The 112,813-nt window shown below is 31.6% G+C and overlaps 10 protein-coding genes and 2 pseudogenes across 33 annotated transcripts; 11 read left to right on the forward strand and 1 right to left on the reverse strand.

The window, feature by feature from the left end:
- The first annotated feature begins 7,519 nt into the window (after positions 1–7,519).
- LOC149516909 (protein LEO1 homolog) lies at positions 7,520–13,084 on the forward strand (annotated as a pseudogene). The gene is made up of 8 exons (XR_016344901.1): positions 7,520–7,770; positions 9,059–9,405; positions 9,702–9,836; positions 9,948–10,173; positions 10,702–10,764; positions 11,205–11,311; positions 11,404–11,634; positions 12,743–13,084. The product of XR_016344901.1 is annotated as a protein LEO1 homolog (transcript).
- An 8,457-nt stretch (positions 13,085–21,541) lies between these two features.
- Positions 21,542–25,783, forward strand: LOC111312775 (chaperone protein ClpB1-like). The gene is made up of 7 exons (XM_022913372.2): positions 21,542–21,734; positions 22,153–23,326; positions 23,471–23,652; positions 23,735–24,357; positions 24,453–24,732; positions 24,855–25,052; positions 25,273–25,783. Exons 2-7 carry the CDS (start codon positions 22,177–22,179, stop codon positions 25,582–25,584), a joined length of 2,745 nt encoding a protein of 914 aa, XP_022769107.1. The 5' UTR covers positions 21,542–21,734; positions 22,153–22,176; the 3' UTR covers positions 25,585–25,783.
- A 5,705-nt stretch (positions 25,784–31,488) lies between these two features.
- Positions 31,489–34,264, forward strand: LOC111303535 (flavonoid 3'-monooxygenase-like). Its single transcript, XM_022899882.2, has 3 exons — positions 31,489–31,994; positions 32,242–32,694; positions 33,505–34,264. The coding sequence occupies exons 1-3, from the start codon at positions 31,542–31,544 to the stop codon at positions 34,150–34,152; spliced, it is 1,554 nt and encodes a 517-aa protein (XP_022755617.2). The 5' UTR covers positions 31,489–31,541; the 3' UTR covers positions 34,153–34,264.
- Positions 34,265–36,091: 1,827 nt separating this feature from the next.
- On the forward strand, positions 36,092–38,911 carry LOC111317616 (protein CANDIDATE G PROTEIN-COUPLED RECEPTOR 2-like; annotated as a pseudogene). The gene is made up of 6 exons (XR_016345239.1): positions 36,092–36,470; positions 37,020–37,211; positions 37,995–38,157; positions 38,243–38,345; positions 38,450–38,531; positions 38,622–38,911. The product of XR_016345239.1 is annotated as a protein CANDIDATE G PROTEIN-COUPLED RECEPTOR 2-like (transcript).
- Positions 38,912–42,317: 3,406 nt separating this feature from the next.
- Positions 42,318–46,239, forward strand: LOC111317627 (PLASMODESMATA CALLOSE-BINDING PROTEIN 2-like). Its single transcript, XM_022920064.2, has 4 exons — positions 42,318–42,634; positions 43,114–43,353; positions 43,470–43,503; positions 45,606–46,239. Exons 1-4 carry the CDS (start codon positions 42,583–42,585, stop codon positions 45,877–45,879), a joined length of 600 nt encoding a protein of 199 aa, XP_022775799.2. The 5' UTR covers positions 42,318–42,582; the 3' UTR covers positions 45,880–46,239.
- Positions 46,240–50,671: 4,432 nt separating this feature from the next.
- Positions 50,672–54,965, forward strand: LOC111317637 (uncharacterized). 9 transcript variants are annotated; one of them, XM_089765993.1, is made up of 7 exons: positions 50,672–50,749; positions 51,349–51,386; positions 51,804–52,767; positions 52,854–52,956; positions 53,343–53,572; positions 53,656–53,780; positions 54,206–54,965. In XM_089765993.1, exon 3 carries the CDS (start codon positions 51,879–51,881, stop codon positions 52,344–52,346), a length of 468 nt encoding a protein of 155 aa, XP_089622119.1. In that variant the 5' UTR covers positions 50,672–50,749; positions 51,349–51,386; positions 51,804–51,878; the 3' UTR covers positions 52,347–52,767; positions 52,854–52,956; positions 53,343–53,572; positions 53,656–53,780; positions 54,206–54,965. The 9 variants fall into 7 exon arrangements, with proteins under 9 accessions (XP_089622119.1, XP_089622123.1, XP_089622118.1 ...); XM_089765992.1 differs by having other exon boundaries at positions 50,672–50,731; XM_089765996.1 differs by lacking the exon at positions 50,672–50,749 and adding an exon at positions 50,784–50,945.
- Positions 54,966–56,761: 1,796 nt separating this feature from the next.
- LOC111312782 (uncharacterized) lies at positions 56,762–61,591 on the forward strand. 2 transcript variants are annotated; one of them, XM_022913384.2, is made up of 6 exons: positions 56,762–57,019; positions 57,951–58,036; positions 58,559–59,112; positions 59,417–60,232; positions 60,310–60,833; positions 60,953–61,591. In XM_022913384.2, exons 1-6 carry the CDS (start codon positions 56,966–56,968, stop codon positions 61,472–61,474), a joined length of 2,556 nt encoding a protein of 851 aa, XP_022769119.2. In that variant the 5' UTR covers positions 56,762–56,965; the 3' UTR covers positions 61,475–61,591. The 2 variants fall into 2 exon arrangements, with proteins under 2 accessions (XP_022769119.2, XP_022769128.2); XM_022913393.2 differs by lacking the exon at positions 57,951–58,036 and having other exon boundaries at positions 56,821–57,019.
- Positions 61,592–62,204: 613 nt separating this feature from the next.
- LOC111317652 (uncharacterized) lies at positions 62,205–66,514 on the forward strand. 3 transcript variants are annotated; one of them, XM_089766000.1, is made up of 8 exons: positions 62,205–62,371; positions 63,673–63,758; positions 64,128–64,501; positions 64,607–64,953; positions 65,064–65,276; positions 65,382–65,474; positions 65,545–65,661; positions 65,833–66,514. In XM_089766000.1, the coding sequence occupies exons 1-8, from the start codon at positions 62,360–62,362 to the stop codon at positions 65,848–65,850; spliced, it is 1,260 nt and encodes a 419-aa protein (XP_089622126.1). In that variant the 5' UTR covers positions 62,205–62,359; the 3' UTR covers positions 65,851–66,514. The 3 variants fall into 3 exon arrangements, with proteins under 3 accessions (XP_089622126.1, XP_022775831.2, XP_089622125.1); XM_022920096.2 differs by having other exon boundaries at positions 65,748–66,468; XM_089765999.1 differs by having other exon boundaries at positions 65,791–65,959.
- A 1,566-nt stretch (positions 66,515–68,080) lies between these two features.
- LOC111312846 (ATP synthase subunit gamma, mitochondrial-like) lies at positions 68,081–80,226 on the forward strand. 10 transcript variants are annotated; one of them, XM_089766008.1, is made up of 7 exons: positions 68,081–69,326; positions 77,102–77,215; positions 77,312–77,415; positions 78,622–78,744; positions 78,855–78,974; positions 79,567–79,688; positions 79,860–80,226. In XM_089766008.1, exons 1-7 carry the CDS (start codon positions 69,311–69,313, stop codon positions 79,879–79,881), a joined length of 621 nt encoding a protein of 206 aa, XP_089622134.1. In that variant the 5' UTR covers positions 68,081–69,310; the 3' UTR covers positions 79,882–80,226. The 10 variants fall into 10 exon arrangements, 9 of the variants coding, with proteins under 9 accessions (XP_089622134.1, XP_089622135.1, XP_089622129.1 ...); XM_089766009.1 differs by having other exon boundaries at positions 77,318–77,415; XR_016345244.1 differs by lacking the exons at positions 77,102–77,215; positions 77,312–77,415; positions 78,622–78,744; ... (1 more) ...; positions 79,567–79,688; positions 79,860–80,226 and adding exons at positions 69,838–71,169; positions 71,384–71,741 and having other exon boundaries at positions 68,081–69,634.
- A 508-nt stretch (positions 80,227–80,734) lies between these two features.
- Positions 80,735–84,579, forward strand: LOC111312824 (phosphoserine phosphatase, chloroplastic-like). The gene is made up of 8 exons (XM_022913479.2): positions 80,735–80,981; positions 81,347–81,578; positions 81,811–81,943; positions 82,029–82,136; positions 83,049–83,142; positions 83,751–83,900; positions 83,976–84,029; positions 84,279–84,579. The coding sequence occupies exons 2-8, from the start codon at positions 81,356–81,358 to the stop codon at positions 84,402–84,404; spliced, it is 888 nt and encodes a 295-aa protein (XP_022769214.2). The 5' UTR covers positions 80,735–80,981; positions 81,347–81,355; the 3' UTR covers positions 84,405–84,579.
- A 2,973-nt stretch (positions 84,580–87,552) lies between these two features.
- Positions 87,553–92,045, forward strand: LOC111312853 (uncharacterized). Of its 2 annotated transcripts, XM_022913528.2 has the most exons (4): positions 87,728–87,890; positions 87,976–89,381; positions 90,421–90,851; positions 91,141–91,944. In XM_022913528.2, the coding sequence occupies exons 2-4, from the start codon at positions 88,493–88,495 to the stop codon at positions 91,894–91,896; spliced, it is 2,076 nt and encodes a 691-aa protein (XP_022769263.2). In that variant the 5' UTR covers positions 87,728–87,890; positions 87,976–88,492; the 3' UTR covers positions 91,897–91,944. The 2 variants fall into 2 exon arrangements, with proteins under 2 accessions (XP_089622136.1, XP_022769263.2); XM_089766010.1 differs by having other exon boundaries at positions 87,553–89,381; positions 91,141–92,045.
- A 197-nt stretch (positions 92,046–92,242) lies between these two features.
- LOC111312866 (uncharacterized) lies at positions 92,243–95,774 on the reverse strand. The gene is made up of 5 exons (XM_022913557.2): positions 95,625–95,774; positions 94,653–94,806; positions 94,493–94,561; positions 94,028–94,134; positions 92,243–93,029 (listed from the first exon to the last, which is right to left on the reverse strand). Exons 2-5 carry the CDS (start codon positions 94,795–94,797, stop codon positions 92,472–92,474), a joined length of 879 nt encoding a protein of 292 aa, XP_022769292.2. The 5' UTR covers positions 94,798–94,806; positions 95,625–95,774; the 3' UTR covers positions 92,243–92,471.
- Between the last annotated feature and the right edge of the window lie 17,039 nt (positions 95,775–112,813).

Here is a 112,813-nt window from a genome sequence, read left to right on the forward strand (position 1 = left end):
AATAATGTTTTATATTTTTATTGTAATATAATTTATTATTAAATTTTTTTTAATAAAAATATTTTTTCAAATATTAAAATTAAGTTAAAAATTTTAAAATCTTTTTCAAAAAAATTTCATATCATTTTGAAAAGTAAACTAAAAATTTCTATATCGATTTAAAAAAATTAAATAAAAAACTATATATTATTTTAAAATATTAAGTAAAAAATTTTATATCATTTTAAAAATAAATTTATTAATCTATTTAAAAATACATTTTCTATCAAAAAAATCTATTTTGTAAATATTATTATTAAAAATTATATATTTACATAAATTCAAAAAATATTATTTTCAATAACTTGATTTCTTCTTTATATCATATCAGAGTTGGTAAGGCCAATTTTGATTGTCTTTTTTTTTTTTAATTTTTATAAATATAAAATTTTAATAAAGAATAGATTCAAAATAATATTTTTTTTCAATAAGAAAAATATTATGAATATATTAATAAATCGATTTTTTTAATGTTTTGAAATTTTTTAATTAATATTTTTAAAAGAAATGGAGTTTTTGTCAATAAAGGAAGCTTGCATAAATTAAAAGATAGTACGGTACTTCATAACTCCAATAGTCTTAGCTAATAAAAGGGAAATGATGCAATCAGGGGGATTAGAAAAGGATTCAAAAATAGATAAAACTTGGCTAACAGAACAATTCTACACAAGATCATTGCTTCCCCTCCTAGCCAGAGTATCAGCGCTACTATTCCCTTCACGGAAGATATGTCTCACTACTGTCTGTTGGAAATTCCTCAGCATCATCCTACAATCACAAACTAAAGTCTAAAGAAACTGGTTGGTAAATTTAGTGTTCTTTATAAGACTAATCACGACCATGGCATCCAATTCCACTTCCAATTTCTAGACTCCTGCCTCGATTGCAAGCTTGAGACCATCTCTAAAGGCCCATAATACACCTTCAATACTGGTAGCCCTTGGGATATGTTGAGACGATCTTGCAATCCATTTTCCTGTATGGTTCTGTAATATTGCTCCAGTTCCAGCTTTTCCTAGGTTTCCAAATGAAGAATCATCAGTGTTAAGCTTGTGCCAATCGAGAGGGGGTTTCCATTAAACTCCAGTGATAGTAGGCAGCGGAACTTTCTTGGTTTTTCCCACCATTGCATGAAATTCAATTGCTTGCTCCACGATTCTTGGGACGACTCTTGTAGCATCTAATTTTCCTTCAAAGATTAGCTTATTTCTAATTGTCCATACTTGCCATAGGAGGAAGGTGAATATTATTTTTCATGGTACTCTATGATTGGCCAGGACCTGATTGGAGGTTGCATTAAGATGCAGCCACTCAGTCTATGTGGAGCAACTTGTAAAATGTCCCTGGGGTGGTGTTTTAACCAGGGCGCACCAATGAAGGATGGTCGGGCATTCAGTAAATAGGTGCACCAAGGTTTCCTTCCTTGTAGAACAGAAAGGGCATTCTCCCTATATATCCGTACCTCTCATTCTAAGAAAAACCCTAGTTGGAAGGCTCTAATGCATACATTCCCAAAGAAAAAACTAGAGCTTAGGATAAACATTAAGCTTCGAAATCCATAGCCACTTCTTTTTTTCCACATACTGTCCTTGGATATCATCAAGAGAAGAGAGTTTGTATGCACTACTCAAAGAAAATTCTCCTATGTGTGAGTATTTCCAACATAAAGTATCTACACCATTTTGTCGTAGGGAAAAAGGAATGCTTTGGATAATCTAAGAATTTCCTCTGGGAATTGGAAAAATAAGTGAGGTTGTTCATCAGTTTCACCAGCCTACCTAAACTCCTTAATCATGAGTGCCTCTTCCCCCTTATTGAGGGGTCCTTCAATCAGTGTTCTAATACCTCCCTTCCCTATCCAGTTGTTGAACCAAAAGCTGGTCTTTACTCCATCATGCATAACCCACCTCACCTTTTTTCTCTAGAAGCTGTTTACATTTGCTCATAGACTTCCAAACCATAGATGTGGCAGAGTTACATAGGTGTCTTTTAGAAAAGTATTTGTTTGAAAGCACTCTTACTCAAAGGTCATTTTGGTGATATATTATTCTCCAACACAGTTTAGTAAGGAGAGTAAGATTTCGTGGGTCGCTTCTTTTCAATCCTAGACCACTTTCCTCGTTAGGTTTGGTAACCTCAGACGACCTTATATTGTGAAGTTTTTTTTCTCTTCCCCTAATCCCCAGCAGAAATTTTGATTTATTCTATCAAGTTCACGGCATGTTAAGGCTGGAAAGGTTTTGCATTGCATGAAGTACATTGGTATGGTTGTCATCATGGACTGAATGAGTACCATGCGGCTCGCTGGTGAAAGTAGGTTTGCATTCGAACCTGCAAGCTTGTTTCTGACTTTCTCAAGAATAAAGTCAAAATTTTGCTTTCTTGTTCTTCGGTTGTGTATGGGAAAGCCCAAATACTTGTCGAGTTCTTCCATACTTCTAATACCTAAGGTATTAGTCATCCAGTTTTTGGCCCTAATACTCGTGTTCTTGGAGAAGAATATATGTGACTTACCATTGTTAACCTTTTGGCCTGACTCGAACATGAACCTTTCCATCAACTCCATAATTTTGAGTGTTGTTTTTTTGTCCTTTCTTAAAAAGAGGATAACATCATCCGCGAACAAGAGGTGTGATAATTTGAGCCCCTTCCTGGAAAATTTAATAGGATACCATTTCTTCCCTTCACAGGCTTTCTATATCATAAGATTAAGGTACTTTATACATAATATAAAGATGTAAGGGGATAAAGGATCCCCTTATCTAATGCCTCTATATGGTTCAAGTTGCTCTAGTTTTTCACTATTCATGACAACAGTCATATTTAACGAGGTGATGTTGTCCATCATCAATATTATCCATTAAATAGAGTAGAATCTTTCTTATAAAACCCCACTCCATAAGGTCATAAGACTTCTCTAAGTCGAGCTTCAAAATCATGTTGCCAAATTTCCTTTTTTTCGTCCTCATTGAGTGAAGGGTCTCTTGGACAATAATCACATTGTCCATGGCCTGTCTTCGGGGATGAAACTTCCCTATAGGGGGTGATGAGTTTGTTTAGGAGGGGTCACAGCTTTTGGACCAACAGTTTGGTCACTATTTTGTAAGTAGTGTTAAGTAAGCTTATCAATCGAAAGTGATTAACACTGATCGGTGATTGGTTTTTTGGTTTTTTGGAATCGAGGTAATCAGCATTCCATTGAGGCCCTTTTGTAGTTTTCCTTTGTCAAAAATATCAACACATGTTTCACACACCTTTGCCTTGATTTAATCCCAGTACTGTTGGCAGAAGAACGGGTGGAGCCCATCTGGTTCCGATGCTTTGAACCATTTCAGCGACCAAAGAGCCTTCTTGATGTCTAATTCGGTGATTGGTAACCGGAGATATTGCCTTTCATTTTCTATCAACACAGCCCACTTGAGGTTGTTGTGGTCTGGGCCTAAGCTTTCGTGCATATTGGCTGTTGAAAAGAGTGCCTTAAAATGGTCCAGAATCATTTTTTCCAGTTCCTCCTTGCCAGTGATCCACTAGCCATTAGCATCAAACAACCCTCCAATTTAGTTTCTATATCTCCTTACCAGGGTGGTTAAGTGGAGAAACCTTGTGTTTCTTTCACCATCAATCATCCAATTAACTCTTGATTTCATGGCCCACAAGAGTTCTTCATGTATTAAGAATTAATATTCCTCAATCAGGATTTTTTGGAGGTCAAGGAGATAATTACATGGCCTGTCCACCAAAGCTCTTTCAATCCCTTTGATTCTAACTCGTATTCTCCTTTTTTTTCTTCAAGATATTGCCAAACGTGTCTTTGTTCCAGACTTTAAGTTTGTTGGTGAATGATATTACTGTTTGAGAAAGTGTTAGATTATTAATAGTCTAGTGTGATGCAACCACCTTATCAAAGTCCCGATGTTCCATCCACATTCTTTGGAACCTGAACAACCTATTCTTGTTTATAGGTCTAGTCTCCTTGAAAGAGATCAAAATCGAGGCATGATCTAATCCTACCCTTTCCAGATGGGTAACACTCACTTTAGGATAAAGCAATCTCCATGAGGGGTTGGCTAATGCATAATCAATTCTTTCCTAAACCAAATGCTGTACTTTCCTAAGGTTAGACCACGTGAACTTGGCTCCTTTATAGCCTAAGTCTAAGAGGTTACATGCATTTAAACATGCATACAGTTTACTAAGTTTGCTATTAGCCATGTGTCTGCCTCTTTTTTTATCTTCCGAGGATAGAACCTCATTAAAATTGCCCGCAACAAGTCAAGGTAAATTGTGATTTGAAGCAACAGTTCTAAGATTATCCCATAACAATAATCTTTCCCTAAGTACCTAGGGCTAGCATAAATGGCTGAAAAAAACCATAAAGAGTTTGAAGAATATACCTTGACAGTAGCATGAGTTTCTTGCTCGGTTTGGCATATTTCCTGTAGTGTAACCAAGTCCAAGCGCCACAACATCCAGATTTCACCTTGGTAATCGATTATCTTGGTGTCTATCCATGCATTGAACGGTGACCTATCGATAATGTGCCGAACATCTCGTCCTCTTACCCTCGTCTCTGTAATCACCATGATCTGACGTTGATGGGCCCTAACCATATCTCTCACAGTTCTGACAAAATCGGGGTGACGAGCCTTTCTGCAGCTCTACACAATAATGGATATGGGATCGAAGAGGGTCGGTAGGGAAATTCATGAACAACTCCCTGTTTTATTCTGATCCAACAACTTGTCCCACTTTAGATATCATTTCCACTTTGTGAAAGAGGGTTTCTATCCCCTACACTACCAGTAAGCTTACATAGATTTTCAACTGGTGTGTGTTCTTATCCCCTGTGACCTTTAGAGCAACAAGTTGCATGTTCCTCATGTATTTCTTGGTTTCTTTCTGCTAGTGAGGACGTTGGGGTCTCCATTATCCATCAGGGGATATGCAAAGAACTTGACATTGATGATCTGGTTGTGAGTAGTGTTTGGTCGAGGTAGAGGGAGTTGTGAGGAAGGAAAGGTAGTACTGGGGGTGGGGTGATCAGCAATGGTGGGGTAGTCCAGAGCCTTCTTAGGGTTTGTATCCTCCCTTCCTAAGTCCCTCTCTAGAATCTTCTATCTTTGGGAGAAATGGGTCTGAGTCTTCCCTCATTCCAATCTTGTTCAATGCTTGCTTTAGGGGGTCGTGATTCTCTCCCAGATAAGCCAAAGAAGATGTTGAAGATCTCTGAAGTTGGGCTTCGCAATTCACCTATTGCATTCTCTGCCTTCTCATTCTCCTGTTCGTGCATATCATCATCCTTTGACTTGCATTGAGGCCCCTGAACTCTGGTTTCTGAAGCCGGTTGAGGTTCCATACAGAAGACATTTTGGTTGATCTTGGTTCTGGCAAATGTACTTGCAATTGATTTAGGCTTCAACGAGGAAGAAATGGTCATTTTGTCTGCGATAGCCACCGTCTTTTTACTTAGTACTTGAGTTGTCTTTTCAATCTGCATGGGCCTCTACTTAGGGAAGACTATTTGCATGGAATTAGGAAACTTGCCCCTTGTGTCATTTTTTACATAACTTGCATGGGTTCTGCCCTATTTTCAGTTTTTTTATCATGTCTAGATTCTCCCTTATGATGTATGACCCCACTTTTCTTTATCCATGCAGCCTTTTCCACAATGACTTCATTCCCCATTTGTGATGCTAACGTGGGGAGCTTTCCCCTCTACTTGTCACTCAATTTATCATATCTGGGCATTTCCCTGTTCTTCAGTTCATTTGTTGTCTACTGGATATCTTTCGTCAGTGTACCTTTCCTATGAAAGGAAATGCTTGCATTACTTCCATTTTTCGCCTTTTCAATTTTCATGCAAGTAGATTTTTTCCCTTCGGCTCTGAGGTAGACACATTTTAAGGTTTTCTGGCTCTGCTTTGATTTACGTCTTTGGACCAGCGTCCATGGTCCATACCCATCCTGGCAGCCTTCTTTGTCGCTTTTTGGGTTCATCCCTTTTGATGGATCTGTCTTCACCATTCTTCTCCTTGGGAAAAAAGTTCGATAACTAGCATTAACGGTAGGTCTGGGCAGAAAGCTTTGCTGTGCCCTATCCTTCCACAATTATAATAGAGTACACCTATCCCTTCATAAATGATTGATTACTTTTTCCCATCAACATTGATGAATTTCTTCAGCAGTTTGTTGGGATTAACCTGGACACATAATCTAGCAAACTTGCCTCTCTCTTTTGAGGGTGTGTGGTTGTCCACTCTGAGTAGGCCACCAATGCATCTTCCTATTTTGGTAAAGATGCTCGAATCATAATACTCTATGGGTAGCTCAGGAAGCCTAGCCCAGACTGCAACAAAAGAGAATGAAGCTTGTGAAGCTCTAAAATTTGGTGACCATTTGACCATCTACAAACCATGGACCTTCTTTGATAACATAGTCATTGTCACTTAAGCTCTGAAACTTGATTAGAAAAAGGTCACTCTCAAGGTCGATGGTGAAAAACTTACCTTGGATTTTCCAAAGCTGATTCAGTTTAAGCACTAAATATTGATATCCCGCATTCTTACCGAAGGCTTTAACAATCAGAGCTTTTGCCCATTTTTCTCTGATTTTGGTCTTCTTTTCCCTTATGAGGGTGATGTTTAGTTCATCAACCTTATTCTCATTTTCGCGGTTTGGAGATTCATTATCGGACTCTATGGTTGTATCTATACTTTTTTCTTCCTGTAAGCAGAAAAAATGTTCATAGCCTCCATATGAAGCTCCCAAAAGAGGGTCCCGATACGAGATAATTTTCCTATCTGATGAAGTACTAGCATCTCTACTTGTGTTTTAATCCTCGTCGACATGAGAATCCTTGATTCTCTTGATGCTACGTTGTAGTTCCTCTTTCTCTTCCTTAGAAAGGGTAGTTTCTTGGTTCGCCATTATGCTTTTTCCCTAATGTAAATTCATTTAGCTTGAAGCTCTTCTTTCCTTTTATTAAGAAACTTGGATTAACCTCGGTTTTGAGTTTACAATGGATGAAACAACAGAAACGAAGGCAGTCTCGGAAGCAGTAAAAAAATCTATTCTTTCCTTAACAGCTTAATTCCTTTGTCCTTTAAGAAAGGATAATTGATTGATCAAATGAAATTGGAAGTAAATGGGGCAAAGGAGAATATCAAATACATTATAAAAATAATTCTATTAAAATTTAATTCAAAACATTATTAATTGAAAGGTGTCTGAATTAAAAATAGATACAAACACGTGCTTGATATGTTTAATTCGACTTTAAATTGAAACATAATATAAGTAAATTATTTCTTTATTAACATTGCAATATTTTTAAACTCAAATTTGAATTAAATAATTTGATTTTAATAATTTCGAAACTCATACGATGGATATATGGGTCGGCTCGGGTGGGACCTACGGAGCAAATGACGTGTCGAAGATGCTAGGGTAAACGTAAGCCGAAGGCCCGAGACGCAGGGGATTGCCAAAAAAAAAAAAAAAGAAAAATTAAAAAAAAAAAAATTTAGTACTCCTTGCTGTCGAGCGAGAAAGAGCGCAGAGCTTCTCCTTTCAGCACTAATCCATTCAATCAGCGAGAGAGGAGAAGAAAAGCGAGCGATGGGGGAGGGGAAGCGGCAGCAGATGATGCAAAACCTCTTCGGCTATCAGTCGGAGGAAGAAGAAGAGATCGATTCCGAACACGAATCCAACCCTCAACCCAATTACGCTTCTGTAACTTTTTTTTACTTTCTCTTCTTTTCATTGTATTCTTTTTCCTTTTTTTAAATTGCTAGGTTTTATTTTTTAACAAGCTCGGTGCTATATTTTTTTTATAATTATTTGCTTTTTAAAATGTTAATTAAATAAAATGATCGATTAATTGTTTTTATTAGTTTTTTAAATGATTTTTAATGCTGCCTTTTTTTATTATTTTGTTTGGATAATGCAAAGATTAGGCTCGACTAAGTTGATCATTGGTGTATGGATGGTTTTTTTGTGTTTAGTTAGGGTCACCTAAAGCTGCAGATTGGTCCCCTTTTTTTTTTTTTTCTTTTCATTTTTCTCTGAAGTTTAATCCAAATTAGTTAACAGTTGATTATGTAATTCATATTTTAAATACCAAGGTGATTATGAAATCATTCTTAATATGGGGCAAGTATGCTTAATACAATAGGCTAGCGGTGGATTTTGTTCTAAGTAAATTATAGTTTAGAAAGTGATAAGTTGGTATTGTGCCCCATGGGTGATAATGGTTTGGATCCAATCGGATTTGATTCAGTTTTTTAGGATAATGTGTAAAATTATGACTATTTAAAATCCGATCCGAATCCAAACCGAATTCGGTTCGATTCGTTTTAGCGATTTTTAAATTTAATTTTTTATATATTATTTTAAAATTATTTTTAATATATTTAAATAGATTTAGGTATAAAATAATTATTTTTATTTTATAAAAATTTTAAAATAAATATAAGCTAATAAAAATATATGATTCAGTTTGTTTATTTTTTCTCGGTTTTTTGCTTCCCGAACCGAAGTCCAATCCGAACATGATATATAATTAATATCAGAAATTAATTCGAACTGAATAAAAAAAGTCAATCTAAACTGAATTAAACACTACTGTTTTGAATCAGTTTTCGGTTTTCCAGTTTTTTTCTCACCCCTACCCCACCCACCCAATTTTTTGGGATGAAAACAAAATATTAAAGCTCCAGTGTAGTTGATCCTGGTTTGCCTAGATGTGTACTGTTAGAGGGAGTTGTTCTCTGGGTCAATATATCTAGGAAAAAATCGAGGTTTGGAAAGTGATAAACTGATAGTTGCACCTGTTGTGTGTTTCACCTTTCTTATGGGTGAAAATTTCTGAAGAAAGAAAGACCTAAATAACCTTGGCGTAGTTGATCCTAGTTTGCTTAAATATTTTCTGTTATCGTGGAGGTTTTTTTTTTTTTTTTTCTGGTGCATAATTAGATGAAGAATTGGTTGAAGTTAACCTATTTGATGATTTTATATATAGGATGAAGCTGAAGTTGCAATGGAACCTGAGGGTGAAGCTGAAGCTGAAGCTGAAGTGGAGGGTCATGGTAAGGCAGAAGTTGAGAGTGATGGGGATCTACATGATGTAGAACCTGATCCTGGAGAAAGTGAGGGCAAAAGAGAACAAAGTTCCCAAGAATTAGATATTGGTGATCAAAGGGAAGAAAGTGAGGCAAAAGACACAGATAGTGATGAAAAAGAAGAATATGGTCAGAGGGTAGTGACAAGCCGGAGAAGGGAAGTAATTGAAAGCAGGTCAGAGAGGTCTGAGGAATGCTGTTATCCTGATAATGAAGACCAGGAGGTTGATTAAGCTGGAAGTCCAAGGTAATCTGTCATCTCTCTCTTACTTAGTCTCATGCTGTGAGTCTACCTGTGTCTCCTTGTGCCTGTCTTTCTTTCTTGTTATTCCCCCTATGTTTGTTTTCCTGGTTAGGTATGTGTCCTGTGGTACTCTGATATTTTATTACTAGTTTTCTAAAATGTAGACCATGTATTTTTGCCAAAACTAAAAAGGTATAGATGATGAAAGATGCAGAATGTTATAAATAATGATCCCTTGGATGAATTATTGTTTGTAATTAGCTGTACTTACTATTGTGGGAAACTTGGCTTAATGGCAGTAAGTCACCAGGGGAGAAGAAAGATCAGACTAACCTCTTACATTTAGTTGCTGAAATTCGTGATGTATTTGGTGATTCTGATGATGAAGAAGCTGCAGAATATGCAGTTCGACTGAAATAGAGCAAGATGAAAATGTGAGTATCATATGTCAAAAGCAGTATAGTTAATATTTTTGCAGTTATAGTACTTTCAGACTGCCATTTAGTCATGGTTAGCGGGATGACATAAATGGTTTTGTCCCTTAGAGATCTCCCATGGAAGAGGAAGGGAGCTATGGGAAGAGTCCAAGACCTGAAGATATGGTGCATGATGAAAATGCTCATTACGAGTCAGATTGCAAGCATGTTGAGGTGAAACAAAAAAAGAAGCCAGTTGGCCCCCCATTGAAGCTAGAGGTTCCATTGTACCCAGCTCCAGCTCATTCGACCAAGTTTTATCTTCTTCTCATGTTTTCCTCCCCCTTGGAAAGAATCTAACCTAACATGATTTAAAGGGTGTGTTCTTATTTTTTATAGTGATAGTTTAGAAGTTATTTCACAATTTAATAGTATTTTTTTATTGCTATTTTATTTTAAAACGCAGCATGACCTGAAAGGCATTTGGGGGTTCTGGGGGTCGTTTGTTGCTTTTAATAAGTTGAATTGACAGCATTTAGTCTAGAGGCCATAGTTTATACTGTAGTCACTCTTTTGCAGATGAACATGATCAAAGTTTCTGATATAATGGGCATTCTATTTGGTTTAAAGTTCAACTTCTGAGGCTGCCTCTACCAAAAATCTCATGTAACATTCTCATTTTTGGGGCTGTTGCTGTTTCTGTTATTACTTAACACTGCATAAATCTGAACTGGATTGGGAAACTGCTTCATAATTGTGACAATTGCAGGGAATTTTTCACTCTCAAAGAAGAAGTTTAAGCAAGATGAGATTTACGCCATCATCATTGTCATCGAATTCTCATTGGCTAATGACTGCTCTTGTTGATTCATGTCATAAAAAGTCTATAAGGTTAAGAACTGCATTACTGATATTGATCCTGAAAGGGAAAAGGAGGAAAAAGAGAAGTAACTAGTTGCTTATGGTAAAATTTTGTGTGAGGCTGTTGCTCAGTGACATGAATTCTCAATGCTCTTGTTCTTTTGATATTGCAGGCTGAGAATCAAACAATTAGAGCTAATGTACTTCTGAATCATAAGAGAGAAAATGTTAATCAAAAGTATACACAAACTATAGAAAGAAAGGCCAACTTTCAACTGAGTATTTGAAGGGTGCTCTTGATGAGGACTGCATTTTCCATTTCCTATTAACCATTTCTGGAATGTCTTTTATATTTGATACTTTATGTTCCTTTATTGCTTATTAGATAATTGGCTCCTAATTTTTAGGGAACTGACTGTCCTTAGTTTTCATTTTGTGAGCATGTGCACTTGTTTCTTTTACATATCTTCTATTCGTACCTGATAAACTGAATCATATATGTTGATTTTCAACTGTTTTTTTATCAGGATGATGATATGGATTATAATGATTCTCGTCACTCTTGTCGCTGCTTTGAGGAAGACCTGCAAGTAGAAGCTCAGGCAAAAAAAAACATTATGAATGCCAAGAAGGTATTTTCACTCTTACTTCTAGAAAAAAGTTCCTTGTTGCAATTTGCTTCTCTGATAATTTTATTTATTCATTTTGCAATTGCCAATCACAGGGTTATAAGGACATCCCTCAGAAGTCATCCCTGTCAGATGTTAAATCATCTGGGTGGTCTATTAGTTTCTATCAAAGTGACAGGGACAAGTTTGAGTATGAAACTGAAGGGAAGGGAGATGAGAGGTCTCCACACAAAAGAAATGAGGACGAAGAGCCAGAATATGAAGAATCGAAAGATGTAGATGCTAACACTAACAGAACCTCAGAGGAAGAGGAAGAGGAAGCTGAGGTATTCTTTTTTTTTTTTCCCTTTTTCTTCAATAGGTTTTCCTTGCTTTATATTTCAGCATAAAATTTATGCGGAGCCATTTCTGAAAGGCATTTCAGGCGGTACTCTGCATTATTGCATCTGCAGCATAAGTGATTTCTGTATGCCTTTGGTATCTATTGTCCATGATTCTTACAAGGTTGATTAGATAGCTCCAGAAAATGAAGGACTAAAAACTTTCAGATAGCCTCTACTTGTGTAACTGTTCACTCCACAATGAACTTTGCTGATTAATTTTATTGATATTAAATGTGCCTAATTATTCTGATAGTTAATAAAGTCTCATTTCTATTCCCACATGACATGGACTGGTTTAGAAATGGCCAAAAAAATGACATGGATTTCATATCCATACTTAGGAAGTTTGAAAGAATATTTTCTCGTGCATCCTATCAGTCTAAATGTTTGCATCGTGTTTTCTTGCTAAATGATATACATTCCTTCAAAGACTAGGCTTTTCTTTAGGGTTTCAGACATGATGCCATTAGAAATTCTCTAGATTTTTTATATGTAATCAATGGCTTGTGTATATTTACATGTACATGCATGGAAAGGCTTCTTTGGAGATACAATAATTTGGAACCTCTGTTGCCCTTTAGTCCTGCTATGGCACCAATTACTCCATTGAGCAGATGGGTGAAATTTTTGTAAGCATGAGCATTTAACTTGCTGGAAGGCTAGTTTTTGCTAGGTACCTGAAAGTGCTACTATGGGTATCTAAGCTTCTAGGGTGATATTTAAATGTCTGTGACTGAATTGAAATATGGTGAATATAAAGATGTCCCATTTTTTATAAGATTTCATCAACGTGGAGCATATATGCACCAGAATATGATCAAACAAATTTTGACTTAACTTGAGGTTGTCAGTAATAGAGGTTTCTATGTATATGTTGCTTTAGTTGTTCCACACTCTGCCTCCTTGTTTTTGTTTCTTTAGTGGAAAATAGTAACATCTTGTTATGCAAAAGCATGGCATGTAACGACAAGCAAACGGGGCAATGATTTTCCCCGTCAAATATTTAGGCTTAAGAATTTTATGAATTTTGTTTTCTTGGTTATTTTTGCAGGAACCTAGGCAAAAGGTGAAGGAGTCTGTTGGCAGCATGAAGCGCAAGGGAATTGAGTCAGACGAGGACTCACCTCCTAGAAAAGTTCCAACACATCGTCGCATGGCAGTTGTTTATGATATCGACGAGGAATAAACTCGATACGAGCAAGGTTAGTAGGTCACTCTAGTCTAGGTAGTATAATTTTTTTTATAATATTAAATTATTATAATTCCAAGTTTTTTTATTAAAGCCATAATCCGAGATAAAAGAAAGATATTGTAAACATTGAGATCTGAATTTTAAATTTATTGAATTTCATTTCTTAAAAATGATTACATGAATTAATTTAGTTAAAGCTAAGCTCGCATGCTTCTTTGAGTTATGGCAATACTGGAAACCTATTGTTTTGAATTAAGGATCTATTTAGATGGATAGTGAGATTGATTTAAATAAGATTGAAAATAACAATGATAGAGATAAGATTTGTTATTGTAACAGTGAGATGGGTTGTTTTATAGGTGAGATTAAATGTAAATGCAACGGTAACAATAAAATAAATTATAATAAAAAATAAAATAATTATTAAAGATATTAGATTAAAATTTATAATATATATTTGATATTTGTGAAATTAATAAATTATTAAAATTATTTTATATCAAGTAATTTTTTTATTAATAAATTAAAAAATATCAAAATTATTTTTATATTAAATAATATTTTATTATTAAATATTTAAATTTATTATATATATTATTTTTATATAAAATAGCAAATAATAAAAATAAAAATAAAAAAACAAAGTTAAAAGTTACAAATATAAGATTTTTTTTTTTTCCTTTACTATCGCTTGAAGGGTGAAACAGAGCATTATAGGAAAGAGGCGGCGGTGGGGATGAGAATTTTTCATTGGAGTAAGGTCAAAGATGGTAGCCAATTCGTTTCTTACAGGTTTTCATTCGATTCAATTTTTTAGAGTTAATTTTTTTTTTAATCAAGTTTTGGATTGGATTGGATTGGATGATTGTAAATTAAAAACGAGATTGGATCAAGATCAAATTTTAAATAAATTTATCTCGTCTTAATGTATATAATTATTTTTTAATTTTTAATTTAATTTTATATTTATATTAAAAATAATATTTTATTAATTTCTAATGAAATCGAATAAATTTTTATATAATATTAAATCAAATTTAAATATAAAAAATAATAAAAATTATTATTAAATTAAATTTAAATATTATAAATATAAATTCAGATCTAATTTAAAGTAAAAAGAATCTGTCTCAACTCAAACAGTTGTCATCCCTTATTATGATCCATTTAAAATTAGCTCCACTTGCGCTTATGTTGTTTGCCGAATGTATGCACGATTCATTTACTTGCTCGTGTTGTTTGTCAAATGCATGCATGATGCCTTCGGCACAAAAATGGGGCCTAAGTGTCACGGTCCACGCGTTCCTCCTACTGAAACCACGCGACCGTGCGGCACCAAGACTAATCCTAGTCAAGGTCAGCCTTCTATCGTGTCCATTTTTCCGCGGACAGACCATTTCTGATCCTTCGAGCCACATGCCCATTAGCCTTTTCTGGCTTTTGACCCCGTAGGGTTGCTCATTCCAAACTCCATAGAAAGGAACCCATCTCTCATCTCACATTGGCCCACGGTTCTTCAATTAACCATGAGCACCCAGCTCTGGCCGCAAAGCTTAATGCTTCGAGCACCGACCCTCAGATCTCGTAAGGGCACACAGCCCCAGTTCTCATGATGTTATTACATCTTGGCATGGTGAGAACCCAACATCATGCCCGCCCGTATGATACGCAAGCTCCCGTATCAAGTTTACGCAAGCACCTCAACTAAGCTAGTCAGCAGCCAGCTCTAAGCCTTTAGGCTCATCTCGTCCCACGGGACTCGGTTCTTAGGGCTCAGGCCCTTAGCATCAGTATCTGCCGCCCGCACGCATGATTGACACCCCACATCATGCTAGTCCCGCAAGGGGACTTGACTGTACTGCCCCAGCAGCAGTACACCAGCCCGACTGGCCACACGGGTCTAGCAGCGTGCCTGCCTGCTAGCCCGCACATCCCTCTGGCTTGATGGCGTCCCTCCTACGCAACACCATCACATGATCCTTCCGGCTCGAGGAGGGGAAACCGAGGGGCCTAGCGATCTCTACAGCCAAACCCCATGGCTCAATGCAAAGGCGCGATACGAGGCCCGCTGGCCCCAACCGTCCCCTTGTTTACCTTACCCGAGGAAACATCGTGCCACGTTCGTGACCCTACGATGCCCGTCCACCTAGACACCACGAGTGCCTAGGAGTAGCTCACTTCAGACTAGCCAGGTCCCCGCCTGCCCGCTAGCCAAGGGGGTGGTGGAGAGCTGACACCAGATCATCCCCCTATAAAGAGCGTTAGAGATTTTCCCACTATGCTACCAGTGACCGTAAGAATGTCTGAAACGGGGACACTTTTCTGCCCAGCCATCCTAGGGCCTTTCTCCGGCTAACTCAGGGCCCCGTAAGCTTCCTCTTGGTCACCATTGCTCCTTGATTCTGCTCATTACTCCACCAACCCACTCGAAGGTGCCCGTGCATGGCTTCGACCAACGGCACCCGTCAGGCTACTTGGCTTGAGGGTGTCCGACCACTGTCCCGAACTTCCTCGCGTATCTTGCGGCCCGGGGTTCCCATTGCCCCCACAACATGTTAGCATCATGTTCCAAAGCTCGGAATGCACGCTCACATCTCGTAGAACCACTTTCCCGCCAGCTCGATCTCGACTGCTGCTTGGTTCAGGATCAGTCATGGCAGGACCAAGGCCTGACCATGACACTCTCCCCCACTTACTATGTCGATGCCCTAATCGACGCCAAGACCACACCCAACTATCTTGTTGCACACAGCTGACATTTCCTCATATGTCTCTCACTTGTGCCCTCAAGGATTGGGTCGAGGTCCCGTCACATAAGGCACCGTCCACAGTACTCGTCCATTGTTGGTGTAGATTGGTCCCATTGTTGCTCAGCTTTGTTGTAGTTCGAACCGCCTAACCTATCCTGGTTGTACTCATATGGGCCATACCATGGCTTCATCCCTTGATCCTTGTTAGGTTGCGACCTCAAGGTGCCCTCATTGATCGATGACCCTCAGTAGAATGAATGACCACAGCTTTGCCACTCATTTGGTGCGTCCCACCGGACGTGACCCCTCACACCAATTGCACGCTTGCAGCATCAACTCACTGATGTGCCCCTCTGGACGTGATGCTTAGGTCAACCGCACTCATACGGCACTCTACATGATGACCCTAGCACAGTGGCATTCAAGCACTTTGGTCATCTCCCAACTTGGGTCCTCTCGGCCCCTTCAAGGTCACCTCTCTAGGTGTGGCCCTCAGGCCAACCGCCCCCAAAACGGCACCTTAAAATGCGTTAACTTGGTCTTTGCCTCCGACTTGAACACTATGCTCCATTGCCCAAGCTCTTTTATCTTGGCTCAGTCTCGTGGGGAATTGACAGGTCTCCCCCACTTTTACTCGAAACTCGACACAGCATTATGCGCAACCCTGTCTCCTCGATGGTTTTATTGCTCGATAGTTTTGACTCCAGCCCAGTTCCTAGGGCATCCCAAAATCCGCTTATACTCGGAGACCCACTGATTTGCTTGACTCGGGGATTCACCCGCTCGATCTTCAAGGTCCACTGACCTGCACGTCTGAGGCCTTGTCAACTGGTCGTTTCCCTTTTCTTGTTCCACTGGAATACATCCTGTCGTGGCCCACTGACCACCACTACTCGTGAAACCTTCCCTTTCGGCCAATACCAGTTCGATATCCTGGTTCACACACACACTCTCGTGATCCTCTGACCACAAGAACTCACGGTCCACTGACCAACGCCGCTCATGGTCCACTGACCACCTCGCTTGTGGCTTCAATCTTTAGCCACTTCATACTCTTTTGTGTAGTAGTCTCATGCTCGGACCCGAATACTTCGGCTTGCACCCCCGCTGGGGCACCTGCACCATACAGCAAGTGCACCCATTAGTAATTAATCTTGCAACTCGACACCTCTTGCCCCTCAGGACAAGGTTCACTCGGCCTACGTGGCCTTACACAACACCATTTCATGGTATAAGCCCCTTTTCGCATCTCGGTCTCAATACGGTTCCTTCCACCGTGAAGGCATTACATGCCGCAACATATGCCAACACCTTTTCTAGGTGAGGCTAGACTCTGATGCCCTTTTGCTTGGCATCCAAGAGCCTACTCGAGAGCCTTTTCACATAGGCCCAATATTTCTCGCAGCACGCATCGTTGGCTCTTTCTCGAGCCCCCATAGGCACAAAACCCGCATCTGTGTCTCGATAGCTCCGTTTGAGCCTGGCATCACCTCGATTTCGCATCACTAGACCCACACATGGGGTCGCGTAACTCTCGCCACTGAGCCAACCTAGGCTCTGATACCAAAATGTCACGGTCCACGCGTTCCTCCTACTGAAACCACGCGACCGTGCGGCACCAAGACTAATCCTAGTCAAGGTCAGCCTTCTATCGTGTCCATTTTTTCGCGGACAGACCATTTCTGATCCTTCGAGCCACATGCCCGTTAGCCTTTTCTGGCTTTTGACCCCGTAGGATTGCTCATTCCAAATTCCATAGAGAGGAACCCATCTCTCATCGCACATTGGCCCACGGTTCTCCAATTAACCATGAGCACCCAGCTCTGGCCGCAAAGCTTAATGCTTCGAGCGCCGACCCTCAGATCTCGTAGGGGCACACAGCCCCAGTTCTCATGATGTTATTACATCTTGGCATGGTGAGAACCCAACACCATGCCCGCCCGTATGATACGCAAGCTCCCGTATCAAGTTTACGCAAGCACCCCAACTAAGCTGGTCAGCAGCCAGCTCTAAGCCTTTAGGCTCATCTCGTCCCACGGGACTCGGTTCTTAGGGCTCAGGCCCTTAGCATCAGTATCGGCCGCCCGCACGCATGATTGACACCCCACATCATGCTAGTCCCGCAAGGGGACTTGGGTGTACTGCCCTAGCAGCAGTACACCAGCCTGACTGGCCACACCGGTCTAGCAGCGTGCCTGCCTGCTAGCCTGCACATCCCTCTGGCTCGATGGCGTCCCTCCTACGCAACACCATCACATGATCCTTCCGGCTCGAGGAGGGAAAACCGAGGGGCCTAGCGATCTCTACCGCCAAACCCCATGGCTCAACGCAAAGGCGCGATACGAGGCCCGCCGGCCCCAACCGTCCCCAGGTTTACCTTACCCGAGGAAACATCGTGCCACGCTCGTGACCCTACGATGCCCGCCCACCTAGACACCACGAGTGCCTAGGAGTAGCTCACTTCATACTAGCTAGGCCCCCGCCTGCCCGCTAGCCAAGGGGGTGGTGGAGAGCTGACACCAGATCATCCCCCTATAAAGAGCGTTAGAGATTTTCCCACTATGCTACCAGTGACCGTAAGAATGTCTGAAACGGGGACACTTTTCTGCCCAGCCATCCTAGGGCCTTTCTCCGGCTAACTCAGGGCCCCGTAAGCTTCCTCTTGGTCACCATTGCTCCTTGATTCTGCTCATTACTCCACCAACCCACTCGAAGGTGCCCGTGCATGGCTTCGACCAACGGCACCCGCCAGGCTACTTGGCTTGAGGGTGTCCGACCACTGTCTCGAACTTCCCCGCGTATCTTGCGGCCCGGGGCTCCCATTGCCCCCACAACATGTTAGCATCATGTTCCAAAGCTCGGAATGCACGCCCACATCTCGTAGAACCACTTTCCCACCAGCTCGATCTCGACTGCTGCTTGGTTCAGGATCAGTCATGGCAGGACCAAGGCCTGACCATGACACTAAGCCTGAAGCTTCACATCCAAATGGAGTGTCTTTAGTCGGCAACCAGAGTAGCGCGTCTTGTAGTGTATAGGGAGGGCGTGTAGAATTGTAGTGTATAGGGAGGGCCTGTAGAGATCGAACACGAGTTTTTTCCTATACCAGGAAAATAAAATCTTTATTCCCTGATAAGTGCACTATTAATTTTATTTACCTAAATGGGATGCTTCATGCCACATCATCATTCTTGTTCTTTTCCTATCCCCACCATTAACAAACTTCCAAAAATAGTTTCCCACTCCCTCCAATGGGTTTGATTTTCATTTTTATTAAAGTATTATCCGTGCAATCAAACCAAGCCAAGCTTCATCAAGAGAAATCTGGAGGAAGGATCTGAAGCAACAATAAACTGGATTTATTCATCGCTGCCCAGCTTTCTATCACGTGCTTCTGGTGTTACAGAAGACACTACTACTGATGCAAAATCGAATAAGTTTACGGTGAAAAACAACCAAATAGTTCTGTGATTAAAGATGAGACAAAGAGTAATGAAATTAACAATGGTAACGAAGGAAAACAGTGCAATAGAAGGGGGAGTCGTGCAACAAGGAAAAAAGTGCTAGCAGAAGTTGATCTCAAGTGTAAATTGGTTGATTTTGGCAACGCTTGCCGGACATACAAACAATTTACAATTGATATTCAGACCAGGCGCAGCATAATTGTCCTGAGGTTATCTTTGGATCCAAATACGTAACATTAGCAGATTTATGGTCTTTTGCTTGTATTTTTTTTTTTTGAGCTCGCTACTGATTATGTTCTTTTTTATCTTCACAGTGATGAAAACTATGATCGAAATGAGGTATGCGGAAACCATTCTTTCTCTTTTTTTTATTTTCCTTCGTACGATACTTCATAGTAAAAAAAAAAAAAGAAGAGACAAAGAGGGATGCAAAAATAGGTTGATAACAAGTCGGGATAAGACGGATTTTTATTCGTTTTAAATTTGATCCGATTTTATATTCATAAATTTTGAATCAGATCTTATCAAAAAATTTTTTATTTTTTATATCTAAACCCAATTTAACCCAACCTGATATTACATAAATTATATCCAATCTGATTCGACTTAATTCAAAATTAATAAAATATTTTTTAAAAATATAAAATATTATTTTTAAATATAATTACATAATTATATAAATAAAAAGTTAAATAAATAATTAAATTATAATTTTTATATAATATCAAGTCGAGTCTCGTTTGTCAAAAATCTAAACTTGATCTGATTTTAATTTTTTTTTAACTTTACTCGATCTGATTCGATTCGATTTGAAATTTAATTTAAAAATAAAAATTAATCTTTTAAAATCAGATCGGATCAAAATTTATCGAAAATATATTGGACTATTACCCTTATGTAGAAACCATTTAAAAAAAAAGGGATCGGTGCGAAAAGGAATGTAAGTCATGGTAACAATTATAAAGATGAGACACCCTAATTTAAAGATGAGACAAAGAGTAGAATTAACCGTGACAACCAAGGGTAACAGGGTCATAAAAGGGGGAGTCGCGCAACAACAAAAAACTGTTATTTATAGATGAAAAAAATGATGATGTGGCATGAATTATCCTATTTAGGTAAATAAAATTAAAAGTGCCCTATTAAACAATAAAGATTTTATTTTATCTCAGTGTTGGAAAAAACTCGATCGAACACAGTATTATATTATCAGAGTTACACGTGTATCAGTTAAGATTCGGTGTCCTGTTGACATAACATTGGACAACTTATGCGGCGGCTAGCAAATCATTCTTTTTTATAAAAAACATATGTTTTCTCAAACAAAATCACATATAAAAATATTTATCCAAAATATTTTATATGTCATACAGGTAATTATTTTTTTAATTAATCAGAATTTGGGTTTTTTTAATAAAATAACAGGGTTAAATGAAATTAAATTCACATATGCACTAAGTTTAATTTATTTAATTTATATAATTATTTTTAAAATAATATTTAAAAATTTTAAATTTTAACATTTATAAATTTTTTATATTCTCATACTGTAATTTTTTTACATAAAAAAAGCACGTGTTGTGATATATTTTTAATAGATTAATATGTATTTTACGTCATATATATTTAAATTTAATGAGTCTATATAATTATTTTTTATAAAATTAATAGGTTATAATAAGTTAATGAATTGTTGTCATCTTTTTATCGATAAAAAGTCAATCTTTGAATAAAAATACATGCATAAATCATTAATGTAAGTATTCAAATAGAAATCTGTTACAATTGTATTGTTAATTAAAAAAAAAAAGAATGTTTAACTTTAACCTTTTGCATGAGTTGTCATGCCTCTATATTGTAAAAAAATAATAATACTAACAAATAATTGGTTCAATCAGTTAAGATTCATTTTTTTTAACGAAAATGTATTGAATTCAAGTCATATCAATAATCATTTATTAGGATCATATCAAATGTACAACTTATAATCATTTATTATGATCTAAAAGACTAAACAACTTCTACCTCGAATTTTTTTTACTAAAAAAAAATAATGTACATATTTATTGACTAATTATTAAGTTAGAAATAATATGTGATTTATTATAATCCACATGTTAATAGTTTTTCAATTCAAAATTTAATATAATTAATTTATACAATCATTTTTAAAAATAGCAATTAATAATTTTAAAATTTGAAATGTATAATTTTTATTTTTAAATTGATTTATTTTTTAAAAAATCAATTTGTCAAAAGATTGGATATAATTATTTTGATAATTTTTTAAACAAAAAACGGGTAAGGCGCGTGAAGGATAATCTCTTAAGTGGCGAGTGAGATAAATTCTAGAGTGTCTAGTAGTTTCTAGTGCCATTTTCTTTCAATTTCCAGACATCTCTGTTTGCTCATCAAAATCTCAGTTTCCTCTTCCTTCTTCCCTCACATCATAATTATCAATCCAAATTACTCACACCAACAAGCAAAAATCTCAAACCAAAACCAAATTCAAGAAAAGAAATTCCTCTTTCAGGAAAACAAGGAAAAACAAGAAGCAGAGCAAGGTAAAACAAAGCAAAGAAACTCTGTTTTCACCTTTGGCTAAGAAGCAACTCTCGTTTCGACTCTGATTACATGGTATGAAAGAACCCTTCCTTGTTTCCTTCATGTATATGTATTTAAATGTGTTGAATCGCATGAAATCAGTTTGGAGAATGTTGGTTTTTTTATTTGCCTGTTTGGGTTCAGTTTGTTTGATAAAGTTTTTTTTTTGTTTCTTTTGAAGTAGATGGAAATCACTGTGTTGAATAACCCATGATGTTTGTTCTATAATTATTTGTTCCTTGAAATTGTCACATTTTCAAAGTATTTGATTCAGTTTTAGAATGTAAAAATGTCATGCTTTTTGTTTATTAGCCTCTTGGCTGCAGCCTGTTCTTTGTTTCGTAAAGGCGAGGTTTTTGTTTTGTAATGATGGGTTTTTTTGGAATAAGAGTCTTTGGGGATTATACCTTAAGGAATAGTTATGGACGTATGAATTGCATTTTTTTTGCAGGTTTTATAGTAACAAGAAAGGATAATGAATCCTGAAAAATTCACCCACAAGACAAATGAGGCTCTTGCTGGGGCTCATGAGCTGGCAATGAGCAATGGCCATGCCCAATTCACTCCCCTACACCTTGCAGTTGCTTTGATATCTGATCCCAGCGGTGTCTTCTATCAAGCAATCTCCAATACCGGAGGTGAGAATGCTGCACAGGCTGCAGAGAGGGTATTCAATCAGGCCTTGAAGAAGCTCCCCTCACAGTCACCTCCCCCAGATGAGATTCCTGCAAGTACTTCTCTTATTAAGGGGATTCGTCGTGCCCAAGCTGCACAAAAAGCACGTGGTGATACCCATTTGGCTGTTGACCAATTGATTCTTGGACTTCTTGAGGATTCCCAAATTGCAGATTTATTAAAAGAAGCTGGGGTTGCTCCAGCAAGAGTGAAGTCAGAAGTTGAAAAGCTTCGAGGAAAGGAAGGGAAAAGGGTAGAGAGTGCTTCTGGGGACACTACGTTTCAGGCTTTAAAAACTTATGGGAGAGACCTTGTTGAGCAGGCTGGGAAGCTTGATCCAGTAATAGGCCGAGATGAGGAAATTAGAAGGGTTATTAGGATCCTTTCAAGGAGAACTAAAAACAACCCAGTTCTTATTGGAGAGCCGGGTGTCGGTAAAACTGCTGTGGTGGAGGGTTTGGCTCAAAGAATTGTTAGAGGAGATGTTCCTAGTAATCTTGCTGATGTGAGGGTCATTGCACTGGATATGGGTGCATTGATTGCAGGAGCAAAATATAGAGGAGAATTCGAGGAAAGATTGAAGGCAGTTTTGAAAGAAGTTGAGGAAGCTGAGGGAAAAGTGATTCTTTTCATTGATGAAATCCACTTAGTACTTGGTGCTGGTCGAACTGAGGGTTCCATGGATGCAGCTAATCTCTTTAAGCCTATGCTTGCTAGAGGCCAACTTCGGTGCATTGGTGCTACTACACTTGGGGAATATAGGAAGTATGTGGAAAAGGATGCTGCATTTGAGAGAAGGTTCCAGCAGGTTTATGTGGCTGAACCTAGTGTTACAGACACAATTAGCATCCTTCGAGGGTTGAAAGAAAAATATGAGGGTCATCATGGTGTTAGGATTCAAGATCGTGCCCTGGTGGTGGCAGCACAGTTATCAAGTCGATATATAACTGGTATGAAATATTTCTTATTCACAAATGTTTGATCAAGTGATATCATATCTGTTTAGGCAGATATTAGTTCAAATCTAGAAATTTTGGTTTTCTGTGCCAACTTCTAGATGATATTCATTTGCATGCACTTTTTATGGTTTTCAGGACGACATCTTCCTGACAAAGCAATTGACTTAGTTGATGAAGCTTGTGCAAATGTGAGAGTTCAGCTTGATAGTCAGCCTGAAGAAATTGATAATCTTGAAAGAAGAAGAATGCAACTAGAAGTTGAGCTACATGCTTTGGAAAAGGAGAAGGATAAAGCTAGCAAAGCTAGACTTGTTGAAGTAAGTATTGGATCTCAAAGAAATGATGGATTATGTTAATTTCCCCCCTCATAGGGATCTAACTTTTGTTTCTTCCTTTTAGGTCCGGAAAGAGCTTGATGACTTGAGGGATAAGCTTCAGCCTCTTATGATGAAATATAGAAAGGAGAAAGAAAGGATTGATGAGATTCGGAGACTAAAGCAGAAGAGAGAAGAGCTCTTGTTTACTTTACAGGAGGCAGAAAGGAGATATGATTTGGCAAGAGTTGCTGATTTGCGATATGGAGCCATTCAGGAAGTGGAATCTGCAATAGCACAGCTTGAAGGAACCACTGATGAAAATTTAATGTTGACAGAAACAGTTGGGCCAGAACATATTGCAGAGGTTGTGAGCCGGTGGACTGGCATTCCTGTCACAAGGCTTGGGCAGAATGAGAAAGAGCGGTTGATTGGGCTTGCTGAGAGGTTGCATCAAAGAGTGGTGGGACAAGACATAGCTGTTGATGCTGTTGCAGAGGCTGTTTTGAGGTCAAGAGCAGGATTAGGAAGGCCTCAACAACCAACTGGCTCATTCCTTTTCTTGGGTCCAACTGGTGTTGGTAAGACAGAGCTTGCTAAGGCACTAGCAGAACAACTCTTTGATGACGAGAACCTGTTGATCAGGATTGACATGTCGGAGTATATGGAGCAACACTCAGTTGCTCGACTTATTGGGGCACCACCTGGGTACGCTGTTTCTCCTTGTACATTCGGCTACGTTTCTATTTCCTGGGGTTATATAATATAATAGTATCTCACATACTCTCTTGTTTGTATTTCAGGTATGTTGGACATGAGGAAGGTGGACAACTTACAGAGGCTGTGAGGCGGAGGCCTTACAGTGTTATACTCTTTGATGAAGTGGAGAAAGCACATATTTCTGTCTTTAACACCCTCCTTCAAGTCTTGGATGATGGTAGGTTAACTGATGGCCAGGGCCGCACTGTTGACTTCAGAAATACAGTGATCATCATGACTTCAAACCTTGGAGCCGAGCATCTTCTCTCGGGACTTATGGGGAAATGTACTATGCAAGCTGCTCGTGATCAAGTAATGCAAGAGGTAGCTAAACAGCCTGAGCCTATTTCCTATACTCGAGACCCTTACCATGTGATTTTTTTGTTTCCTACTGAAGTTAGGTTTTTGAAGCATTAAACTAACATATTAATTGAATTGTTTGACAGGTAAGGCGGCACTTCAGGCCTGAGTTGCTGAACAGGCTTGATGAGATTGTTGTTTTTGATCCTCTCTCACATGACCAACTGAAGAAAGTTGCCAGATTGCAAATGAAGGATGTTGCAAGCCGCCTTGCTGAGAGGGGTATTGCATTGGCAGTAACAGATTCAGCATTGGACTACATTCTAGCAGAAAGCTATGATCCAGTAAGTATCATCGTACACTTTTGCATATATTTGTCTAATTTTTTGAACGAAAGAGGGTATAGCCAGATATAAGAGAAGTGATTGTAGGTACTAAAGTTGAATCACAAACTTGTTAGATGCCACTGAATGCCATATATTAAGAGTAGTTACATGAACTAATGTTAACTAAACCGTTTTTTGTTTATGGAGATTAATAGCAATGTTTCCTTTTCCATTACAGGTTTATGGTGCAAGACCCATTAGGAGATGGCTTGAGAAGAGGGTCGTCACTGAGCTATCAAGGATGCTTGTGAGGGAGGAAATCGATGAGAACTCCACGGTTTACATCGATGCGGCTCCAAACGGAAGTGACTTGGCGTATCAGGTTGAGAAGAACGGAGGGCTAGTTAATGCAGCGACTGGACAAAAGTCAGAGGTATTGGTCCAAATCCCTAAGGGGCCAAAAAGTGATGCTGAACAGGCGGTGAAGAAGATGAAGATTCAAGAGATGGATGATGATGATGATGATGATGATGATGATGAAATGGACTAGTAAAATATTTGTATGGAAAAGGTTTTCTGAGGAATATGCTACTACTTTGCTCAAGTATTTTTTGTTGTAATTCCTTTCCTTGACGTTGAATGTCGAATGGTTGAGGGTCCTTTTGAACCCTCGTGTTTGCGAGTAATTTCATTTGGCTTTGGTTAAATGTAAATATGAAATACAAACAATAAATTTGGTTTTTTTTGCATGAATGATGTGATGTGGATATGGATGGAGAAACGAGATTACAAATAATTTAAATTGATTTATTTTTTTATCTAAATTTATTGGATGGTATATCTTAAAAATAATTATATGAATCGAACAAAATAATAAGTAGAAAAAATGAAGGTTTAAGCTTTAGAAAGATTTGGTGTTGCTCATAATCTATAAAAAAATGCTTACTCATATCATGAAGTACTTGACAATTAATATGATTATTAGAGAAATAATCTTAAAGATGCTTCAAAATTTTTTAGATCGTTCATTTAAGAATTACGATCTTTAGCGTTGGAGCTAAATCATTTCTTTGAATATGAGAAGAACTTTCAAATTGTTGAATCAAAATTTTTCTTCCATGTTTGATTGATATAAACATCATTTAACTTCGAATTAGATCAATTTCTCTCTAAAAAATAAGTGTTTGGATAATAAGAAACATCAAATTCTATCTCTTAATTAGGTAATTAGAGATAGAGAAAAGAGATTAGAAATAATAAAATTTAAAAATCTAAATTTGTTAAATTTTATTTTTTAAGAATAATTACAAGAATGAAATTAAATTAAGTTTGAAGTATTAGTTTTTTATATCTAAAAGATTTTGTAACAAAAGGGTATTTCTTTATATGCTCATTGAGTTAGCATTTTGTGTTTGACTCAAAGCATGAAAATGCGCCAATGTTTGAACCAAAATCCAAGTAACTCCCAAGACCAAAGTGTATTTTGCAGGTTTGAACCTAAAGGAAAGGCCGAGGAAGATGAACACTCTTTTTCAGTTGGATTATTACTGTATTTTACGCTTTACAATATGATCGTGTGACGGTGTGAGTTTAATGCAACTGTTGAACTCTGTCAATTAACGTATGCATGAATCAAAGTACGCTTTAAAAAAAAAAAAGTGAAAGTCATTTAATTTTAGATCTTGAAATTAGGGTTTATATGGTTGGAATTGTTTTACATAATTGGAAAAGTCCGTAACAAAAGGTTGTGACCTAGCTGTCTATCAAGGATGCACAAAATATAATCCTTATTTAACAAAAACAGGTTTGATAAATAAAACCTTTGGCCATTTCTTCTCTCTTTAATTACCGAGAGGCTTTTTGTGTTTCCAATTATTATATGAAAATATTAATTATCAAAACTCCTAATTTGCCCCTAGTAACAATGGGTAATTGTTTTAAAGTTCTTGCTTCATCACATGGACTATGAGTATAATCGATTAAATTCAAATCAATATAATATTAAATTCGAGTTTAAGTTTGATTTTAAATTTAAATTTTGAAATTTAATTTGAACTCGATCGAATTTTATTTTTTTAGTTTAAACTCGACTCAAGATAAAAATTAAATTATTCAAATTTACTTGATTAATATGTAAAAATAAGTTCAATTTTTATATTCAATAAAAATTTGATTATTTGTATTCAAACTCGAGTTCGAGTTCAAGATATTTTATTATTAAAATATAAAAATTTGATTAACCTCACGAATTACTTGAATCGAATATAAGAATACTCGAATTCAGCTCGATCAATAAGAGCTCAACTCAATAATAATGAAGACGAATTCAAATTTTATTCGAATTAAATTCGAATAATTTACAAGTATTAATATATTATTTACACCTCTAATAGGTGCAAAGAAAATTCTTTTTACTAGAAGTACTAACAATTTAGATGAAATTAGATTTGATTTAATTTTTTTAAATAATATATAATATTATAAATTTTGATATAAATTTAAATCGATTTTTTTAAATTGATTTAATTTGAATTAAATATTATTGGTTTGGTTCATTTGCTGATTTTTAAATTTATTTATATATATTATTTTAATATAATTTCAATATATTTAAATATATTTATATATAAAATAATTATTTTTAGGTTATAAAATTTTAAAATATGTATAAAAATTAATAAAAATATATAATTACATTCAATTCAATTCAATTTTTATATTTCGATTTAAAATTTAATTTAAATTTAATATATATTTAATGTTTAAGCGTGATTTAAATTTAATTAAAAAAATTCAAACTAAATCGAATATTATAATTATAATTTTGTTTCTTTTTTATTTTCATCCCTATCTTCACAAACCATTAAAAGAACTCGAAGCGTATAAAAAAAAAAAAAAGGACAAAGACCAACGGACTTAAGCGTGTAAAAAATGAAGAAGGACAAAGATAAGGACACATGAGTTGCAGTTAGGCGGGGGTGGGTGGAGCTGGAGGCCATGATATTTGAAACGCCCCAAAGCTTCTGTCTGTACCTTAGGTAGCATCTTTTATATTTATATTTAAATTATAAATTTATTAATTAATATAATATTTATTTTCAATGTAATTAGTTTTGGATTCAAATATTGGTTTTTTATATCTAAAAGATTTTGTAACAAAAGGGTATTTCTTTATGTGCTCGTTGAGTTAGCATTTTGCGTTTGACTCAAAGCATGAAAATGCGCCAATGTTTGAACCAAAATCCAAGTAACTCCCAAGACCAAAGTGTATTTTGCAGGCTTGAACCTAAAGAAAGGCTGAGGAAGATGAACGCTCTTTTTCAGTTGGATTATTACTGTATTCTACGCTTTCTAATATGATCGTGTGACGGTGTGTGTTAATGCAACTGTTGAATTCTGTCAATTAACGTATGCACGAATCAAAGTAAGCTTTTTTTTATTTAAAAAAAAAGTGAAAGTCATTTAATTTTAGATCTTGAAATTAGGGTTTATGTAGTTAGAGTTGTTTTCCATAATTAGAAAGTCCCTAACAAAAGGTTGCGACTTAGCTATCCATCAAGGATGCACAAAATATAATCCTTGTTTAACAAAAACAGGTTTGATAAATAAAACCTTTTGACACTTCTTCTCTCTTCAATTACCAAGAGGCTTCTTGTGTTTTCCATGATTCTGTGAAAATATTAATTACCAAAACTCCTAATTTGCCCCTAGTAACAATGGATAATTGTTTTAAAGTTCCCGTTCGATCACAGGCATTAAGAGCATAATCAATTAAATTTGAATTAATATAATATTAAATTTGAGTTTAAATTCGATTCGATATTTAAAATTTAAAATTCGATTCGAATTCAATCGAATTTTATTTTTTTAATTCGAATTCGATTCGAGATAAAAATTGAACTATTCAAATTTATTTGATTAAACTTAATTAATATGTAAAAATAAGTTTATTTTTTATATTCGATAAAAATTTGATTATTTTTGTTCAAATTTGAACTCGAATTCAAAATATTTTATTAATTAAAATAATTAAAATATATTAAAATATAAAAATTCAATTAAGCTCACGAGTTATTTAAGTCAAATATAAGAATGTTCAAACTCAACTTGATCGATAAGTTAAACTCTAACTCGACTCGATAATAAACAAAACGAATTCAAATTTTATTCGAATTAAATTTGAATAATTTATAAATATTAATGTATAATTTACCCTTCTAATAGGCGCAAAAAAAAAATCTTTTACTAGAAGTACTAACAATTTAGATTAGGCTAGATTTGATTTAATTTTTTTGAATAATATATAATATTATAAATTTTTAAATTTTGATATAAATTTAAATCGAATTTTTTTTAAATTGATTTCATTTGAATTGAATGCTATTGGTTTGGTTCTATTAGTTGATTTTTAAATTTATTTTTATATATTACTTTAATATAATTTTTAATATATTTATGTATAAAATAATTATTTTTATTTTATAAAAATTTAAAATATGTATAAAATTTAATAAAAATATATAATTACATTCAATTAATTTTTTTATTTTTACATTTTAATTCAAAATTTAATCTGAATTTAATATATACATTTAATATCTAAACATAATTTAAATTTAATTAAAAAATAGTTCAAACTAAACCGAATACTATAATTTTAATTTTGTTTCTTTTATATTTTCACCCTTATTTTCACAAACCATTAAAAGAACCTGAAGTGTTTAAAAAAAAAAAAAAAAGACAAAGACCAATAGATCTAAGCGTGTAAAAAAACAAAAAGGACAAAGATAAGGAAATATGAGCTGCAGTTAGGCGGGGGTGGGTGGAGCTGGAGGCCATACTATTTGAAACGCCCCAAAGCTTCTATCTGTACCTTATCCCTATGTAGAAGGTAGCATTTTTATATTTAAATTATAAATTAATTAATTAATATAATATTTATTTTTAATATAATTAATTTTAAATTTTGATATATGATAATAAATAATTTTTTAAGTATCATATTAATTAAAAAATTTTTAATTTAAATATTATATAAAAAATTTTAAAATTTAAATATTTTATTATAGTTTGAGAGTTAAAAACATTTTATTTATAATTCTTTTTATTATAACACTATAATTAGTTAATCACCTATAATATATAAAAAAATTTTAAATTCAAATATTTTATTATAATTTGAGAGTTAGAAACATTTTACCTATTATTCTTTTTATTATAATACTATAATTAGTTAATCACAATAAAAAATTATGTAAAAGTCTTCACTTAAAAGTGTAAACTCTATATAATTTTTTGATAGATTTTATACAATGCTTAATTATAAATAATTAATTATGTTATAATGATTGTAAATTATATATATGTTTTCGGACCACACATGACATTATCTCATTAAAGATTAATAAGATAAGCATTTATCATATTTTTTCTTTTTCTTTTAGTACAATTATATTATAATTCAAAATAATGTAACTTTTTCTTAAGAATGCGATTGGTTTGGAAGAATTCACAAATTTTTTCTCAAAATTTTAATAGTAAATGTTTGATTCTCATATTTGATTTAGGATAATCCGATCGCAGAGAAAAATATCAAAGACTTAATAATATCCAAAATTTTAGAATTAAAAATCCACTTCTCCTTATAATATTTTAGGATTTTGAAAAGAAAAGTTATCTTATTTTTAAATTTAATTTGAATAAAAAATAATGAAATAATTGTAATCTTTTTTAAAAGCATGCCTAAAAGTGATTGAAACACAGTTGTATGTTTTTGTACCAAAAAAATATTTTTTTATATTCAATTAAGGTATTTGGCATAAAGAAACCTCATAAATAATCGTTTTATATTTTTATAAATGGATTATTTAACGTCTTTTTTGTATAAAAAATATTTTAAATAATTTTTTTATATTTTAAGATTTAAGGTTAATATTTTTATAAAAAAATTATTTAAAACGTTAAATAATTTATCGTATTACTAGTTGATTCAAATGTTAACTCCAACGAAATTCATTCAGTATAAATTTTTCAATGAAATCTTTTTTTTCAATAACAATTATAATAATTTTTATTATTATTTTCAATTTCATCGCAATCAATTTTACTGTTCATTCAAATAGAGCTTAAATGATTCCTAAATTATATTTCAAAAATTGAAAAAAAAAAACGTAAAAACATGAGTAAAATTGAAATTAAAGCTGTGATGGGTACAAAAAGTATCCAGTGGACCACAAAGGTCCAATGGCAAAATATGAGTGCGGTGTGATAGATTAATTACATAGTGCCTCACTGAAATTACATTTGAATACAATTATTGTGTTTTTTTTAGGTGCAGGTACATCCAAATGGACCCGTGTACAGCACCTCAACAATTATTCATTGTACCTTTTATAATTATTATTCATTTACACTTTCATTTACGTTTTTTTTTCTATATAATTTGGTTGCTCCTCTCCTCACTTACAGAACAAAGAAAAAAAAAAGGGCTTCTGAACAAGTAAAAACATGTCTCTCTTGGTTATTATGTTCTCTCTACTTTTGGCCATCTTTAGCTATAGCCTGTTGAAGTACTTGATAATGAGGAAGCAAGGTCATCGGCTTCCTCTCCCTCCAGGTCCTAAACCATGGCCAATCATTGGAAACCTTCCGCACATGGGTCCTATGCCACACCAAAACCTAGCCGCCTTAGCTCGAAGCTACGGCCCGTTGCTACACCTTCGGTTGGGTTTTGTGGATGTTGTTGTGGCGGCATCGGCTGCTGTGGCCGAGCAATTCCTGAAGATTCACGACGCTAACTTCTCCAGTCGGCCACCCAACGCCGGTGCTAAATACATCGCTTATAATTATCATGACATAGTGTTTTCACCTTACGGCTCCAGGTGGCGTTTGCTACGTAAAATCAGCTCGGTTCATCTTTTCTCAGCCAAGGCCTTGGATGATTATAGACATGTCCGCAAGGTAATTAGGGCGGCCTTTTGCTAAGTTTAAGGAAATTTTGCTAAGTGTTGGGATAGAACCCATCCTTGTTAGAATAGTAGTGTATTTAAGGTAGTTCTAACAAGTATATCCGCTTATTTCGTATCTAATACGTATTTATGTCGACACTTAAAATACAAACACATTTTTTTTTTTGTTTTTATAAATTTATATACGATTTATATTGTATTTTTTCATATTATTCTTATATTATATCATATATGTACAGGAGGAGGTGGCAGCATTGGCGCTTAAATTGGCGAGTTCAAGAGCTAGACCTGTGAGTCTAGGGCAATTGCTCAACATATGCACAGCAAATACCTTAGGGCGGGTGATGCTAGGTCGGAGGGTGTTCAGTGACGGCGGTGACGGTAGCCATGGCGGTGATCCTAAGGCAGATGAGTTCAAATCAATGGTTGTGGAGGTGATGGTCTTGTCCGGAATGTTCAACATTGGTGACTTTATCCCTGCTCTCGAATGGCTAGACTTACAGGGCATAGTTTCAAAGATGAAGAAGCTGCACCAGAAATTTGACAAGTTCTTGAGTGATGTTCTTGAGGAACATAAAAGGTTGATGAACAAGAGTGATGATCAGAAACAAACAGACATGTTGAGCACATTGATTTCATTTGAGAGTGAGGAAGGAAAGCTCACAGATACTGAAATCAAAGCTGTGCTTCTGGTAAGTACTTCTTTCCTTGTAAGTTTTAAGAAAATAATAAAATAAAAAATTTATATTTGATAAATTGTTAATAAATAAATTTTATATACTCTCGTTAATTATGATACCATTTCATTAATAAAATTTTTTAAAAATTTAATTTTTGTATATTTATTTTAAGAGCTAATAAAAACTTATATTTTTTGATTAAGAAAATAATATCATCTGATTTATTATATTATCAGTGTATAAAATATAAACTTATAAAATATAAAATAAATTTATGAACTATTTTAAATCTTTTAATATTTTATAAGTTTATATTTGATATACTATAATTATATAAATTTTATATATTATCAATAAATTAAATGATAATACATCATTATTAAAAAAAATTAAAGTTTTATATATTTGTTTAAGAATTAATAAAAATTTATGTTTAGTTATTGATAAAGTATCATCATCTTTTTCATGACAAGTTGACATCTTTCCCACTTGTGCTAAATGACGTGGTTTTTTTAGATCCTCAAATTTATTTGTTAAATTTCAAGACACTAACAAATAAATTTTCAAGCCTTAAAAAAATTAATAAGTTCTGATATTTTATTGCAAGTGAAATTAAGGTTATTAATTTTTATTTTATTATAATTATATTGATTAAGTTTTAAAATGGGTAAACGCTAATTGTTGAAATTATTTAAAAAATTCTCTTAAGTATTGGATAAAATATTTATCATTTTCTTCATCCAAGAAATTTCAAAAAAATATTTTCTTTACGTTACATTAATCAACCAAAAAAATTAATTAATAAGTTTTTTTTTGTGGCAGAACATGTTTCTTGCAGGCACTGACACGTCATCAAGCACTGTAGAATGGGCCATGGCAGAGCTCATCCGTCATCCTAAAATTTTGGCTCAAGTCCAACAAGAGTTGGACTCAGTTGTGGGCAAAGACCGGCTTGTTTCCGAATTGGACCTACCCAAACTGACCTATTTTCAAGCCTTCATCAAAGAAACTTTCCGCCATCACCCATCCACTCCGCTCTCTCTTCCCCGGATAGCAGCAGAGAGTTGCGTTATCAATGGCTACCACATCCCAAAAGGCTCCACATTATTGGTCAACATATGGGCCATCGGACGTGACCCAAATGAGTGGGCTGAGCCACTTGAGTTTAGACCAGAAAGGTTTTTAGCTGGTGGAGAAAAGGCCGACGTTGATGTTAGGGGAAATGATTTTGAGGTCATACCCTTTGGTGCTGGACGTAGAATTTGTGCTGGTATGAGTTTAGGGTTACGCATGGTGCAGTTACTAACCGCAACATTGGCTCATGCATTTGATTGGGACTTACCGGAGGGATTAACACCTGAGAGTCTCAACATGGAAGAAGTTTATGGCTTGACCTTACAGCGCCTTGTGCCCTTGACGGTGCATCCCATGCCAAGGCTATCGAATAATGCATATCAAGGTTCTATTTAGTTAATTGGTATAACAGATGTCGAAATTTAAAATTAAAAAAAATTATAGTTATTAAAATTTTAATTTTTAATTTAATAAGAGATAATTTTTTCTCATTTCAATTTATATTTAATATATTATCAGTGTATAAATTTTATACACTATAAATAAATCAAATAATGATATAAATCATATGATAGTACCTCATTAATATATAAATTATTTTAATTTTTATATATTTATTTTAATAGTTGATATTTACTTATTAATGAATTATCATCGTCTAATTCATTGACAATATATAAAATTTATACATTAACAATATATCAAATATAAACTCTTTCATAAATCTCATAATATTCTTAACCAACAAGATTTTCCCTCGAATACATCACTTTAGTAGTTATATATGGCCATGTTAATGGCCTTGCATTATGCAAGTGAATAAATGTTTGTTAATATCTTCGAAGCATGAAGCTCAGATTGGACAAACATACTATCTATAGCATTGGGATTTTTCATGTCTAATTATATCCTAGCTATAATAGTTTTGTTCCTTCATATATCATATTATAACTAAAATGTGATTTATTTATCCGTTTATATAACACTACTCTCTACTCTTCTCCCTCCTCACTTCCAAAACACTTAAAATTTTCAAAAAAACTAAAAAATTAACAAATTAACACCCGTGGCTTCATTTGTTCTATACTCCATACTCCGTGATTTTCCTCTATTTCATTTTCATTATTACGACGAAGTGACAACATCTGATCAATTGAAACTAATCTTATTAAAAAGTCGAGTTTTTTGTTCAAATTTTGAGAAGATTTGAATAGAAAAATTAAAATTCATTAAACGATATTGGACACAATCTTTAAGTTCGTTTAAATTTTGAGTTAAGCATCGGAGAAAAAATTTAAAATCTAAGTCTGACCCAGTTCAAATTCACACATATATAAATTTTTTATTTTGATATATATGTAAATTATATATAAATTAATTCATATATATAGAAATTAAAAATAAAAATTACAAATATTTTTTATTAAATTTAATTTTTAATTTTTACATATATAATTTTTATTTTTAATTTATATATATATGTGAATTAATATAATCCCATTAAACTTAAATTAATCATTTTTAAAAAAAAAATTATTATATAAATTAAATTTAATTGGTGAATTTACAAAAAAAATTTTAATTTAAGTTAAACTTTGAAAAAATTTTCATGCCTAAAATTTTGAATCAAATCAAACCTAAACAAGTATATACGTTATTAATATTAAATATGAGCTCAACTCGAACTCGATTCATCCTATGAATATTTTTATTTAAAATATAAATCTAATCATTTGTAAACTTAATTATTTTATGAATATATGATATTAAGAATCTAATTAATTATAAATTAATAAATGTATCTAGTTGAAGGTATTTAATATCTATTGTCATTTATATTTAATATTTTAAGCCTAGAAACTCATTTATTGAAGGCCCGATAGATCGAGAATTGCGATTAAAAAATATAAAAAGTTATTAATATACACAGTTTTATCATGTCAATTGTAGACTAAAAGATCCAATCAGTTATATACAATATGTAACTAAAATTTGTCGGTCCATTAATTTTTTATAAACACAACAACAATATTATTATAAACTTAATGATGCAAGCGTGCTGATATGATTAATTTTAATGACGTATTATATTTTGATTGATTGAATTTACAGCCAACGTGATAAAAAGTTCCGGTTTAAGAATTTCTAACAAAAAATTTCTTAATATACACAAACCGACAAGACAAGCATTATTAAATTAACTTTTTATAAAAAAAAAAAATTCTCTCGCTTGAATCCATACGCGCTGGTACATCTAAACGGCGTCGGTAAGTGCAAATACCCCAACTGACACAAAGGTCACCTTCTCTCATTTCCCTCAAATCTGTACCTTTTAAGCGTTTACTTATCAATCAAATGGCCACTTAAAATTAAATTTTGTCTAAAAGAAAATGATCAAATCACGAATTTTCGGTTCCTGCCATTAATTCTAGGGCTTCCCTTCCAACTCCCCGAGATGCCAAACAATATTCACCAAATCATCACAAACTCTTCTATTTCTCAACATCCGATATACAAAATCAGTGGCCAGGATGGTCAAAGTGATCGGCATTGCCACGGGTTTTGGAACGACGCCGTTCTGTTGGCCCCGGCGGTGCTAGAACGCTAAAAAGAACTTGGAGAAGCTGAGAAATGGAAGGTCGTACGTTATGATTTCCTATTATGCCCTTCCCTGGCTTGCTACTGGACTTAATCTCGCTTGGTGTTCTCTTTAGGTGTAGCTCTGGCTTTTCTTTGTCTTTTCAATCAACAAGTATATACTTTTGGATTTAATTTTGAGCTTCATGAAAGTTCTCTTGCTCCTTCAGACTTTTTTACTGTGAATTTGGTGAACAAATCTTAAGAAAAGAAAAGAACCAAAGAAATTTGAAAAATTGAATTCTTTTTGGAAAATCTTGATAAGTATGGAGGGATAATGAAGTAAAAATGTTTGAATTTTAATTAAATATGATTTTGTTGTTTACTATTTGGCTTGCTTTCTGATTTGGTAATTTTCGAGGAAATAAAAACCAAATAGTAAAAATAAATACCAAATGGAGTACCATTTGAAAATTGTTGTGTATAAGCTACAGCTATGATTGTGGAAAGCAACTGAAAACGCCTTTTTTTCCCTCACAATTGAAATTTTTAGTGTTGGAAAGGAAAGCAACTGAAAACGCTTTTTTTTTCCCTCACAATTGAAATTTTTAGTGTTGGAATTTAATATATAGTTTGTCGCTGACTTTTGGATTAGGTTCTGATTGTTAAACGTGATTAATGAGCAGTCATGGCAATGTGCTACCGGAAAGGAGGTTACTTGGAATCTTCTGTTGCTATTAACCACCTCCGTATTGTTATGTTTATAAATCAGCTTGGTGGGTATCTTACTTCCGGAGAATTATGCAAGTGGCTGGGAAGCTTTAGCACGTACTTTCACTATCTCAGGGATCATTGTTGGTGTTGATATGCTTCTCAAGGTAACTTCCCAAGATCAGTCGACCGTGTTAAAATGTGGCATAATCATCCATGGCATGGCAATAGAACAGCAGTGATAGAATGTTAAGGTATTAAACAGCCTTTTTCTTTACTTCAATATGATGTTGTCATGCGGGAGATAATGTGAGTGAAGGGTTTCTAAGAAATGATGGTTGGTTATGCAATTACTGCTGAACATAATCTACTTGATTTGCTGTTTAGCCTGGTATCAGTTATTACTACGATTGGTAATTTCATTACTTTAAAACTCAATTTACTTCTAGAAAGAGTAGAACCTCTTATTATTCTAGGTGGTGATAGTTGTTCTTTGCAGTATAGAAGGAACTATGAATTTATTGATCTTAATAGAAAGTCCATACATCAAGACCAAGCAATTTTTCGTTTTCCTTTTTGGTACATTTGAGGAAGTCCAGGAATCTTTGATCTTTACACTCGTAACAGGGGTAATAATATTTGGATGACCTTTTACTTCATCTGGACTGATCTAGAAGAAGTTAAGCTTGTGATGAGGTATTGTTGCAAATCATTTGTTAATTTCAAAGTAAACCTATACTGAGTTTTTACTTGATTGGTTTTATAGGTCTAAAACGTGGATGATATATATTTATTAGTTTCGCTCGCTTGCACTCTTAGGGTATACTGATAGTTTTTACAAGCACATATCATATAGTGCTATACATTTTGTAAATTATTCATCCATCAACATATGCAATTTCTTATGTGTTGTCATTTTCAGCCTTCTTTCTTGAATGATTCTTTTGCAGGCAATCTATATTTTTGGATTTGGGGTCCCACTCTTTGATGATGTTGGAAGCAATCACCGGACTAAGTGTGGGTTGGGGATCATCCACAAATTATTGCTTACTGCAGTTTATGGCTTCATCTTGTTTGTGCATTTCTCAAAATGGAGACAGAATTGCCCCGTGAGTGGATTGTTAATTTGAAATGTATCAATTCTTTTCTTGATTGCAGCAGCATTCTATAACTCCAAAATTTTTTCCAAATTATGCAGCCAAACCAGCATTCTACAACTACGTAGCTATCATGTTTGTAGTTAACGTTATTCCACTGCTTGCTTGAGGTCGTGCTGCCATTGGAATAGGCTTTGGCATTTGGTAGGTTCTGTTTTCTTTTCTCTTTGGACGGAAGCATTCACTACTCAGTAATTGTACGTCAAAGTTCCATATTTGCATATTAACATGCTACTTATTTTCTGCAGGTTGTACAATTTAACAGTTATCCTCTATCACTCGCTTTATCTCCCTTACCTGTATGTAACTTTTCTAGCAGACTTTTTCCAGGTAATTTTCCCTGCAACATTAGTAATAAACTCTTATGGTTGCCTCCCTAATTGTGCGTTAATAATAACACAGCATGTTGTTACTGAGCAGGAGGAAAATTTTCGTTTTGATAATGCATGTCACTCTGAGATGAGAGAAGCTGGGTTCTTTGATACTGATTGGGATTAGTGCATAAGCCTCTGTATTGAAATGTTTGTAATACTTGCTAGGAGCATTGGTTTCATACTTTGTAAGTAAATTTAAACTTAAAGACAACATACGTTTTTAAGTTCTGCCGTTCTTAAACTAAATTGCAATCTTCTCCTTCAACACTCAACACATTTTTTTTAAAGGATAATATGTAATTTAACCCTTAAAGTATAGTAGTATACTACTTTTAACAATTTGATATATTGACCAACAAAAATATACTGCATGTCATGATATTATTAGGTTTTTTTTTTTTTTTTTATTATTGTTATTACATCTGTTTATTGTTAATGGAATTAGTGAGACAAAATGCACAATAAAAATAAAATTTGGATACCCAATCATGAGAAGTGATATAGTTTTAAGGGTTAAATCACGTATTAACCTTTAAGATAGTGTTTGATATCAGGTTCAAGATCACTATGGTGATCTAATTACGATAATGATAAAATCATCAAAGTGATTAATCTCTAATGATCTCACATTATCATGTTTGGCACAATAATTAGATCACTAAGATCATCATGGCGATTTAATTGCTATAGTGATAAGATCACCAAGGTGATTTAATCTTTAATGATTTTATATTATTATATTTGGCACAATATTATAAATCATTAGTGATCTTGAATAATTATGTTTAATATTAAATGAAAAAAATCAAATAAAAAATCTCCAAAATAATCTTATCAAAAGAAAGCAAAAAGTTAAATATTATTGAATGAATAATTTATAAAATAGTGATATGTCATTTATAAAAAAAATTATGAAGTATAAATCAACTTTGATAAAAATAATTTTTTAAAAATTATTAAATAGATCATTGAATTTTTATCAATAAATACAACTTAAAAAAATTGTTTTTTTTGCAATTAATAAAATCTTAATCATATACGTCCAAAATATTATTGAAGAATTCATAATATTTTGATAATCTTAACCATATATATTGAAAATATAAATCATATCAAGTAGAGGCTGAAGGGAATTATTGATTTTTCCACGATTAAAAGATACTTATAAAGACAATTTAGATGGAATTGCATGTTTAAAAACTTTTTCAAATCACTATTTAAAATAATGATCTTATCATGTTAGTAAATTAAAATTAATGTTACGTAAGATTTTTAATTGGTAGCGAATAAGGTGATATAATTATTAAATGTATTGTGATTTTTAGATTAATCACTTTATACCGACATTCTCTAAAATATATATATATATATATATATTTTTTTTTTCCATGTGCATCATAAATTGAAAGAAATTATGTTTTGCAATATAAAACTAAACATACAACAACTCATTTAAATTTTTTTTAAAAGCAATAAAATTAAAATCTTAAATGCAATTAAGGAAAATAATTCTTAAATTTTTTTTCTAAAATAAAGAATTATGTTTTAACGTAGGCAATTATGACTTCCTTTGGTTCTAATTAAGATCTGCCCCGAGCCTTTTTTTTTTTTTTTTTTTTTTAATTCTCGCCTTTGTGTTATCAAGTTTTTTAAGAAACTCCAGATTATATGATGGCCCAAAAGAAAACCTTGTATTGGCTTTTGCCACTTTAGCAGTCAGCATTGGCATGGAATTTTCCACGAAATTTGTGAACATTTTATTAAATTAATTTAATAAATATTTTAATTTAAAATTCAAACCGATAGAGAAAATCAATAAGATGTAAACATCCTTTTTTAAAATGACATTTATAATTTAAATTTGATTAAAATTTATTTAACGATGAAAGTTTTATCAAAATCTTTAATAAAAATACTTTTCCAAAAGAATATATCAAAATTTATTACAAAATTTTCAAAATTAACATACTTATCTGTGAACTAACATCTTTCAATTAATAGGTTTGAATTTTCAATTTTAATTTTATTTAATCGTTTTCAATAAATAATTTAACCAATTTCATGTAAAAAATTTTATCTAAATCTTGCTTATCACAACTGAGATTACTGTTAGAATAGATGCTATTAGGGTTAACTTTTTGCCATGTTTTAGGAATGAAGTTTCAAGGCACATATCTTAAATTAAAGGATAGCTTTTATTTGAAAATAAAGTTGATCTTTCCTTTAAAAACTTACGAGTTCCATAATTTGTTTGTGAATTGGCTTGAGCATAAGAGGGAAAATGCATAGGGTTGTTAGATCTGACCAGTAGGCCATAATAATAGTGATGGTAGCACTTTTACTTTTTGTAATTTCTTCAAAAGAAAGATTAAAAATACGGGTGAGAAAAAAAATGTTAGATGAAGACAATCTCACACTAAATCTTTATCACATACATACATACATACATATATATATATATATATGTTAGATGAAGACAATCTCACACTAAATCTTTATCACATACATACATACATATATATATATATATATATCCTAAAAGCTGATAACATGATCTGCAATCAAAGGGTTAAAATAATGGATCAAAGGACTTCATAATGGCAGGCAAGAAGATACCAGCATGTGGGTACCATTACCAGGCTGGTTGGTTGAACTGCATCAACGAAGCTATCTATAGTTTTAAATAGATAACATAATTCCTGTGGTATAAAATATTATATTTATATTACATTTTATATAAAAATTATATGTTATAATTTTTATAATATAAAATATAAAATATTATTTTTATTAAATTTATTAAATTTATTTATAATTTTTTTAAAAATTTTAAATTATATTATTTTTATATTTTTTATTCATATTATATTAATTTTAAATTATTTTTTATTATAAAAATACATATTCATAATGGTCATTGGTGATCGATAAAATTTTTAAAATTGATCGGTCTTTTTTGTCATTTGTATGATTAGTAATAGATGTATAATTGATTGAATTTGAATTGATACAATATTAAATTTGAATTTGAATTTGATTTAAAATTTAAAATTCAAAATTTCACTCAAATTCAATTGAATTTTATTTTTTTTAACTCAAGATCAACTCAATATAAAAATTAAATTACTTGAGTTCGCTTGATTTTTATATTTGATATAAGCTCAATTATTTGTATTTAAATTCGAGTTTTAAGATGTTTTATTAATTAAATAATTAAATTATATTAAAATATAAAAATTTGATTAAACTCATAAATTATTTGAATAAGATATAAAAATATTTAAATTTGATTTAATTAATAAATCGAGTTATTGAAATTTAAATTTAATTTGATAATAAATAAATCAAATTTAAATTTTATTATAATTAAATTTAAATAATTTATAAATATTAATATATCGAAAACTTTACTTTGGGTTGGGAGATTATTTATTTGCCTTCCTTTATGTACAAATCGAGAAGTAAAATCATGAATCAAACTCATTTACTACTGCAAAAAATACTTCGAAAAATCAAAATCTGTTGATCTATTTTCAATCATGATGCTCGCGTTATGAAATAGTACATGAACATAAATAAAATTTACAAAATCAAAATTTAAAAATATATTTTTCATAAATACAAAAAATATATTTCATATTTAACCTATTTATTTATATATAATACGATAATTTTTATATTTTATTTATATTTAATACAAAATAAAATATCTACAAATACACAAACGAGCATCTCTGCGTACATGAAATGAAGGAACAAAAAAGCACTCCACAAGCCGACAGTAAACAGCGCCACCGCCATCCCATCACCTACATCACTCTCTTACATGTTTTATTTTTCTTGTCCAGATATCAAATCCCCTTTTTCTATCATACTGTCCCATACTCTCTCTCTCTTATTTCTCTGACTCCCTATCTCTTTCAATCTGCAGCAAACTTTTCTGTGACTGGGAGCTCCATTGTTATCTTACTCAAGCACACTACCCCAATTCCCTTTGTTCTGAATTCATGGCTGCTTTAGTCCTTGTAGTGCTTATTCTGACCATGACTCGCCGTTCAAGTAAGCCATTTTGTTTCTTGTTTGTAGATGTTAATCTCCTTTTCTTCTTTTCTTTTAGGTTTTTATGTTTCTTTTTTCTACCTAGCATTCCTTTTTTCCTATAAAAAAAAACTATAAGAGAATTTATCTATATCCGATGGTGGACGCATTTTATCCACCATTTTTTAACTATTTTGTTAGTCTGAAGAGAGTTGCACCATTTTCTCTTATGTTCATGTTTTCTTTCTCTTTCTTCCATTTTCCTCTTTAATGGAAGCTACTGAAATTTTTCATGCAGTTTCTTTCTTATTTCCTTGTTTTTCAACAACACATTTGCTTTCCAGCTTGAGATTTCATTATTTGGTTCATCATTAAGCAAAAATAACACCCTGTGCATCCTAAAGTGGGGTCTTTTTCCCTGTTAATCTCCATTAATTTGCCCTGTATTTGTTTTTCTTTTATGGAAAGAGAATAAAAATGTGATTTGGGGATTTGGGCAGGTGCCACATGGTGTGTTTGCAAGGATGGTGTGGGTGATTCAACCTTGCAGAAGACTCTGGACTATGCCTGCGGAGCTGGGGCAGACTGTAACCCTATCCATGCAAACGGGCCTTGTTACAACCCCAACACTGTTAGGGCACATTGCAATTATGCTGTCAACAGCTTTTTCCAAAGAAAGGGCCAAGCTCAAGGCTCATGTGATTTTGCTGGCACTGCCATTGTCTCTGCATCTGACCCAAGTAAATCCCTTCTCCGTCCATCTGTAATTTCTGCATTTATATTTTTACTAAAGCAGTTAAAAAAAAAAAAACCCAAAACTTACTTTTTTTTTTTTTCTTATTCTTGTGATTCACAGGCTCTGCTGGCTGTGCTTTCCCATCTAGTGTCAGGTATGCTGTAAGCTTCTGATTGGTTCTTTTTTTCTTTTTTTCTTTTTTTTTTTTTCTGTTTTTAACTTCATTTGAAATTTGTTAATGGAAAAAGTTTATATTTGCACTTCCTTTTTCTCTCCATCACAAAAGATTGGGTCCATCCCATTACTGTTATTTAATGAAGTATAAGACTATTAAGAACATTTGACACTGCCTGCCAAAGTAAGTAAATTTTAATTGTCAAGCTTTTAAGGTCACCAAATGCCCCATGTAATCCTAACTTAGATTGCTGTTTCAAGCGTTTTATTTTTTATTTTTTAACATTTCCATGTTCCTGATGAGTGCAATGAGAATCCAGCTTTGTTTTATTGGAGAGGAACCAAAAAGGATAGCTTTTTTCTCTGATAGAAATTCAACTCCAAATCAACTGTTCCCATTGAGATGCCTTTACCCAAGAATAAATTTATATTCCATACAAAATCCAACACTTTCCTGCTTTTCTTCCTTTCATCTAGGATCATGTTTTAAAGCTTTCAAGTTCAGTCATTAAAGGCCTCTTACAGTGTGATCTGTGATGCCTTGCTCCCACCAAAGTGAGCCTAAACAAGCTCTTTTTGCTTTTTTTACTCTTATTACAACTTAATGGTTGATGATGCCACATCTCATTGGTAAAGTAAGAGTGATTTAGCATTGTAGTTTTCACTTTGATAAAAGATATTGCAATTATTGGGATCTATTGCCCCCTTTTGCTAAAGGTTAAGTTTGATCATGAGTGAACATTGTAAAGGCTTCTCATTTTTAGTTTGTAAATTAATATGGTCTTATTTACTTTTATTAGATGTTCTAAAATTATGTATTTTTTATATTTAAAACTCTTTCGTTTTTTGTAATTTTTAAGAACTTCTAACATTAAAATTATGGAATTTCAATTTTATAAAAAAATTAAAAATTTAATGCTCAATATACTAAAGTTAACACTTTTTTTCCTTGAATTCCATAAAAATCAAAGCTATAACTATATCAAGTTCACGTATCTCATCCCAAAATTTTCCTTCTGCTTTTTGCCACCAGAAGAATTTAGTCTTTCAAAAAGTGACCAAAAAAAATGATGAAAGACTTTCTTTTTTTTTTAATTACTGTACATTTAGTTATGTGTGTATAGCATGGGATGATGCTGCCTTTTTAGGGCCATGTCGAGTCAAAAAACTGTGACCACAAATAATGAGTGAAGAATTTTGCTGATAGTAGAATTTGCAGCAAAAAACAAAAAGTGTTGCCACCAATTTCATGGTGGGGCAGCCCTCTCATTTGGGTTCTTTTTGATTCTTGGATCCACCTGATCTGTATGCCCTTGGCCATGAGAGATGGACAAACATTTTCTTTGAGATTACAGCTCAACTTGTTGAAATTTGAGATGCCTCAAAGGTTGTGCATGTGTTGTCCTTACGCTACACTTGGGGCTGCTCTTGCACACATCAGTTTCATGGGAGCATCATTCTGCTGTTACCGTTTACTTCTTGTTTTTCTTCTTTTCCATTGTTTTTTCTTTTCATCCCAGCTCCTTCCTTTCTCTAGCTTTTAACCATGGTAATTCACAGTAAAAACATATCTCAAACGCATATTTATATTAATTGTTTTCACCATAAAATCTTGTCTGTCCATAAATATGAGTTCCATGTAAGTTTGACATAGTACAAAACAATTACAATGGACAATAATTGTATGAAAGTTTATCATAGGAGTTTCATTGCAGAAAAAAGATGCTGATGGCTGTAGAATTTGCAAAAATGAGCCTCTCTTGGGCTGAGTTATGATCCCAGACTTCTGTGAGAGTTATCATGGAATCTTGACATGGCTCAATTATAGCCCATATTTTTCATATATTGATAAACATCTTTTTTTCATGGCATGGCAAATGGGATGTAAGCCTAAATCTTTATTAAATATTAGACCAAATGCATTATATCATGCTTGTAAGAAATTTCCCATATACGTTGTTTCAGAAGATTCAAGATTTAAACAATTGTCTCAACAAAGTTCTAGCCAACTTGTCTATGCATTATGTATGATTTTGTTATATATTTCATTGCATCTGAATTTTTTTTTTTCTCCTGGATCAGTGCTGCAGGCACCACCACCACAACGCCTGTCACAACAACTACTCCATCAACCACCACAACACCCTCAACCATGACCCCAAGCACCACCACCCCAACAAGCACAACACCATATGGTACAACAACACCTACCGGGGTGTTAGGAGGAGTTGGCACCGGCTTAGGCCCTTCCGGAGCAGGGATCAACACAGACTACAGTGATGCAGGATTCAGGCTCCAACGCTTCTCTTCCTTCACAACCCTCTTGTTTTCTGGCTTGATGCTATTGTGGGGTTGAAAAACAAAAAACAATGACTGGATAGATTGTGCGTTGTGGTAGTGGGTGGTCGGTGGTTATGCTGGATTTCTATGTGCATAAGTTGGTACCCATGTGATTCTGCTGTTGTTATCTTCTTCACCCCCCCCCCCCCCCTCCTTACATGAGCATGGAAATGGGGGTTTTTATTCCCTTTTAAATCATGGTTTTTCAGGTTTTATATGTACATCTAGATCTAGAATGCAGTAAATTATTAATTTGAAGAGAATTAGGCACTTAAATCATCCTTGGTTGTTAGTAATTGGCGCAGTAGTATTTTCAGAACTTTGGTTGTCTTTTATAAATTAGTTGGATTCGTCTATATGTTCTTTGCTTATTTCAGCTTTGTTGTCATCTTGTTTGCGTTCTTTTCCATGTTGGTAAATGCTGAAACTTGCCTGTCAGTTTGGCTTATTGCTTTCCTTTAATATAGATTTGTGTTAATTTCGCATTAAATATATATAAAATATAAAAATTATTACATCATAATTTATGTTTATGTATTAAATATGAAACATATATTTTTATTTTTTAATTTCATATTCAAATTTTGTCAATTTTAAATCATATATTTTGTGTCATGATATTTAAAATTGTCTAAATATTTTTATGACATGGAATGCTTGAACTAAAAGCAACTTGTTGAATATCTTACATAACAAAGATTTGATGTCAACAATATAATTAATTTTGCCGTCACTGGTGCAAATCAATCCATGGTAAATGGCCTAATAGGATGTGTTGGAATAAATTGCCATTAATTTTGTAAGTGTAAATTTTTGTTAAAATATAAATTATTATTATATTATAAGTGATAACGATTTAATTTTTTTGACATTATATAATATTATAAAATTTTAAAATTTAATTTAAATTCAAACTTTATTTTCATTTAATTCAAATCAAATTAAATTTTATTGATACAGTTTAGTTTATAGGTTTTTAATTTTTAATTTTTAATTTTTAAAAAATTTATATATTATTTTAATATAAAATTTTAATATATTTAAGTAAATTTTGATATAAAATTATTATTTTTATTTTATAAAAATTTAAAAAATATATAATTTAATTTAATTTGATTTTTTTATTGTTTACCTTTTTTAAATTTGATTCGAATTTAATATATAAATTTGGTTTTAATCAAATAAAAAAATTAATTTAAATCAAATTAAAAAATTAATTTGAATCAAATTAAATACTATAATTTTAAATCAATTTTTAAAATTTTAAAATTTTAAATTATCTTATAAAAAAGTATCATTTTTGGAACACGGTACGAGGTGGAGGTCTATTTAGCACGTGAATATGTCCATTCTCTTGTCTTTACTAACGTTTCTAGATTAATCAAATTAAATTGTTTTTTTTCTTAGGTTTTAGATCTATCATTCCATGGATATGGACTCCATTATTGTTCTTCCCTAATCTTCTACAAATAAAACAACAATATCATTATTATTCTTTCCTAGCCAACTTGTAAAACCTTGTTTGAATTTTTATTACCAAGTCTTAAAAAAGTACATCACATGGGGAATAGTTATTTGTTTTTAATATAAAGAAGAGTCTAGGTAGGATTGATAATCTAATCCGTTTTTGATGAGTTTCAATCTGACATGATCTTATAGAATCTATTTTATTTTTTTGAAATTCAAGTTTCGGGTTGAATCAGAGTGAGTAAAGTTAAGAAATAATCGGGATCAAATCAGATTCGAATTTTAGACAAACTCGATCAGACTTGATCTAATATTATATAAAATTTTTTTTTAATTAATTAATTAATTATTTATATATATATATTTATATAATGATATTTTTAAATATTTATATTTAAAAAATAATATTTTATTAATTTCGAATTGAATCGGATACGATTTATATAGTATCTAGTCAGGATTAGGTTTGGGTATGAAAAAATAAAAAAAATTCAGATATGATCGGATTCAGATTTAATAACACATAAAATCGAATCGAGTTCAAAAAAAGCAAAATTTACCTCGAATTTGATCCGATGTCAACTTTAATCTCAGATTAAGGATAGATAAAGTGTTAAAAGTTAAAATTTAAAATTATTAAAATATTTTATTTTAAAATAATTATATAAATCATTTAAATTAAATTTTAGATTCATAATTATTGTTTGTTATAGAGAAAAATGAAAATAGTAAGATATGTACTATTAAAAATGTGTCATAGTAAAGTACTCTTAAAATGATGAAAAATCATGATAATAGGCTGCAAAACTTGCTTAATTATAAAAGAATTCGTAATTTGAAATAAGAAAATTGATTGTAAAAGTTAAAATTAAAATTAAAATTTATTAAATTTTATTTAAAAGTGATTATTCTAAAAAATTATTTTTGGCATATAGAAGGTCGTAATTTAAGTATTTTAAAACTTTATATGTATATATTTTTTTTATTAAATAAATATATAAGGAGGATTTTTGGTATATTCGGTTGACACTTGCTTTGTGATTTTTGGAGATGTGGACTGTTACTTTAATTCCATGTGGCATTTAAGGTTTTTGGTGGGTTAGCGAATGAGTTGGGTTGGATTTTGGGGATTCGGGCTTTCAAAATGGGCGTTGGGATGTAGGATAATGTTGATTGAGTGGGTTTATTTTGAGGCTTTTCCAATTTTTGATTTGCGTTTTATGGGTTTTAGAACTTTTGTTTTAGATTTTGGGCTTTTTAGTTGGACTAGAATAATTTTAAAATTTTTAGATTATTTTAAATGATTGATTTATTATATTTTTAATTATTAATTTTAGATGTAAAAAAGCTCTCGAAAAAAAATTATTTATTAATTAAATTTTTAATATTTTATTACAATCAATTAAATTTTTTATATTTAATTTTTCATTAATTAAATTTAAATTAAACAAAAAATAATTAAATAACTATTAAATTCGTTACTGCAATTACATTTAACCCCCGTGGATTTTAAATACAAATGTGAGATGTAATGTGAAAATAAAAAGTCTTATGGGATTAAGGGTGGCTGGTTCTATTTCTTGATTCTTTTTGTAGAGAGTTTTAGATTTTTTTGTTTAAGAAAGTTTGAAATGAGCTAGGAAAAAAAAACTTTAATTTAAATAATTAAAAAAAAGAAAAAAAAGTATCAAGCCTAGGTCGATAATTTAATCCAATTTCGATGGGTTTCGACCTGACCCGATCTTACGGGATCGATTTTTTTTTTGAAATTCAGGTTTTGTGTCGGGTCGAGTCGGATAAGATTATAAAATAATCGGAGTCGAATCGAATTCGAGTTTTAGGCAAACTCGATCTGATCTGATATTATATAAAAAATTATTTTTTAATTAATTATATATATATATATTTATATAATGATATTTTTAAATATTTATATTTAAAAAATAATATTTTATATTTTAAAAAATAATATTTTATTAATTTCGATTCAGATCAGATCTTGTGCGATTTATATGATATCAGATCGAAATCGGATTCGAATATGAAAAAATAAAAAAAAATTAAGGTATAATCGAATTCAGATTTGATAATACATAAAATCGAATTGAATTCGAGACAAATAAAATTCACTTCCGAACCCGACCCTATACCAACTCTAATCAAGCCATATTCGGTTCTATTGTCACGTTGGATTTTTTTTTCTACGTCACATGCCACGTTTATATTTAAAATCTACGTGGGTTAGTTGTAATGATAGTAATAGCTTTAATAGTTACTTAATTATTTTCTCTTCAATTTGGGTTTAATTAATAAAAAATTAAATGCTTAATTAATAAATAATTTTTTATTCAAGAGTTTTTTTGATCCTTAAGTCTTGGTCTTATATAAAGGACTTATAAATGTGCCTCATCTTTTTTCTCTCTATATTTCACTTTTTTTTTTAAAGTTTTATAAGTAAAATTATTTAAATACTTTGATTACAAGTTTTTTGAGATTCATTATTTTTGATAAATCATAACATTTCTCCAAAATGCATTTTTGAAAGTGCAAAAGTGAAATTTTATGAAAAATTATGAGAAGAGAAATTCATTAAAATTATTTATAAATCAGTGTAGTAAAAAATTATTATTAGAAAAAATTATAAGCTTTAAAATTAATAAAAAAATTACTTTTATTATTTTGATTTTAGAGAAAATTAAAATTTAATATGCTAATTAAAAAAATCCATCGTGATAAGTAAATAGAGATATTTCTTCAAAGAATTCAATTTAATTAAAACTATTGTAAAATTTAATAATTGTTAAAAATATTTATTAAAAAATAATAAAATTTAATTTATAAAAAAATATTTTTACTATTTTATCTTTAATTTAATTAAGATTTCATAAGATATTTTTCTTTTTTTAAGATGAAAAAAGTAAAAGAAACTTTTTTATTAATTTTAATATTTACAATTTTTGAATAAGAATTTTATATTATATTTATTTATAAATAATTTTAATAAAATTCCCTTTTTTTTGTGATTTTTATAAAATTTCACTTTTTATTATTTTTGAAAATTCATTTTCCAGAAGTATTATAACTACTCGAAAATGTATTTTTGAAAATTACAAAATTTGTAAGAAAGATATTTAAATAACTTTACTTAAAAAATTTTAAAAATATATACGGTATATAGAGAAGAAGCGAGGTATATTTAGATTTTCCCTTCCATATATATGTTTTGTATTTACCAGCGTTTTTTTTTTTTTTTTTTTTTCATTTAAATCTTAATATAAAAATGTTTTCTTGAAATTTTAATAATAAAAATATATAATGTCAAAAGGAGTCAATTTTCAGTCAAACCAGAGTCGTGCCCAACCTGATCCTTCGATGAATCCAACGAGCCTGACATGTCCCATGTACACCTCTGCACAGAAGTAATATTGCAAAAAAATTTTGCTTTTAGATTACATGCAAATTCACAGTTTTTTTTTTGTCTCCGTCTATCCCTTCTGTTCTGCTTTTTCCCGTTTCTAGAGGGCTTTTTTTTTTTTTCCAATTTTGTTTCACTCATATTTATATATCATTGCTTCATTAGCGTATGCTTTCATTGTTTCTGAAGTGCCATAACCGGTTGGTGGTTTGGGTTTCTTTTTTATTTTTATTTTTGGTTTTTGGGTTGCTTTCATGAGTTTGTCTAAGTTTAGTTTCATGAGTTTCTATGTATTGCCTTTTTATTATCACCTGGTTGTGTTGCATGTCAGATTCCTGTTCTTTTCCTTCATTTTGGTTCCCTGTTCTGTTCTGTTTTGCATTTTGGTTGTAGTTATGACATTTTAGGATTATGGTTCTGCAGATTTGTAGGTTATGGATTTTTTGTCAACTTCAATGTTGATTATATATCTCTTTGGTCTTCTGTTCATGAATTTTTTGCAGCTTTAATTGGTTTTGATTTTGTTTTTTCCAGGTATTTTTTTTCAGATATTTATTATGTTTTCATAATGGTGCTTCCATCATGTTTTTGTCATTATTTTAGGTACCGTTCTGGTGAATAATTTTCTGAAGCACATTGAGGTAATGTAATTCAATTTCAACCCTTTTGATTGTTCAATTTTATTTTCATTAAAATACAATTGTAGTTTGTATTTGTTATAAAATACTAGTTCTTTGCTAATTCTGAGCCTTAATGGAGTATAATATTTTCATGTGATTTGTTATTTAAATGCTTTGTTTACAGTTTCTGTTTTAGATAGCTCATTCATGGTGAGAAAAATAAAGTTTTAACTTTTTTTAATCAACCGATGGTTGCTCATTTTTTCTAGGAATTTTATTGTTTTTCCATTAATATTTCGTCTTATGGATACTTTATGTTACATACGTATTGTTATTTGCATTTGATGCTCTATCTTAGATGTGAATCACTACGATTAATGTTATTTCACCACAGCTTTTGTTGATACTTGCTACTGTCTTTGGTTTTCTTTGCTGCAGGAGCGTTACTGATTTTGTATATAAAGTTGTGTTGTCTCTTTTTGTTTAAGGTTTTGAGTTTTGCCTTTGTATGCTATGGATTATAATGAACGACTAAGGCAAAATAGGATTAGAAGATTGGAAAGATATTTAAGTTTGAATAGATTAAGGCTGTATTCAGTCCCTATTCAATATATCGGAATCGAGGAAAGTGATCAAAGTATTTATGTTAATCAAGCTAGGAACAACCGCATTGCTAGATTAAATATAATTAGATCTGCTAGATTAAGACGTCATGGAAGATCTCTGTCTGATTCTAGGAACATGAACGTCATAAACTCAACAAATGCTTTGAGTATGCAGTGTGAGGATAGTGTTGAGTCATTAGAACCATGGTTATCACGTAGATCTTCGGAACAAAGTGGCACGACATCTTCCAATATTAATGTCCACACTGGAGATTCTGTAAGAGTCCATTCTACTGCTGGTGCTGATGGAGAATTGCACATGTCAAGAAACTTTCAAGCTAAGAAATTTCTTTTCCTTGCACACATCAGAGATTAAATTGCTGGGAGTAAAGAATTGACATATACATCATGCTTTGTTCTTTTGCATCATTTATTAATGCTCTTAAATTTCAAATTATATTGAGGCATACTTATCATATATGGTTCAATTGAAGTTTGAACTAAATAAAGTAGCACTTGCAGTTGACTTTAAATTGCATTAATTCAAAATCAGTGGCTCTTAAATTGTTTCCTGAATTTGTACTTCTTTTCGTTTAATATGCAGTTAATAGTTCTTTATCTAACTTACAGTCATAATATGACTGCTATTATTATCTCTGTTTCAGATAAGAAAACTTCTGAATGTAAGAACGAGCCTCAGAATGCCCTCACATCTGTTGAAAGGATTGAAATGGTAGAGAATGCTACTGAGTCTACGGACTCACAGTCAACTGATGCTCCACCTGTTGCTTGCTCAGGCAAGGAATTTTTCAACATATTTAGTGGTATCCTTCTTTGGTTGTTTGGTTCTAGTTACTGATTGGAGAAGCATGTGTTTATTTAGTTAAACCTGAGAGCATTGCTATTGTGGAATGCAATCTGTTGAATGCCTGGCCCAGCGTTTTGAAATCCTTTCCAAATTACCCTGCTCTGGAGCCTACGTGGTGGTGAGTAGCTGACCATTTAATCATGTCCCATGGTGATTTGTGTATAAGCATTAGAACATATAGCTTAAGTGAAAGCAGTGAAAAGTCTTAAAGCTATAATTTATCATTGAAGTTGCTTTGAAGGAAGAACTCAGCATGTTACCTCATTAGCAAAACTTAATAATCTGTGCAGCCAAAAATATCATATGGTTCTCATTTATTATACACAAGAAATTGTATATGTAACTGGCACAATAAGCAAAAAGTTTTCTATAATAAACACGCTTCAAGGCTAATATTCTGTGGATCTTTTCCTAAAAAATGCCACTTTTGAGGTTACATAACTAGGATCTACCTGGTTTGTGAACGTACTGATTAATTTACTTTCCTATCCACCTCTTTTGTAGTGGTAGTTTTGAGATTCTCGATTCAGTTTCTCGTAGTGAAGTTTTTGATGGATTCCTGGGTCATCCTCTGGTAAAGTCCATCATAAAGCTTTAGAATTTTCAAAGCAAATGCCCGGAGTGCTGTTGTGTACACTGCTTCCTGGTTCTGATGTTTGGGTGGATGTTTTTCATGATGATTGTCCAAATTTGGAGGATGTTTCTCTGTATTTTTTCCCTGGCAGTTATGAGAGGTATAATTCATGATCCTAGTTTTGGTTCTTTATATCTATTTCTGTATATGGTGTTATGCTTACGATACGCTTCTCTTATCAAGGTCTAAGCAGCAATATACTCACCTATTGGGTCACATGGAGACACAAGATCTGGTAATAAAGAGCTGTGTCGATGGTGTAGAGCTGCTGATTTTCTCATCTACAAGGTTGCATGGAGATTTATGTGGTAAGCTCCACGAATTCTGAACACACATGCACTAGGATACTTGTGTGTATGGATAAAGGACTTTTGTTGGATATCTCTCTCTCTCGTTAAAGTTAGTTTAAAAACTTTCATAATATGATATTTCCTATGTATGGTCTAATTTATTCTGTTATCATCAACATGCTTATATGTGAATAATGCCTTTGTTTGAGTCATTAATGTTATATGATATATCCTCAATTGACATTGAAACTGAAGATGTAAAACAATAGAATGAGATTGGGGAAGAAACGTTAACATTGATAAAAATTTTTCAGTACAATTAACTATTAAAGTTTGCAAAAAGTGTTTGTAGAGATTATATTTCATTTATCAGCAGAATAAGTTCACTGTTCATTGTTTCTATAGAGATGACATGAAATTGATGCTCCTGAATGTTGGTGTAGGATTGAAATTGAAATTGAAATTCTTATGTGGAGTATGCCGTCATTTAAAAAGCAATACAGCATTTTCCTCTGCTTCCTGTCGATGATTTGAAATCTCAAGAATGCACACAAAATTTTTATGTCAAGACCATTGGCAAGAAGTATTTACCAAAGGTCAAAACGGAGCAGTTTGATGTCCTTGATATTGGTCCTGTGTTTTCGAGAAAAGCTGCCGATGATGCTGCTCCATGATAGTCTTGAGATAGTAGTCAGCAAGTTTAATGAAAGTGAAAGATACGGTCATCAGGTCTAGGTCGATAGTCGATTGCGACAGAACTTGTAAGTTTTGACTAGTTCAGGTACTTCTAAAACTGTGGAAGTAATTGTTCATACAAATAACATGCAAGTGACTATCTTAGTTGTAGGTAGCTAGGATTTGTGAAATAGATAAATGGACAAAAAGACGTGACAATATAACCTGCCAAACCCTTTTAGAAGATTGGAAATTGTATCATCTTCTATGAGGTACCGATTTAATGCATCCTGTTCAATAATATAGTGATTTTTGGTTGCTGTTGGAGACCACCTTCAAGCATTATGTCACATTGGCATTTCCTGGCATTATGTTATATTTGGATTCATCTTGTTGTAAGCTAAACAGCTGTGGCCTTTGGAGGTCATCCGGCGAATATTGGGTCGGACCGATGACCATCTTCTCGTTTGACATTGTCTCATGACCTATGCAATAATATAGTGATTTCTGGTTGCTGTTTGAGATCAACTTCAAGCATTATGTTACATTGGCATTATGCTACATTTGGATGCATCTTGCTGTGGCCTTTGGAGGTCATCTGGCCAATATCGGATCGGACCGATGGTCATCTTCTCATTTGACATTGTTTCATGACCTAGGTTTTTCCATGGAACTAGCTACAGCTAGCTGTTAATTCATGTACCTTCTTGTTCATTTGTCATACAAACTACAAAAATTTTAATGGTTAAAGAGTATAGGAAGTCTTTGAATTATAATTAAAAAATGATTCAAGTTTTTATATTTTTATTTTAATCAATTAATTTTTTAAATATTTATTTGCATTTCAATTAATCTTTTTGAATGAAAATTTTATTATTGTTAATTTTTTTATCAACTAAGATAAAATTTCATATAACATCAATAAAATAAATAAAAATTTGTTACATATCGCAATTCATATATGTGAAAATTAAATAAAATAATTTGTTTTCTTCCTCTCTTTAAGATTTCTTTGAAGATTTAATTGAATGTAATTCGAGAATTGATTGAATTAATTTTGTAATGCAATTAGATTTTATTTAATTAAAGATTCAATTAAGTCGAAATAAAAATTAAGAACTTAATTGATCATAATAAAATATAAAAATTTTAAATAATTATTGAATTTTTGTTTAAGAAAAATTTTTAATCATTTTGTCAGTTTTAGCAGAATGTGCTAACAACCTTCTGCATTTGCAGTTGCAGGCATTATTCTACAATATTTATATATATACACTCTCGCAGAGGATGCTTTAACCATTTCATTTTACAGATCCCTTCAGAGTTGCTTCATGAATCCATTACTTAGCAACAGTAATCATTATGTTGATTTGTAAATTTAATTAAAATCTTTTGTGTAAACCTTTAATGTAAGTCCTCGGTGAAGATTATGGTATGCACTGTTCCTGGAATGAGATAGTTTCGTCTCACCTAATCCCCTTTTAGCAAAAAAAAAAAAATTTAATCAGGAATCATTTTAAATCTCGATTAATTTAAAATTAAATAGAATTTCATAAAAAAATAAATTTTTTTAATATTTATTTTTTAATATATATAAAATTTAAAATATAAAATTTTATTTTAAAAAATTAAATTCCTTAATCACTAAGACAAACAAACATAACCACTAGATACTTGAGTCACTATCTACCGATAACTTTTTTCATGTGGGGTTTGAATTTGAGTAATTTGATGCTTACAGCTCATTTAAATGATATGAACAAATTGTGTTCACATTGAAAATTTGGACAATTTTGAGGAAAAAAATTGTACCCAATTCATTATTTAAAAAATTTTGATCAAATTTAATTATTTAAATTTTATTTATTAATTTAAAAGAATTTGTGCGTGTTTTAAATTTATCAAATTTAAATTTTTTTTAAATTTATAGAGTCAAGTTTAAATTTTTTAAAGAAAAATATCAAATTTATCATAATAGATTAGGAGTTTCATATTATCATTCTAATTTTTTATACAATATTTTATGTAATTTCATCTAAATTAAAAAAAATATTTCGTTAAAATTTTAATTATTATTTATTTTATGAAAAGTAAAAAATATTTTTATTTTAAAGTTAAATAAAAATAGCATCAATAATTAAATTAAAAAAAATTAACTTTTAAATTTTTTTTTTTAAAGTAAGAATAACTTTAAAGTAAATTATTTGAGTTAAATCGACTTTTTTTGAACCAATAAAAAAAAAAAGTGTCAAACGGTTCAAAAGTTGTACTTGCAGCTTCACTTGTAACATTTCTGTCTTCTCTTTGATTTTCTTTTTTTTTTTAAAGCAAGATTTATAAAATTTTAAAACTTTAAATTATGAAAAAGCAAACCAAAAAATGTGAATCAAAGGAAAAAGCATTGGGGAGGATTAACATTGAAGAAAAACAGAGTCCCTCTCACACTTCGCTTTCTGTTCTAAGCAACTCAACTTGTTCAACAGTGACTGTAGTTTTATATAATCTCCTGCTGTTGAAGCTGTCGTTTTATGATCGTGATCTGCCATGGACACACCCAAAAAGCTTTATTGATGAACCAACTGGTAAAAGAACTAAAACCCTTGAAAACTTAAACCCTTTGCTTCACATTTTATGGTTTAATTATTCATCAAAATTGTCTTTTTTTTTCCTTGATATCCTTGCAAATTTTCTCATAATTTGTTGGTGTTATGGTGAATTATATCTTTCTTTTTCTTTTTGTTAATTGTTTGCTAATAATTCTAACAAGTTGGGTCGCTAGATTCTTGTTCTGTCTCAAATTTTCATTCAACTTTTTTTTTTTAAATTTTTTTGTACATATCTTTATTATTATTGATGAAGCACTTTAGATTATATTAGTTCCAATTATTTGACTTAAAGCTTTGGGATAGTAAGAACCTGCATGAATTTCATAAAAACACAAAAGAAGTACTAAAACATTTACTACACTTCATGTTTCATATTATAGCATTGATCACATAATGAAAACTATTGAAAAGGAGGAACTAACATGTGGGATTCATTGATATATTGTTTGTATATAAATTTTTTCATGTAGATGTGGAAATTGTTTTAGATGAATGGAAAAGAGTGTTAAAGTTTACTAGAACAGTTGTTTTTTGGGTTCATCTTGTATTTCTTTTCATGGCTAAACTTTGAACTTATCAGAATTCTTGGCCTAGCCGGCTTGAATTTTGTTGGTTTTTTAATTATTATTGATCTTAATATCTACTATTAGCTTAGCTGACTTGTCAAAATCTTCCCTTATGCTATTTATACTTTATAACATTCTCAATTTATATTATGTTATTAATGCCATTATTGAGCACTACCTGTGGTGCCAACAAGGATCACTGGCTATGCAAAGCTAAGTGAATTATGTTAGGCTGTAAAACGGGTTGAATGGATGTTACACACTGGCGTAGAGCAGTGATTCTTACATTTTATATGCAGATAAGACATTTCGCTTATTTTCTGTTCTTTTTCGCTTCACAGGATGATCCTTGTGATATATGTGGTGATGTAGGCTTTGCAGAGCATATTGTAACTTGTTTTCAGTGCAAAATGGCAAAGGAACACGGGTGTGGCTCCTCTTCCCTTTTGCCCTATGCTTTGTTTTGCTCGAATTGTTATTTTGTGGCTTTACATTCTGCTTGACAGCCCAGAGCGTAAAGCGCTCCGGCTATGCGCAGAGTCCGGGAAAAGATCTATTGTATGCAGTCTTTCCTTGCATTTTTTGTAAAGGCAGTCTTTCCTTGCATTTTTTGTAAAGGGCTGTTTTCACGATTGGAACCTGTGACCATCAGGTCACATGGCAGCAACCTTACCGATTGCAACGAGACTCCCCTTCAAATTTTATGAGCATGATTTATCATAATTGAGGGATCATTGTTAGAAAGACTTGGTTAAGGATGTTAGGCACTTTGGTTGCTACCTGCTGTTGGATGATAGAGATTCCTCATCTTGACTAGCATGTCATATTACTCGTCCTTTCTTCTTCTTCTTTTTTCAAATTGTGCTTGTTATGATTATTTTATAGTAAATCAATTGAACACTAATGGTGAAAGTTTTACCCTTGTTTCTCTTTTCTTCCCCATTTTCAGCTACCGCATGCGAGAAGTTCTCTTGACTATCCCAGAAATTTGGTTTTGTGAAGAATGTCGATTAAGCAAGGCCATAGCTTCTTCGAAGTCTGTTATAGTGGAAGATGTTCCTGTGTCTTCAACATCAATTACCTTTGAGTGTGTGTGTACCAGCCCGGTTCTTAAGCTTTCAAAAAAATCAGTTCATGATAAAAGAGAAATGGCTTCAAAATCAAACCCCTCTAAGACTTTGAGTCCTGGGGGGTTTCTCAAGAATCAAGAGAGATCGGGTCATGCTTGTAAACAAGTGGCTGCTAGAATTGGGAATGTCAAAAAGTCATCAGGCCCATCAAAATCAGAACATTTACCGAGATATTTGGTCTCAAGGCTTGACCAGTCAAGTACCATGGCAACGGTGTCTAAGAGCAATCCAACTAGGTTTAAAGCTGCTCCTGCAAAGTTATCTGTAAAGAAAATTAAAGCAAGTCATGAACATAGAAAAATAGGACATAGCAGTGCAAGGTTTGGCTCTAATACTCAACAAAAAGCAAACCAAACATCAAAAAATTTAAAAGGTGAGAAAGCTCTTTGCATGCATGTGTCAATGATTGAAAAATTGATTGAAAATGATAACTGAATCTGCTTACACATAGAGTAGTTCTTATGCATTATTTATATTCTTGCTCTGAAATCTCAAATTTCATTAAAGCATATTGCCTATACATGATAAGAAATATGGTTCTAAGTCAATCGAAAGATGTGGTTGATTCTAGGTTGAATAAATTCACGAACAATGCTTCTTTTAGTTTCATGTGCTGTAAATATATCTTTTATATGCTCAATAGTCTAATGTGGCTACTATTGTGATTTCTGCTTCAGATAAAAAAACTTCTGCCATCTGTGAAAAAAAGACACATGCTACTTTCATGCCTGGTGAAAAGATTGAAACCTCACGGTCACAAGGAAAGGATAGTGAGCAAGTCTCTCCAGATGGCTTTGTTAGCTTATCTGTAGATATGATAGCAAGCACTTTAGCCGAGCGGGATCTAAATGATATAGCTCGGAAGTATCACATAGACACTATTAAGTACCATCTTTCTCTCCCCAAATCATCCCAGAGAGCAAACTCCAATTTCGCACGCAAACACACCTTTTGCATCTATGCTGATGCCTTTAAGGCCGGGCTTCGTCTTCCTCTTCATCCTCTAATTCCAGCAATCCTCCGTCAGTTTGGGGTTGCTCCGACTCAGATTACTCCAAACTCATGGAGGGTACTGATTTGTTTTATTTCCTTTTGTTGTTCTCAAAAAATAACTCCTACAGTGAACCTCTTTCGTGCAATCTACTCTCTCAAAGATCACTCTGGGGACGGCAAGGGGTGGTGGTTCTTCTGTGCTCGGAATGGGTTAAAGTTGTTTGATGGTTTTCCAAGCTCCACCAAGGGATGGAAGAGTATGTTTTTTATAATTAGCACATCTGAGATGGACTGCTTAAGAGTTAACACAAAGTGGGGTCATCCCAATGGTGCAGCGAATCAGTCGTTAACTCCTTCTGCCGAGAAGGTCAAATCATTGGGTGATCTTCTTGCTGCAGCGACAAACAACCCACCTGACTTTAAGGTTTTGTTGTCAGAAGAGGCCTTGATTCAAGCGGGGATTAGTTCAGCCTTACTAAAATCGAAGGGGTCTAAGGGTGGTATGATCGATTTCCTTGGGTTCTGTATTTTCCTTATGTTTTATTTAAGTTCATGCTCTTGTTTTCTTTTGATGCAGAGGTGAAGCAGCATCATAGCTTATCTCAATCAGGGCTAGTGAGGACCTTAAAGAGACAGAGAGCTGCCACAAAGGCTGGGAAAAGCTCTTGGTCTGCTCTTCCTTGTCAAGATCCAATCTTAGCAGATGAAGATCAGGAGGGTCAGCCACAAACGAAGAGGCCAAAGGAACCTCAGCAACGTATGGAAGAAACGGACTTATTGCAACCTACTGAGCTAACTAACCAGCCCCAAGAGATTGTCTCTCCTGTGACCTCAGCTCCTCTAGCTCCTAATGGTTCGCCTCATGAAGTCGTGCCCCGGCAACCTTCCCTTCAGTTTAGTATCCAGCGCATTGCAGGATCCTCAGCTCCCACAGTTAACTGCAATTCCTCTGGTATTGCATCAGGTGATTTCCCACCTTCAAATGCTAAAGTGACGCCCACAGGATCAGTTGAGTACATGGTTCTTCCCCACTACCGTTATTTTGTGGCTCAGAAGCACGCTTTGGACATGAATCAGGAGCTTATGTGCCAAGCAATGGAGGTAAGCCTTGTTCTTCCCATTTTCTGTACTTTGGTGGGTTAGAGACTGTTCTTATATGGGCTTGCTTTTTGTTGCAAAATGTCACCTGGACAATGGGGGTGTATCAAAATTTGATCAAGATGGACCGTGAGATCCACATTTTGAAGGGAGAAAGGAACGAACTAAGAACCGAACTAGAATCAAAGAAGATGGCAGTGGCTGAGCTGGAGTCAGCTAGAAAAGCAACAGTTGAGCTTCAAAGTTTGAGTGAGAAGCAGATTCAAAAGTTGGAAAAGAAGGTTGAACAGATGGAGATCAAGTTGAAAGAGACTCAGGAAAAGGCCCGGACAAGGAAGGACCGGTTTGCTAAGCTGAAAAGTAGGTTGAAACTGGCCAAGCACCGGGCAGAGTATGCTGAAAGAAAGGCTGTTGCGGCTGAAGAAAAGTGGCACCAGTCCGAACTGGCAGAGTCAACGGTCGCTGAGGAGACACTAAAGAACTTCAAGGCTTCTCAGGAATTCCGTGATTTAGTCGAAGATTATAATGCTGAAGCCTATGGCTTGGGGTTAGATGCCGCCATTGAGAAGGTCAAGAGGCAATATCCAGATCTCGATCTGTCCATGATTGATTTCTATGCTGAGGAGCATAATGGGGGAGCCTAGTGAGCTGCAACAACCTTCTCAGCATAATCATTGTAAAGATACCCTCTTTCTTGATCTGTTTGTGAATTGTTTAATGGCAAGCAGCTTTCTTTAATGAACGAAAACTTTCTAGATGAAGATCTTGCTTTTCTGTTTCGTGGAAGGATTTAGTCCCAGTCCCATGTTCTCGTGTCTCTCTGAGTGTGTTCAGGACCATGCACTTAACTCTGACACGATGTCTCACTGTACGTTGTCCCGTAAAGTCTGAAATATTAATAAAATATTAATTTTATTATGAATAAATATATTTGAACTGAAAAAAAATGATAATTCAAGTTAATAGACTTATAAAATAGTGAAATCTTTAAAAAATTAGGTATAAAAAATATTATAAAATTTTATGAGATAAATACGTTTTCTAAATAATAATTATACATTAATTACTTAATTAATTTTTTTATTAAAAGAAAAGAGATTCGAGTTTTATTCTTTAAATAATAATTATACATTAATTATTAAATCAAATGTTTAGATACCATTAAATATATGGCATTCTATGCTGTTTTCTTATGTTTATTAATATATTTATCAATCATAATAATTAAAAATATTAAAAATAATTATTCATAATTATTTAATTCGACCTTTTTTTTTTGTCATTTATTTTTTGTAAAAGAATATCATTCGACAGTAAAAGAAATTTAGAGGTAAATTAGAAATTAAAAAAGATATCTGGGAATTAAAATTTTTTGGGCATTCGAAGAGCCAAAATTTGAAGCTTCATTTCATTTTTCTCTTCATTTTCTCTCTCTACGGCAAAGCAAACTCTCTTTGCCTCTTTGCCGCGGCCATTGACGAGTGACGAACCACTAAAGAATATTTACTGTAAGTGCATGTGATTCAAGAATGACCCACACGGTAAAAACCCTCAATTATTATATCTAATGCCTTCTGTTCATGGTTTTATTTATGGAGTACTGTTAATCATTTTTCACTGCTTTGTCCTTGCCTTTGTGGTGGTGGTTTTTTTTAATCGATCCTTTTCTCTGTTCTTGCTTTGGTTGTTTAACATTTTAGATTCTTGAAAATGGGTAATGTTTGAAAAAGTATGCATATTTTCAAATCTGTCCTTAAAATTGATTTTTTATTAAGATTATGCATATGGAATATTGAGTTTTAAGTTGATTGAACGTATTTAAACAACACTGCAACATCTAAAGCATAAAACTTTCAAGTTATAACTTGAAAGTTTAAGTCTTGGAAAAGAAGGTTAGGGTTAATCATTAATTTTTATTGGAAGGAAGGGGTTGCCTTTCTTGGGAAACAAGTATTCATCACAGTCACTTAAGCAATGCTCACATGGCTCCTCTCAGTTGTTTTTTTTTTTTTCTTGTTTATTTGCATTTTGTAATATTTGACTCATTAGATTCTGAACTTGGCAACTACTTCATTTCTTTATTAGTCTCTAGTTCACTTTTTTTGTTAATAATTTAAGATGGTTTTAATGATACCCTTTTCTTTCTATTAAAATATTATTAGTGATCCAAAATTGTTGTGAACTTGATAAGGGATCAAACAGGTTCTATTAACATTTTTTTGGCAATCCTTCATAGGTATATACTCAAGCATGTCTCTAAAGAATAGGGAAAAAAATAAGTTTGAGTGGATCAAGATTTTGATTTGTGGATTTTGAGGAACATCTGTTTGTCCAACTTCTTGTTTTTGATATGTTTTGATTGCTCTCCCTGGTTCACGCATTATCACTGTTATAGTTGGAAACAAAGATTAGAATGAAATTTTAAGTTAATAAGAGTTTTCCATTTCATTAAAATCACATTTATTGTGGAATCTATTATAAACAAGAAATAGCATTTATGGTTTACTAGTGTATTGCTGTTTGCAAATTATGTCCTTGTAAAAATTACTTCACATTCATGGAAAGTATTGTTTGTGTTGGTGATATTTGTCAGTTTTTGTGGATCAATTTCCATCTTTGTCAGTCACCAAACTTTGAAATTCGCTCTGATTCTTTGCTCAGTGTATGTTAATGCCATCAACCAACACTGTGATTTCAAGGACTACTCAGCACACAAAGCTAACTGAATCATGCTTGCTGCAAATTTAGTTGAATGATATTTTACACTGATATCGAGTTTTAATTCTTGCATTTTGAAGCAGATATGAAACTATTTGCTTATTTTCAGCATTTACTTTTGCAGGGTGAACCTTGTGATATATGCGGTGATGTTGGTTTTGAAGAGGATATTACAACTTGCTTTCAGTGCAAAATAGCCCGGGAACATTGGTATTATTGTTGTTCCCTCCATTGCCTCTGGCTTTATTTTGTTAAAATTCTTAATTTTGATGTTTCGTTTTCTTGCTTCCAGATATCATTTCTATCATCTATCGTCCTGAACTTTATTTATAAACTAAGATGAAGAATAGGAGAAGAAAGAATATAACTTTCTATTACTGTTTCATGCTTTCTAGAAGTTATCATAGGTTTCATAGCTGTTATTTGATCAAACCTTTGATCATTATGAGAGGAGTGAGAGAATTCCAACCTGTGAAGTTTTGTAATTTTTATTATACTTCGTATAAATCCAAATACACTATAGTGAATCGTTTTTTTAACATCAATGTTGAAAATGTTATTATTTCTTTCCATTTTCAGCTATTGCATGCGAAAAGTGCTTTTGACGATTCCAGAAATCTGGTTTTGCAAAGAATGTCAATCTAGCAATGGTATAGCTTCATCAAAATCTGTTAAAGCAGAACATGTTCCTATGGCTTTGACACCAAATGCCTCTGAGACTGAGAGTCCTAGTTGGTTTCTTAAGAATTCAAGGGGAGAATGTCATCTTGCTTCAATATCAAATGCCTTTGAGAGTGCGAGTCCCAGCATGTTTCTCAATAATCAAGAGATTGCAGGTCGTGATGGAGCGATAATGGCTATTGAAACTAGGAAAATGAAGTTCATTTCTACCGAAGAAGCTATTGAGATGACATCTTGCACTCACAAATTGAAACATTCACTGAGAAATGCAGGTTAACTTCTATGCTATGCAGTGTTTCACTATTTGTAGCTGAAATTTAGGGTTTTAAAAATGTTCAAATTGGTTGAAGTTAACCCTATGTGTCTAATTTTGACAGATACATCTACAATGTCTAGACAGACAAAGAATGTTGAAGAAAATGTTTCTCCCAATAATGTGGAAGAGCCTGAAAGAAGTGATGATGATTCATTGCCTCAATTACAAATGACAACAAAGAAGAGGAAAACAAGAGGACGCACAACAATGCCTGCCTTGGATAAACTTCGAAGTGAGCAAAAGAAATTACAAGTGGAGTTCAACAGTAAAGAGCAGCCTGTGGGTTATGCTGCAAAAAAGATGGCCGGCTATATTGGAATTCTAGTACGAAGTATAGTCCCCATTACAGTAAAAAATTGGAGGATGGTTACAGATGAACAAAAGCAGAAGATTTGGGATTTGGTGTTGGTAAGTTATACTTTGTCAAATAACAATGTTGATATCTCTAGGTTACAAATGCAATTCCAGTATCTTGTCCAATGTATTCTGGCTTGATAACTGATAAGTTTGTCCTGTAGGAGAACTTTGAGTTGGAGGCAAAGGCTAAGAAGATTGTTTTGAAATCAGCTGGTCTTAAATGGCGAGGCTTCAAGGCAAGATTAACTAAGTACATCCTTTCTAATAAAGACAAAAAAGACATGTTGACTCAGCCACCAGCTTCATTTAAGGATGTTATTCTTCAACCACAATGGGATGCATTTGTTCGAACTCGGCTATCAAATGAATTTAAAGTATACATTGCAACCTTTTTTATTATAGAAATTTAGTGAAGAGCAAATGTTATTCATTAAGTCTTAGGCATTCTAATTTGTACTTCTTTACTATTTGTATTTCAGAAAGTAAGTGAAGAGCAAAAGCAAATAAGGGCAAAGATGATATACCATCATAGGTTATCAAGAAATGGATATGCAAATTTGGAGCGTGAAATTGTAAGTGTTTGTTAATTTGAAGTATAACTTGGTTCAAGTAATAAGAACTTTATTTATATGCATATGGTAGCAACAATCATTGGGCACCAGTACTGAGGTAACAAGATCCATTTTATGGAAAAAAGCACATGCAACTAAGAGTGGGGAGTATCCAGATGAAGCTACTCAAGAAATGGCAAATAAGATTGTAAGTTCGTATGTAAACTTTTAACACTTCAACCTAATTCATCTTTTTTAAAATATTGACTTTGTTTTCTGTTATTTGTATTTGAGGATGAATATTCTATGAAATGCTCAAAAGGAACTATACCAACAGGCTTTGGCGTTGATGCTCTGACATTGGCTTTCGGTGGTACAGAAAGACCTGGACGTGTAAGGGGTGTAGGGAGCTTTGTTTCTCCAACAATGTACTTCCATGCACCAAAGACCAAAAATAAGAAGCCGAAAAAAGCTGAAATATTATTGGAAGCACAAAAAAAATTCTGTGAGGAGCAACTGGCTCAACAACGTCAATTGTTTGAGCAAGAACGAAATGAGTTGCGGGAACGTCTTGCAGCATTGGAGGCAAAAATGGCTGCAATAGCAACTACCTCATTACCTATTCCCAATTGACTTATTGAAACTGAAGACGTAAAACCGAAGAATCAGAATGTGGATAGAAATGATAACAACATTAAAGAACTTTTACTCTAATTATCTATTACAGTTTGCAAGAAGTTTTTGCATAGATTATGTTGCATTTTTTAGCAGAACAAATCCTGATGGTCGTTTCTATAGGGATGACATGAAATTGATGCCCCTGAATGTTGTTTGTAGGTTCAAAATTGAATTTTTTTTATAGGGAATACTTCTAAATAACTGTTCATACCACATGAACAGTTTGATTGAAGGTTTCGTGTTCACAAAAGTTATCTGACAAGATGGGAAATTGTATCTTCTATGAAAGGTACCATTTTATGCATCATGTTAAGCTGTGTAGCTGTTTCTTGTTGCCATTTGAGACCAACTTCAAGCATTATGTCAGATTGGATTTTCCTGGCATTCCTTAAACATTATATTATATGGCTAGCAGCAACTTGACACATTTGGGTTCTGCCTTTTTTTTGTAAAGCTAAATAGTTGTGGCCTTTGAAGTTCACCCAGCAAACTTTGTATCAAGGGTCATTGTCTCATTACTTGGCTGTTTCCATGGAACTGGCTATGCCTCATTTAACTTAATTAGGTTTTATTATTATTAACTTATGTAAGGAGAATAATTGAGAAAAAAAAAATTTTTTTGAAGCAGAGAAAGAAGTTACATTGGATAAAAATATAATTTCTATAAAAATTTTGAAAGACATTGATATTCCTATTTGAAATAGCATGAAAAATATTGATTTGACTTTTGAGACAGAAATATTTTATTTATAATATTTTATTATAATTTATAATTATTTAATTATAATAAAAAATTAAATAAAAATTTATCATTTGTAAATATGAATTTTATATAAAATTTTAATATTTTATATTATTTAAAATTATAATTAATTATGCTACAATAATTTATTTTAAGAGATAATTAGAAGGCATAGATTTCGGTGAAAAGTCAAATTCCCAAAAAAGTATGATTTCGGAATAAGTGTGATTTTTCATGATATTTGATTTTTAGATTTTTGTATTTGGTTGAAGAAATATGAAATTACTTAATAAAATATTTTTATTATATTATTTTTTATTATATAATAAATACAATAATACGTTAATTATTGCGTTAATTTCATTAAAAAAAAGTAAAAAAACATAGTACTAGTACGGCCAATTATAAAAAAAAATAATCATTAATTACTATATTAATTTCATTCCAAAAACTTAGAAAATGCAATAATTAAATAAATATAATGAATAATTATTACGTTTAACTTTAAAGAAACACAATAATTGACAAAACTCATAATAAATACTTATTAAATCAAAGCTATTAAGTCCAAAAAAATTCAAAACCAAATATTACGATTCTATTAAAAGAAACTGGATTACTTACCATATTTATAATAAATGCTCATTAAATCAAAAGTCATCAAATTAAATATAAAAAAAATAAAATGCTAAATGTTACATTTTTGTTCAAAGAAATGCAGTAATTGTCATACCCATAATAAATACTTATTAAATCAAAAGTCATTAATTGAACGTAAAAAAAAAAAAGTAAATGAAAAATATTACATTTTTATTAAAAAAATATAGTAATTATTATACCTATAAAAATGCTTATTAAATCAAAAGTTATCTAAGTCAAATATTATGTTTTCATTTAAAGAAACGCAATAAATAATTATAATTATTATATTTTAAGGCCTATAAATATAATATTTGAATGAAAAAATAAAAAAACATTTAATTAAAAAAAGTTTAAAATAAAAGTAATTCATAATTATTTAATTTTTATATGTTGATTTTCATGATAGTAAAATAAAAAAAAATTTATTAAAGTCAAAAGATAAAAGTCTTTTTTTTTTCTAGAATCTTAAAAAATTATAAAAAAAAATATTTTTTTATTCTAAAATTTTGGATACTATTAAGGAATATAAGATTATACTTAAAAATTTAATACAACGTAAAATTTGAATACACAACAGTAATATTCTAAAAGAAAATCTCATGTTGTCTCCAACCAAACGTCCCTGTAGAGATAATTCCTTGAAAAAAACCCCAAAAAAACTTCGATCCACCATAGCAAGGATTTCTAGGGTTGTCCATAAGGGTAAGTGATGGTGATGTCTGCTTTCAAACGCGAAGGGAGGTGTTTCGCCCCTCTGATCCCTCCGCGCCCAATCACCGCCATTCGATCTTGTCCCCTAACTCCCATTCATAAGCACGATTCTCATATTTTCAATCTCTCGACTTGTCATCTCTTTCGATACATATACATATATTCTCATCTCATTTTTCCTTATTTACCTTGATTTCTGCTTTGATGATTAACAACTCAGGCCAAAAAAGAAGAGGTTTTCATTGTTTTTCCCTTATCTTTTAGGCCCAAATGATACATTTTCCTTTTCTTTCTTGGTAACCAAATGGAAAATTTTTTTTTTCTTGTTGGATTGATTAGACTTTTCACTGTTGCTGAGGAAATGAAGTTTTGTATAATGATCTTTAGTTTCTCTTTCTTTTTTTTTTTTTTAAATTGTGTATATTTTTCCTTAATTTGCTTAAAAGTGAACATTTTTATGATAAGTTTTGATTTATTTCTCTGCTAATGGAAATGAATTTTTTTTTATGATTTTTTTTGCCAGTGAAATTTAATATGTATCTTAAATTGAGCTAAATAGTTGGTAGTAGCGTTTTCTATAATTTGAATTTTCAGAAGAAGGGAAAAGACAAATATATCAAAAAACTTATTGAACCTTATATAAGATTTATAACAAAATTTATATTTTGGTATTTTCACAATTTTCTTTGATGTGATTTGAACTACTAAATAAATTAACTTGGATGGCAAGGATGAGGGTCCTATCGGAGTTCGTTATATTTCGACTCAAGTCGGTAAGAATTGTTTCCATTTTTTGTTTGTTTCATTTTAATATGATGTTATACGTACATGCTAGTCATGTTTTCCTCTAGAGTTAGGATTCATGGTGAAGGTTATAACTTAGGTGGTGGTCAATTACTGGGGCAGTTAGAAACTGAATGAAGAGTGTGAATAATATTCAGAAAATCACAAAGGCAATGAAGATGGTTGCAGCCTCAAAGTTGAGAGTAATTCAAACTAAAGCCGGGAATTCCTGTGGCCTCTGGTAGCCATTTACTGCACTTGTTGGTGATCTTCCCAGTATGTCCACTAATAAGCCTTTGATATGTATCTTTTACTGAGTAAGCACAGTTGAATTTGTTTGTGTTCTCGTTCCATTTTGCTTAATGTTTGTTATGTCAAGTTGTTAATTGTTAATTTATGCTTTTTTCCATGTATGTTGCATTGGTGTTCATGTTGTGAATTTTAATGGGGCAGTGCCTTAGTTTGTCTTCCTACCCTTTCTATCCACAAAGTTTATGCAAATGTAAATTTGGGAAAATGACGAATAAAAGTTCTCAAGTGGATTTTTCTAATTACTCCAGCATAAATCGTGAAAAAGAAGGGAAAAAATGAATAATTAAATGATTTGGGGATTTCTCTCTCTCAGGTTAGTAGGACTAAACTGAGCAGTGGATTTTCATACACTTTTCGTCATTTGCTTGCAAATCCTATCGATTTTCTTGCTTTTTCTTCTATTTTCTTGTAAATTCTATTGTCTCTTTTTCTCTATATTGTCTTTCATATATTTCTTACACTTTGTGGGATCCATTGTTACGGAATGAGCTTGAAGAAACAATAAAATCCAAACAGGATATCTGTAATTCCTCCAAAGGCATTTTCTGCCCAATTGGTGCCTTCAAGTTCAGGTTGTGATCTGGAATCAAATCAAAGCTCGAGTGCTTTGCAGGTGAACGAATATCTGGCGACAAAAATGTTAGCTACAAAGATGAGTGAAAAGACAGAGTTTGTTACAAAAGATGCAGAGGTAGTTACTGCTGTAGTGGAGGAGAAAAATGGCCCAATCACTAAAATCCAACCTCCAAATGGTACTGTATGGAAGTCTCTGTTCAAATCTAAGACGTATGATGGTAGTTTGTATTTCTTTACTTCATCTTGTTCTAATGGTAAGATTGTGGTCAAACCGTCTATAAAAGTTATTGAAGAGGGAATTAACTCCAGGAATAACAGTCTTATTGTTCAATTTCTGGGGAAGGCACCAAACTATAGTCAATTTCAGAAGGTTGTGAACCTCTTATGGGGTAAAAAATGTGCAATGGAGATAAAGGGTGCGGAGGCATATTTGTTCTTTCTAAGATTTTCTTCTAATGAAGTTTGTAGCTGGGTTATTGAATCTGGACCATGGCATATCAACCATAAGCCTCTCATCCTCAGGCGATGGAAGGCTGGTATGAATCTTGATGAACTAAACCTTAATAGTATTCCTGTGTGTGTAAAGCTATTGAATGTCTCTTTGGAACTTTTTAATAAGATTGGTCTCAGCGACATTGCTAGTGCTCTAGGACAGCTTCTGTGCATGGATAAGGGTAAAACAAAGCAAACACAAATAAAAATGGCAGAAGTCTATGTTGAAATAGGATACAATGATGAATTACCTTATGAGGTTGAAGTTGATATGGGAAATGGGAATATTGCTGCAGTTTGTGTAGCGAACCCGTGGATTCCACAAAAGTGCACTCAATGTAAAATGTTTGGACACACAATTCAATCCTGCCCCTTGGCTCCAAAAGATATAAAAGTTGTGTGGGTGTCAAAGCTAGTTACTGAAGAAACTCAGGCTGAACAGAAGCAGTTAGTTCCAGACAACTTTACAGACCAACATGTGCAGAAGAGTAATTCAGTTGATATGGTAAAAGCGAAAGAGCCAGAGGTAGTGAATCAACATGTGAATAAATTTGAAATTCTTGCAACTTTAAAATTGGATGAACCTAAGCCTAGTATGACTATTTTAGAATTTGATATTGAAGGTTAGTTAGGTGTTGTTTCTCCCAAAAAAACAAAGGGCTGCAACTGTAGGAGTTACTGAGTTGTTAAAGAATATTGTTCCTACAAGGAAAAGGTAAAAATGAGGTAGAAAGCGTGAACGAGGATCTGGTAGTGGCAGGAATGTTTATGCTGCTGGTGGTAAGCCTTTATCTTATATTTCCTTATAATTCTTGTGTGGAACATCAGGGGTCTAAATGACCCTGTAAAACAAAAAGAAGTAATTAAGGTAGCTATAATAAATAAAATAGATATTTGTGCCTTGTGGAGACAGCAGTTAAGGAAAACAATATGCTAAGCATTCTTAGTAGAAGTTTTCGTACTTGGAACTCCATTCATCACTGTCAATTTGCAGTGAATGGTAGAATCTGGATACTCTGGAGGAATCAAATCTCCGTACAGGTGGTGTCAGCTATCGATCAAGCTATTACTTGTCTTTGTTCTCGACCTCAAGGTGATTTTTGGTATTTCACATTTCTTTATGAGAGGAATAATGGCATTGAAAAAAGATCTCTTTGGGATTATCTCCTTAATCTTAGTAAAAGATTTTGTAATGAGCCATGATGCTATCTGGTGATTTTAATGTTGTTAAGTATCCTTCTGAAAGTTCAGATTATAGTAAAAATCCATGTATTACTGCTGATGTTAAAGACTCCAAAAATGTTTACAAGAAGCTCAATTACATGATTACAAATATACAGATCCTTTCTTCACATGGAGTAATCACCGAGACGAAGCTCCTCTTGCTAGTAAATTAGATAGAACATTGTCAAATGATTCATGGTATATATCTCTCCCTCATTCCAATGTTGAATATTTGATGCCTGAAATTTTCGATCATAATCCTGCTTTGGTAAAACCCATGAATTCTGTCTACTCTCTTCCAAAGCTTTTTAAGTTTTTTAACTTTTGGGTACAAAATGAGAGCTTCAAGTTTACTGTGGATGATATTTGGAAGCAGAATCTGAGAGGTTCTACTATCTCAGTACTTCACTAAAAATTGAAATTGCCTAAGCCTGTCCTTAAGCAACTTAATAACAGGAATTATGTTGCTATTTCAAAGAAAGTTGAGATATTGCGTGAATAGTTGGTCAACTTGCAGAGTAAATCTCTTGCTAAGCCCAATGACATTGATTTAGCAAAGGCAACAAAGGCTAATTCCTCTGAACTTGTGAAGATGTTGGCAGCTGAAGAAGCCTTCTACAAGTAAAAAATCTATAATACAATGGTTGTAAATGGGTGATCAAAATACAAGATACTTTCATAAGGTTCTGAGGGCCAAGAATTCTTATAATGAGATTAAGGTCATTTATGATGCCGAGGGACGGAAACTCACCTCGTTAGATGACATAAAGCAAGAAGCTATTGATTATTTCCAAAAGTTACTTGGTGCACCAGATCCTTGTGTAGAGCATTGTTCTTCAACGGATATTAAAGCTATATTGAAGAAATCCTTCTTTGAAGAAAGTAAATCAATCCTTGCTAGGAATGTCCTTAGTAAGGAGATCAAAGATACTCTATTCTCCTTACCAGATGGGAAAGCTCCTAGGCTGGATGGATACATTGCAAAATTTTTCAAAGAAGCATGGCATATTGTGGGGGAGGATTTCCTTAAGGCCATTCACTACTTTTTCAATTATGGTAGAATGCATGCTGCCATAAACTCTACCAGTATTACTCTAGTGCCTAAGACTCAAAATCCCAATACTATGGCTGATCATAAACCCAGCTCATGTTATAGCACTATGTACAAATTTATTGCTAGGATATTGGCTAACAGACTAAAGCAGTGTCTCCCTGAAGTAATTAGTCCTAACCAATCGGCTTTTGTGGAAGGGATAAGCATCACACATAATGTCCTTCTTGCTCGGGAACTAGTCAAAGGATATCATGGGAAGCATGTCTTTCCAAGATGCACTTTAAAAGTTGATTTGAGGAAAGCCATTGATTCAATAAGTTGGAATTTCATTAAATGTGTTCTGATACACTAGGCACCCCCGTAAACTTTGTCAATTGGGTACATGAGTGCGTTACTAGTACCAAGTTTTCTATATCATTGAATAGAGGTTTGGTGGGCTATTTTACAGGTGCAAAGGGAGTCAGGCAATGAGATCCGCTATCATCTTACCTCTTTGTGCTAGTAATGGAAGTCTTATCATGTATGTTGAACAATGCCAGTTCTCAAGGACTGTTTCCTTATCATCCCTACCGTGAAGGATCAAAATTAATCACTTGTACTTCGCAAATGATCTCATGATTTTTATGAAAAGTTCTTCACAAGTAGCTAAGAAAGTCTACTCTATCTTGAAGTCCTTTTACATAATATCTGGTCTGAAATTAAACCCAACTAGAAGTGAGTTGTTTCATGCTAATATTTCTACTTCTGAGTTATAAGAGATTCAAGTACTGGGTTTAGAATGAGGAGCTTTCCTATTAAGTATCTAGGAGTACCACTCTCTTCTAAAAAACTAAATGCTCAAGATTGTCAGCCTTTAGTCCAGAAAATAATTGCCAGAATTCAGATCTAGGCGGTAATGAGACTTTCCTATGATGGCAGATTGCAGTTTATAAAATTTATTATGTTAGGGCTTCAAAATTATTGGTGCAACATATTTCCACTACCTAAAAGGGTTATCAAAAAAGTGACTCAAGTTTATTCTGCTTTTCTTTGGAAAGGGAAAGAGGGGGATGCAAGAGGAGCAAAAGTTAAAGCCATTTGCTACTCAAAAAAAGGTGGATTGGGTCTTAAGGATCTCCTAACATGGAATAAAGTTAGCGATGGTAACGGGTCGGATCGGACGGATTTTTGTTCGCCTCGAATTTAATTCAACTTTAAATATATAAAACTCGTACTCGTATTCGATTCGATAATTTTTTTTATTTTTAATATTCGAATCCGATTCGATCCGAAATTAATAAAATATTATTTTAAATATAAATATAAAATTAAATATATAAAAAAATATAAAATTAAATAAATAATTAAAAAATAAATTTTTTATATATATCTGATCGGATTTACCTAAAACTCGATCCCGACATGAACCCGAATTTTTTTATACTATCCGATCCTACTCGACCCGATACCCGATTTAAAAAAAAAAAATCGATCCTAAATGATCAAATCGAAACCCGTCAATTTCGGATATTTTTGTCTTCCCTAAATAAAGCATGTCTTTTAAAGCATATCTAGTCTTTATTTACTCAAAGTGGATTCCTTTGGGTAGCTTGGATAAAAGCTTACCACTTGAGGGAAAAAAGTATTTGACAAATCGATTAGCAGAAGGACTACAGTCGGCATTGGAGGAAACTTTTAAAGCTAAGAAATGCAAGCAGAGAGCTCATAGCGCACAAGATTGGAGATGGAAAGAATACTTTCTTATGGTTTGATAATTGGCTTAGTGATGGTCCTTTAATTACTTCTTGCGGTAGAGTAATAACATCATAGGTTGCAATTCCTGCGAGTGCGACTGTGGCCTCTGCTCTTTTAATAAATGATTGGACCCAGAACCTCGCTACTCCGCTACAGATGAGGGATTTGTAGCAGGAGTTGGCTGGCCTCGTCCTTATTGAAGAAGAGGATGCTATTGTTTGGCAGGCATCAAAGTCTGGCAAATTTATACTTTCAGATACATGAAACTGGATCAAGTTTAGAAAACCCACTATGGGTTGGCATAAATTGGTATGGAATTCGTCGTCACTCCCAAGACATAGTTTTATCACTTGGCTTGAAATTCTTAATAGATTGAGCACACTAGCTAATATTAGGAGATGGTGTACTCAACTACCAGAAGTCACTTGCTACTTTTGTGATATAGAGATAGAGACTAGAGATCATCTTCTCTTTTCTTGTGACTTCTCAAAGCAAGTTTGGCAATTGGTGTTAGCAAAGTGTGAGATTGACCGTAGAATCCACAGCTAGTAGCAGGAGCTCGACTAGGCTATTTGAAATACCAAAGGTAAAACTTCCAAGGCTATGATTTTGATAGGAGTGTGGATAGCAAGTATATTCCATATGTGGCGTTCGAGGAACTCTCTAATGCATGGCATTTCTTCTCTAAACATTGAAAATACTTTGCAAGGCATTGGTTTTGATGTAAAATTTTGCCTTTTAAAATTTGTAAAAAATACGAATGATCCCACTGTTAGTTCTGTATGTAATAATTGGGGGATTATGTAGAAAGTACTAAGGTTCATTCTTTGATTGTTGACTGGTAGTAGGAATCATGCTTCTTTGGATTAATGAAATACCATTTATCCAAAAAAAAAATGTAAATTTGATAATTGATTGATAAAAGAACAGTGTGAGCATATTAGCTGCACTTTTATAAATGCTACTTACTGTTACTTGTTTGAGAATTAGGTGGGTAGATCTTTTCTGTGTCCCAAGATTAATATAGGTAGATAATTTGTAAAAGATGGATTTTGCATTGATAATACCTCACTGATTTTGTTGATTGGGGGTGTAATCTTGATTGTGATTTCTTTTAAAATTATGCTGTATGTTTGGTATGTGTTTGTCTGTTTGGTTTTGTTTTGAATGAATATAAATTATAAAGAGGCTCCGGTTGTTTATGAAATTAGTTTTGTATCGGTCACAATTATCAAAATTAAATTAAACCGTTAGTCCGACCAATTGAACGAGTGAATTAATATTGAAATCCATTTGATTTTATAATTATATCAATTTTATAATTAAATTATTTTAAATTGTTATAAATCACCTTTTATACAACAAACCAATAAATCAAATGATTTTTTTTTTAATTAGATTGATTCAATACCAATTAATAAGTTTAAAAAAATATGAAAAAAAGTACTTTAAGTATTCAAAATAATTTAATTAAGCCATTATATTACTATTTCATTTAAATAAACTCCTCAACTTTTTTTTTTTTTACCATCAAAGTCTTTGTATTTATAGTAATGATATGTTGATATATTTTGAGATATGTAGATAATGACATTACAAAAATACTTACACACGTAAAAATAAGCAATTTTAAAAAAAATGATCTAACAAAAAATTTTATTAATTGATACCATAATTAAAAATAATTATAATAAAATATTAATAAAATATAAAATGTTAATAAAAATGATTAATTATTTGATCATGATTGAAAATAATTAATAAAAGAAAATGTATATATATAAAATTAACAAAAAAAAATCTACATTTATATAAAAAATATTAAAATGATTTTAACTTCCTTTTTACTAATTTTCATATAAATATAAATGTTTCCTTTTTATTAATTTTATATATAGATATTTCTTTTTTATTACATAAAGATTAATTATTACATATTAATAAATAATATTTATATTCTAACAAATATAAATAATAATTTATAATTATTTATTGGTTATTATTTATTATATTTATTAAAATATAAATATTATTTCCAACATTAAAATATAAAATATGATTTTTAATAAAATATTAAGTAATTTCATTTCTAGCTAGTAATTAATTATTCTATGAGTTTTATATTTTAAAATTTGTACTTTATGATATAACTTAAAATTTATAATTTTATGATTGAATTATTAAATTATAACTTAAATTAAAAGTTTAAAATTTGAATTTTTAAAATATTTATAATTTTTTATAATATTTTTTATTGAACCAACAATTGACTCGATTGTTTAACTATAAATCCAATGACTCGAAATCTTGAACGGTTTAATATTTAATCCTGTTTTGATAACCATGGTATTGATAATAGCTAGCTTGACTTGGTTAATAACTAATATTACTTGGTTCAGGTTGAAATAGAGTGGTTTTTAATGCTTAATGGTGAATAAAACTGAAGTTTTACAAAACTGGAAACTAATAGATTTACTCGCTAACCTGAAGGGAAGTGTTTTAGCTTAACCTGTAAATTTGGTTAATACCATTAATAACGCTTTTGAAATTTGCTTAGTTAAGGTTACAGGGTCTTTGCCTATTCACTCTTGTTTTATCCTTGTACAATTTGTTGTATTTTGTTTAATAATCTTTTACGTATATCAAATGCATATATTCTTGTCAGCCTCATTTTATTAATATGTATTGTCACAATGCTAGGTGTCGATGTCAAGAAGAATGTTGTTGTGACCATCTCTTCAGACAAAGGTCTTTGTGGTGGAATTAACTCTACATCAGTCAAGATAAGCAAGGCACTCCACAAGTTGAACTCTGGTATATCTTCCAAGCAACATAATCTTTTCTACTCGTTTGTTTTTCTCTTAGTTGATGTCCAATTGGACGCTTCTTTTGAGTTTAATATCTTTATAGCCACAGGTCCTGAAAAGGAAACAAAATATGTTATTTTGGGAGAGAAAGCTAAGGCTCAATTGGTTCTTGACTCTAAGAAGGACACTGAGTTAATCATAACCAAGGTGCAGAAAAATCCTTTGAACTAGACTCAGGTCCGCAATTGCACTTTTTTTTGCAATTTTCCAAGGAAAAAATTTTTGTCCAAGCTGAAATTTTGATTGACAAATTGAATGCTTGATTCTTGCTTTAAGGCTGTGTTTTGGTCATGCAGGAGCAGGAAATTTTGACCTTATATCTTATGTCTCAGTGAATGCATTGTTTCTTGACTGGTTCCTTGCAATATAGTGCAGGATGTGGGAATCTATAATATTAAGAAAACTGTGGTCTAATGATGGCTGTAATTATAGGGTTTAATTTCATAATAGAGTACAATTAAGGTTTGTTGGTTGGTTTAGAAAGGAAGGACTCCATTTTGAGGATAAAAACAACAATAAAGGTTCAACCTACCTGCCGGCTTGGGAAGTGAATAAGTAACCATTTACCGTAGGGTTGAAGCTTGGAGGTTGTTTTGGTGTGGATCTGGTTAGAGTTTGATAGATGGCGATTCTGGGGTTGAATGGGAATTCTTTATGGCTGATTATAATATGTCAGAGTTCGAAAACAAAGAATAAGAAGAGGATAATATTTGGGCTTCACACTTAGATCTCCTCCATCTTTGCATCAAAGGCCTTAAAGGTTTCACATATAGAGTTAGGAATTTCTTCACACCACCCTAAAGAGCATAACAGCAGCAAATTCTCATATAATTGTTCTCTATTAGTTGAAAGCGGTAATCCAAAGTAGGAGCTACCAAAAACTGATTGAAAGTAAGTTCTAACTGTGAAGGAAAACATAATAATGGAAGGAAAACATAATAATTGAAGGAAACCTTAAATGGACCTTTGGTCTCAAATTCTAAGATTATAACATCCAAGAATTACCAGAATACCATACTCATAAATCCAAGAGAACGGATTGTTTTTTTATGTTGCAACTGTTAAGCTAAGGAGACATACCATTAAATAATGCCGTAATTGTCTAACATCAAATAAAGACTGAATTCCAAATTTTCTTGGAGTTTAATCTTGACTCTTTTCAATCCACTTTCTTTGCTGAATCACTTTGTCTTTACTAAATTTCTATCTTCTGCTCAATATTGTAGATTGTGGTTGACTGTGTTAACTGTCGATCTCACTGGATGAAATGGAATTTTCTAATAGAGATGAATCTCTTTTTTGTGGACTTTTTCTATTTCTTTTCGCCATACTTACAAATATTTGCACCTGCAGGTCTCTCTTCTTGCTGATGATATCTTAAAGAATGTGGAGTATGACGCTTTGAGGATTGTCTTCAACAAGTTTCACTCAGTAGTTTCATTCGTGCCTACACTGTCAACCGTGTTATCACCTGAAGTGAGTATAACCAGAATCTTTCAGCTTGATAGTTTTTTTTTTTTTTTTTTTTTGCTGTTTAAATGTTGCTTTATTTAGTCTATTTTTTATTTGGTGATTTGTTCATATAGATTGTTGAAAGGGAAGCTGAATCCGGGGGCAAGCTTGTTGATCTAGACTCCTATGAAGTTGAGGGTGGTGAGACAAAGGCTGAAATACTTCAAAATCTGGCAGAGTTCCAGTTTTCTTGTGTAAGTCCTGCTGTTTGAAACAAAAGTCCTTATTACTTGTTATTCTGCATGAAAGTCATACCATGAAAACATGAACTATGAATAATTGAGTATTAACATTTAATGAACAAAAACCCATCTTTGTGAATTTTACTTGATACCCTGGATCTTAGAAAATGATTCCTATGATTTTGGAGATAAAGTAAACACTTAATTAGTTAAGTTCCTATAGATTTTGATAGAGCTCTAGAACTTAGTTTAGCATTGCACTTGAAAGTAATTTTTGTGTTCAAAAGTTGCTTTTAACCCTACTTCAATGCTAAACAAAAAAATTAATTTCCTTGTTGACCACTGCAAATTCATCTGAGTGGTGTTGTCGAGGCAAAGCCTTTACTATCTCTTTGTGTACGAAAAAATACAAATAGGTGTAAGAATTTTACATTTGTGTGTTGGGAATGCATAAGCTACCTTATCTTCCTATTAGTAGAAAATCTACAAAAAAAAAAAAAAAACTCAGGGTTTTCTTTATTAGTCTTTTTCTGTATCTGGTATGTGCTATATTAGACTATAGTCTCTGTAATTTACCATCAAAGAATTCTCATATTTCCCCTAGGTCATGTTCAATGCGGTATTGGAGAACGCTTGTAGTGAACAAGGAGCAAGGATGTCTGCCATGGATAGCTCAAGCAGAAATGCCGTTGACGTGCTTGATGGCCTTACACTCACATATAACAGGTCTCCCTACCTCTCTCCCTCTTTCTCATGTACATGTGTTGTCAAGTGAATCAGTTTCTACATATAACTACTAGTATTCTTAGGTTGTCTCAAGCCTAATTCAATTGTTTTTAATTTTTCTTCCTTCTTATAGCCGATGTAGATGATTTTTGTGTCATATTTGTGTTACAGAACCCGTCAAGATTACCACTGAGTTGATTGAGATTATATCTGGAGCATCGGCACTGGAGGATCAATTTATTGCATACAGCATATAGACATTGCATTTTAAGAGGGTATTTATTTTGAGTCAATCAACAGTAAAAGAAGTAATCATGAAACCATCAATAGCATCAACATCGAATAAGAATTATTTGAAAATTAAAAACCAGTCGGAAGGTATTCAAGGAAAAGAAAGAGACTGGTTAAGATTCTGTTTCTACATTTCACAATTGGAAGTTAAAAAGGGGTATTTGTTGAAGACATATAAGGATGTGATATTGCTCATGTCGATGAAGATTGATAAGTCACTAATTCAGATTACGATACAATTTTAAAATCGTTGTTTCGTGTTCAACGAATAAGACTTTATCTATAATTGAATAATATTCATTTTTATTCCGAACAAAGTCTGTCAATCAAGACAATATTTATTGGTAGGAGGAAAACATCACCGGATATGAAAAGAAGTTGGCATTTCTGGGAATCAAAATCACTTTTTTTATGGTTTCAGCAGCCTTTTGATTCTTCCTTTCTTAATCCATGTGACTGAGTCAGCGTAAGAAGATCGGATCTTTTGAACCTATCATTTTTTGTCGATTTCGGGAAAATTAACACAATATCTCATCGTTATGGCTCTCAAATTAAAGATTTTTAATAGAAATGCATTAACGCAGCACACTCCTGGACCAGGCATTAACGCTAATGCACTCCTAAACTCGCTCTTGTTAAGGTAATTTGAGTTAGGTTTTTTTGAAAGAGTGTATTAAAAATTTTCTGTTCCAAAATTTAAAGGAGAAAAAAAATCATATAAAGGGTCGGATCAATCCGAATCCTAAACCCAATTCTTTGGGTCTTCACCAACCAAGTGTTGGGATGTGTAAATTGTCTGAAAAGGGATACTTTTCCGTAATTTGGATTGTGGTTGTTGGGGAGAAACGTCAGGATGGAGGGCGCTGTTGCCACTGACAAAAAACAAGCTTCAACGACTTAAGAACAGAGGAGAGATCCGAAAACAGAGAATCAAGCCATTACAGCTCACCACCAACAAAGCTTTCCAAAGCTAGAAACCTTCTAAATCTCTAAACGACAACAGTAAGCTTTTTTTTTTTTTCTCTTTCTTTTCTTTCTTGGGTTCTTCATTTGTTATTTTATGCATGTCATTCTTCAATACCCGTCTTTTATGGTTGTAATTTCCTTCTTTGCTCTTGTTAATTTTGGTTAGGGAGAAAATGTGAGAAATAGCTTTGTTGTACTTGGGAATTCTCTCAACCTGGGTTGTTGTTTATATAGTGAAAGTCATTTCATGTCTCCCCAAATGTGTTTATATATGGGTATTTTTTTAAATGGGTTATTATTTTTCTGCTGAATAAGGCTAGTTTAGTGTGTTATCTGATTAAATTTTGATTTTTCATGGTATTGGAAGATTTTGCATTACTGTTTTTTTTTTTTCGAAACAGATAATTTTGATGGAAGGATTGTCAATTTCACGAATCATCCCGATTCAAGTTTCGTGTAAACGGCATTGCTCTGCTTTTCTCCCTACATTTTCCTTGCATTTACGGAAAAACTTGAGTAGAGGTCAAGTTTGGATGATGAAACGTCCTAAGTCATTGGATCCGATTGCTGCTTCAGTTCAACCATTAGAAGCCTCATCTATTGGCCACTTCGATAATAAGCAGCCTTCCAAAGGTTTTGTTATCTATAGCTCAAGTGATCTTATATTGCTTTAGTTGAGTTCCCAACGTATTGGATAGAAAACAAGGACTGGGTTTAAATTTAAAGTTAGAATGATTTATGAATTTTATGGACTTGAATGATGAAACTGGTTTGGGATTTAGTTTGAATGTTTTTAGGTAATTTTTTGATGTTGTAAATGTAGAAGTAATTGCCTTTATTGATAGTTGCCTTTATTATATTCCAGAGGTTCTTGAGCTGTGGAGAAGCGCTGATGCAGTGTGCTTTGATGTGGATAGCACAGTCTGCATAGATGAGGGCATTGATGAACTTGCAGAATTTTGTGGGGCTGGAAAGGCTGTTGCAGAATGGACTGCTAGGTTGGTTGACCACATTCATTTTGAGTACTTGAATTCCTTTGATGTTGTAGAGCATAAATAGTAGTCTCTGGTTTTTGTTTGATAGAGCCATGGGTGGTTCGGTTCCTTTCGAGGAGGCCTTGGCTGCCAGATTGTCTTTATTCAAACCTTCCCTAGCTAAAGTCCAGAATTTTCTCGAGAAAAGGCCCCCGAGGTATGAGGCTTGTAATTCACCTTCTTAATCTTACCTTGTTATGTTCTTCATAAGACTAGATGCTTGGGTAGTTCTTGAAGTTGAATTATTAAATTCTCCTAAGAAATCATGATTTGCTTGTACCTTACAATATTCAGGCTGTAATATGTTTAGTGTTTGCTTTAAATATTTTCACATCTTTATATATTGTGTTTTAGTTCTAGTTTAGATGGTACTTGATGCAAGCAAAATAAGTTTCATTTTAGCTCCTTCATTAGTTTAATGTTCTTACACTATAATATAATTCTCCAGCTGCTACGTCAAACGCCCTTGTTTCTGAAACATCCTTTATAACCTTTAACCAAGACCCTAGATATTTCAATACTTAAACCTAATGTTCTATTGCCAACTGCCTGACCAATGCTATTTAATTTCTAGTCTTTTTCGTCTCTTTCTTTTGTGTTTTTTAGATGATTAATTCTTTGGATTAAAAATCTGAAAGTTTTTTGGATACAATCATGAATTAATGTTACGAAGTAACAGGACCAATGCTTCTCTGTTTTTGATTTGATAGTCATATAATGGTCATTTTTTTCTGAAAACTTGCGTAATAATTTATAATTTATATCAAAACCTTGCCCTTTGGTAAGAGCATTCTGAATATTGATATGGCAACATTTAGCAATACTCTGAATCAAACCTATATGTTATCCAAGAAAATTGTTACACAAAAACAATTATAGAAGGGTATCAACTCCTTGATGAATAAATCATTTTTGAGTTGTGATTCTTTTTTTTACAATATTCTTCTGTGTTTATCTTTTCTTTTCTTTTCTCTTTTTTTTTTTTTTGCAACCTGAAGATTGTCAAATATTCATGATTTAGTTCTGAAAAAGAGCCATGTTCATTGTTTGTCTTCTTACTGACATGCAGGATTTCTCCTGGCATAGAAGAATTAGTCAAGAAGCTGAAGGCTAGGAATATCAATGTTTATCTAATCTCTGGAGGCTTCCGCCAAATGATTAATGTAGGTGACCATGCTGCTAAACACATGAAAGAACTTCTATGCATTACTTCGTTTTGTTAAAGCATTATGTGGAATTTCTTTTTTCAAATCAACTTTGATCGCTTCCAATATTTTAATGGCATTGAATAATGGAAATTGGATATTGAGAAACTGGAGAAAATGAGGGTCATGCCAAACAATTTAATGCAAATGGGCAATCCTTACATGACATTTGGTTCTATGCTGAAAGCAGATGATGGCTTGGGAACAACCAAATAGATTTAAGACTATTTAAGTTTGATACTGTTTCTGGAAAGCAATTTATGATTTCCTGTTCTTAATCTCTGAACATGTTGAAGCTGAATTAAATCAGTAGTTAAAAGAAATTCTCAGTCTGAATATTTAAATACCCTAGTTTCTAATGCTTGGATTGGATAAATAATGCTGTTTTACAACCAGACAATAAGATAAAGGATCTGATCTTCTGCTTTATCAGTTTATAGCCAGTACATAGCATGTAGGTTCATTGCTATTGAAAGAGGCATGTCAGTAGATATTACTATAATCTTCACAATTATTAATGGAATGCTCCTCCCAGAAGATAGTTAACCGAGAAAGTTTGTTTGCAGCCTGTTGCATCAATCCTTGGCATTCCACAAGAAAACATTTTTGCCAATCAACTGCTCTTTGGAAGCTCTGGGGAGTTTCTGGGTTTTGATGCAAATGAGCCTACTTCAAGGAGTGGAGGAAAAGCTGCCGCTGTTCAACAAATAAGAAAGGCGAGTATTGTTTCTGCTTTTTGTATTGCCTGGCTAAAAATTGGATTACTGAGTCTGATTAAAGAAATTTTCCAGGTTAAGGGACATAAAGCATTAGTCATGATTGGTGATGGTGCTACTGATCTTGAGGTTAGTAAATTCATCTGAAATTCCTCTAAATATAGTTAAGTTCATAATTTTTTTCCCAATGACCTTTTCTCTGAATGGCATTTCAGTGCATGAATGTTGAGCACCTATAGGTTATAGCATTGCCCACTGCAGAAGGGCCATTTCTGATTTCTTTACTGGCATATTCATTGCATTTAAGCAGCATTTATTTAATTCAATGGGAATTTCACATTTTCTTTTGTCTTCTCCTCCATTTTGCTTCAAACACAGGCGCGTAAACCAGGAGGTGCTGACTTGTTTATTTGCTACGCCGGTGTTCAACTCCGGGAGGCTGTTGCAGCAAAAGCTAATTGGTTGGTCTCTAGTTTCAGAGATCTTATAAATGCCTTGGAGTAGCTTCTTTACTTCCTGATTTCTTTCCCATTTTCCCCCTTCTGTTACAAGTTTCGTGCACCTCTGTATTACGCATGCATTTCTCGTGTTATCGCAACATTTGCTATTTTTTTTTTTGCGACAGCTTAACTGTATAAAACTCAAAAAGGAAAATGAATGAAGAGTGATTGTTGGTTCATGCTTTTTTACATTGTATAAATACCTATGCTTTACGTATTGCATGTCAAAACCAGATATACACAACTATTAACACAAATGTTGTTTATATCTAGTATAAAAAAATACAGTAATACAAATGGTAACAGGTTGGGTTGAGTTGAGTTTTTGATCACCCGGACATTATAAACTAAATATCCTCTAAATATTCAACCTGACATTATAAAATAAATATTCAAAACTCGATTTGATAATAAAATATATATTTTTTTCATAACTAACTTGATTCACGTATATATAAAATTGTAATTGATTTGATTTAAAATTAATTTAATATAATATTAATAAAATATTTTTAATATAAATTATATCTTAATTATATGTAAATATAATATTTTTAATTAAAATATTGTATAATAATTTTATTAATATAATATGTATATACAATTAATTAAATAATAAAAAATTTATAAATATCGAATTAAAATGAATTTATCTAAAATTTGATTTCGATTTTATTTTAATAAAACTCAAACCAATTCAAAACACAAATAAAAAAAATGATCCTATAAGTCGGATTGGATAAAAATCCAACGGATTTGTATATTATCATCAATCTTAAATACAAATATTTATTAAATATAAATTTTTAATTTGATTCAAACTCGACTTCAAATATGTCAATCAAAAATATTTTAATAGATGAAAACCTTTATACTAAAAAAAATATAAATACTTTTAAAATATATCATTTAATAAATTTAAATTTTTAATTAAAGCTACAGTGGCTTTTGAACTGCCTTTTTCTGGTTGATTTGTAGATAGAATAAATACCATTAAATTTCTTACCTTATTATTTCTGACTCTAAAAATCATAAATGTTTGTGAATTTACAATTAATTTTTCTAAATGTCTGTAAATAACTTTTCATGTCCTACAATTATTAAATCTTCTAATCCAACACCTTATTTTCTTCATGTCAATTCAATCAAATCCAAAATCAAATAGTCCTTTGGGATCTTTTGAAAAAAAAAAAAAAAAAACGCTAATATATTGACCAATTTGGTGCTACATACCCAAGTCAAATGAGATAAATATTAAGAAATAAAAAGGAAAAAAATAATTATTTAAATTTATGAGATTTTATTATAATTAATAAAATTTTAAAGTTTTTATTTCGGATCAATTGAATCATTAAATATTTATTTTTAACTTAATTGAATTTTCAATTGAATAAAAATGAATGTTAATAATTAATTAATTTTTATTTAATAAAAATTCAATTAATGAAAATAAATATTTAAAAACTTAATTAATTATAATAAAATAATAATTTTTTTTATGATCATTGATTTTTTTATTAAATAAAACAATTTAAATAAAATCACAAGAACTCGACAACTTTTATATAAATTCAAACAGAATTGATAATTCGATGATTCATTATTTAAAAATTTTACTCTTTCCGTCCCATAATGTTTGTCATATTAATTTTTATGAAATTAAAAAAATTGACTTTAATATATTTAATATTAAATTTTAATTTTTTTATAAAATTAAAATTTCATAATTTTTAATGCTAAAAGTAAAAAAAATTAAAATATAATTTTAAAATATAAAAAAATTTAAATTTAAATGTTAAAAAAATAGAATTAATTTTGAAACATAAAAAAAAATGAAAGAGAGAGTAAATGATAAATCAAATCCCAACATTTGTATATAAATTTTAATTATTGGGTGGCAGTTGTACCAAATAAAATCAAAGTACTGTTGCGAAGATTAAGTAATGAAATTCATATTAGACAATTTAATAAATAAGAAAGTGTGAAGATAAGATTGTTGGTGGGACTGGGAGTAGATTTGATTAATCCCAGCAACCAAACGCCATTGTATTTTCCTCCCTGTCAATGGGCGATCATATCGAAGGACAAAGGCCAGTCACAGTCACATTATTCTCATTTCTCATTTAAAAAAAAAAATCACATGCAGCGGCCTTTTTGCAAGTTGCAAAAGATGGAAAGACAGATATTTTCTGTTTGGAAAGGTAGAAATTTTGGGACCCGTTGGGCCTGGTGTTAGCCTGTTAGGTTTACATGCTTGACATTGGCTGCCACCAAAATATTAGAATGAATAAGAAGCAGGTTCCTTTTTCTTTAAGGAGGAGGTTAAATCTTTTAAAAGTCTGCAAAATTGAACTTTTATATTACTGAGGTTAAAATTTTCTTACGTTTAATTTTTTAATTTTTATTATTTTTGAAGATATTGAATGAATTGATTGAAAATTATGAGATTTTACAAATTTTTTTTTGAAGAGACTAATTGTAAAAAAAATAAAAATTTTACAATAACTACAAATTTCACCGATATCATTTGAAAATATAAATTATTATTATATTTTTAAAAAATTTTAATTTAAATCATTAATAAGAATAATCAAATAATTTTATTGATCCATTCGAATAATTAAATATTTTATAATTAATGAACTGAATTTATTACCACAACCTTAATTTTTCAAAAAAAAATCATCAATTTATTTAAATATGTATTATTTGTTCAACTTAAATTTAAAAATTATATTATTAACGAATGTGATAATTTTTTGGTAATTTCTATATATAAATTAGGAATATTGTCACACGAAATATTCCATATACTACTTAAACACTATTTTAGCTTTTATGGTAAATTTGGCTTAAATTAATTAACTAAAATTACCCATTTTGGATTGGGATTTGGGAGTTGGGACTTAATTATATTTCAAGTGATTTTTTTTTTTTTTGAGAGGAAATATTTCAAATGATTTAAAAATATTATTTTTAAAAACCTATAAATATACTTTAATTTTTTTTATATAGTATATTTCAATGAGGGACCATATAGCTTGCCGGCCCTTTTAGGCTGCCGTTTTCTAAACTCATAGAAGTAAAAATCCAAAAAAACCAAAACTATCTAAAAAATTCCTGTGAATAAAAATCCAAAAAATGGACTAGTTGGTTGTTTTTATCGTGAAAAAGGCAAGAAAAAGGGTTGAGAAACATGAATGGGTGCAGTAGAATGTAGCCTGTGTAGATAACAGACCAACGGGTCTTATTGTTCCAAGGAATCCAATCTCTTAGATTCAACAATAACAAAGATATCTTCTTTGACACTTGGGTCCTCTAGATTTTGCTTTGCAGCTTAACTGATTCTCAGAAAAAGGGTAAGCCCTTTTTACCCTTCCATCTTCTTGTTATTGTTGAAGCAGCAAAGCCATTTTTTCAGCTTCATTTTTGGTGCAAATGGGTTCCTTCTGTTGATTGGTTTTGCAGTGCTGAGGTTGTTTTCAAATGGGTAAAGCTTGGATTTTTTTATCAATCTGACAACTGGATATTTCTTTTGGGGTTGCTGTTTCTGACATCTAAACTTTTTGTCTTAGGAAATGGGATTTTGTTAATATGTAGGTTCGGCCTTCTATAGTTTGCGTCCAGTTGAATAAACTTTAGGCTTTTGGCTGCTATTCGGGTTGCTGTTGTTTATAACCTAGTGTTTGATTGTCTGAAGATCAGAAATTGAGGAAGCTGATATTTATTTTTTCCTTTAGTTTTGTATTGGTTGGTTTATTATTTCATTGTCTTGGGCAAGTTTCTGGAATTGATTATTGCTACAGAAAAAGTGGAGGAGATTCCATACTGGCTTGCACATTGTTTTCTGTTTTGTGAGAAATTAGGTTCTTGTAAGGGAGACAAAGGAGAAAGAAGATTTCATTCTCTTCTTGATATTGTGTTGAAGTGCTTAAGGCTGTTTGACTTGTGAGGCCAAGGATTTTTTTTTTTTCGAACTCGAGTTCATGGAAGTTGTAGCTTTAAGGTTTTGGATGTTGGGAATTGAAATAAAGGTAAACTTTAGTGCTGTAGAACTTGAGTAGTTTCTGAAATCTCTGTGGACAAGCAGATATGGATTCATGGCTTGTTGCAGCAGCAGCTGCTGCTGCTGGATATTTTGCTAAATATTGGCAAAATCTTTCAAGGGATAGAAATGACTTTCCAGAGTTTTCTTCTGTGGATTCAAGAATTGGAAAGGTTGAAACTGCGAAGGGTTTCCGCAAATTTTCTTGGAGAAGGAAACTCCAAGAAGATGTTTCTTTGGAGGGAAGAGCGGATTCAGATTTTTATGGACTAATTGTTGCTTCAGCTGCAGAAGTGGATTCCGCAAGTGGATTTGATGCTGAAAAGGTGGGAAGCTTGGGAAATCACACAGATCGCAATGTAATTTCTCTATCGAATTTGGTACCTGGGTTCTTGACCAATGAAAACTTAAGAGATCAATGTGGAAAGCGGCCTGGTGTTGATAGTGGTGGTAATTCTGCTAAACCTTCTAGTGCTAGAGTGGACTCTTTTAATGAACCAATGAGGAAAAGAAGCTCTCTTAAAACTAAATATTCATATGGACATTTACTTAAACCCCGAAGTTCCTTAGATGGTTGCCTCATGGCTCAACTATATATGCAACACGTTAAAATGGAAGAGTACATACTTAGTTCCCTTCCATCATCATCATCAACACCAATCTTGAGACGACCATTGCTCATAACTGATGGAAGCCGAATAATCAACAAAGCAAGTGGTGATTTTTCTAATGAATCAAATGGTACTGGGGACAGTAAGCTGCATGATGAATCCACTTTCGAAAAGAGTGGATACGTGTTTGGGATTCCTCCATTGCCGAAAATTGAGTCTTTGGATCTCCCCAAGAAGTTGAAATTTAAGAGAGGAACTGGGTGCAATGGAAGACTGAGCATTCCTTGCAAAATGGATACTGAAAAGCAGTTTCATTCACAATGGGGTACTGTTCTTAAGTTGTTCAATTTTGCTTTTACCTTTTATTTCAATACTATTTTGAAAAAGTGAGGGGTCTTCTTAATACTTTCATTGCATATACTTAGAATTCAAATAAACATTTTATTTGATTAAAATTTAAAAGAAAAATGAGAAGTTCTGATTACTGAGTGTTATTTTCTATTTCCTAATTTATTTTCTTGCTAAATGTGTTAGATATTGAAAGAAAAGTGAATCAAAAATATGTATTTACTGTAGGTTAAATAAAGAGTACAAGCATGCTACCATCATATTTGTGGGTGTGAACAAGTTACAGCTGCTCCATTCTGTTGTGAAGCTCAGGAGTGTCACTGTTTTCTTCTTTTTGTTTGTCATTTTTTTTGTTTGGGGGGGGGGGGGGGGGGGTTGTAGGGGGAGGCATATTCGGGTTGTAAAATATTATACCAATTAGTTGGACCTCCAAGAGTTCAAAAAGAAACGGAATAAAAGTAGAATCAATTACCTTTTCTCCATCTTTATCATGAGTTGAACTGCATTAGAAAAGTTTCTTATGCTTAGTTCTTTGTTACTTAGACTTGAGAGTGTCAGTTACGGGTATGCATTCAACACAGGTGCATTCTAGTTTTTCTAAGTATTTCCTTATATTTGGAGGGTTGGACCTCCATACCCACGTCCATTGGATATGTGTTAGACACATGTACTTAAAGTAAAATGAAGATTCGGAGGGATGTCTAATGCCTCTTGAACCATTTCTTTAGTTTGGCATCTCATAAGTTCTTTTCAGAAACCAGTTATTTATGAAATGAGCTTAAGCTTAGTGCAGAAGAAGAACGTGATTTGCCATTTAATTTTATTTATTTGCTTTTTGTTCTAATTTCTGCACATAAGTATGGTTCCCTTGCTTCATTGAACCAGAAGCAATAGAATTTCCAAGTCACTTGTTATCTTAGATGTATTCGTTTAAATACTTAATTTGTTCATTACAATTATGATTTTTCTCTTGTAGTCTAGTCAACTGCATGGTCTCATCCTTTTATACTTAACAGGTTCACGTGATGGAGCAGTTCTGTTTTGTCTTGGGATTTCTATTGGTATAATATCTTCTTACATAGGAAATAGAAGGGAAGTGGAGAAATTGAGAGGGTTGTTAAAGAAGACGGAGAGCTTGGTTCAAGATCTTCAAGAGGAACTTGAGATGAAAGATTCATTGACAGTGAAGGAGATAGCTTATGAGAATTATGAATCAGGGGAGACATATGACAATTCCTTTCATGGCAGAGCAACTAATTCATCTTCACTTGAACTGAATATGGATAATTTAACTAGATATGATGGTAAAGAATCATATTGTGAAAAGGTAGGGGAAAGTTCGGAGTCTATGAGTAAAATTGAAGCAGAGCTTGCAGCTGAACTTGAGAGGTTGGGTCTAAACATGAATGTATCTAATTTCGAGAGAAGATTATCTGATCTTGTTGAGGTAAGCTTTGTTTATCTTTGCACCTTGGAGCTCTATAGATGGTTTAATGAATACTTTTATTCATTGCAGTTGCATCAGCCCTGTGTATGACTGTACCAGTTCTTTTTCATTCTAAATACCATGGAAAGATACTTTTTATCCTTTTTGTTCCTTACGTAATTATATAGTTTTTTTTCCCATGAAATATGGATTTTATATTTTTGGTGATGGTTTATATTTTCTTTCATATGCATATTTGTAAGGAATCTTTGCTTGGATGTCTTAATAATACAGCTAAAAATTCATGCAGCTTGACCCAGATTTTGTAGCAGATTTTGCTGAAGGTGAATTGAGATCTGATATGGTCAATTGTCAGGCTCTTGTCCAATCTGTGTCAAATGAAGATAGAAGTGGCACCTTAACTACTCATTCTGGAAATTATGCAGTCTCACCTCGAGAGTTGAGCTTGCGTCTACATAAAGTTATTGAATCAAGGCTTGAAGAACGTATACAGGAACTTGAAACAGCCCTCCAGAACAGCCAGAGGAAGGTGAAACTAATGGAATCAGAGCATAAGAATTCTTGGAAGATTTCTAACAGTGAATGCAAATATTCCTCCACCCTGGAGAGTCCACAAATCAATGATGACTTCGATTGCATGTCCAAGCCTCTAGTTATGAAACTATCAGGGGAAGCTCTAGATGCATACAATGAGGCTTGTGAAGAGTTGTTGAAGGTAGATGAGTCAGAAGAAGAGAATGCGCCATCAGATATTTATCAAAATAACCATCGAGAGGAGCTGCACAAGGGATACATGTCTTGGGGCTGTCAAAATGCTAAGAATACATCAGAGGAGCCTTTTCATGGTGAGGGAAGAACACGGGAAGTGCAACCTTCAAGGGTCCAGGAATTACTTGATGTTGGTGCAAGTGAAGATGAATGCAGTGATTATTGTGATGATGAGATGGAGAAGCAACTGATACAGCAGATTCTGGAGAAAACCAAGAAAGGATCTCCTGTACTGCTAAATGCGCAGAGGATATTGTTTTCTATGGATGAAATTTAACATTGAGATTATAATGAAAAAAATGGGGGAACTGAAATTTTTGCAGCGTATACCTCTATATATTTACCATGTCTAAGTCAAATCCGATCCATAAACATCTCTAAGTAGAGTTGTATTTTTAACCAAAGCAATTTCCCATTCTTTTTTTTTATTGTATTCTAACTAAATCTATTGTTCATACAAGGATTTTAATTAATTTTTCTTCAAAAACAAGAAATGAATATCTAAGGTAAAAGCGAATAAAATTCCATGAATTTCTATGATCAATGACTACAGACAGATTTTTCCAACTAGCCACCTCTGCATGAGTGTGTGTGTGCGTGTACAAGAGAGAAGGGCGGCAAAATAAAGCAGCAGCCTGGAACTTTAAATTATTTTGCCATGGAAAATTCAGTTTTCTCTATGAGAAACACTCAAAAGGTATCAATGTATACAGATACAGTCACATAAATGAGAAATAAAAATTATAAAATAGTTCAGACAAAGGAGTTATGAGAACTAAAAACTAAAACCAAAATAATCTACTATTAAAGCAGAGTACAAACAAGTTTTATCAACCAACTTAAAGACTTATTTCATGCCCTTTTGGCGAAATCACCAGTATCATCCTCCTCGTTCAGTGGATCATTTTGGTCAAAAGCTCCTGCTTCGTCCTTGGAGCCATCTTCAGCACTACCAAGTTGATCACCACTACCAAATCCCACATTGTCACCTTCATATCCGCCTGAACCACCAGTAGAAAAACTATCAGTGCCGCCACCATCACCAGCAACATTGAAACTTCCACTATCGTAATTGTTAGCACCAGATTGACCAAACTTACTTCCATAGCCAACACCACCAGTGCCATAGTTATCACCACCATAATTTCCTTGGCCTCCATAGTTACCACTGCCACCACTATTACCATATCCAACATTACCTCCATAATTTCCAGAAAAGGAATCAGCATTTCTATCATAGCCACCACCTCCATAATTACCACCACCATAGCCACTACTGCCATAGCTGCCACCACCATAACTGCTATTAAAACCTCCACCAGGGGCACCATAGCCAGCGCCACCACCTCCAAAGTTACGAGGAGGTCTCTCAGCTGCATAGTTTACTCTTACTTGACGGCCAAGAAGAGGCTGCAACAAGAATTCAGACAGACGAATACTTATCAACCAAAAACTCCCATGAATTGTTACTAAAGATATGAGACCACAAGCAATTATGTTAAGCCTTTCTGTAAAATGTAGATGATGATAAAACTACTATTTTCATGCATTCTTATTTAAACCAGACAGATTACCCCAAAAAGGGAGATAATGATAAAACTATGCATGACAAATCTACTATTTAGACTTACTTACATCCCCAAATTAAAGCCTAAATAACTTACTTTTTAAGTAAAGAAGATTATTCATAAGAGTGAGAGAGTGTGAGACCGTTAAGCAAACTTAATGTGTAGCTTTTACTGAATGGAATAAAGCAAAGAAATGGAATGCATCTGACTGAAAAGAGTTAAGAGTTCTTCTGTTACTTGCAGATATGAACGTGAACCAAATAAGATGGCAAGGGCACACCAGTGATCATGAACATTGAGGTCAAGATAGAAAAGACACTATCTTAGCAGACATTAACATATAAATATATTTTAGATGCAATAATTTCAAATCTACAAGTATGAACAAGAGGCTGGTTGACTGAGTGAAATGCATCTGTTTCAAAATTTTAAGGAAAGGGGCCTAGATGAAATTTGCCAGCACAATGCAAAAGCTTTCACCGGAGTTCCAGAACCATGAAGAGAACAAAAAACCTAGGAGGATTATAAAATGCAAAGAAGTGCGTTACATTCTAATTTCGATTGGTTTGTACTGGGTTGTATACACTTATGAGAATGTTGCATTTTTTCGCCTTTATGTTTAGGTAATGAAATAATGCACTCTGACCAATTCTATTGCTATTGAAAGGAAGCTTGATACAATCAGCCATTATCAAAGGTTTTTAGGGAAGAAGATCACTTGCTCATTGTAAAATACGTCAGGAATAAGGATTTCAGAAACAACAAGAAGCTGTGGGTATTTCCAAACCACCAATATCAGAGTAATAAGTAATAATTATAAAAACTAAATGCTTATATTACCTGTCCGTCCAAGGCCTGTATTGCACTGGAAGCATCCTCAGTACTGGTGTAAGTGACAAAGCCAAATCCTCTGGACCTTCCTGTTTCTCTATCCAAAATTACTCTTGCTGTAAATATCAAACTAATCAGCACTTATTACAAAGTCAAAACCAGCGAAAAGCAAACAAAGACAACTGCAATTTTGAGATTCAATAATTTAAAAAAAGAGGAAAAATCTGTTAGTGCACCACTAGCACAAGCACTCGGACATTCACAAACTCAAAGTTACAAAAAATCATTCATTTCCAGAGTAGTTCATGGATGGCATCTAAATGTTTCTACAACATGTCTTAACTCAAAAACATAAATAAACATAATACTTTACAGGACACGTAGAGAATTAGATTCAAGCGTCTCAAGGCTTTTCAATCCCCTTCATCATGATACTAGCGAATTGAATTCAGGAACAGATTCATAGTATCATACCTTCAATAACTTCACCATATTTGCTAAAAGCTTCTTTCAGACTTTGATCATCCGTTTGGTATGAAATACCTTCAATTAAAAAAAAATTAAAAGAAACCCTAAGCAAAACAGGGAAGGGAAAATGGTTTGATGCTACAATGGAAAGGAAAGCTGGATGTACCTCCCACAAAAAGTTTCGAGCTTGGCGAGGTTGACATGCATCTAAACACTTGAAAGAGGCCTGGTCTTGATGCAGACAACTGAGCATCTATCTGCATGCTAGTGGTCTGCCTTAGTATATTCCCAACTTTACTTAGGAAAGCCATTGATACAACCTATTAGAAGAAAAAAAATTAAAAGTGTAGATTCAGCCAATGAATTTGATAAAGTAAATTAACAAAAAGTTAGTACTTTCATTTTCAAAGACCTGACTTGTGGGATAACAATGGATTTAATAACATACCAGAGGCAAACAAGCTAACAAGCTATAATAAAATATGAAAATTTTAAACAAAGTGCAAGAAAAAGGGCTTACTACAACAATGAACAATCACTCTTATATTGTACTAACAAGACTGCTTCTAAGTAATGCATAAGAGCCATCAACTAATATTAAGATGCCAAACATAAAACATAGAAATAATCAAAATATATATGCCATTTTCAGCTAGGAACAGTATAGGGCAAAATCTATAAACATACCAACAGACCTGTTTTACAATATTTAAATTTTTTTTTATGGATTTTTGCGTTTATAACTTTTAAACCCCAAAACCAAAAAGACCCAAAATTTTGATTTTCTAAAGAACAATTCTTTCCTTTCCAACCTCAAATGCCACAAAAAACAAACAAACAACAACAACAACAGTTAAAGGTTCATTTTCAATCATTCCCAAAAACCCAATCCTTGATTGATCTTAAGTAGCCAAACAAGAACAATCCAAGCCAATTTTAAAATATTCATATGAAACATCGAAACAGGAATCTAATGCGATAAGAAAAATAGAAAAAAAAAAAAAAAACCTATAAGGACACAGTAACCAAATGAAACCCTTTCAAAGAAAACAAAAGAACAGCCAAAAGAGAAGATTAAAATGAAAAATGAAAAAGAGTGTAAGGGCATAGAAAGTTTAGGGCTTTTCTCGAAGCCTACCCTTTTGTTTATGGGACTTAGACAAAGGGACTCTCGTGTTTGTTTTCTGGTTTCTTTCTCCGAGTAAAACCCTCGGGGTTTATGTAGATGGTGCGGCGTCCAGAATCCAGATATTTTCGCTGAAATTTTTCCACGTGGGAACTGTTTATTGGGCTGTGTTTTTCGCATTTTAACAGGTTAACCATGTTAGATTTTTCCACTTGACAAATAATAATAACTTTTTTTTTCTGAAAAATGTAAAATATTTGGGTAAAAGGAACAAAAGGGAGGATGAGAACGGAAATTTTGAAAATTAATTCAAAATTGAATTGTTTAATTTGATTTGAAATTTTTTTATTTAGTTTGAATTAAATTCGAATATTAAATATGTATATATATATATATATAATTTGGATCAAATTTGAATTGGGATTCGAAAAATAAAAAATTTGAATTGAGCAAAATTATATATTTTTATTAATTTTTATATTTTTTAAATTTGTATAAAATAAAATTAATTATTATATATATAAATTTATTTAAATATATTAAAATTTATATTAAAATTTTAAAAATAATAAATTGAATTGATACAATTTAATTCAAATTATATCAATTTAAAAAAATTTTAATTCGAATTCAACTCAACTTTTTTAAAAATTTATAATATTATGCGTTATTTAAAAAATATGATTAAATTAAATATGATCCAAATGATTAATATGATCCATTTGAGAACCGACTTGAATGTATTATAAAATACCATCTTTTGATGAAATAAAAGTCTTTTAATAAAACACAAAAAAAATTTATGATTTTATGTTACTTTTTATTTTTTTATATTTAGAAGTAAAAGTTAAAAGTCAATTTTTTAGATCAATAAACATAAAATTAAAACGCTTGAAGATTATTGATTTGAAGGAGTTTAGGCATGTTATACATTTTTCAACAAAATAAATATAAAAATAAGAAGTTCAAGGGTAGATTAAATTTAAAGAAAAAAAGTAAATTTAAAAATTACATTTTAAAAATAAAACTAAATACTACTAATTGTTAAGAAGAATTTTAAAATCATATAATAACAAAATATGTTACTATTACTTTTATTAGTGAGCTGCCCTCGCTTCGCCAAAGGTATAAATTTTTTATACTTATTATTTTATTTTTTTATGCTAACAAGAAATAAGATAAGAAGCTTTAATATTGTAATTATCTTTTTTATTTTTAGATCAAAATAAGCTTTTATTGATTATCAAATGATAATATATAAATTCAATTCTATAACTCATTCATCCAAATTTTTATGCTTCAAGTATACTTAAAAAAAAAAGTTAAAAAAATTATCATATAAAACATCATTTATGAAATAAAAATACTCTAATAGGTGAAACTAAAAAATACTCTAGAAAATTATAAATTATTAATTCATTATCGACTTTGAAGCTTTTCATTGATAACATTTAAAAAAATTAAAGAAAAAAAATAAAAATGATAAAAATTTCTTATGGTATGAAATAAAAAGGTACCACTTTCATCTTATTGAGATAGAAAAAAAAGGCTTTCAGGATCATATAATCCTACAATGAAAGTTGTAAGAATCCACAACATGAACAGGCCTATTATGGAAATTCTTAATACATGGTCACAACTTTCACTCTGATCAATATTATCTTGACAAATTACAATAGGTGTGGATATATCCTCACTGTTGCCAACATCTTCATTTGCTTGTATCTTATTAATCTGTTTGTATATGGGCGCTTTACATAATGAACACCAATATTTAAACATTTTGTGCACCTACAATCTCCACTAAAATATGATGGAAAAATTCTCCAAGACAACCTTGAGGAACATTTTTCCTCCAATTTTTAACTTTTTCCTAGTAATTGGTTTCAAAACTTGAGAAAAGCACAGATATGTGGTTAAACAAAAGACAAACAGAAAGAAAGGTAAAATTAACACATTTGAAGCCAAAAAAGAAAAGAAAAAACCTGAAGAGCCAAGAGAAAACACATTTATATTTGAGTTAGAGAAGCAAATTTAACCTAAATAAAAGTCTAAGTAATGACACAAAAAACTATAGAAAGTCGTATAATAGACAAACAACTAAAACAATTGGGATAATGGTGTTGCAAAAGGGTAGAACAGGATCTTATTATTTGCATGAGAATTTTGAAAGGAGATAATCTTTCACAATCTACTAAAATTGTAACTTCAGGATTTTTTGGATTGACTAAATGCATAACTCTGCACTTTACTTGAGATACTGTAGTAGCAACTAATTTGTCTTTATCATAATATTTCTTGCTCTCTTTAATCTTTGGTGATAAAAATGGTTTTAACCTCTATTTAGATTTTTTATAAGGTTCATATGGACTCATAAATACCTATTATTGTCACAAAGGTTGAAACTATAAATACCCATTGTCAAATATCTACAAAATAATCAATGTCTTAAAAATAGGGTCAATGTTAATATTGTTATTTTTAATTATATGACACTTTTTCAATGAATTAGATATGAATCTAATAAGAAATTATTGTCAATTAATCATTAAAATTCCTATAATGAGATACCTTATTAAAATATATAACTATCCGTAGAAAGACAAAGTATTTTTTTCAACTTGAGGCATTTAGCTAAGGATAAAGCCTAAAATATGACTTTGTAAACCATTCAACACGATACAATTGAAATTGGAGTGGGTTAGTAAAAAGAAAACTACTTGGTGGGAATATGTATAGGCCATTACCCTTTCTTTTTTTATGACTACTTTTCATCTTTGTCTGTATTATGATCCAACAATCAACTTAGTTTTCATTTTTGTAAGAAAATATTTATTTACAGCTGGTTGTAATATTGTAATCTATATATTTATATTTGTATCTCTAGAATTAAGTATTTGTATCTCTATAATTGAGGACAAAACATTAGGATAGACAATCTCTCAATTATAGGATCTATTTTTAGAAAGATTTAGTTTCCTAATTAAACCCCTAGTTAGTTGTATATAAATCTAATATTTTTGTATAATTCTTTATGAGTAATTTTTCAATATACATTCAGTTTTTTTCTCTTAATTTTTCACATAATTTTATTTCTTAATTTTTTCACATGGTATAAGAGCTTTAAGCTTTTTTTGGGAAGCAAAATTTTTAGCCTTCATTGCTGACTTCTATTTTGGGCCTTCATTGTCGAACCTTATTAAGGCCTTCATAGCTATTCTATTTTTCTCTTTTTTAGCCTTTATTGCTAAGGGTCATTTCTGGTTATATCTTAATATTTGTTTCAGTTCGAAAAAAGATATCACTACTACCTATTTTGAGAAAATGTAAACTGAAAAAATTATCAGAGACTACAGATGTCTCAAAAACAAAGAGAATTAGACAGAGAAGAGATTGAAAAGCTGAGAAACCTATTGAAAACTCTTGAAAAGCTTATTGTGGTATGTTCTTTGGATAAAGTCTTTAGTTCAGGTAAAGCTTCTGGTTTTCATGGATTAAATGTCGTGGTTAAGCCTATTATGAGTTTTTGGGTCATTAACTCAGGAGTCACAGATCATATAACACATTTTTCATAGAAGTTTGTACATATACCATGTGTCATAATAATAAAAAAATTATTGTTGCAGATGGTTTACTTACTATAGTGGCAAGATTAGGAGATGTTGAAGTTAATCCCTCATTTATTCTAAAAAATATTCTTCATGTTCTTGGATTATCTACTAATTTGATATCTATACAAAAACTTACCAGAGATATGAATTACAAAGTGACTTTTTATCCCTCTTATTATGAATAAGATCAAAGTTCGAGAAAGAGGATTGAACTTGCTAAGAAAAAGGATGGACTATACTATCTTGAGACATCAAATAACACAAGTAATATCAAAAATAGTTTACCTTTGTCTTTTTTTTTTTGAAAAATCTTTCAATAAAGATAAAATCTGGCTTTATCATTTTCGTCTTAGACATCCTTCTTTTGAAACTTTGAAAAACATGTTTTCTTCTTTGTTAAAAAGATTAAGTGTCAAAAATTTTTATGTGATGTTTATGAACTTATAAAGCACAAAAGCGTGTTTTTTCTAATTAGTAACAAAAAAAGTTCTACTCCCTTTTTCTTGATTCACAATGACATTTGAGGTCTCTCTACAATTTTTAATATTTCTAATGCAAGATGGTTTGTTTCATTCATAGATGATTATACCATGGTTTCTTAGATTTTCTTACTTAAATCCAAATTAGATGTGAATAGTATATTTTTAAACTTCCAAAACATGATCCAAAATCAATTTAGAGTGATAATTAAGAGATTTAGGTCTGATAATGCAATAGACTATTTCAACCAAAGTTTATCCACCTATTTCTAAAATGAAAGAATTATCCATGAGTCATCTTGTGTTAATACTCCACAACAGAATGAAGTGACAGAGAAAAAAAATAACCATTTACTACCCACAACTTGAGCATTTTTTTTTCAAGTAAATGTACCCAAATCTTACAGAAAAAAGCTGTTCTTACTACCACACATATTATAAATAGGTTACCTTCAAGGGTTTTGGGATTTAAAACTCCTATGAAACTATTCTTACAATTCTATCCCAACTTTAATACCACAAATAACCTCACACCTATGATATTTGATTGTACATCATTTGTTCATGTTCACAGTCATAATAGGAAAAAATTGGATCTAAGAGCGATTAAGTGTATCTTTATAGGGTATTCATCAACTTAAAAAGAGTATAAGTGTTATCATCCTATTACCAAAAAATTATATGTTTGAAGAAGTTACTTTTGAAGAAAGTAAACTATTTTTTACTCAATCTTATCTTCAGAGGGAGATTTCATTCATAGAAGATAATGATAAAGACTTCTTTTTGCTTGATTTGTCATTTTATTCAACATTTTCACCCATTAATTCTTCTGAATCGAAACCTGTTTTTACTGAGCTCAAGTCAAACATTGAATTTGAGTCTGAACCCATTCCAAATACAAAAGATGTGACAAAGGATAATATTGTTCTTGATTCTATGAAGAAATTACAAGTGTACTCAACAAGAAAAGTTTTAGATCCTGAACCAATGTCAGTCCAAGAACCTGATCCTAACTCTGGAAATGATGTAACTACAGTTTTTGACTCTGTTTCTCAAAATGAACATGAATTTTATAAAACTATAACTAGTGATTATGATCTATCTATTGCCATTAGAAAAAAAATCAGAGAATGTACTAAGCATCCACTATACCCAATCTCTAATTTTGTGTCATTTGAAAAATTTTTACTATCCCACAAAAATTTTTTTGTGAGCCTAAATACTATTTATGTTCCAACTACATTATTCGAGGCATTATCCAATGAGAAATAGAGGCAAACCATGAAAATAGAAATGGAAGCCTTAGAGAAAAATAAGACATGAAAACTAGTAAAGTTACATAAAGGAAAAATTCAGTAGGGTGTAAATGAATTTTCACTGTAAAATATAAGGAGGATGGTACTGTTGAAAGGTATAAAGTCAGGTTAGTGGCTAATGGTTACACTCAAACCTATGGAGTGGATTATTAGAAAACTTTTGCTCCAATTGCCAAAATAAATACTGTTAGGATTTTGTTATCATTGGCTATAAATTACAATTGACAGATTCAACAATTTGATGTAAATAATGCTTCTCTACATGGTGATTTGGAAGAAGAAATATATATGAAGTTTTCACTAAGATTTGAAGGTCATCTAGAAGCAAACAAAATATGAAAGCTGAAAAAGACTTTATATGGCCTTAAACAGTCTCCTAGGGCTTGGTTCGAGAGATTTGCCAAAGTGATACTAGTAATGGGATATAAATAGAGTCAAAGAGATCACATATTATTTATCAAGCACTCTGATTTAAGAAGAGTCACAGTTCTATTAGTATATGTTGATGATATAATTGTAAATGGAGATGATGAAAAAGAGAGAGAATCTCTGAAACAATGTTTGATTAAAAATTTTGAGATAAAAGAGTTAGGGAGTTGAAGTACTTCCTAAAAATTGAAGTAGTTCACTTATGGTATGATATTTTCATCTCACAACAGAAATATGTGATGGATCTTTTGAAGAAAACTAAAAAGCTCGCATGTAAACCTGTAAATACCCCTATAGATTCTAATCATAAAATTAAAAAAAACTAATGAAGATACTACTGTAGATAAAGAGATGTATCAAAGATTAGTTGGAATACTCATTTATCTCTCACATACTAGATATGCTATAGCATATGCTATGAGTTTGGTAAGTCAATTTATGCATAGTCTTAAAGAAGTACATCTATAGGTTGTCTACCGTATATTGCACTATTTGAAGATCAATCCTGAGAGAGGTATCTTATTTAAAAATAATTAGGGGCTAGTTCTAAAAGCATATATAGATATTGATTATATAGGTTTAATAACTGATAGAAGATCTACCTCTGGCTACTATACTTTCTTAGGTAGTAATCTTGTGACTTGAAAGAGTAAAAAATAAAATGTAATGGTAAGATCAAGTGTTGAAGTAGAGTTCAGAGCAATGACTCAAAGAATTTATGAACTACTATGGTTAAAGATTATCCTAAAAGACTTGAAGATCAAGTGTGATAGACCAATGAGACTCTACTATGATAATAAGTCTGTAATAAGTATTAAACATAATCCTGTGTAACATGACAAAACAAAACACATTGAAGTAGACTAGCATTTCATAAAAAAAAACTAGACAGTGGGTTGATTTATACACCTTATGTATCAACCAAGGGTTAACTTGCAGATGTGTTAACTAAAGGTTTCAATAGTGCAACATTTAAAGAAATTATTTTCAAGCTGAGAATGAAAAACACATATTCACTAGCTTGAATGGGAGTGTGAAAAAATATTTATTTACAGCTGGTTATAATATTGTAATCTATATATTTATAATTAAGTATTTATATCCTTAGAATTAAGGACAAAACATTAAGATAGACAATCACTCAATTATAGAATCAGTTTTTAGGAAGATTTAGTTTTTTAGTTTAACTCCTAGTTAGTTGTATATAAATCTAAAGTTATTGTATAATTCTTTATGAGTAATTTTTCAATATACATTTAATTTTTTCTCTTAGTTTTTCATACAATTTTATTTCTTAGTTTTTTCACAATTTTAACAACAATATAGAGAGCACCTATACATGAAACAGACAGGAATATGATGCATATTTAATTTTAATAAGAGTAAATCAATAGACAAAATAATACAATAACTAATAAAATCCTACATAATGCTTCTGCTGTTTCATTAAGGGGAGGATAGCTCCAGCTTTCTACAATTTGAAAGAGGAACAAAGATATTTATACTATTTGATAATCTAAATGGCAAAAAACAATGAAAGAGACAAAAGTTTAAGATTGAAACAATCTAAAAATGAATACATCCTATAATAAGAAAATAAAATAAGATAAAGATATTTAAAGTACCTAAAATTTTATTCATTTGCTTTAAATTCAAGTATATACTTGTAAAATAATCATAGAAAAATAAATTTGAGTAGCACATGCTATGGGCAATTGTGAACAGTGTAAATACAATTTCTTAACCCTTAGTGGAAAAATTCCATGCTAAACAATTGATAAATTAGTTATACAATCATACAAAGACTAAAAACTAAATATAAATCAATCAAACCACTCTCATCGTAAGTTTGGTTAAGCAAGAACAAATTCGATATAAAGATTCTTCAAAGCAATGATATTGTCATCACTAAAGGACCCATAATTACTATTTGTAAGTGAGACATAACCACTAAATTATGGATTATGAAACAGTCTAAGACATAAAAAAAATTAATTCCAAAAGTTTTAGACCTTAGAAATCATGATTGATTATTGGAACACTACATGTTAGAAATAGGTATTACTTCCAAAATAAATAGGAAAAAAGCAATGTCACCAAATATGCTAAGACCTATGCAGTAAGCAATATGCTATCATCACATGCTTGCATTCTCTCACCATCACTTTGAATTTCCACATTATAGCTCAAAGATTTTTTTTTTGTCTGTTCTTTAGTTCTCAATTTTCCCCATCATTAAATCATTCAATTTAATTTAGTTATTATTTACAATAAAGCTTCCCCCCACCATTTCGAAGTCTCAATTTAGAGACTTCAATTTGCAAATAGGCCAAAAAACAAAAGCTTTCAGATTTGGGCCAAAACTGTTAAAATTGTTTTTGTTATTTTTTTTTAAGTTCATGACTTGTCAATTAAGTTTTTCCCTTTCATTGGTGCATTTACTATTTATTTGTTTACTTTTTGAATAATTATTATAAAATAAAAATAAATGAAAATATACTATAATTGTTTTAAGATGAACAAATTATTAAAATGTAATTATATAAAATAGTATAATACAATTAGTTTATGTAAAAATATATGAAATCATGCATTTTGTTTTAAAAAAGCTTACTTGTCCACTATTACCTTGTTAGGTCTACCATTTTCCATCACCATCACATCAATATACTCATACCTATATGGAAATTGGAAAACTTTGGAACCTAAAAGAACAAATAAACAAAAAGAAACAAAAACCAATATTAAATACGTATATATTTATGAGAAATTTTTTTTTGTTTTTTCATTTGATCAGTTTAACTATTTAAGAATGAGAGAGAGATATTTGTGATGGCTAGAATTGCAAAAACATGAAGTTTTGCAAAGATAAGCTTCATAACCATCATTTTTCAATTTCATCACTACCAACTTCTTTAGATTGTTTGTATAATGCCCAACAGTTCCCATGTCTTTCAAATACATTAATATCTTCTCATGTATATGGGCCTCCTCATTTGTGTGTTTTCTTAGAACTTTTAGGAAGAAAAATTAAGAACCAAGAGAATTCACCAGAATAAAAAACTAAATAAAAATAACAATTTGGTATATGTTATGAACTAGAAAACTATAAAAGGAATTAACCTGCAAAATGGGTTGATAATTGAAAGAAAGAGTTGTTGAAGTTTTCACTTTTAGTATTGAAATGAAAGTGGGCATTTTTGATTCAATGAAATCTCTCACCAATTAAACCGGCTATGTTTCAATCATCAGTTAATAATCTAATAAAGTTTGGGTCTTTTATCCCTTTAACTTGCATAATAAACATATTAAAGATACCGTTGTATGTTAGAACACCAATATGGTGCACAAAACCCAACAGAGGTATGTAAATGCACAAACATGCAAAATATGCAAAAGCATAAATAAGCAAATAGCAGAGTACCTCTTATCCTCTTAATCGAAATAGAAGAAGATTCAATACTTGATAGTCAAATGACTTTAGATAAATTGCCTACATTACCTCTTCAATGAAAATATGGAAAAAAAATGAACAATTAATCTTGAAATATTTTCTTAATCCTCTAACTTACATTACATGATTTTTTTTTACATTTTACAATCTAGTTTGGAGAAAATAACTCTTAATATAAACAAAAAGCATTTTGATTACAATTCCAAAATCAATGTAGAAAATCTAAATTTACAAAACATTAGCAGCTTGTTAGTCTTAGAAATCAATTTTGTATAGCACATGATATTTTCAATATTTAATGTATATTAGAACTATAAATACAAAGACAAATGTTTCAATTCAACCAAAGATAAAAATCATTAATGAATATAATGAAATAATCAAAATTTTAGACTAAAAGAATAATAATATACACACCAAAAGTTTACTAAAGATACAGAGGACTAAGCAAAAAAAAGAGTCGGGCTAAAATCAACTAGTAACTAAGTATTTTCTACAAACAAAACTTTAGAGTAGCAAAAAAAAACACATACAACTCTTATAAAGGAAATGATTACATGTAATTTCAACTAAATAATTAAATAGTACCAAGAGGAGAAATATATTTTCAACCATACTTTTCTTGGCTAATCAACATTTTAATGCCATATTTATTGGTGAGAATGATAAAGCCTTGAATCACAAATATAAACCTAATCAACAAACATATATATTAGACATCAAATGAAATAATATAGAAAATTAATAACTAAAATATATTCAAATATCAACTAATCAATAAGTCTGTATAAATTAAATATATCAGAAGTTAGAAATTACATTCGTGAAATATATCAACAAATAAAGACTATAAACCTAATATCTAATTAGGTTAGGCCACATGTCTTTAAAGATATAAGGTAATTAGCAACATATAATTGACAAAGATAAAAATGAGAATGTAATAGAATTATAGATTGAATTTATTGGCAAAAAAAATAAAATGATACTGACAATAGAAATTCTAAATTATGGTGTGAAAAGGCTTCATCTCTCATCCTAATCCTTATCATCATGAGTTCTACATCATCAATTTGTTCATGATTTTGCAATTGAGGACTTTCACAAATTCAACAATCTAATACAAATTTGAAAAACTATAATGATTCAACAAGTTAAGGAGAATGATTAAGAGGAAAGTTTGGATAGTTATAAAACTAAGAAATCCAAACAATCAAGCAACCAGACAACAATTTTAGCGAATCTAGAGAAAACAAAAAGAGTCATAAACACAATTATCTAGCTGCAAGTGTAATCAGCAATTACCCAGAAACAAATAACACAATAAAAGTCAAAGAAAGATAATCACAATAATATAGAAATACAATCATATTCATAAGCATTCAATGCAAAAAAAAGTAAAAAAAATCTACTAGTGAGTTTTTATTTGTATTTGTGCTATAGTCAGTCTACTTAGACAATTTGATAATTTTGATAATCAACAAATGGGCCTTCCTTACTGTCTATAGGAAAGCAAGAAGCAGCCCTTAAGCTACTTAAAAAGAGCTTGGTTGTCAAAGAAATATAGTACCTAGTTTTTACTATGAAAAACCTTTACCAAAAGGTCAAACTTAAGAAAGTATTTTATTGAATCTTTTTTCCTTGTTTTTCTATGAGTCCTTATAGTCGCAAGCTAGGAAACTATTTCCCTGTTGGGATTAATTGACAAGATGTAAATACAAAACATAAAATGGATAAAAGATGTAAATACAAAACATAAAATGGATAAAAAATGAACATGCTTAATTCATGTAGGGTATCAATAATTTGGGCTTTTACATGTTGGTGAAAAAGAATTAATGTGTGTTGTGTAAACTATTAGAAAGCTTAAAATTAGTGCTTTTAAGTTACCACTACAGGCTAAACTAGGATACACCATTACTAATTGAATAAAGGTTTCTGTTGAGGCATATCAACTTTCTATACAGGAATAATCAATTATAAAAATACATATATGACATATACCCTTTTAAACAAAAAGTTTTATATGTTTCACACAGCTTTGGTGGGTCATGAAACATTTCACTCTTACTTTTATTTCATTTTAATTGCCATTAACTTGGCCAAAATCACCAAATCTTACATGAAGAAAGAGCTGCGATGATGCAATCCACTTGTTTCTAGATGAAAAGGTAAAAACTTGCTGCTAGACTTACCATCATAGCTTAGGTAATCATAAGAAACAATTCACTACTACAAATAAGGTCAAATGTAAGGGTTAGGTCAATGAACAGAGTAGCAATAGAGCTGGCAAGGTGAAAGATAAAGCAAAATAGGTAACAGAGGTAACAAAAATTGCTTCTACAAAAATCACCTAGCAGAGTGATGCTAACATCATTGTTCAGTTATGGACATCTAGTTTTTACTAACTCTTAAATGGGGAAATGGTCTTGAATTTTAATAATAACATATGATTTTTTTTCCTGTGATTTGCATTGATGTGCATTGCATATGTTTTGTAAGTTATATTGTTATAGATCTTGTTATATATAAAAGAGTTATTGATTTTAACATGGACCAATTGACTTGTTTTCATCTTATATTACTATGTATAATGGACTATAATGTTCTTTTCTTCATCTAAATTTTTATAATATAGTTTTTTTTTTAGGTTTTACTTATGGGTTATGCCATAAAGGTGAAGAAGGAAATCTTCTATTATTTTTGGTTTATTTCAACAGTTGCAAATGGTGGAGATAATGGCAATGCACAAACACAAAAATATCAAAACACAAACAATTAATCGAACAACATGCAATCTGAAAATTCACCAAGCAAAAAGTAGTCTAAAAAAATACAAGAAAATGAGAGCATTGTCCAAACATGTTAGCTTATTGCATGGCAATTGATTTCACTAAAATCTAAACTGTATTCTCTTCAAGACTATCAAATTATAATGGGAACTATATGTTGATAGCTATTACATGCTTGGTAACATCAATTGAAACTTCAATAGATCCAATTATTACAAGATGAAAGTATAATTAGCTTCACCTTGAAACACTTTGCTCATTGACTGTAGCATCTGAGCATCTTACATTTTCTACTGAACCATAGTTTAACTATAACATGATATCATTCTATTTTTCTTTCTTTTCCTTTTGGGCATGGGCTTGAGGCTTTTGATTTTCGATAACCATATTTTGCTTTCCTAGAGAAATGAAGAGAAAATGCTTCTGAAAGGAAACAGAGAATAAAATAAATAAGAAGTCATGAAAAATTTTTAATAGATAGATGTATAAAAATTTTAGAAGATAAAAGTAAATTTAATAGAAAAATGATGCCACTTATTGGTGCTTTTTTCTGTACACAGGTAAATACTTTCACTGCAAGAGAAAAATATAAAATGAACTTAGCTTTTGCCTTATTATTGGCACAGAACAACACCACTTCCATGGCTCTATAAACATGTAATGCTCCAATAGCTCCATTAACAATATAACCTTACCAAGAGAGCCACCAGAATTCATTAAGCATGTTAAGAAGCTGAGCTCCCCGATGCTTTTGTTTTGCTTCAAAAATAATAGTTCATTAATAATTATTTAGAACTAAAAAAACTTAAAATTTTTTTTCTTTGAATTTATGCCTTTTCCTTTTACTCATTTTTCCTTTAAAAATTATCAACGTTTAAAACTAAAATAAAAAAAAAATCATAATCCAAAAAATAAAAAAGAAAGTGCTACGAAAATACTAATTATTAGTTCAAAAATCCTAGAGTTTAGAAATTTAATCATACTTCAATTTATGAATCACTAAACTAAACGAGCAACATATAACATCATGATTTTGGAAATATTTTGAAAAGATTGTAATTGAAAGAAATTTAATATTTTTTCCTAATATTTTGTAATTTAATAGAACAATGTGGTTCAAGGTTTTAGTGAGTTGTGGAAGAGTTGGAAACTTACCAACGACACCTCCAACAACAACCTTAGTGGTGATGCGAGCCAAGCAAAGACAAAAACATCAAAACACCAACAAGTAATCTAACAACATGCATGTAAAGAAACACCCGTAAAAAAGTGAAAAAAAAATCAAGAAATCAAATATAAGAAGAAAAGAAGAAACTTACCTGAACAAAGAAAACAAACAAAAAAACTTAAAACCATAAAAAAAAATCAAGAAAAAGAGAAAATCATTAAAAAAAAAACCAAAAAAAAAAGAAACAAAAATAAAAGCTTAAAAACAACTTACATTGCTGAACTAAGAAGAAATAAAAAAACCCATCTTGAGGAAGAAAACAAAGAAACCTCTTTCATGCTAAAAATGCATAACCTTTTTTCATAACATAAAATTAAAAAAAAAAATTGCAATTTGACTTGAAACACAACACATTTTAAATGACAATATGTCATATTTATACTAATATATCACACTATATCTTAAATTTGTATTACTTCAATTTGATAGCTTTTTTCACCAAAAAAATTTGATAACTTTTTGTAAAATAAAATTTAGTTATAATTTTTATTTAATCTAAATTTTATTTTGTTATATTTTTATTTTCCCTACTTATCTTTCAATTAAATAAACATCAAAACCATTTTTTTTTTTAAATACATTGTCATCTTATTATAATACAAAACAACGTTAATACTTTTTTATTTATACTAATATATAATACCGTATCTCAAATTTGTATTTCTTCAATTTGATAGCTTTTTTTTGGCCAAAAATTTTGACATAAGTTCAGTGACTAATATACTACATTTATATAATCAATTAAATAATCAATTATTACATCATAATAAAATTGCAATTACTAAATAGTCCACTAATAAACTAGAACACAATTAAACAACTAAATCCACACACAATGAGATTTGAATGTAAAACTTTAAAACTCCAAGATAGAGGTATCAAAAGTTGATACGAGCTCAAAAATCAATCTAAACCGATTTGTGACCTAACCCAGATCAACTTGAATTTACTCAAAAAAGTCAAAGATCGAAACCCAAAAAAAATCCAATCTGAAAAAAATTTCAATCCAAAAAAGCTTGAAATCGATACAATCTAAATTCGTATAACTTGAATCCTTAATATCTAAACTCTAGATAAATCTAATATAAAATCTACGAAAATCAAATTACAACCCAAAAAGACCTATAATTGTATGATTTTTTAAATAAATAAGAAATAAATATTTTTCTTAACTAAAATTTTTAATATTAAAAATTTTTATTATTAATAATTATTAAATATTTATATCAATAATAGTCAATAAAAGTAATGTTAAAATTTTAATTTGATTAGAAATAAATTTAATTTGAAACACACTAAATATTAATATCTAATGTTTTTTAATACTATCATCTATATTTACAATAATTATCAATATAAAACAAAAAATAATACCATTAATTTAAAATTTAATTTCATTATAAAATAATCATATACAATATATTATTGATTCATTATACTTATTCCATATAATTTAATTTAAATTTGAATATATAGATGATTCAAATATAAAAAAATTGTATCATAATTTTAATATTTATTTAGTTTTATGTTTTTAGAAAAACATTAATACCATTATTAACAAAAAATTAACTTTAAATTATATTTTTTTAATGTTTCAAACATATTATATTAAAATATTAAATTTACTTGAAAATAAAAAAAATTATCTTATATATTAAAATTATTATTTTAAAATTAAAATATAAGATAAAAACAGTTAAATAATTAAATTAAACAATACAATATCCAAACAAATATAATAAAATAAAAGATGTTTTTCAATTTTTAAAATCAAATAACCAAAGTTTTCAAATTCTTAAAAATAATGCTTCATTATCAAGATCAAATCATCCGAATATTTAAAATTTGAACCTGCAAATTACAATCAAAGCAACACAATAATTGCTAATAAAAAATTTTCAACTTTTTTGTCAAAAAAATTATAAAGTAAAATACGAACATACGTTATAATAAAAAACTCTTAATTCTCTTCCACAAGACAACTAATTCAACATTACTAAAGTCCTCTCCAATTCCAATATTTCATTTTATTCTTCATCTAATAAAACATATAAAAAGATCATATAATCATTAAAAAATTAATAAAAATATAGTCAATAATAATAAAATCTTAATATCTTGATTTATTGTTGCATCATATCCATACAACCAATTACGAGTGGTAATCAATATTCTTGTGTTATGGGGTCCAAGATAATTTCTCCATTTATTAATCAATAGTTCTATATTATGAATGCTAATGAAAGCTCATGGCAATAGGCTCAAGTAAGAGGAATGTGACTTGATAAAGTAGGTTTAAATAAGACAAGCTTGGGGTGCACCGATGACTTTATATTTAGGAATAGACTAATAGACTTATGCTATGATGTTAGGGTTTACTCATTTTTTTAGGCATTTTGATTTTTTATTTTTGGAAATTAGAATTGTGAAATTGGTATTTTTCAATTTTTCTTGGAGACTAAGGTTTTTTTCATATGTCGCTAGCTCTTTTAGTTAATTTTTTCACATTTTTTATATTTTTATTTTAATATTAGATAAAAATAAATTTAATTTAATTTAATTGATTTATCAATAACTATAAAATTAAAATTAAAGTGAGAATAGAATTAATTATTATCCATAGTAAATTGAAGTATATCTTAAAAGTATACTATACTAGTAATAATTTTAATACAATTAATTTTTATATTTTATTGATATTAAGGCTAATCATATTTATTAATTACATTTGTTGCCTTTAGGTTTTTAGCATTATATTAATTAATATAATAATATCTACAATTCAATATTCTAATTGAACATTTGGTTTTTGTGGTATATATTCAATATTATTATATTTATGTAAATATTAATGTCAAAATAATATTCTTTTTAATAATGGCTATTATTCAACTATGTGAGTTTTGAATATTTTAACTTTTATTTCAATTTATACGATGAACTAAAAAAAATGGATAATATTTAAAGACAAAATTAATATATAATATATATTTATATAAATATATTATTTTTAAAATTTTAACATTAACATTCTTGTCATATTTTTATTTAGTTATATAAAAAATAAAATTAATCTTTAATTCGAAATTGCAAATATATGTTTATAACTTATAAAATTTATAAATTTTTTTGAATTCATCTAAATAGTAAACCCGTTCAACTCGAATTAAACCAAATCCAAAATAATTTGAATCCAAAATAATCCGTATTCAAGATGATCCAAATTCAAAATTATTTGAATTTGAAACAATCCAAACCTGAAAGATCCAAATCCAAAGATAGCTTAATCTAAACCCGTTTGAATTGAGCCGTTACCATCCGATCTCCTCCTTGCTACTTAGCTAAGGTTTTATTAGCATGTCCAAAATTATTAAATCTAAATAAAATGCTTTGAATCATTAATAATGTAATTTTTATCTTCTTTTTTTATTAACAAAAAAGCTGCAATATAAATGTAATAAAAAAAGATTACACAAATATTGAGATTTGAATTTCAGATTTACGAAATACAATCTTATAAAGGTGATTACGTGAACCAACTAAATTATCAAGTTAGCATATGTTAAGATAACAAAAAAAATTATATAATAATTATTATTTGACTAAAATAATATTTTTTTTGAATTTTATTACTTTACTTAGATAAAACACTTATACTTTTATTATACTAAAATAAACTTTTAACTTTTAATTTATATTCAAATAATCCCTTAAATTTTAATTTGTATCCAAATAAGCTTTTATTTTTTTAATTTATACCTAAATAAGCCTTTAATATAAATCAACATTTTGTTTATAAAATAAACTCTTAACTTTTAATTTATACTCAAATAATCTTTTAAATTTTAATTTATATCCAAATAAGCTCTTATTGTTTAATTTATATACC

Source organism: Durio zibethinus, chromosome 9 (genome assembly GCF_047325235.1).
Source record: "Durio zibethinus cultivar Kanyao isolate XHJ-2024 chromosome 9, ASM4732523v1, whole genome shotgun sequence".
Lineage (NCBI taxonomy): Eukaryota > Viridiplantae > Streptophyta > Magnoliopsida > Malvales > Malvaceae > Durio > Durio zibethinus.

Bases quoted from the DNA above. Each gene is read 5' to 3' on its own strand.
- LOC111312846 (XM_089766001.1), top strand. From the start codon at position 69,609: ATGATTTGGGGATTTCTCTCTCTCAG. The intron at 69,635-69,837 runs GTTAGTAGGACT...AAATCCAAACAG, and splicing joins TGGGGATTTCTCTCTCTCAG to GATATCTGTAATTCCTCCAA.
- LOC111317627 (XM_022920064.2), top strand. From the start codon at position 42,583: ATGGCTGCTTTAGTCCTTGTAGTGCTTATTCTGACCATGACTCGCCGT. The intron at 43,354-43,469 runs GTAAATCCCTTC...TGTGATTCACAG, and splicing joins TGTCTCTGCATCTGACCCAA to GCTCTGCTGGCTGTGCTTTC. The intron at 43,504-45,605 runs GTATGCTGTAAG...CTCCTGGATCAG, and splicing joins GCTTTCCCATCTAGTGTCAG to TGCTGCAGGCACCACCACCA.
- LOC111312866 (XM_022913557.2), bottom strand. From the start codon at position 94,797: ATGGCTTTCCTAAGTAAAGTTGGGAATATACTAAGGCAGACCACTAGC. The intron at 94,562-94,652 runs GTACATCCAGCT...TTTTAATTGAAG, and splicing joins CTCGAAACTTTTTGTGGGAG to GTATTTCATACCAAACGGAT. The intron at 93,030-94,027 runs GTAATATAAGCA...TTCTTGTTGCAG, and splicing joins TACAGGCCTTGGACGGACAG to CCTCTTCTTGGCCGTCAAGT.
- LOC111312775 (XM_022913372.2), top strand. From the start codon at position 22,177: ATGAATCCTGAAAAATTCACCCACAAGACAAATGAGGCTCTTGCTGGG. The intron at 23,327-23,470 runs GTATGAAATATT...TATGGTTTTCAG, and splicing joins ATCAAGTCGATATATAACTG to GACGACATCTTCCTGACAAA. The intron at 24,358-24,452 runs GTACGCTGTTTC...TTTGTATTTCAG, and splicing joins CTTATTGGGGCACCACCTGG to GTATGTTGGACATGAGGAAG.
- LOC111317652 (XM_022920096.2), top strand. The intron at 63,759-64,127 runs GTATTATTGTTG...TTCCATTTTCAG, and splicing joins AAAATAGCCCGGGAACATTG to CTATTGCATGCGAAAAGTGC. The intron at 65,662-65,747 runs GTAAGTTCGTAT...TTTGTATTTGAG, and splicing joins AAGAAATGGCAAATAAGATT to GATGAATATTCTATGAAATG.
- LOC111303535 (XM_022899882.2), top strand. From the start codon at position 31,542: ATGTCTCTCTTGGTTATTATGTTCTCTCTACTTTTGGCCATCTTTAGC. The intron at 31,995-32,241 runs GTAATTAGGGCG...ATATATGTACAG, and splicing joins ATTATAGACATGTCCGCAAG to GAGGAGGTGGCAGCATTGGC. The intron at 32,695-33,504 runs GTAAGTACTTCT...TTTTTGTGGCAG, and splicing joins AAATCAAAGCTGTGCTTCTG to AACATGTTTCTTGCAGGCAC.
- LOC111317637 (XM_089765993.1), top strand. From the start codon at position 51,879: ATGGATTATAATGAACGACTAAGGCAAAATAGGATTAGAAGATTGGAA.
- LOC111312824 (XM_022913479.2), top strand. From the start codon at position 81,356: ATGGAAGGATTGTCAATTTCACGAATCATCCCGATTCAAGTTTCGTGT. The intron at 83,143-83,750 runs GTAGGTGACCAT...GTTTGTTTGCAG, and splicing joins GCTTCCGCCAAATGATTAAT to CCTGTTGCATCAATCCTTGG. The intron at 84,030-84,278 runs GTTAGTAAATTC...CTTCAAACACAG, and splicing joins ATGGTGCTACTGATCTTGAG to GCGCGTAAACCAGGAGGTGC.
- LOC111312782 (XM_022913384.2), top strand. From the start codon at position 56,966: ATGATCGTGATCTGCCATGGACACACCCAAAAAGCTTTATTGATGAAC. The intron at 60,233-60,309 runs GTATGATCGATT...CTTTTGATGCAG, and splicing joins ATCGAAGGGGTCTAAGGGTG to AGGTGAAGCAGCATCATAGC. The intron at 60,834-60,952 runs GTAAGCCTTGTT...AATTTGATCAAG, and splicing joins TTATGTGCCAAGCAATGGAG to ATGGACCGTGAGATCCACAT.
- LOC111312853 (XM_089766010.1), top strand. From the start codon at position 88,493: ATGGATTCATGGCTTGTTGCAGCAGCAGCTGCTGCTGCTGGATATTTT. The intron at 89,382-90,420 runs GTACTGTTCTTA...TATACTTAACAG, and splicing joins GCAGTTTCATTCACAATGGG to GTTCACGTGATGGAGCAGTT. The intron at 90,852-91,140 runs GTAAGCTTTGTT...AAATTCATGCAG, and splicing joins GATTATCTGATCTTGTTGAG to CTTGACCCAGATTTTGTAGC.